Genomic DNA, 144,179 nt, shown 5'->3' with positions numbered 1-144,179 from the left:
GTCCAAGGTGTTGTGTGACCAGGAGCTCAACTTGAAACCAGAGCATTGGTATGCTACCCAGCTTGAAGGGATTATCTTCACTTCAGGAAGAGATGAGATGTGACCCCCCCACACACCTTTTGAGCCCCTAGAACCCTGCCTCAGACTCTTCTCCAGACACTGAGCCCATGGACCTCACAAAGCCCTTGGGGTAGGCCAGCTGCAAGTTAAAATCATCAGTGTGCCAGTGAGAGGTTGTACCATTGAGGACTAGTCTGGCCACCTTTGAGAAGAAACCCAAATCAACAGGGGCTTAAACACTCTAGATTTTGTTCTCTCACAAAAAAAGTAGGACTGATAGGGAAAGTCCAGGTCCTAGAGTCAAGGATATCTATGCAGCAGGAGTAAACATGAGGGTACTATGTCCTGGAAGAAGCAGGATAGAATCTGAGGGGAAAAAAGGTATCAGAAAGATGCAGGGCACAGCACCGATCCCTTGGCCTCCTTCACCATCTGCTCAAGAGTATTTCAGAATGTAGAGCGCTTCACACCCACGGGGCTGTGATAAAGCATAAGGGCATAGAGGAGCATCTCCTCCAGATTGATGCTAAGGGATGCAAAACTTAGGCCTCTTGCTGGGCCAGCTTAGCTCTAGTCCCTTCTAAGTGATGCTTGTTAATAAGCTGGCATTCATCTTACTCTTGTGAGTTTATTTTATCACAGAATCACTGAGGGGAAAAAAAAAAAACATCGCAACTTACCACAGTAAAGTAAATATCGCAAGATAAATGACAATGTTGGAATGGAAACCACTTAGGGCCTCAGAACGGTCAGTCGCAAACAGTTTCTAGACTATTAGCTGTGAAAGGTTATGCCTTATGTCACCCAAAAGGGTTTTCCCCTAGATTTATAGCATGGTCTCCAGGAAGATTTATTGCCGTCTTAATTTTTTCCCCTGTTTTAACTTTGTGAACCGTCAGCCTGGAATTCCTCCTAAGTTATTTAAGAATGAGTGGCTGGTTTTTAAGAAATGCTTGTGGTACATTTTCTGTGATCTTAGTATCCTTGTTATGGATCAGATCATAATGCACTTGAGTAGGGACCAAACCATCCTCCTTCTCACCCTCCAGTTTTACTCGATAACATTTTCCATCCTGCTCCCTGTCCCTGGAAATTGACCTGTAAAGATACAGAAGCAGCTCTCTTGCCTTTGGGCTTCTAGGTGGGTACAGACACTGGGAGAACTGGCCAGATGTTGGAGGCAGGGAGGACTTGGGCTTGAGGCACTTACTCCCCCAAATCCCTTCTCTGTGCTCCATGGCTGGCTGCACCCTGGATGCAAAGTGGCAGCTCCTGCCAGGTAGCCCTCACTTCACAGCTCTGTCTCCAGGCTCCAATAACCACTCCCTCCCTTTTGTGTCATTTGTTCACGGATTTCCATTTTCTCTCTCAAAGCAGATTATGACCTCTGACCCCACTGATTTTGGACTTGGCCGTTTGACTTGCTTTGGCCAATGGTATGACACTCTCTTCAGAGCAGAAGCATTTTGTGTGCTCTGGCACAGATGGCTCTGCCCTTCCTCTGCCCTCCGTCATGAGAACGGCGTGTCTTATGTCTCTTAGTAAGAGACTACGGTGGGCCTGGGTTTTCAGATGAGAAGGCAGGTGCAGCTGAGCCACGTCAGCTGAGCCCGAGCCCACTTGAGCCCAACTGAGCGAGGCTGAGCCCAGCAGAGTCAAGCAGAAACACTGCCAGCCTACAGTCCTCGGTAATAATAAGCACAGGAAATGCAAGTTTGTGTCATAAGCCTCCGAGATACTGCAGTTGTCCGTGATCACCACAAAAATCAGCTGATACGCTCTCATTGCCCTTTCAGATCTAGGGGTGCAACTGGCACCTGTTTCCTCTAGGTTCCTAAGCCTTTATAAATAGCTCCTTTAAAAAATAAAAAAAATAAAATAAATAAATAAATAGCTCCTTTATTAAAGACTTCTCGATTTACCTGGTATGATAAGGTCATCTGTTTCTTGCTGAGACCCTGACTGATAGACGTCCTGTTTAGAGCTGAGAGGAAACCACACAGAGGCTGGATACAGGGTAACGTCTACCCAACTCTATGAATAAATAACAGTGAGGAGAAAAAGAAGGGCAGGAGGGAAGAAGAAGAGAAAGGAGAGGAACACAAGGAGAAGGAGAAGAAAGAAATGGAGAAGGAGGAGGGAAAGGTGAAGAAGAGAAAGAGAAATAATGGAGAAGGGGGAGGCAAAGGAGGAGGAGGAGAGAGAGAAGCAGACCCTCCACTGAACAGGAGCCAGACCTGGGGCTCGATCCCAGGACCCCGAGACCATGACTCGAGCCAAAGGCAAACACCCAACCAACCTAGCCACCCAGGTGCCCCCCACCCTGGCTCCTTTTGATGCTCCTTTTGTAAAGAAGGAAGATAAAGGGAGGAAGCAGCTCCTTCCAGGTTACCCTCAGCGAAGTCCAGATAAATTGGTCCACAGCCCGGAGAGAGAAAACATCTGGTAAGGGGTGGTGGGAAGGCCTTGTGATGACAGGCCTGAGAGGCCCTTGAAGGACAGGGTGGGAGGCTGGCTATTCCCGGCCATTGGCCAGTGAGGCCCAAACGCGGGCCTAGCCTGGGGGGCACGTTGACAACCATGGTCTGCAAAGTACCAACAGAGAAGCAAGGTGAGCTCTTGCCTTTCACCAAGTTTGAGTCTCTGGGTAGATGCAGAGGTCACGGGTTCTAGGAGAAAGGCTCCATTGAGCTGCCCCATGGCGCACAGGAGGAGCTTCCCGGGCGCCAGGACTATGGACTGCAGGGCAAACTGCGGCCAATCCGGGGCTCCCCTCTGAGTCAGGAGCGTGCATACAAGTTCCCGCAGCCCCTGGAAGCTTTGTTTCTGCTTCAAGGTTGTCCTCACAAAAGGGACAGTTTGAAAGAAGCCCCCACCTTGAACCCCCAGTCACACGCCATCCGTGCACCAGGCTGGCATGGAAGTGTGTCTCCACCAGTGCAGGCAGGTGTGCCAATTCTAATGAAGCTTCTGGAAGAATCCATGCACCACCAGCTCCGCAGCATCACAAATGGCCACTTACAATGACCACCTCATTATCCCCAGGGCTGCGGACCCCACTGTTGGGTGACGTGAATCCTCCATCCCTTTCAGTTTCACATCCTTAACTATAAAAGCTTCCGGTCCCTAGTACATCTGCCACGCTCCTTCACCTCCCCTGAGAAGTCCTGACTGGGCTGCCCTGGATGGTGATTGAGCAGAAGCATTCATTCATTCATTCATTCATTCATTCATTCATTTATTTGTATATATATTTTTGTATATTTTTTATTGGAGTTCGATTTGCCAACATGTAGCATAACACCCAGTGCTCATCCTGTCAAGTGCCCCCTCAGTGCCTGTCACCCAGTCACCCCCAACCCCCGCCCACCTCCCCTTCCACCACCCCTTGTTGGTTTCCCAGAGTTAGAGGAGTCTCTCATGTTCGAGCAGAAACATTCTATTGCTCGAGCTCCCGGGTTGAACCCCAGCCCTGCGATGGACTGTGTGGCCCCATGGCTGTGTGGCCATGGGCAAGTCACTTCACTCCTCCTTGGCTGTTTCCTCAACTAATTCATTTTAAATATTGACGGCCAAGCCAAAGAGCAGTAAAGCCCTCTAGGCCTATAAAGCAGTAATGCCCCCCTCACAGGGTTGTTGTAAGAAATAAATGTCACCCTCTCTGGAGAGCTCAGAGTGGTGCCCGGTGTCTGGTGGGCACAGGGGACACGTGTGCATTATTTGCATCTGGCTTAGCTCCCGAGAACTGTGCTCACTTGGTCTATCTTTCCAGAGGGACTTGAACAAAGTCCTTCAGGGAGGGATTCTGTGTGTCTTACTCCACATCCCTAGCTCCTTGCCGGGTATGTAGTAGGTTTGGGGGAAATGTTTCATGTCGGCTGGTTATTTTGAGCCTTGCTCAGCTGCTCCCCTACCCCACTCTTGGGCTGGCTCCATCAGCACCCCCCCCCCCGCCCCAGGGACAGAACAGGTCAGGCCCCTTTGAGGCTGATCCAATGACAGCTAACCCACCCAAGTATGGTTTTCCTTTTTTGAGACCAATCATCCCCCTGCCCCTCTAGCTGCTCCTGGGTAGACCACATACACTGCGTCTCAAACTCAGAGGCCCACAGGGGCCGGGAAGGGAACACACCGGGGTGCACCAGGGCAGAAAAGAACAGCAGCAAGGGCCAAGGAGGTGCCTGCCTGGAGAAGGAGGCTCCCGCCCACCTCCGGCTCATCACGGCCATGGAGTCTCCCGGTCTGGTGGCACCATATCCCATATCCTCTGAGGTCTCCAGAGCAGCCAGATGTTTAAGGGCCCTTTCCCGATGCTTAAATGTTTGTGACGAGGTCAAAAAGCTTCAAAGTATTTTGGTGATCAAATAACACACATCTGGAAAAAACAATAATCCATGAGATGATAGACGGGTTAATCAGCTAGATTTTTTTTTTTTTTTTTACAATACGAATGTAGATTAAGTCACCACAATCTATATTTTAAATATAGACAATATTTTAAATTGACAACTTTGTCATTACACCTCAGTAAAGGGGGGGGGTGGGGTGGAGGCGGGGGGGGGGGGGGAATAATGCACATCTGTACTAGTTAGCAACTGGTGATTGAAGAGCAGTAGCTACCAATCAGCCCACGGACAGTCTGAGTACATAGCACTTAATGGTCCCAGCACGGGACCAGACTTCAGCTACAATGCTAACGGACTGACAAACTAGTTCTGAAGATGGCCTGGTTCTGCACTAAAGTCGCTTACTCTGTCCTGTGGCATGCAGTCCCTCTGATGATCTTACTTACTTTGGTTCAAAGCCCCATTTTTCTCTCACTCGTTATTTTGCTAAGTATTTACTGAGCAACTACTATGTGCTGGATTTTAAAACTAGGAATGTAGCAATGTACGTGATAGATGATCTCTACCCTCAGAGAGCTTGTAGTTTCAAGTATTAGGCTTTGGTGACTTCCTGATTTTTACATATTGATAATTATATAAAAAAGATTAAAAATTAGGGCAGCCCAGGTGGCTCAGCGGTTTAGCACCTGCCTTCAGCCCAGGGCCTGATCCTGGGGACCCGGGATCAAGTCCCACGTCGGGTTCCCTGCATGGAGCCTGCTTCTCCCTCTGCCTGTGTCTCTGCCTCTGTGTGTGTGTGTGTGTCTCTCATGAATAAATAAATAAAATCTTTATTTAAAAAAAAAAGGAAGATGGAGAGAATATTCAGCAGACTCTCTGCTGAGCACAGAGCTCGATGTGGGATAGATCCACGACCCTGAGATCATGGCCTCAGCCAAAGCCATGAGACAGACACTTAACCAACTAAGCCACCCAGGTGTCCCACCTTGTGATAATTTTTTTTAAAAAAATTTTAATGGAGCACAACTTGGGTTCATTACTAGATCATTTCTCTTTACAGTTTTATCCAAATTTAATATATGTCCTGAAAATTAAGAAAAGTAGAACTCTGATTCAGGAGGAGGGGAAGCAACATACCATTTATTGACTGCTGGGCGTGTATAGCCCTACGTCTACAATCTCCCGTGATCCTATTCCTTCCTAGAGGAAGCTATTATTGCCTTCATTTTACCAATGAGGAGGCAGGGTCATGGAGGTTAGGTAACCCCACAGGAACACAGCTCCTAGTGTTACTACTGCATGCTCTGCCCCAGTATAGACCACACAGCACCAGCCATGCACCTGCTATGTCCAAGGCCAGAATTGTCCTGAGAGTGGTAAAGCCTCATGGGTATCTGCTAGCTGCCTGTGGTCAACCATACTGATATTCAAAGCATCTAATGCCGTTCTTGGAGGGAGATTTATTTCCCTGCCCCACTGGCAGCAACCTTGGCTATGAGACTTGATTTTGCAAGAGGAACATGAGCAGAAGAGATGTGTGACATTTCTAAGAAAAAAAACCAGCTTAGAGCTCAATGCAAACAACACAACTTTCAAGGTCGAGGCTGTTCCATCCACCTGGGTCATGGAGTGATGCCGCCCACAATGAACATGAAGCATAACTGCAAGATAAGCCACTGGCTCACAGATCACTGAGATGGGGTGACTGGTCACTGCAGCATGACCTCGACTCTTCAGGGCTCGGAAACTTCCAACAGGGAGATCCACCCTCTGACGTTTGTCATCTTTTAAAATTTATGATAAATACTAGAGTGGGCCAAGAGTCTGCAGTCAGGTTGAGTTGGGCCCGAATCCTGACCTCGCCATCCTTGCCCTGCGCCGTGTTGTCAAGCCGTGCAGCCCTTCTTAGCCTTCTTTTCCTCGTGTATAAAGATGGGAGTAATGATGCTGACCACATACACATTTGAGGTAAAGCCTAAGTGAGATCACCAAGGGAGAGGCCCTCGCTCTGTCTCCGGTACTCCAGAAACATGCCCTCAACCTTTCTCCATCCCTAAGTGCCACCCCGACACACACACACACCTGTGCACACGCACCCACATGCACACCCTCTCCCGGTTCTCACAGCACGTCCCCATTCCCTGTGGGCCCTTTCTTCCCTGTCCTGTCCTGATGGCCAGGTGCTCAGGCCATGCCCATCCTCCTCTGCGCCTTTCCTAGCACTTAGCTGTCCCCTGCCCGCACACCCAGCCACTCATCTTCCTTCTGACGCCTTCCCTTCCTCCCTCCTCCGGCAATGACTGTCTTACTTAAGAGACTCGACCTCCTTCCCTGCATCTGTAATCATCAGTGAAATGCTGAGCACAGCTGGATTTTCAAAGCCAATGGTTAATTGCAGGGAGCCGAGGGTGACCCAGTGGCAGTTTCAAGTATTTGGAGTGTGAAATAATGACGACGCCGGCGAGCAGACAGCCTGAAAATCAGCGGATAGCCCCCCTGAACAGCTTCCAAGGGTTCTGATGAAAGCCGCCTCTCCCCAGCTGCTGAGGCTTGTGCTGGAGCTGGGAGGCGGACGAGAGCCAGAGACCACCCCAGGGAGCTGCGCGGCGGGAGAGCGCATCCTCAGACCTGCAGAAGGGGTCTGGTAACTTCCCAGTTACCATGGCAGCTGGGCTCCGAGAGGATCACACAGGAACTAAGCAGCAAAACCTTTAATGAGGTGCTGACCTTAAGGACCCAGGTCTCCCCTGGCCACAACCACGATTTCCTGATCCCCATCATGGTTAATGAGTGACCCTGGCTGAGGCCCTCCCCACAAAGAACAGGCCTCACCGCGTCATGGATGACCAGGGCACCTGATCAGATATGTCATTACCTCGGCTTAGTACTCTCAAAACCAGCAGGACAGTCAGTCTGTGCCTCCCGTCATATCTTTCTTTGCCCAGTCCACAATCCAGATTGATGGTAGGTGGACAAATACCCCAAAAGACCACTCTACAGGCCATCATGTGGTCCCATGGGATTATAAAATAGATGGAATTTCCTCAAGATTCTTCAACTTCTAAGACACAGCATTTTGTTAAGGACTCTGTGTGCCAGCACTGGGGACAAAGCAATGAAAAAAATCTAGGTCCCAGCTTTTAAGGGATTTATAGTCAAAGGGGAAGAAACACAAACCAATAAGCAATTTTAATAGTGAGGTAAGCCCTGGGTGGTGATAGTGGAGAGAGGCAAAAAGTGCTGACCACATGATAAGTGCTGGGCAAAAATGGAATCAACATATCAGGCACCTTCTACCATGGGACATTTGTACCTCCTATTCCTCTGTCTGGAACATTGTCCCCCATTACCATTGTACTGGGCTCCTATTTTTGCTTTACCAACTTCTAGAGATCACCTATATTGACTCCTGGCCCATCCTCACATCACTTCAACTTCTTAAATTGGTCATAATATCTCCTACCTCTGACTCTGACTCTTTTTGTCTTCCTCTTATAAGCACCCTTGTGATGACACTGGGTCCACCAAGAAAATCCAGAGTAATCTGTCCATCTCAAATCTTTAATTCAATCACATCCGCAAAGTCCCTTTACCATGTAAGCTAATAGTCATAGTTGTGGAGATTGGGATGGGGACATATGGGGGGGGGGCATTATTGGGTGTATAGCAACCCTCATGGCTCCTGTCCTTAAAATCTTGGTTTAGGGGCACCTGGGTGGCTCAGTGGTTGATTGCTGCCTTTGGCTCAGGTTGTGATCCCTGGGTCCTGAGAACGAGTACTTCCTGTCCTCCCCACCTTAGTTTATTTTCCCCCCACTTCTTATATCCCCATGTGCAGTACTATTATTTGCTCTTTTTTTTTTTTTTTGACCCCTATCCCCTCAATTAGAATGTAAGTTCCATGAAGGTAGGTACTTGGTTGGCTCTATGTCACCAGAGCCTAGAGCAGGGCCTGGCAGTTAAAATGAAAGAAACTAACCTACAGATATGACGGCGTTGATGAGGGGTAGGCCAGGCCAGGGGCAGTCAAGAGAAGAAAGGGGCAGGGAGGGCCATAGGCAAAGAGAAAACACGAACATTCAGGAAACACAGTTAGTTCCAGAGACAGAAAGAGGTTCAGCAGCTCTGAGGTGGACACTTTTGGTTGCCCAACCACCATCCATTTCCCTACTCCCCTTCTAGCAGAAGCCCAATTTTGAGCACATGAGCACCTTCCTGTACACACGCATTCAATGCAACTCAACCCAGTGCTGACCCCATGCTCTGTCTGTATCACCGAGACCCTGACCCCTGAAGGCTGCATTTCCCAGCTTCCCAAGTCAGCCACAGTTTGACCCATGGAATGTCCTGGTAGGAAACGGGCAGTGTTATGGACTGAAGTGTTTCCTCTTATCATTCAGATGTTGAAGCCCTAAGCCCCAGTGTGATTGCATCTGGAGATAGGGCCCTGAGAAAAGGGTGGGGTCTTAATCTGAAAGGACTGGGGTCCTCACAGGAGGAGGAGACACCAGAGCATTCATTCTCTCTCTCAGTGCACACACAGGGGAAAGGCCATGTGGTCTTGGACATACAGCCTCCAGGACTGTGAGAGAACAAATGTCTGTGGTGTGAGCCACCCTGTCTGTGGTGTCCTGCTATGGCAGCCTGAGCTGACCGAGATGGGAACGAAGGAGAAAGAAAAAGACCATTTCTCTCTCTCCTTCCCTGACTCAGGCACTCTAACTCATCAGGGACTTCTGCTAGACAGACCTACATGATCACGGCCTCTGTCAGTGACCCAGGCCCCATTTGTGGCCTTTGTCCCTACACCTATGCCTTTCTCTTTGCTAATCTCTTGACAGCCACATCACCACCCGTTGGCTTCTCAGCCCTCCTTTACCCGCCTAATCCCCTTCATTCAATTCCTTCTGTTGTAAGAACTCACAGAGTCCCTATTTCCCTGGTTAGACTCCGCTCGACACCTCATATGGCACAGAAGGGGTGTGCGAGGCAGGCAGCACCAGAGGATGGTGAAAGGCACTGCAGGGGCCAGTTCACCGAGTTCCTTGCCTCTCAAATTGCTGAGGGCGGCATCAGAAGCTCAAAGTGGGGCATATCCAGGTGGCAATGGGGAGTCAACACAGAACATCTTCGGCAGGGGGAGGGTCATTTTGAGGGCTCCATTTCAGCAAGATCATGTCATAAAAGGCATCTACCTCCACCACCTGGAGAATTTATTCTGTGGGGTTTACATTCTCCATTTGGTTTCTCTATTGCTGTGTAGACACTAAGACTTCTCTTCCAGAACAAATGGCAGTGGGAAGGGGAAAAGAGACAACAAAGTGAACAGAGGTGAGAGCTGGTCCTCCTACTCGCTCTGGATCTAGACTTTGTCCAAACCACCTCTCACATGGTGGGACGTGCCACAGGCACCACCGTGTCCCCACGCCTACCCTCCTTCTCCTTACAAGCCCCGTATTCTTGCGCTTCGAAACCAAGCAGGAGCTGAGAAAATGCAAGCCAGAAACACCCCAGTCAGCACTCTGAATACAGAATTTATCTGTTCCAAATAAGGGTGTCATATGGGTGATGCAGCGAGTGCCAGCTGGTAGCTGTAACTCAAAAGGCCAGCATCTTGGTCTGTACAATCAATCATACGCAGCAAGCAGAGGCCGATTTGTTCTTTGTCATCCTTCACCACAACTTCTCTCTCCCTCTCTCTTACTTGGTTTGCTTTCCTCCCTTCTTTCCTCTTCCCTTTCACTCTTTTTTTTCTTTTTAAAATATTCTTGGAAACACTTTTCTGCCAATCACTGTCAGCGGCTCCTCAGGCCTGGGTAAAGCAACAGCAGATGCACAGATTTGGAAACGAGCTACGGAGGGTGCGTGGGAGGGAGTATTCCTCTCTCGCAAGAAAGAGCAGATAAAAACATGAGACGCTAATACAGCCCAAGACAGATTCTCATCTAATAAGAACCATTCTTCAGGTGCACAGGCGGGCAGAAAACCGAAATGAGTGCTTCATCACACAGAGCTGATTTCTTTTAAGTAATATTAAAAATGTTATTCTCCGACAAGAGAAGGCTGCTGGGATTTATACATATTGCTAATATATTTAAGGCAGAAGAGGAAAAGACCACGGTCTCCAACAGGGCACAGAAACTAAATGGAAACAGTGTCAGAAGTCAAGGTAGGGCTTTCCATCCCAAAGGGCCGGGAATCGTCTGAGACGCTCTTATGACCAGTGCCCTTGACTATCAGAGGGTCTGGTTAGGGTGTTTCGGTGAAGGGAAAGGGGTTGTAGGGGCACTGGCCTCTTTTAGAAATCAACTAAGATTTCTAGTGTTTTAAGAAAAGCCATAAATTTCAGAAAAAGTCTCATAGGAAAGTCAGGAGATCTCTCTCTCTCTCTCTGTCTCCTGGCCCCTCTCCCACAACACCAACGTGCATGAATCAGGGCTGATGCACACGGACCATCCTCTGTCATCTCCATGACCTGCGCAGGGCCACCGACACCACCGAGGATCCAACAGAGCCTATGCCTGGGAGGCTGCGTGGGGTCGAGTGGACAGGACAACACCACCTCGTGCTTAGACTCTTGCTGTCCGTCGGCAAACATTAAAGTGACACACTGTGTCCTTGAGATACACTCATAGGACTAATTTTATAACCTGTTCCTGTACTTCATTTCTCAATACAGGGGAGATGACCAGGGCCTCTCCTCAACACTAGAGGTCCTTGGTAGCAATGGCCTGATAAACTCTTCATCAATAAGGCCAGGATGTCCCAATCCCCCAAGGAGCAGATAAATCCAGACTTTTTTGGATTTTTGATGTACGAAGTCTCAGCCGGGTCTCCTTAAGAATGAATGGTTGGTGGGGACGGGGTCAGTTCTTTTTCCCAGGGAAAAAAAATGCAACCACTGAATCCCAAAGAAAAGAATATTAGGAAAGAACAGAAATGATCCTTTTTTAAGCCCCCAGAATTTCTAGGACAGCTTGTCAGACATCAACTCTATTGTCCCTCCCTGGAAAGCCCCTGCCTCTCACTCTCTCTGGAAGAGGCTTCCAGACCCTCTTCACCTAGCCAACCTCTAGGTGTCTTTCTAACTCAGCCCCAGGAAATCCCTTCCTCCACGAAGTCTTCCCAACCTTTCGTAATACCAGGCTCTCTGTGATACCGTCTCCTGGTCTCCCGTGCTTCTCTTCCATGGCTCTAACTACAACTGCAAATCCGGCTTTGCTTCTGAGATTAATACCTGTGTCTCCCTCCAAACTAGAAATTCCATGAAGGCAGTGTGACAGCCCTAAAAATGGGCCACTGAGGCCTCCTGCTGTCCCGAGGCTAAGTGACAACTGGCCCCAGCTGCTGTGCTCCAAATCCACCAAAGTGTTGTGCCACGGCCTCATTCCCCGTAGGCTATGCCCAGCACTGAGTGGAGATCATTCCTGCCGGATGTGGGACTCCTCTGAGAGGGCCAAAGCTTTCTTAGAACTGAGCAGCAGTCTGAGATTCTCGCTACTCAAGTTCCTTCCTGTTCTCTCTCCTTCATGGGACTATCTGAAGGCTCTCTTCACCCCCCACCAGCTCCCTCCCCTTTTCCTTTCAAAAGGCTTCTGCTTCCTTGAGCACCCAGAGGACTCACACTTACACAGGCAGTAATTCTTACTTATTCTCCAGTTTTTCCTGGGCCTGTCACAAAGCCTGGTGTGTAAGAGGTCCCCAATTCATGTGCATAAAATGAATATATGCTTGCAGACATGGTGAAGCTTGGATGAGAGAATGTGGATGAATCAGAGCAAATCTAACTCATCCTCTGGGAAACTGAAGGAAAAAGCTGTTCTCGACATGGTAACATGGTATCCACACAGTATGGACATGGCTACCTTTAATTGAGCACCTTGTACAATGAAGGCATTGACTACACAACTTATACACGTTAATTTATTGTGTTCTTTACAAAAGCCATAAAAGGTTAATCTTACTCCTATTTTGCAGATGAAAAAATTGAGGCTAAGTCAGAACAGTTTTAAGTTTTGCTGTAGTGACAAAAACCCCCAAATCTTGGTGGCTTAAAACTATCGTATGTAAATCTGAGTTCTGTGCCTCCTGTTAACCTTCCAAGGAAGTCAAAAAAACTTCTGAACAGCGCCAGGCACCAAAGTGTGACCTTGACATCCTGAGTCGGTGAGACCTTGCTCAAATCACACGGGAACATCTATAACTTCTTTGCTTGAGTTAAGCTTCAGGGACCCGAGGTCAAAGCAGCTGATCCGTTCTGACACTCCCAGCTCTCACCAGGTCTGGCCAACCCAAATCAGGTGGCTTCCCAAACACAGTGCGGAGCCCCCTCACTAACCATTCTTGTCACCATGGAAAGCTGGGACAGCCCTTTCAAAGACATGGCATTTTATTAATTTTAGTCTTCACTGCTGTGACTGTGTCCATAACCCCCAGTTCTGGGCTTGTTGTTTCAGCCAGGCAACTAGAAAAGAGTTTATTTGTATTTCAGTCTTCTTCTTTATTTCCCTCACCTTAATAAACATTAAAATCTCCTAGTCTCCCAACAATTTTTAGTATGATTAGTTATCCCAAGTGGCCAAGAGCCAAACTTTTGGTAATTCACCGAGGCAAGTGCCAAGGTGGGCAAATCACATAACCAACTGATTCTCTTTTCACAATGTCCAAAGCGCAAAATTAAACTATACTATTAAATAAGCTTCTTCAAACTATACCATTCACTCCCAGCTCCCCCAACCCCCGGGGGCCACGTTGGGCCTCATCAAGCCCTCTGGGCTGCCGACCACCGCCATAGACTGGGGTGAAAGGGTAAGACACGTTGCTCCACCTCTGGATGTGCTTAGTGAAAAGGAAAGCGACAAATGATATCACAACCATCTAGACAGGAATCCACTTCGGTTTCAGGACGTGTCTCCACTGAGAGATCTCGGAAGGGGCCACTCCAGGGACATTAGAAACCAGCAAGCGAAAGGAAAAAGAGACCCAGTTTCCACATGTCCTGCTTGTCCCTGACAGGCTGCAGCCTAGGGCTCACAGCTCTGATGCTGCCGGAGCTCCTGCGCCCTGAAAGCAACATCTGGTTTCCTGATTCAAGCCTCTCTTTGTCAAAACAGGTTCTCTCCCGGCAGGGTCTTGAGTCCCTCTAATATTTCTTAAGCCTAATTGGAGACGGGGGTCTGAGAAGCCTCAGCCATTCCTGAGAGTCAGGGAGTCCCAGGGAGGGAGACCTTGGTCCCATTCCTAGGACCTGCCAGTTGTGTTGGCCAGAGTCCTACATCCAGCGAGTTGTGATCTGAGCCAATCCCATAACCAATTTCAGTACCTCAGTTTCCCTACCCATAAAACTTAGCTCTGGGACTTGGGAGCCTTAATGAGCATTGGCCTTTCCTGGATAAATTAACCAGGTGCCGGAAACATCTGTGGCTGGAGGCAGAGTCTGCTGTATAAACAGAATATTGTATTCTTATACACAAGACTGCAGCTAGGGCTCAAATACCAACTAAACCTGACTTCATCCTAAGTCCTATCCAGTAAGTATCTTGGGAAAAGTCAGTCCCTTCTCTAGACTAACGTTATATTTGAAGAACTCACCTTCTCATTTACCTTGCTCTATTCTTCTCACAGGACAAAGAGATGCCTGTAAAAAGTGAAGAGTCAATAATTTCTTAGAGCACTGCTTTCCATTTAAATCATAACAACACTCCGAAAATAGATACCCCAAGAGAACATATGCTCTGGATGGACAAGGGCAGTATCTTATTCACAAACATATCCACAAAGTACTGATCCATAGAGGATACGAAAAAAGAACTTGTTGAACAAGTGAACAGATACTAGCCCTAGAAAAATACTATTCTCTGTCTGCATAGGTTTTTTTTTTTAAGATTTTATTTATTTATTCATGAGAGACCCACAGAGAGGAAGAGACATAGGCAGAGGGAGCCCGATGTGGGATTCGATCCCAGACCCCAGGATCACGCCCTGAGCCAAAGGGAGAGACGCTCAACCACTGAGCCACCCAGGTGTCCCTGCATAGGTTTTAGACTGCCTTTCTGGCATGTCCTTCCATGCTGTTCTTAGTTTAAAGCTTTATTAGGGCAGAAAATACAGAGTCACGATAAAACTAGTAAGGCTCAAAGGCGTCAACTTGACAGGCCGTAGCAGATCTGGAAACAAAATCTAGGTCTCCTAACACCCGATTCAGTCTTCATATCTTTACAACTCACTGCTTTCCTTGGTCTGAAGTAGGGGTCCGGAAACTACATAGTCCCAGGGCCAAATACCGACCATCGCCTGAATTTTTATAAATAAAGTTTTACTGGAACACAGCCACGCCCATCTGCTTACTTATTCTCTGTGGCTGTTTTCCTGCTACAAGAGCAAAGCTGAGTAGTTGCCATAGAGACCTTCTGGCCCACAAAGCCTAAAATATTTACTGTGTGGCTCTTTATGGAAAGCACGCCGACCCCAGCTCTCTAGCAACCTTCCCTAGAATCCATAGCCGTCCTGGCGCTACTGCTAGAGACCAGGGCTCCTTGGTCACACTGTTTTGGTCACGTGGCCTACACAACACCAGTCCACCAACGCTTGCTACTGTGAGTGTCAAGAGCTCCACACCCATCACCTTATGTAATTCTCCCCACAAGCATAGGAGCTGGGCCTCACTATGCTCATACGTAGCGTGCAAACGGAACCGGGCTGAATCATGTGAAATTGTTGTTTTTTGGTCAGTCAAATCCTAGCAACTTCCACGTTGAAGATGTGCAAAGGGCAGCACAGTTAAGTGGAAGTACGCAGATGCTAACCAGCTCTGTGCCTTCGCCACTGGCTATACAGTTGCTTGTTAGAATTTGCGCTCAACTTTTTGTATTATTACAGGTTGTGCAAATCTTGAAGAACCCAACCGAATGCGGTTCAAGTAACCTTTTCCTAAGTTTATGTGGCTGGAGAAGTTCTCGGGATCTCCCCCCCCCCCACTCCCCACCACCTCCCGCCCAGCCCAGGTAGCACATATAAATATCCTGCAAAACTAGTCTTCCTTGGGACACCCTGTGGAGACACCTCCAGTCCCCCATCCCCATCTGAGAGGCTGCAGCATTTCATGTCCCCGTTCCCCTGACTGCCAGCTCCTGCCCCCTCAGAACACCCACACAACTGCTCTGGCGATGCCCAATTTGAGACACACTGTACCTCCCGCCACGGGCAAATGGAACTCCATTTTCACTAAAATAACCTGAATAGTCCATGCTGTTGCTGCAGGCTAATTCCATTTACAGGAATAATGAAACTCCATCCTTGGGTGGCGTTGGATGTTCATTTAATACACTTTAACCATCCCATACCTCCCATTTGTAATGCAAATAAACTGCATCTTCCATCAGAACCGCTCACTTTCCCAATAAGTCCAAGTTCTTAGGATTTATGTGCCGGATCAGTCGCAGGCTTTTTTCCAAAGGTAGTATCCAAAATCCAGTATCCAGAGGCTGCCTTTTAGTCCAGGTCAATTAAACAATGTACTTGGCTGTTTCCCCCCCTCACATACACCCCACTTTTTAAAAGAGAATGATTGCTAGTATATGTAAAGTTTGCAGTTGGGGCCTCATTTACTACAAATTTTCTCCAGGAATAATATTTAGGTCCATAACTTATCATAAGCGTCCTCTCCTACCCCCTCCTAAAATATTAACTTGGTAGGGAGGTTAGAAATCTATCATAACCAATGACAGACACCCATGCACAAAAATAGCAAGTCTCAAGTTTAATATTTTATTGCCATATTTTGAAACAACTGGTTACACAGCTGCTACTGTTATCTTCCAATTATTTCGCATTTTTCCAGAGTTTTAAATGCAAGCTGTAACAAATTAAATCTAAATTTCTATATGCTCCTTAAAAAAAAAAAAAAAGTCAGTTTCAGAGAACACTACCAAAAAAAGTTGAAGTAGAGAGGAAGAAAGGTTATCGACAGCAAGAAAGAGAACTCATTTTTAATGTCTACAATGACTTGTTCCGACTGCCTCCAGGTTTGTGGGTACGCCTTCCCCCAGGCGGTTCATGCAGCCTCCATTCCCAGCAGGCTCTTAGGTTGAGACTCTGCAGTTTGCTAAAAATGCACTTCTCCCTGCCAATTTTGTAAAGGTGCTCAAGAAATCCCTTCACTGAATGCTGAATGTTTTGCATGCTCTGGTGTAACACTACCAGTGGTGCTCAAATACCCAAGGAATTTCTCCCAGGATTGAATGGGTCATATTTCGGTGCTATCAGTTCAGAAAGAATTGCATGTGATTTTGATTGACTACAAAGGCAGAGAACAGTGTGATTATTTTTTTCCAACATCAACATGATTTTTACCATGAATTATGGGCCTTGGGGGTAATATATTTTTGCTTAAAAAAAAAATACTTAATTGAATCTTGTGTTCTTTTTTTCCTTTTGGAAAAATCTGGCTCCTTGACCCTAATTAGGGGAAGCTGAAGATGAACATAGAAGGCAGGCTATCACAGCGCTTCTCCCTCCCGCTGCTGAGATTCAACGTAGATTTCATGTCACCGCGGCTTTGTTTGGTGCAAGGCTGTGAAGTGGCACACACTTGCTGTCCTTTTTGCTGTAGCACGTTAGCAGGTGGCCGCTGCAATCACTGCCGGGTAAACAGAGCCCTGCTATTGTAGCAGATACCCTGTACCCCTGGTTTGAAACACTGGTGACTCAAGAGAGAAGGTCCCTCTCCGACTCCTTCCAGCCTTTGTCTCCTCTCCTTCAGGCCTGGGTTCTTTCTGCGATGCCTGGAATCCCCTTCCTTCTCAACGACCTGGCCTAACTATTACTCTTTAACTTCTAATAAAAGTGGCTACTCTTTACCTTATTGAAATGTCTTCCCCAAATTCTCTCTGGCAACTTAAAAAAAAAAAGATTCCCAGGCCTGATTTCGAGACCTTTTTAAAAAACCTCTCCAGAAAAAAACAAAACAAAACAAAACAAAACCTCTCCAGGCTTTAATGACACAGAGACACATTCAGGAACAAACTCCAGCAAGCACTGGGATCACCCACCCAGGATGGCCATCAAAGTGCAGGGTGCTTGGCTCTGATCAACACTTAGCTCCTAATTTGGTGTGTCAGGCTTGAGGCCCGGGAGTGTGCATTTCTGACAAGCTCTGGGTGATGCTCCTCCAGGGGCCACACTTAGAGAACCACTTGCCCTTGGGTAAGCCTCCTGAGGGTCAGGATATACTACCCCTTTGTTCCCAGTGTGAGTGGTATCTGGCACATTCATCTGAATGAACACCTGAAGCTGCCCTAATATTAACACCACACACAGGAAAACCCGTGATGATCAGCATCTTTAAAGTGTTAAGTCTAGGATTCTACTTTCATCCCACAGTGATGCTCCACTTGCAGAGATAAAACCCAGGTGCCAATTTAGACACAGAGACTCAAAAGTGCTAAACCTACAGGGTAAGGTTCTACACTTGATTCTCTTTAAGGAAAAATGCCACTCTTATTGGTTGGCTAGTAGGTTGGTTGACTTTTCTTCTGAGAGGTAATGAGAGGCAAGTGAGCACCTAGTATATGAAAGCATCAGGAGAAAATCATCATTTGTCCAAGTGTGCCTTAAACTGGGAGCAAAGATTTACTACTAACATTGAATTTATTCAGAATCCATGGAGGATTTGCATGGCTAGCCTCTAATCACTTTCAGCAGAGCACCCCACAACTGCCACAGTACGTTGAAACAAGATGAGAGATTGTCATCAGAGATTTGCCACATCAGGGCTTCATGAAAATACAAAATCAACACCTTCCCTTTCTCCCTCTTCTACCCCAGATGATTTCTGAATTTCTGTACATTTTTTATTTAACAGAAGCATGAACAGACGTGAACATCACAAATGCAAATGTCTTTGTTCCTAACAAATTGCTCTAGCTTCTCCCCTTCCCTAAGTTTGGGAGTGGGAGGGAATGGACTCCACACAGCATTTCATCTTAAGTACAGAAGGCAAAGGCGAGTTATATTTTTCCAAAATTTTCTGTTAGGAGTCTTCACACACACACACACCCTCAACTTTTTTTTTTTTTTTTTTTTGCAACGCTGCTCTGTACTTTAATAAAACTGACATCTGCATCTCTAAAGAAATACTTTACTGTCAAAAGCATCTAGCTTAGTCTCATTTGCTTGAAATGTTTTCATCTCAGACCAAATTTAGAATAACCCACCACCTGTTTACACCACCAATCTCCAGCAATGAAGCAAAAACTCACCTCTTCCATCCACTTCCCAGATGGAACAGTCAAGGTGACCCAGATATCCAAGAGATTTTTAATTAGTCCCTAACTCCTTCTTGAGAATGTCTACCTTCGTGCTTCAAATGTTGCAGAGTACACATGAACTTTGCAGTGCGTTGGAGAGCATTTCCCTCATGGAAAGATTCAGTGTATACTGGCAACACTTGAGCTCTTTACAAAATTCTGGTCGGGGGTATAGGGTGAGCAAAATGGGTGGAAGGGGTCAAAAGGTACAAACTTCTAGTCATAAAATAAGTCATGGGGACATCATGCACAGCATGGTGGCTATAGTTCATACTATAGCGCATATTGCAAAGATGCTAAGAGAGTAGATCTTAAAAATATTCACCACAAGAAAAAATTTTTGTTAAGTCCGTACAGTGACAAATGTTAACTAGACTTACTCATTTTGGTTATTTGGCAATACATACAAATATCAAATCAAGAAAAAGAAAAAATACTGAGGCACAGAAGAATACTGAAAGAAGAGTGAACAATTTAGGCTGTTTTGGAAAGAATATTTAAAGCTCTTGGAGCCTCTTTCCACATCTGTGAACGGGAGGTTTGTGGTGGCCTGATCTGTTGATCAGGCTAGGTTCCCTCCTACTCTAAAATCCTATTAAAATTTTTGCTAAGTAACCTTTATTCTATTACCTCTTAAGGTTGCGCCTTTTCAAATCTATTAGGCCTAACAGCAAATAAGCCTTGGCATATACATGGGTTGAGTTAGGTATTTTTGAGATTGAAAGCAACAAAAACCAACTCAAAGGTGCTGAAGAAAAAAAAAAAAAAAAAAGCAGTGTTACTAAGACTCAGCTATGCTTTTACGAGACCCAAGGGCAGGAAGACAAACAGGGACAGAGGGACTGGAAACAGAAAATCCAAGTGTTAAGAACCCGGAGGCATGCTTCCATTTTTGCACCTCTCTGCTTCTTCCCCTATACGCCGCTGTGCAACCCAGCCCTGTATCACAAATGGTTACAAGAGGTTAAATATTCTCTACTCAAGAAAGAGCCTGAATGGACACTAGAACCCCTGAATCTCATTTCTTGCACATCAACCAGAAAAGGGTCCAATTATAAACAAAGACATTGAGAGCTCACCACTGGGAGCTTATGAATTTGGGACTTGCAGTGAATCACTGTAATAACGAGGGTGACACAATTCTCTGAAATTGGTGAGTGAGGGGAGAGTGGTTCACCACAGAGAAGATACATCACAGATGGGAATCCATATTGAACTAAGAATTATTTTCCTCGAGCTGTGTCAAGAAGGGAAGTTGTCCCAAGTACTGGAAGAGGACCTAAGACCTGAGCTCCAGTCCTGGCCCTGCCACCTAGGAATATGTTTGCTTTAATCAATCATTCTTTTGAAGTCTGGTTTCATCATATTTGAGCAAGAATTATATGTTTCTCACTCCCTTAGTATTCTCAATACCAAGCACATTGGCTTCAGAATGCATTTGTCCTCCTTTCCCATTCTAAATGAGGAAATATATGGGAAAGTACTTTGTGGACTGTAAAGTAATATATTAATGTAGATCATTCTTCAAAGCTGATTCAAATGCAACGTAACTATTCACTTTCCTCAAGTATCTGGGTCTTTCGCCTCCATAATAAAGGTCCCCCTCAGCAGGTATGGACTATCAAAGACTATACGCCAAAACAATACCACCCGTCCATTAGGACCACACTAGATATTTTATGTAGGCAGCACATGCATTTTGTATTTCTTTGGCCCATTGCCTCATGAGAGTGCATTTCTGTTATAGTACAGTGGGCTAGGAGTGGAAATCATCAGCAGCAATTCCTCTCTGTATCTCATTAGAGGTCTAGTTTCCCCTTAATGCACATGAAGACCTTTCATTAGCAATAATGGGAGATGCACGCATCAAAGAGAAAAATAGACCCTCACCATTGTGATCTAGGAGATGAGGTTACTGGGACACTTGCCTGCCCGACTGGAGAATTATGACATTCAGAAATGCATGATCAGATTAAGGAAAAATTAAAATCTGTGTGACTATTTTAAAAAAATAAAATGCAGTTTAAAAACCTCAAGCCGGAGAAGGACAAGAATCAAAACACACACACACACACACACACACACACACACACACAACACAACACACAAGCAGATTGAATCTAGGAATGAGTTAAGCAAGTGAAAGCCAAATGACAAGATAAACAAAGGTGGGGAAAGATTACTCCGGGGATCTGACAAAATAAGAGCTGTTTCCAATACATACAAAGTAAAACATTGGCAAGAGAGACTATGGTCCAAGAAGAAAAGGCAAGGACCATTTACCGTCAGAAGCAGTAAACACTGCTGAAAAGTTAAACAAATCCTTTGCCTCCATGTCCACAAAGGAAGATGGAAGATGCCAGAAATGGCTGTGCCCTGGAGAAAGGTCAATGAAAAAAAATATTACTGAAGGAAATAGAAGTGACACCTGAGTTTATGTCTTGAGGTTGACACAAATGCCAGAAGCAATATTTTCTTGCTGCAATCAACTTAACTTATAAATAAGGAGACATGGGCCACCCTGTATTGTTAAGAGGTCTGTTAAAGTGGTAGAGTCTTTCACTTTTGCTCAAATGTAGAAACAGTAATTTAGGGATTAAAAGAAGAGAAAGTCATTTTTACCTTTCTTTGTAGTATAACGTCAATGGATTATGATTTTCTTAGTGTTTTCTCGAAAGGAAGATACACATAGAAGACTAAAGATGTACCTGCAACCTACTGAAAAGGGCTGCCAGCAAGTCCCACTACAAGCATAGATTTGGCATCCACTATCCCTTCAACTCACGAAGGTTCCAGGGAATACTTAAATTAGTAAGACTCTAAGGCTACTACATCCAATCTTTTCAAAGAACTGAAATGGGTTGTCTAACTCAGTCCTAAGAAAATGCAACTGATGTCAACATCAATTCCATGGAATCAAACAGTGCCTCTAACAAACAGATCATATGACAATTGATGTGAGGGCCTAACTCTGTCAAGAGTTCTGAGAACAGGAACACAGGGAATCAAAGAATTGTCTAGGATGAACCAAACCGCTATGGACTGGCCCAAACTCCCCAAGCTGGGGGTAGTAGCTCTTGGAAAGCATTTCTGCATCCATGGATTTTCTCTCTTAAATCACTATTGAGGCTTTGGTATAGCCATTATGGGTTCTACTATAGGGACAATCAGGCTTAAGGTACATATCACTCTTTTTTCTACATAAAAAGAAAAAGAAAAGCTCAAGGCAATGGGCATTAGGCCACAGCTGTTTGCTCCAGCAAATTAGAATTTCCCAGTAGTTCTGGCTCCCTAGCCCCTCCCTCCCAGTCTCAGGTAATTTGGAGTTAGATCAATCCTATTCCAATCCATGCAAAGAGGTTCACTCTAATTTGGAAGTCACCACACGGTAAGCCAGCTCCAACTCCTCCTTTTGCACAATCTTGACTATGGGATGCAGAAACCACCCACTGCTTTTTTTCCCCCTCATCTTTGTAAACATTTAAGGGACTCGGGATCCTCATTTCCCCCCTCATTATTTATCTACTAATTGCTGCCACAACAGAAGGAATCCTCTGTTGAGACAGACCAAAGCGCTGTCCAAGTGCACTGATGGCTTGATCAGGCTCTCTGCAGATGGGCACTTGAATCACTGCTAAAATAGGCCCTATAGGCATTTGGCTTGACCCCAGGTTAGTATTATCTATTTAAACATCCTTGTCCCATTTCTATAATAGGACTATCACAGAAGAAGATGCCAATGAGAAGATTAAGGGGGGAAAATGACTATCATAAACAAATAAATACATAAATCTTTAGGGGATCCCTGGGTGGCTCAGCAGTTTAGTGCCTGCCCTTGGCCCAGGGCGCGATCCTGGAGTCCCGGGATTAAGTACCGAGTCAGGCTCCCGGCATGGAGCCTGCTTCTCCCTCCTCCTGTGTCTCTACCTCTCTCTCTCTCTGTGTCTATCATAAACAAATAAAGGGGGAAATAATGGACAAATGGCATATATTTAATATGAACGAGAAATGTTTACCATAAAACTCAAATAATTCTTTCATAAGACTCTAATATCTACATCAGAGTTCAATGCCAGCATGGTTTGAAAGTGAAGGTTTCACTTAGATTTTCCAAAGACTGTTAATAAAAATAGTGTGAACAACGGAGCAACATTCTAAAAAACACTAAAATCTGAAAATCCAAAATGATTAAGGAAACATTAGATAACTACACCTCCATTTCCAGGCTTCCAAAAATGGAGAAAATAGTTTTTAGTTTACCTCAATATTTAAAAAATAAGGTTATCCGGGGCAGGCTAAAGATTTATTCTCTCAGGTAGTTCCAATTAAGAATAATGCTATGTCTTCTAGAACCTTAAAAAGGTGATCAATGATCATGGGATCAATTTCAAGTATGTTTTACTTTTCCGCTTTGTCACATTTAATTTTCCATTAAATTAACATGCTAGTTTTTTCTGTCTTTTTGTTCTTGGGTAAGTGAATGATTTATTAGACCTGATACTCAGTTTATGAGCTTTTCTCATTTTAACTTGAAGAAACTGCAAATATTTATAGAAGATGAACCATACGTATCTGTTCCTGAAAAATGTCAGAATATAGCACTCAAATCAAATGCCGAACAGAAGCTAGTCTCTAACACTACATACTGTGCAGATTTAATTTCCACTGACATGTTTCCCTAAACAGTTTTTCCCACTACAGTAATTCCTAACCCAAAACACCTAAAATATTCCATTAAGTGTGTACTCACATATTACTCTGAGTTGTGGGTATCTAAATAGTCATACAGAATTTAGGAAGTAACCACGTCTTTAAAAAATATAATTGAATCCTGTTAAATTAATCTTACACCATGAGGAAAACAGTAATTATGTTTGAGCTGATTTTCCTTCCTTCTATTTTGCTATTTGATACCTCAAGGGTGTTTTAACTCCCAATAGAATTCCAAATGTAGGCAATTAGAATGCAAGGAAATAAACCAAGAGTATATAATCCACAAGGATAGAGACTATGACCAGTTTTGCTTATCAATACATCTCATCTACGTAACACAGAGTCACACTCAAAATATGTGACTCATATAAGGAAGCACCATGGGTGGGAGAGCAAATCAGTATAACCTTTCTTGAAGGCAATTTGGCAATACGGGTAAAAAGCCTCAGAATTTTACAGACTCTCTGACCACTAAGTCCATTTCTAGAAATTTATCCTAGAAAAATTAATTTGTGTGAGCAAATATCTGAATTCCACAATGTTCTTTTTAAAATATTTTATTTTATTTATTCATGAGAGACACACAGAGAGAGGCAGAGGGAGAAGCAGGCTCCATGAAGGGAGCCCAATGTGGGAGTCGATCCTGGAGCTCCGGGATCACGCCCTGAGTCAAAGGCAGATGCCCAACCACTGAGCCACCCAGGCATCCCTGAATTCTACAATGTTCAAAGGCCATGACCTTTTAAAAGCAAAACCCTGCTAACAATCCAATGTCCCGAATAAGAATTTAAGAGCTTAACTCTCATCATAAACTCTATGGCACCTGCGACATAACAACCACTGTTATAGGTGCTTTACCCCAATCTTCAGTAAACTTTTTTTTTTAAAGATTTTATTTATGAGACGCAGAGAGAGAGAGGCAGAGACACAGGCAGAGGGAAAAGCAGGCTCCATGCAGAGAGCACGACGCAGGACTCGATCCCAGGTCTCCAGGATCATGACCTGGGCTGAAGGCAAGCGCTAAACCGCTGAGCCACTCAGGCTGCCCTTCAATGAACTTCTTTAACACTCACACCCACCCTATAGGGTAATACACTTGTCTCCTTTTCTCATCTAATTTGGATGAGGAAAATGAGGCACAGGGAGACTAAGCAACTAGTTTAAGGACACCTTAGAGGAAAAGAGTCAGGTTTCAATCCAACTGTTTGATCCTGGAGCCCCAGGGGTACCTCCAAAACAATATGGGGGGGGGGGGAGGGTTTCTCAACTCTTCTTATCCTTTACCCATTCTTTGTCTTCCTATGGGCCATGTCTTCAAGGTGAGAATCACTAAATAAGACCGTCACAGACACACTTCCACCAACTGTAGATCTCACTTACTTTGGTGTTACAAATAGCAGGATTTTTTATTTTTAACAAGATTTTATTTGAAAGTGAGAGAGTGAGAGAGCCAACGATAAAGAAAGAATACGAGCAGGGGAAGAGGCAGAGGGAGAAGGGGACTCCCCTGTGAGCAGGGAGCCCAATGCAGGGCTGGATCCCAGGACCCTAGGATCATGACCTGGGCCAAAGGCAGATGGTTAATCAACTGAGCCACTCAGGTGCCCCCTTGATTATCTCTCAAATATTAAATTAAAAGGTTCCCCCTCCCTCAAAGTAGTATTGTTTTTCCAATTCTTCTTTCCCCACTTAGAAAATATGCTGTCAGCATGTTTCATCGTATAGAAAAGATAAACAAGTTCTAAATAAAAAAATATATATATATACACAGAATGTATTTCATTTTCATACAAAATATGTTTTTTTTGGATGAAAGTTTTAAAAAAAAATTCTCGTGCCTGATTGATGACCTATGAACATGGGGACTGGTTGACCACTACCTATGGAAGTGAAAAAGTGGAGCAATGAGAAGCATGCCAAGCGATTCTAGGCCTGAGGATGAGGGCTGCCTGGGCAAGCTCACAAAGCCTGGACTTCTAGGGGCACTACTTCGGGAGCAATGAGGTAAAGAATTCACTGTAGGTGCCAGGGCCGCTGGGTCAGGAGTTAGGACAAGTAGCACTGGACTATATGTTGAAATGTGGCACCTCAGATGTAGCAGCAAAGGTGAGGGAGCCCCTAGGTCTGAGCTTGATGTAGCTTCTGGTCAAATCTGTTTTATCTTGTGGAGATAAATAGTATAAGAAAAACAAAAATAACAAGCTATATACACTATGTGTAAAATCAAATAAGCAAGCAGTCAAAGTTGTTTTATTTTTATTTTATTATTAGCTAGAAAGACTTTTCAATACACAAATGTATTTCTTCCAAGGATTGCCCCAATGTGATCTCAAGAGTCCATGTTAACTCCTTTTCTGGAAACTTCCTTTTCTCAGTTGTTGTATTCCTGAAGAGCCTGGGCCATGAAGAGTTTGCCCAAGTTTTGGGCAGTGAACTCCTTGATGTTCTGGCAGTAAGTGTTAATCTGGCCTGTGCATTGGGGAAAGTGAGAAAGAAAGTCATAATGTTCCACAAATTACAAAATAACTTAGAACACTAGGCAAGCAAGAAAATCAGAATACAGAATCATCAAAATTTTGTTTTGAATCAAGAGTTTATAGGAATCAATTCTGTTTGTCCCCACCTTTATAATAAAGAACATAAATTCTTCTGAAAAGAAGCTATCTTCCACTCTTGGTTACGTGGAGACTGAAGAAAAATTACAGTGGTTACATACACATTAGCTGTTCAGAAGGCAGTGACCATGGAGATCGGACACACGCTGTACTAAGACAAGTGGGAAAACAGCACGGACTTTCCTCAGCCAGGTACAAAGGAGATGCGAAATCACAGAACTACAAACGAAATGGCCCCACCTGACCCAGATGTGCACAAGTGCAGGAGTTGTCAGGCTGTTCTCTGAAAATATTAAGGTTTCCTTTTCTAATACAAGACAGAGCAGAAACAGAGTCCCCATGAAGAAAGGGCTCTGTCACTGCTCTTTAAGTCTTAAAACTCATTATCTAATCTGATACAACATTCATGCAAGGTGTTTTATACATATAATACAACTCCGCCTGAACTGGATGTTAAGTAAGGAATGTGCCTTGGTTTCCCAAATTTAATTTATATGTGTTCTAGAAAGTTTTAAAAAATCTGGAATCTGACCCCACCCCCCCCTACACACACTGAAAATGTATAAGCCGAACTGAGAAACTGGAATATCAGCTTTTCTTTAAGTAGGATTTTCACTCTAATAAATCTCTCACAGGCAACCGGCTGATTGAATCAAACAGTATTTAGCAACATTTATACAGAAATAAGGTTATTACAGATAAATAAGAGCAAAATCAAGTCCTGACATAGGACATAAGACTCCACCACTAAAAGGCAGTATTAAATGGTAGATACTCCCAAAGCACATCCAGAATTGCATTCCTGTTGCTACAATGTAAGGCAAAGTAAGGGAAATCCTTTTCCTGCAGTCAGAAAATCCAATTCAGCTCAAACACCCACATGCAGACGTGGGGCTGGGCTGGAACATGAAAAGCAAGCAGCTTGAGCTGAATGATCTTCTGCTTTGGAACGTAAACATTTTCCCCTGGTTTCTATGAAAGATGACTCAAATAAAATCTTTCCACTTTAGAAAGTTTATAATGCCATCTCAAAAATGTTTAGATAAACACAGAATGAAGAAGCACTGAAAGGACCTTAGAAATAACAAAGACTGACAAATTCTTAAATTTCAGAAATTATAGGTGCTAGATTCGAATTCATCATTCAACCATTTTAAATACACTAGCTTTTACGATGTATTTTTCAGTTTATAAATCTCTTCTTGTCTTCTGCTTCCTAAGGAAAAGAGAAAACTAGCCATGTTTGCACTGGCTAACAATACCTGCAATGAGTAGAGAATCCATCCTGGCAGGAGGCTGAGGTGGTTTGAAAAGTTTGGACAGATCCTCCTCAGGCAGTGGGGGTTCTCCCCGACTCTGGCGCTGCATATTCTCCTGCTGGCGACGCTGCTGATACTAAAATTCAGAGAAGAAATGATTTGGTTATTTTTCTCTACCCGAGGAGATAAAAAGCCTCCTCAGCTATGCAATCAGAAAAACCCCGTTGCCCTGAATTCCAAGCTCAGTTTTATAAATGGTAATCCATGGTAACTCCTCCTTCTTTTAAGAAGCTAATAAATATGACAACAAAGAAAGTTTCTTTATTGGAAACTCTTGTGTCACTCTGAGCTCTTAAGAGTCTATAACCAATGACATGCAGAAAGCAAACTGGTTATGTGGCAAAGGAGGGCTTAAAGGCAAAGAAGCTCATGATTAGTGAGTGAAGGGCAGTGTTTTTACCATTTAGGAAAATGGGGTAAATGACAGCATTGTAAGTATGACTCATCTTAACTGTAGTAACAAAGTAATCAATCACCACACTGGGGAACTTTTTCAACTTTATCCCTACTGACCAAAACAACAATAATGCCGATGATGCTGATACTGTTAACATCATCACTATTGTTATTATAGTAAATACTTCTACTAATCAGCTGTGCTTTTAGCTCTATAGCTAAGAATGAATATTAGCTTCGATTTTCAAAAACTGTCAAATAAGATTCCTAGAAATCTAAGAAGGTGGGGATACATCTAAAGGTATGTGCAAACTTACTGAGAAAATTATAATCAAGATAATTAATACTTATGGGTTGCTCACAATAGCAGAGAGAAAATATCCCACATGCAGCCTTAGAAGGTCAGGTAATGAGAAACCAAGGTGGTAAAAAATTTAAGAAGGAGAATACCCTCCTTTTTGCAAAGATTTCTATACTTATCACAGGGTTTGAGGGTAAAAGCCTGACAAATCTAAAAAGGGTACTGAATGGTGCTGGTACAAATGAACATCAAATGCAAAATTTTAAGACATGCTGGAAGTCTGGAAAACATCTATAAGATTGGTTCCAGAATCAAGTGTCTTGATACTCCAGGTTGCATCCTTTACCTATGGGAAGAATCAGCAGGAGAATGGAATTAAGCTAGGGCTTTTTTTTTTTTTTTGTCATCCCCTGATCCTTTATAAGTTTTTTTTGACCATTGCCATCTTTACCACTCATTTTCTTTTCAGTTAAAAAGTATATACTTTATAGATTCATATGTCTTTTAAATCCTCAGTACAGCAGAAACAAAGTATTTCCAATTTCACTATATATGAATATTGATATTAAAACAATTTTTAAAAATATAAAATTCTCAGAGACATTTAAGTTGTAGTTGTGTTGAAAACTATAGTTAATACCTAATTTAACATATATTTTAATGAACACACAGTAATCCTATACAAATGCTTTCACAGATGAACATTCTGGAATCAACTTATCTATGAATCAAATGCTATAAGAACACTGCAGAGCAATACAGTCTAAAAACAATATTCCAGGAACTGTGAAAATCATGTGGCCGTCAAGCAACACGAATAAAGAAAAGGTTAAATGGCCACAGCAGTATATATGTGGATATGAGAATATTCAGGTAATTCTGGGGTTTTTATCTGTATTATACTATCTATTTCACAGCAGTTGGTCTATTATTTCCTATCAAAATTGCTTGCTCTTAATCACAATTGCTCAGTTTTTCAAATGAACTGAAGATTGCTAACTATGCTGCAATGAGCCACTACCAAACCAATTATAGTTAGTAAAGAAATGAGCTGTGACACTCCAGAATCTCTTTTGCCTCTGATTTTCTCAATAAATGTATCTCTTATTTGCATAACACTGCCATCACAATCTGAGCTTAATACATCGGCTCTCTTTAAAACAGGTATTTTTAAGTAAAACTTAGAAATAATATATGATAATAAATTAAATATGATGTAGAGTTACTAGCTAACAGTCAATGCTTTATCAAATATGATTTTGATCGTTTTGAAGATAACTCTTGAAGCACCATACTTAGAAATGAATTGTGTTTGTCAAATTTTTCCATAACACCAACCTGATGTTTCTGCTGCTGTTGTTTACTCGTGTTCCTCATGTATGTGTTATATTTAACTATATCTTGGCTCATTTCATCCACTCTGTCCATCAGCAACTGTAGATTCTTCCCCAAATGATTGCTGAAAGGTAAATATACCGACATATCATACTTTAAAGCTATAGCTCTGCCACTGCTCTAAACACTCCTGAGATATTAAATTGATCTGTCATTTGCCAAATGAATGAGAGCACACATATGCATGAAAGCAGGGGGACAGGAAAGAATCTGAGTCAGCTTGTTATTAAACTTTCCATACTGAACCCACAACTGTAACCACCAGAATATCTGATATAGCTCAGTTTCTTATTGTCAGAGCATACATATATCAGGGTAGGGGCTGTTAAACCTATCTAGCAGGTTATAATGTGTATTTTCTGAACAACCATGTTTAACTTAAGCTCAGTACTCCTGCACCTTTTTCCTTAGCACAACCCTCTCCCCAACTGTGCTCCAGAGCATTTAAATGAGGAGCCATGGAAAGGAAGGACCATGCCAACACATTAAGACTTCTGGTACATGGTTTCTCTATCTAGCAGGTTCTAAAAGAACAACAATAGCATTTATTCTGCAAAGCCAAGTGAAGAAAGAGGGCTCCTTTCTTCTTGCCCTTCCTAGAATCTGTAGTACAGTCATTCACACTTCTTTTCCTCTTCAGAAATTCCTATTACAATTCATTTACCAAAATCACCTTAGAAAATGATGCTCCCGGTTAGTACTCTGACCACCATATTCATTGATTTCTGCTTGCAACTATCTCCTACCAGAGTAAAGCCTGCTACTACATATATGTATTCTTAAAATAACTAGTTAACAAATAGTATTTGCTCATTCATTTCAAACAAGGACAAAGTACCTATTATGATCTCACTTCAGTGTTAGCAAACAGAGAAACAATCATGAATGAGACATTCATGGTCTCTATCTTCACTGAGCTTACAAATGAGTGGGAGTGGGAAGGAGAAAAAAGACATACAGATAGTATGGTTGCCATATCTCTTTCCCTTCAGGGGGGAACAGGCTGAAAGCAAACGATCAGAAGGAATCAACCAAGCAACAAAGTATTTCAGGCAGAAGACAGCATCAGCGCCGAATGTCTGAGCAGGGCAAGAACTAGGCAGACAAAAGGAAGAGGTCTGGCATGTCTGGAGCACAGTGACAGGTTACAAAGGACAAGCACAGCTGGGAAGCCATTAGATGCACCACAAAATACACCAACCACAGTTAGTGTGAATGAGACTTCACAACTTCAACATAAATGGTGTCCTTGAGTTGTACATGGTTGCAATAGATTTTGCCATAAATTTTTAAATGACTGGGGCATCTGGGTGGCTCAGTGGTTGAGCATCTGCCTTTGGCTCAGGTCATGATCCTGGGGTCCTGGGACCGAGTCCCACATTGGGCTCCCTATAGGGAGCCTGCTTCTCCCTCTGCCTATGTCTCTGCCTCTCTCTGTGTGTCTCTCATTAATAAATAAATAATATCCTTAAAAATTTTTTTAAAACATTTTAATGACCACTCTGGCTACTATGCAGAGAACAGACTGGAGAGTAGAAACCAGGAGATTAGTTAAGAGTTGATTGTGGAGTACGGGCAAGGATATAGAGAACCCAGAACACCCATACACTCTGGTGGGAATGAATTTACAATGGTACAACTACTATATGAAAAATAGTTTGGTGGTTTCTCAAAAAGTTAGGTTATCATATGACACAGCAATTCCACTTCTAGGTAGATATACCCAAGAGAACTGAAAACATTTGCTCACAAGACACCAGACATGTATGTTAAAAATTGTATTATTCATAATAGTCAAAAAGTGGGAAAAAAACAAATGTCTATCAAAAGATGAATGGATAAATTGTGGTATGCCCATATGACAGAATACTATTACGTCATAAAAAGAATGAAGTCCTGATACATAAATAAAACTTAAAAACATTACACTAAGTAAAAGAAGCCAGATACAAAAGGCCTCTTGCTGTATGGTTCCATTTATATGAAATATTCAGAATAGGCAAATCCATAGAAACAGAAAGTAATGAGTGGCTGCCAGGTTGTGGAGGAAGGACAGGTAACACTGTAAATATATTAAAAATCACAGAATTATACTCTTTAAAATGGTTAAGATGGTAGATTTTACATTATATAAATTTTATCTCTATACTCATTTTCTTTCAAGATTTTATTTATTTATTCATGAGAGACACATGGGGGGGGGGGGGGGGGACACAGGCAGAGGGAGAAGCAGGCTCCATGCAGGGATGCAGGGAGCCCAACGTGGGACTGGGACTTGATCTCGGGTCTCCAAGATCACATCCTGGGTTGAAGGCGGCACTAAACCGCTGAGCCACCGCGGCTGCCCTTATCTCTACTTTAAACACTATACACACACACACTCATACATACACAGAACTATTGTGGTATTACAGAGCAAACAGTGATGGCTTAGATGAGGATGGTAGCAGTAAGCATGGGAAAAATGGGCAGAAGTGAGAGAAATTAAGAGCGACTCCCAGTTTCCTGGCTTGAGCAGCTGAATGGTTGGCTATGGCATTTCAGAGAAGGGGCAGGTTTATGAAGGAACAGACTGGGAATGTTAGGAATAAATGAAAGTAATCCAGTTACATTATGAATCCTAAACGGACTGTATCTGTAACCTGGAGAAAATTAGCAAGTTTTGGCTCCTTCTTAAATAGCAGCAAGAGCACAGAAAGGGGGGTTGGGGGGGGGGGCGCACCACACATGTGCACGTGTATGAATAAATGTAACCTCTAAGCCTAGGATTGGCTGTGTGTGTGTGTGTGTGTGTGTGTGTGAATAAATGTACCCTCTAATCCTAGGATTGGCAGCATCTACATAACCTTGGCCCAATGACTTGGCCTAATGACTTAATCTTTTTTCAAATGTTTCAGTTTTCTGAAAAAGTGCTTTTTTCAAGTTAAATTTTCATATTTTTCTTATTCCATTTAATTGCATTTTAATTTTGTGAATCATTTTTTTTTTTTACTTTAAAATATTTCTTTTTCTTTGGAAATGAGATTAAATATTTGTTTCTGTTTCCTTCTAATTTTTTAACAGCTTGATTTTAACTCACCTCTAATTAAGTGTCTGGGCCAATGTTGCAAGCTGAGCAATTAAAATGATTTTTTCTATCAAGCAGCTACTCAAATGTCCAGGTCCACTGAATGTATAGCCACACTGTGTTCCAAACTCCTTCAAGATTAAAATTTAACAATAATCTGTCAGCTAAATGTACTCTTCCAATAGATACTACTGAGTATATATGAACTTTGCCAGTCACTCTATCAGCTACTGAAGCTATGTAAGACATTGCTAAACTCCACCTATGCTAGTGAGAAAACGGGAATGCAAACAGATAAGGACAGCATAGTGGTGTCTTTGCTCTAACAGAATGGAAGCAGAAAAGATAGTTTGGTAGGATCAGATGAGACCTTCCAGATTATTTGACAGTTGAATTTTGAGTTTTTGAAGAGGATCTGGAGACATGGAAAACAGGAAGGACACTGCAGCTACTGGGTGAAGGCAGTGTGTTCGGACACTCTGGAATGAAAAACAGAATGCCTCTGAAGAAATGCCCAGAAGGGCGAGACTGGGAAGAAAGACAGCAGTGAAACTAAGAGGCAGACAACAGGCACAGCATAGTGATTTGGACGCCGGGACTAGAAGTTTGGATTCTATTCTAAGGCCAATGGGGAACCAGGCAAAAAGTTAAGCAAAGGAGTAATATAATCATACAATTTGCATTTAGCAAGATCACTACAATGAAAGAGGAAAAGGTTAAAAGCGGGAAGTTAGGAGACTGCGAAAGTAATCAGGACTAGAAATAATGAGGCCCTGGCCAAAGGTAGCAAAAGACACAGAAATAAGATGAAATCACCGCAGGAATGTACACATGGGAAGACAGACCCTGAGGTACAATGATATTTAGGGATGAGCAAAGAGGGCTCACTGCGGAGAAATGAGAAGGACCAGAGCTGTAGTTGCACAGACTCCAAAAAGAAAGGTTATTTCAGGAAGGAGTCATCAACACATTAAATGTTTGAGTGCCTACAACACCCAGTAACACAGTGATAAAGTCGCCCTTTGTGACTTTAGTGAGAGCTCTGACACTAAGAAGTTTGACTATAAAAACAGGTGAATACAGGACGCTTGAGTAGCTGCTCAGTCAGCCAACCAACTCTTGATTTCCACTCAGGTCATGACCTCAGGGTTGTGAGATGGAGCCTTACAGGGGGAGGAGTCTGCTTAAGACTTTCTCTCCTTCTCCCTCTGTTCCAACCCCCCACCCCATACTTGCTTGCGCTCTTTCCAATAAATAAATCGATCTTAAAAAACAAACAAACAGGTGACTATGAACCAAAAGATAAAAGGAAATGGATAATAACAGCATGAGATCAAAAAGTGCTCTTTTTGTAACTTTGTTTTTTAAGATGAAGGAGACTTAAGTTTAAACATTTTTATTTTTGGGAGATGTATGGTCAAATAGGGGTTAAAAGTTATGTCAGCAATTCACTGTCACATGGTTCAGAAAAAAAAGCATGTACTTATGCGTATGGACAAAGAGCAGGTACAAATATGGCAAGATGGATCAGTGGTGAATCTAGGAAATGGTTTATGTGTGTTCATTAGCTCATTCTCTTTCAGTTTTTCTAAGGAGCCGAATATTTTCAATTTTTTTTAATGGGAAAAACAAGTCAAGAAAGCTAACAGAAAAGCAGTACAGATAGCAACTGAAGATATGAGGAAAGAGTATAGAAGAATCAAGTTGGATCCCAAGAAGGCAGGATGGATGGGAATCGGACAGCCTTAAGGAAGAGGGAACCAACTCTCACTTCCCCAGTAGAAGATCTGAGGCTCAGAGAGCTGGCAAGAAATGCTGTCATTACACAATTAGTTAGGGTGGTGGGTCGGAGATGGTAGTGATGGTGGTAGTGACATTAGAGAAAACCATAAAGGACAGTTACTGCCATATACAGAGACAGAGCTATTATTTGTTCCCACACCTTAAATCCTAGAGACAGATTATACTGATTTTAGCAATGAGAAAGGTGCTACTAGAATAGACCTTCCCTCTCCACCAAAAAATGTCTTTGATATAAAGTAATATTATTATATATTGTTAGATATATCCAATTACTGAAAGAAGACAAGCACAGATATGTGGCCTTTAAGCATTTCCTAACATTTATATTACTACAATGTTTTTCAGAAATATATCCAATAAGAAACACTCAAAAATTTGCATGACAGATCTTGAAGGACAAAAATAATTAAAAATAATACTTATTTCACAGATAACATTCACAGGGAATCGGGTCCATTACCAAGAACAACTTTATGGGGATCTTTTTAGTACCAATTCAACTAGAATACTGAACTAGGGAATTATTGCTAGGAGTTTCAGTAATATACCCTTTTCTTTTATTGTCAAGGAAACAAAGAACTGAAAAACAGCTCACTTAAACAGATGTGAAACCAAGACATGCGGTGAGAAGTCTGCTCTGGTTGCAGGATCAATTTATCCTTATCCTTGAAGTATAATGCCCATCCTCAGTTTACTTGTTTAAAGGAGAAATAAAAACAGAATCGTTTCTTCATGTGTGAAAAGCTGAAGACTTGGGTAACAGATTTTTAAAATTTTTTAAAGGCTGTTATGAAAACAGCCATTGCTAGAACTTCCAACAAATACAATTAAAACTAAAAAAGAAAAAAAAATTAAATGAAAGAAAATGTAGTATGTTTCATTCACAGCCTAAAACAAATTTATCAAGTAAACCAAAAAAGTGGAATCCACATATGGGTTGTGAAAAGCAAGACCAAGCAAAATATTTGAGGAGCTGTTTGGACATGATTTCTGATATGGTTTCTCAGAAAAAATTTTATGGTGACTGGCCTGATTATCATCATGCTATTAATGTTGGAAATTAAAATTTGAAGGGTGCCTGGGTGGCTCAGTCAGTTAAGCATCCGATTCTTGATTTCGGCTGAGGTCATGATCTCAGGGTTGTGAGATCAAGCTCCATGTTAGGCTCTGCACTCAACAGGGAGTCTGCTTGAGATTCTCTCTCTCCCCCTCTCCCTCAAACCATCCCCCTGCTTGCATGCTCTCTCTCTAAAACAAATAAATCTTCAAAGAATTAAAATCGGAGATGTACAAAGGTTATATTTCATTCTTATAAAACAGTACTGTCAGTCTGGATGAATACAATAGCCCGTTAGTATAGGCACTGCTTCAGGGTTGCTTGCCTTATTTTTTTCCTTCCAACAAGAACACAAATTTACCTTTTAAATAATTTCACACGAAAAAGAAGGGGCCCCTCTTTCAATTTCACTTAAAATACAGAAGATAAAAACTATAATAAAACATTTTTCTAGACCTTAGTTGCTATGGCAAACTGGGAATGTTTTCCTGACTATTAAAAATGCTGTTTGGGGCCAACTGGGTGGCTTATAAGTGTCTGCCTTCGGCTCGGGTCATGGTCCCAAGGTCCTGGGATCAGGCCCTCCCAGGCCCCGGATAGACGGAAGTCTGTCCGCTCATGCTCTCTCTCAAATAAATAAATAAAATGTTTTAAATAAAGTTTTTGAAAAATGCTATTTTGGACAAACAGACATTATGGACCAGCTCATTGGTAATTTAAAGCACAAAGAGGCTATATTTGTTTTGTATGCTCAATAAACTTGGAAAAAGGTGAAGGCATAAATTATATAAGCAAACGCTTTCATGTAGTAAATTTAAAATTACTGTATAACTACATATACTTAATACATCAAATTGTAACCTTGCACACTAAAGAAATGTTCTTAGCGCAATGCTTTAAGTACAGGTGTGCTGAGTGTGTTTGCAAAAGCAATAAAGAAAAGTATGACCTTCTAAAAGAGACAAATTAAAGGACTATTATGAATATATGTTTGCAGTCAACAGTACACTCTTCAGTGCCAAATTAGCCTTGCAAGCTGGCTGCATTACTTAGCACTCCGTTCATGCAGTTTCCATCTCCTTCCTCTTACAGACTTTCTAGTGGCCCCTATGATGGATTCATGCAATAAAAAGTGGCACTTAAAGCACAGTCCTATCCACCCCAGAGCACAGAAAACAACACTGGGTTCTCTGGTCCTCCTGGGTTTACCCTAGTTGACTTATAACAAAGAAGTACAAAGTCTGTAGATTCTTTTGTACAAGTTTCTATCTGGGATAAGAGAAACCTGATAAACAACTATGCTTCTATTCCAAAGTGGTTGCTTAAGAAAACATACCTTGTTTCTTCCAGTCATTCAACAAATGCATACTGACTACCTACTACTCTATTTAACTTCATTCTACAGGTCTGCTGCTAGCATACTCCCACCACAAAACAATCACCAAGATCAAGCTTACAGGGGATTTCATAGGAGCTACCTATAGATGATTCTGCTTATATTTCTGTTAAGAGCAATAAATGATAGAAAAGAAACATTAATTCCATAAAGGAAATAATCTATTTGGAACATCAGTCAGCACTTTACCAATAAAATAAATAATATCTAGCAACTAGATAGCTAAACCAGTCACAATGGAGGAAGTTATGTCACCCCCATCTAAGATACCAAAAGCCAGGGTCAGATTCGGAAAATTCTAATTTTAGTTGAAAAGCCACTTTGGAAATTCACTAAGAGTCTGCATCTGAACAAGGGCAAGTGCTACTAGTAAAACAAAGAAGCATTTGCATTTTTCACGGTATTCCTCAGCATTATTGAACATCCAGACACAATACCATAATCCTCTAAGGACCGTGTACAATAAAGCTAGGCACCCCCTCCCCCAAAGAGCCCTCCCTCATGGGCATTTACCGTATCAAAGCAAAAATAATACAACAAAGGCATCAGAGGGTTCTTTTAACAGTATTATTAGTATTCGAACACTGTTTATCAGTTTGGCCTTTTTCCTGAATTCTTAGCAGGGCTGGACAAGTACTAACGTGTCGTAATACAAGTCCTAAGAACCTCAAAATGTACTTGGGTAATTTTTTTCTTGGTCCATGAGTTAAATTCTAACTGAAAGAATCTTTCACAGAAAGTGTTGTTGTTGTTGTTTTCTTAAAGGACTTTTCATTAGACAGGGCCACTTACCTGCTAGCAAGACTGAGCAATTCATGTTTATCTGCTACAGCTGACTTCTTCTCAAGCTCCCACATTAGGACGTTGATCAGATGTGAGTTTTTAATTACAATCGGCACTTCTTCAAACATGTGCTCAAAGGTGATATTTCCCTTTTTCAATCTGTGAAGCGTGTTAAAAATACTTTAGTCTGGTGGTCAGAAGTAAGTGTTAAATTGACTATTTCATACATCTTTCCCTAATTACAGGCCCTCTCCAGGATCTCTGTTTCATTAGCACTCTTTTAAAAAAAAAAGAGAGAAACTAGTTTTACAGAGTCAAGCTGAAGCTGAATGATATGAATAACATTGAAAACAATCCAAGTTTGAGCTATAAAGCCCCAAAAACAAGATTCTTGGCAGAAGAAACTAGTCTTTCTTTATAATCAGGTATCTTCAAAATTTCATTGATACTAAAATGTAAATATCATGGGAAATTATGTTATATAACTTCTATCTAAAACATTTAAATAAATAGCTGGAAAAGAGAAATACTGCAGTTCTTGGAAAGTTCCATTTTAAAAGTCTACCAAACTAAAGAAATTAACAACTAGCAGAACGCTCACAGTTATCTTATATACAATAGTTCAGAATACAGCAAGAAAACGGTTTCTCATAAGTTAGTTTTAACTACCAAACCCAGGAGTTGTTCATGAGTTAGCTTTTAAAATTTTTTGCAACCTAATTTCTTAAAAAGCTATTGGAAAACTAGCAAAAACCTGTCCCAAAGCTGCTAACTTTAATAAGAAACCAAAATGCCCTTAATTAACAGAAAATGAAAGAATTCTAATTTTCAAAAAATTTTAACATAAATATTCCAATGCTATTATGAAAAATCATAAAACAGCTTTACCAATTAATTCTGTGCATATTTATCACCCATAAAATTTCCAAAATGCCACATTCCTTACTGATACCTTAAAATATTTATGCCTTTCCCATCCCCACCTGCATGAAACAGGACTCAGAACATAAGACATATAGCTCACAATTATCCTGACACAGAGCTCAGTATGACAGCCACTGGTCACTCATCCCATTCTCTCTTTTCTTAATCATTTGTATCTTCAAATCCAGTAGCTATTTAATTCCCCCTCCAACCGAATTCATACACAGTGTGAACAACAGATGAGACATTCCATAAAGAACAGTTTAAACATGGAAAGGGAGAAATCAAGAGGCACTCGGCCATGCAAAACTCTTCTACAGTCCACATGGCAAAAGCATTACCACACCACCACCACCAAGGATTCAATAAATGTGGCAAACTACAATCTTAAGAGGAAAACAGCCAATGCTTTACCATACGCCTCACAGGCCCCCAAACACTTACGCTTCAGGAGAAAAATCCTTCTCTTTACAAACTTCCATCAGTTTAGGAGTCAGTCTGTATGCTTTCAGCGAGAGAGACCCTTGGGCAGTTTTTATGGGATCTCAAATAAGGAAAAGAGAAAGAAATTACTAACACTTTTGTTACTGCCAGTGCTTTGCTTGAATGACACTGGTTCGAGGCACACTATTACTAATCGTACAATCTTTGCAAAATGAAGATCAAAATAAATGATCAGAACTCAGTCTGAAGCAGATTCAAATCATATAGCAAATAGTTAAGTGAAAAAACATAGGAACCCTATCATCCTACTTGTAATAGGTAGAGTAACTTCCTCCCTAAGGTAAAAACAGAAGATTCAAAATGCAGTTATTTTTAAACCTATTCGTCTGCTTGATCCAGAAATCTTGATGAAAATTAAACATCTCCTATGTTCTGTCCAGCTTATATTCATCTTGTATAATTAGAAGAAAAATATTAATGAATATTAAATATGAAAATACACCATGTACTTGTGTAATTCAGTGGACTAATTTAAATGAATGGCCCTGTGAACAAAAGTTTATCCATCCTAGTAATCATTGTCCAATTTTTTTAGTTAAAAGAGATTCTAAAAATGACCAAAGAGTGCTATCACAAAAGTGTCTTTTTAGTTTCAGAGAAACTTATTTGGTCAAAACTAGCTGCTTACACACTCCATGAGTAAGGGAGCTTAGCACTTGCTGCATGATAACGGCTCCGGCATGCCAATATTCGCCTAAAACCTGTGTTAACATTCATGTTGTCTGAAACTTAACACAGTGAAACTTTTAGCAATAGGTGATAAAATGAAAACCAAAATAGATTGAAACAAGTGGAAAATTCATCAAGGTCTGATGATGCAATGTTTCCAGCCAATATAAGTACACTTTAACAACTTGTTCTTTACTGTAATCCAATTGTTAACATACTGAAACAATTTTGGGGCAGCTCATAAGATTGATCGTATTCATTAGTATTTTTTCTGACAGATACTCAGGACGTTACATTTACTTCTCAGCTGGAAACTATATGCAAGTCTGCCAGATATGGCAAACTGTGAGTGTTTGGGGAGGGGGAAGGCTATAAAGCTGTTAAATTGCCTACAGTTCTGATACAGCACAGAACATCTGGTCTGGAGAGCTTGAGGAAACACCATTAAATAGGCCGAAAAGAAAAAAATCTTTGTGCTAAGAAACAGTCCAGGTTTTGTACGCTGCTGTCAGAGGTATAAAAAAACTTGGCACACTGTGTTATGATTGGTCAGTCACGTACAGAGCCAGACACTCTAGCAATTGGGGTTTGTTAGACATCTGGTCTAGTTCCACCAGCCCCTTCAAATGAGGGAGGGGAGATGGAGGAATAAAAATGAAGCAGCTACTCCAGCATTCCAAAATGTACACATCAGGGCTCTGATAGCAAGAAAAATAAACAGAAAGAAGGAAACCCTGTCTAGACTTAGCTGCTGCTGAGGCTGCTGCAGAAACAGGGTTGGTATTTACTTGAGAAGGCCTGCCAGGCTGCTCTTAGAGGCAAAAAGACAGAAAGCAAAAATAGTACTAATAACATTAAGGGAAGAAAAGAATAATAAAGGAAACTCCTACTAACCGTAAATGAGAACGACAGATTCTTCAATGGCATGCTGGTAACTGAACTGAGAATCCAGGAGTGCTCGGGTGACGAACGAGCCATAGTACGTGGACTGGTACCAGCCCACATGGAGGTGATCAATGTTGACATGGCGAAGACTGCGCATCATTTCCATCTGATACTGGACTAGATGACAGGGACAGAGGGGTAAAAGAAAAACTAATGATGCTACAAATAGTAAAAACAAGATTTTTTGGAAATGAATTTTTACACAACCATTTATTAGCTAAAGGGCACAGGTTTCCAGGTTTAAAATTCAATCAGTTCACATATAACAAAAACGAACTTAAGCTTTCAAATCATTTCAAATCACTGAAGCTTTCCTTTTTTCAGTAATGAAACGACCTACTGTAGAAAACTTACTAAGAACACATTAATGCCTTATTCTAAACAAGAAATTATTTATTAAATGTAGTTTTCACTCATTTCTTAAAACTCTTAAAAAATAGTAAATCTTTAAGAAAAAAATTTGTGTATTTGCTAAACTGGTTGGTTTTAAGACATTCATTTGAATTAGTAAAGTGAGAATACTTATCAAAGTCTCTTTCAACTCAGCTTTTAGAACTGAGAGGTTAAAATCATCAAGAGAATGAATAGGGAAACAATTAACTACCATATTATTTAAATATGAACAGAATACAAGCTGTAGCTGATTTAAAAATATAAGAATTCATTTTTGCCTTCATCTGGTGCCCCCTGCTGCATATGCTAAATTTTAAAAATAATTTTTTATTTGTATGTTCTTCTGTGTTAAGTAACAGATATTAATTTTTCATTAGTTATATGTTAATCACCATGTATAGAATGAAAAGGCTGAAAGGCTATAATTTCATCAAATTAATGACTATAATGTATAATATTAACTTAAAGCAATATTTCTAGAATAGGTGCAAACTAAGACTATAACAAGTAAAAGATTTTAAGAAGCAATAAAGCCCAATAATGAGTAGCAAGTATGTAATACAGGAGAAAATTTTATAGTCAACATAATATCCAAGCTATTTCTAATATAATGAATGTACAGCTATGTGGAATAAATATATTTGCTTAACTTGGAATCTTACCATTTCATTTTTAAAACTCTCGATCAGGTTTTAGCAAAAGTAAAATGATATGCCTGTGAATTCCTTGGTTATAGCACTATGGTTTTATAAAACAAACAAGATTCAGGATCACGAAGTAAAAAAGAACCTCCCTCAGATGTCACAATCTTATTTTTCAACCTTTGTTTCCTAGGAAAAGAAATTATAAATCTGCTATTCCAAGGAAGGTTATAATTCTCATGATAAAATATGGCAGCCAACTTTTTAACTATTCAAGAATTGAGTTTTTTAGTTTTTCTTTTTATATACAATATGATGGCCTCAAGAAGAAGTGGTATAAAATTAATATGATAATCGTATATCAATCACCTTTTACTTAAATTTTTGTCTCTCCAGCACCTAACAGACTTCCTTCCCTTTAACAGATTCATACACACCAACCACAAAAATATGATATAGAACCATTGCTATGGTCTCTTTCTGCTTTAAAATTCCGTCTTTTAAAGTAAAATCACTCTTTTGTCTAATGGAATTTAAAATCAAATTTAATGCACACAAAGTTCCAGTATCACAACTACAACAGGAGTCAGACTAAATTTACTATTCATTTTAAAGGAGTAGGGAAGAGATGGGGAGAGATTGCCAAGCAACTGATAGTACAAACGTGGTTGTGTAGGATGATTTTTTAAAATCAGTATTTCCAAAATATCTGCCAATATACAATTTAGGTGTGATATAAGCAGAAGTTAGATTCAGTTTACAACAGTAGGAAAAAAACAGACTTGGAATCTTGGGATCTAGGTTCTCATACTAGATCTTAGATTCTTTTTCTATGGGGAATCTTGCTGTCCAGTTATTGCTCCTTATCCGATGTTCAACCTTCCCATCTCCAGAAAGATTTGAGAGCACATCATAGTCAAAATGTTTTGACTTCACAGTGTTCACTGAATATGCTAATTATAAGTAGTAATTTTACTACAAACTAAGCAGAGCCTCCAGCATGCATTGATACTTAAAAATGCATTCCTCTGAAAAAGAGTTGGTAATCTTACTAAGTCACTCCCCAAATAGCCTCAATACAAAATGTTTTATAATAGCATTTTCAGGATGCAGGAGGTAAAATAAACTTTATGATCAGTAGCAAACCTCCAAATTCCTTCTTCACTCAGAATCTTACCTACTTTACAGCCCCTTGGACAAGAATGAAAATAAAGTATTCCTCGCAGGTAGGAAGAGACTAAGGAATAGAAGGCTTGTCTATGGGAGATACCACTGCTCTAGTGTATTCACTTCTTGAGAATTTACAAATAGAGAGATGAGTTTGCAAGGCTCTAATAAAAACCTATTTTTAAGGTCACAAGAGTTTTCATATGACCTAAATATGGTAAATAAGTATTAAAATGTAAGGGGTAGGAACAAGACAAGTTGATAAATTGGTTCTAAAAATCTACAAGGCACTGGAATTTCATTATTGCACAAAAAATATATTCTGGACCTATTCTACATGAAACTCAACTTTAAAAAACACAAAGAATGTCGTCTTGGAGGCACAAAAAAGATAGGATCTTAAAGGACTGCAAGTGATGGGACACCTGGGTGGTAGAGTTAGTTGAACATCCAACTCTTTGGTTTCAGTTCAGGTCATGACCTCAGGGTCATGAGATTAAGCCCCAAGTCAGGTTCCATGTCGGACTTCACACTCAGCATGGGAGTATGCTTAAGATTCTCTCCCTCTCCCTCTGCCCCTCCTGCTCATGCTCCCTCTAAAGTCAATGAATAAATCTTTAAAAAATAAAAGGACTGCAGTGACCTGTGAAAAGATGAGCACTGGGGCTCATCTTTGAAGCTGCAGCTTCAAAGTAAAGTTGGGGTACACTGAGGCCCAGTCCTTACCAGGACTATTCATATGAGCCTCCAGTAAGTGCACAGTTCAAAGAGGTAAGTTTAATTCAATTAAAAAAAAAATATATATATATATATATATATGAAGATATGCTTTTCTACTATATACAAACTGAGGAACAAGAAAAACCTCACAGCCAGCCAAGCGAACTGCTTTCTCTGCAGACGTTTCAGTGTGTGTCCTCCCTTCTAATGATGACAAAGACAAGTCTTCTCTTCCTTCACTCACCTAGTGTTTCCTTTCTTTCTCCTCCAACCCAAATTTTCAAAAAGCACAAAACCAATCTTGCAAAAGAACCCTCATAAACCTAAGTAAGGATAAGAAATGCACAGCAGACTATCCCATGAAAATGGTCTCAAAACCATGCTCCAGGCAGCTTCCACCAAATGATCTGAGCTGCCACACGAGCTAACACCTATTTACGCCTCTGGCCTATGGAAGACACAAGGGAAAAATCGTGACATAGTGATGTGCCAGTAAATTTTATGCAGGAAAGTAAGGATGGATCATTGCAGACTCTAATCTCCCAGGTGAATGCCACTGCTTTTATGGCTATGTAGTTCCTCTCAGGAGTTACACTGGAGGTGGGTACTTAAGGCACACAAGAGACCCAATTCAGCTACAATACTAAGGTAACAGGAGAGAGGAGGAAGCTTTTGCTTTCTGGAAGTGGCTGTGAGAATGCCTTGTCCCAAGCCAGAGGCTCTGGGTGAGTGGGAGATAGAGCCATATTAACTTTCTCCTGCCCAGCTGGACTCGAGTTGTAAGAGGAAGACATAAAAGATTTGTCTAGGCAGAGATAAGGTTCACCCCTGTCTAGGAAGTGCCTCACACCTCAGAACTCGAGCGAATAACAGCAAAAAATAAAAAAAAATAAAAAAATAAAACGAGAAGAAAGGAAAAAATGAGGCTCCTTGAATACAAAGTACCACAACTCCCTATTGTTAATGCAGGTCAATGAAATAAGGAGCACTTCCTGGCATCTTTGAGGGTTGGTCTAGGACTAGGCACACTTTCACTTTCGTTCTAAAATTCTCATATTTAACAAAAAGAAGCCCAAGCAGCAATTTCAACCAATGATATTTGCTTCTGAATTAATAATATTCCTGGGGGAGTTCCCAAAGATGAAGAGCAAGAGGAAAATTGTTTTTGGAGGGGGACGATTTTTAAATCATGGTAATATCCAACAGAAGGGCTTAGATCAGAATTGTATAGTGAAAAGTTTAGGAAAGAAATTTTTAATTTTTAAGCATTCTTAGTCTAAAAAGCAAATATCCTACTGACCAAGGAGAAACAGTACACAGCAAATAAATTTCAAAAACGAATTGGTAGTTACTATTAAGCCAACTCAAATTACTAATACAAAAGCTATACTTATTAACATGCAACTGGGGTGGTATACAAAATTTGGAAGGATATTAAAAATGAGCTGAAGTTTTATAAATCTCTTCAACCTCTAGAATTGTCTTAATTGGTAAAGCCTCTCCCAAGCAAAGGGGAGCCTGGTTTACAACACTGAATAACTGTTAGAAGTTTGGCACTAGTATATTCACATTCACTTTTTCCAGATATCCTCTTTGCAAAACAGTCAATTTTAAATTGCCTTGAGCTAAAACTGTCTTAACTGAGGCAGGCTGCCCAATAACTATTCCTTTCAAAAATCTACCACATTTGTTAGGCTTTCTCATGTTTTTATCTCCAAATATGAAAACACTGAAAATAATATGTTGTTTTATATTTAAATGCTATATCTGGAGTTACACTGGCAAACAACAAAAACCCTTTAAGAGTTGAGTCCTGAATATCACTGAGAAGAACAAGGAATTAGAAGCTTCTTAGCTCAGAATAGTTAATCAATATTCTTCAATTCCTCACCCTCATCTTTAAAATCATCTTTTTTATTTTATTATTTTAAGTGAGCCTTACTGAAATATAATCTCTCAGTAAAAAAACAAATTGCCACAGTAGGCTAGGCTGTGATGAGCTGAAGGCAGAAAGTGAAAGCTATAACATAGTCCAAAACTCAAGATTAATGTATGTCAGACTAAGGGAGGAAAGAAAAGGGTTTTATAGATATCTTATTAGGGAACTTTTAAAAGATAATGTGACCTAATTTAAATTTTAGAAATTAAAGACAACTTAATAGATGTACTGTTTCATTTAATGACTGAACACTATTATTGAATAAATACAAATTATTTTAAAATAAAAATAAATGATAAAATTATATAAAAATACACACACACACACACACACACACAGCCTAGATGCAAAGGACAGAGCTAAACACCAGGAGAGAAACTTGCACTTATTGAGCACTTACTATGTCAGACTTCCTGCGAAGTGGTCTACATATGATATTTGACTTTATTCCTCACAATAACTCTAATGAGCTAATCATAATCACCATTACTGAAAACCTCTTAGAAAAACTGCTTACCACAGCTTGAAAAGTGGCAGGACTCAATCTGACTTCAGACTCTCTGACTCCAAAGCCCAGGCAACCACTGACAGAATTTCATCTCCTTTTACTGGTAAAGTGTAAATTATTTTTGAGCCAATAAAGCATAACACACTAACACAACAGAAATATACAATTTCTAGATTTTGAGAAAACACAGCTTGTGCATGTTTGACTACTAAATCAACAAATAATTTAGCAATACCAGCAAGATTTTAAGTTAAAAACTACCTAAAAAGATTTGTTAAATATGCAAGTCCATAGTTATCACAAATATGTAATCAAACTTCTCAACACTGCATTCTATGTTATTATTTGAAATTTACGGCAATACTACCTTGTAACTAAGAACTGGCTTAGATCAAAAATGGCTTGTACTAATACATCAAGTAAGGGAACAGCCACCAGAACTAGTATAAATGCTCTCTGCAAGCAAAGAAACCTACTAAGTTCAATCTAGAGATGCAAATGGCTTTAAAAGCAAACAAACAAAACCCCACAACCTGAAACAAATCAATGATTTCAACAAACATGACAGGGAAGTGGAATACATCAAAACTTCCTAGCTGTTTTAGCTCAAGGGCTAACCTAAGCAGGACTTTTAAAAAAATAATTACAAGCTTTTTTCCCAGCAGTAGCATGGGACACCAGTGAGCACTGATAGGCTATGAACTGTGAAGGCTTTGCCTCATTATTTAACAAGACAAACCATTCTGTGCATTCCTCTTCATATCAGACTTTCTGCCAAGCTGCACATACGTTTCAGGCAGTGTTCAAAGCTAGTAGCAGATGTAGATTTAAGCAAACAGAATGTGCATTTGAAAAAAAAAACTTAAATAAGAGTCTACTTTGAGTGAAGAGAATTATGGAATAACTTCATATTCTCTTCACCCAGTCTGAATCATATATTCATGCTTTTATTCAATTAATACATCTGTTATTAAGGCCACCCCTGTGAATGCTTAAGGATTCTGGTAACAGTTCATTTTTCACATTAAGTGCCTGATATATATTCTACTCTATCTAGAGTAGAATATGAAAAATACTACTTTTCTTAATAATCTTACAGAAATATTTTTCAATAGTTCATTTGTCCTGGGTGGTTTAATTTCTTCTTTAAAGTGTTTATGAATTCTGACCAATAATTTCTTCTAAATGCCAAGATGAAGATAAGGAAGGGGGTGGGGGGCTATCTTTTAAGACAAGTAAGAGCTTTGAAAACAGGAAATCAGGAGGTTTGTTTTTTTTTTTTGAGGTCTTTATGTGTCTCTAAAAAGTCTTTTATGAAATAAACTGGACTCTTTACAGAAAATAACGTGTACATCTTGTACAACCAAATCATGAAACACAACCAAGAGATCTTTATTTCTTTGAGGTCATGAAATTTAAAATGTATATACATTTATGCCCTTGGTCATGAAAACACATGCAGGTAACTGGATGACAGAGAGAGCAACTAAGAAGTTAACTATATGTCATCTGAGATCTGCTTATACAAAGTGAATTCACCTGAATGAGACAAAGGCTATAGATCTCCTTGCCCATAATCTTGAAGAATTCTATCTTGAAGAGCAGCCTGTTGACCACTGCTACCTCTTGATATAATTGTAAGGATGATATGTTAGAAGATCAAAGGAGAATCTCTGGATTCAGAAAAATACATGTTTCATACTAGGTTACAAGCTCTTTCATGAGGACAAGTAATACCTCTGTTATATTTACAGCTATATATCAGGTACTACATTAATTCTGGCCCAAAGTTAAGTAGTGAAAATATTCAGAAAAAAATAGAGTATTTCAAAAACATGATTGTTGTTAATGTACTAAAAAGGTCACAACTAATAATAAATTATATATATTATATATATATATACACACATATATAACATTTTATAAATACATAACCATGTTCACAAAGGACATGAATTAGCTTACTTTAAAACATCTAAAACCATCAGTAAATCAGGACTAGGCAAAGTATAAGTTAGAATACGTAAAGGAGAAATTGCAGGTGAGGCAGAGACCCGAACAAAATCAAGTAAACCATAGATATTTTCATTTGAATACACAAATTTGGCTCTGAGCAACCTGGCCATCAAAGCAGTAAGGGAAATATGGTCATTTATATTATCCAAAGGGAGAAAAACATCAGAGCTCAAAGTTGGTAAGACTTTTCCTAGTACTAGTTTCCCTAGTACTAGTACTAGGTTTCAAAGCAAAACTACTGTGCAATCTTTTGAGAAACAGAAGACATTTCTGTAATAGAATAATCACACTTGATTTACCTTTCCTATAAATCTGAGTTTTTAATGTAAAACAAGGAAAGAATGGCCTCATGAGTACTTGTTACATCAAATAAAACAGTCTATAGAAGAGGGAGAAGGAAGAGGGAGGAAGAAGAGGAAGAAGGAGGTGGGAAGGAGGAGGGGAAGAGAAGGAGGAGAAAAGAAAGGGCTGCCAAAATGAATTAATATTTTCATCCCCTGGGGCACATGGGTGGTACAGTCAGCTGCGTGTCTAACTCTGGGTTTCAGCTTAGGTTGTGATCTCAAGGTCATAGGATTGAGCCTCAAGTTGGGCTCAGTGGTCTGCTAAGAGCTTTCTCTCTCCCCTTCTCTCTCTCTCTCTGCCCCTCCCATGCACATATTCACTTCTTCCTCTAATAAATAAATAAATCTTAAAAGTTTCATCCCCTATCAATTCAAACTCCAGTTGTTCGAAAAATAGAATGAGATGTTTTAGCAGTGAGCAGTAATGTTTCATAATGGAGAACAAATGATCACTTCTGAGAGGTACTGTTTGGAATGTACAAGCAAAACTGTACTGAAACCATTTACTGAGCACCACCTGTGCTGGGAGCCTCATAAAGTTATAGTGACACCATTTTCTAAAAAGTGCCCTCTTCAATATGGCTGCCCAACAAGCTGGTGGTAGTTAATGCATTTATCTCTCTGAGCTTTAATTTCTCCAGCTGGAAAATGGTGATTTCCACTTCCAACCATATAATGATGGCAATTTAAAAAATTTACCTCCAGCCCACGTGGCTTTGTGCTTACTGAGCATTTTCAGGAGAAAGTCCCATAGATACTACACACTATAAACATATACACTGACTTTATCCATCCCACCCAAAAACCCTAATCTTGACCACATTGCTCATATTCAGCTTATATAGCTATCTACTGTCTGAACTGGTCTCACATTTATTTTCTCCAAGGCATTTAGAATGTTTCTTAAAGATTTAAAAATGACTTGGGAAAATGTTCATGAGATGCTACTAGGAAAAAAGGCAGAATATAAAACTATAAACCATATAAATGCCAATATGTGAACAAACTGGGTTCCTCCCTCCTTGTAGTAGGAAAGACTAGGAAGAAATATGCTAAAATGGTAATGGCAATAGTTCTCCAGGGAGTGACATCATACATGATTTTTGTTTTCTTACTTATTCTTGCCCTTATTTTCCATGTTTCCTGGCAAAAGAACTGTGCAATACATATGACATTAAAGGCATATATGCAGTATGTATCAAAAGAATTTTCTACTGCTGGCTAACTGGCCTATATTTACCATGCTTATCAAATAATCTGGGTACTAGCACTCCTAAATTATGGGAGCAGGGAACAGAACAAGGTTCCAGACTACTCAGAATCTAAAGTAGCCAACCTGGTCTAAATACCATCTGCTCTAGACTGAATTATGATCCACTCAAAATTCTTATTTAAAGCCCTAACCCTCCAAGGTGATGGTATTTAGAGATGGGGCCTTTAGAAAGTAATCAGGTTCAGTTGAGGCCATGAGGGTAGAGCCCTCACAATGGGATTAGTGCCCTGTAGATACAACAGGAGGAGACACCACAGAGTCGGCTTCCTCCCTTTCTCTCTCTCCCAACCACATCTCCAACCACAGGCAGTATGGACTACCTGTGCCATGTGAAGTCACAGTGAAACGTGCCAGCTCTGTAGCACCCTAATCTTGGACTTCTAGTCTCCAAAACTGAGAAATAAATTCCTATTGTTTAAACCACCAGTCTATTATATTTTGTTACAGCAGCTGGAGCCAAGACACCATCTTTAACACATATCAGTTGTATAACCTACACAAAATTATTTTGGCCTAGGTCTGCTCTGTTGTAAAATAAGAGGGAAAACAGTACCTACTTTAGAAAGTAGTTAACCTCAAGAAGAATTAAATAGGTCTTCACCATCATCTATTATTCAGAAATGCTACTTAGAATTGAGAAGTCATGGCACTTATCTAGAGTGAAGGAAAAGGTTTTGGAAAATTGGATTTGATTAACTTGGTCTCCAAGTGTCATATAAACTCTCTTTTGCCCATTTCCATATCAGGAGTAGGAGGGAATGAGGAAAACAGAGAAGGAGGTTAGAGGTTCTATGTGTGACTACAAAAAAAAAAAAAAAAGTCTATGAATCTGTAACATCCATTTCATGAAACTGAATTCATATGTACAAATATGAATATGATCAAAAAAACAATCTAGCATGAGAAAAGATTATTAAACCAAAAAAATTACTTCTTAGATACTAAAACTATAAGCTAATTATATTCTGCACAATAAAAAACAGATTCAATAAAGAAAGAGACAAGCTACAGAAATTAGATTTCAAGAAAAGGTAATCTTGGGTGTCCTATTATTACTGTGTATATAACAATATAATTGCATTGTACTATATAAGTTTCTATCTCCTGATTCCATTTGCAACTCTTCCAAAGAAAGAAAATAAGTCCCCTGCCCCCTCCCAACAGGTGACTTTAAAAACAACACAGAATGCAGGTGGGGATGGGAAGGAAGAATGAGCAGTAATGACAGCTTACATGGGAATTAGGTAAAGGCTACTGGAAATACTGCCACTCCAAGTAAAATAGTAAACTCAATCAGATATAGCAAACAGCTTTATAACATGCCCCTATTGCTTAGAGAGATGATCCACTCCGGCAGCCTCAACTTTCCAAAGATAGGTTCCTTTACCTTCAAACATCATGACAATTTGGACTAGAAAACCAGTACTAAAGATGCCATAAGAAGAAAGCCTAAGGGGCCTAGTCTTTGAAGAATATCCCTAACTACTAATTAAAGAAGAGAAAGCTGGCAAAAATGGCAAATGACCAGAGTTAAAGAAAAGGTTAGGAAGGGCAAACAATTTCCTATGGATTACTAAAATCCACTCTCCATTCACCTGTTTTTTTTTGTGTGTTGTGTGCCCCTCACCTCTTTCCCCACACGCTCTGCTTCGTCCAAACTTACTTTTATAGGAGAAGGAACATAAGAGTTCTATGCTGAGAAAATGATCAAGCAAAAATCCTTATGGCAGCCACAATAAATCTGAGGTTAGAAAACCCATGGCTTGTTTTTAATGAGGCCATGTTGCCTTTCCTGTTACAATCTCCTTTTCCCAAAACCATATGCACATGCACTCTTGTAGAGAGAAGATCGAAAGCTTTCACTAAATTTTCAAAGGGATTCAAGATCCAAAAGATGAGTAACCAGTACTGAGATGTCATGGAGGACAGGCCAAATGTGGTCCCACCTAGGGATTACCACTCCTCTCTATGTATGTGGGGAGAGGAGAAGGGGCTAGGTGTGAAGCAATAATCGGTTCACTTCAGGGGTAGCCAAATAGCAGCACAAACAGCAATGAGATCACTAAAGGTAACACTATCCAGAAGAGTAAGAATGGCAGGCCAAAGGACCAGAGAAAACACCAACTTTCAGCAAGATACTCAACAATGTCACTTTTACCCTTGTCCTACCAAGACCAGGAAGTCCATCATGGAGAAAGCTGGTTGGAGGCTTCACCTAAACTAATCTGTGACCAAGACTAGTAATTCCCAAAATGGCCAAGAGAAAACATGCGCTTACCCACACAGCGACAGTGCCTTACAAGCTAAAACTGTTCTAAAGGTAGGGAGGGAGTTGTGATCCTAAAAGAGAAATAACCCTTCTCTATTTGGGAAGAATACACATTTTGGGGGGAGAGGTTGGTCTCCACCAAAAATACTATATTCTAAAAACCAATCATATTCTGCTATGATACAAATGTACCTTGGCAATACAGCTCTACAGACACACACTAACACTAACACCATCCTCAGGCAATTCAGTAACCCTGTTATCTTTTAGAGTTTTTACAGAGATCTCTACATGCCATTACGGAGACATATCTAATCAGCTGTCCTATGTAATCTGAAGCTCCTAAAGATGTTTTTCTATGGAAGGCCTCTTGGATTAGTGAGGAAGATGAAATACAGTGTGTAGGAGGAAGCAAAAATCATTGAAAAGCAAGAAAATTACTACAGAAAGATGTTGGAAGGCTACAAAACAGACCAAATAATTCTCTTCCGCAATTGGCAGGCAAGATCCTGCCAGATGTTTGAAATAGAATTAACCTCTATGGGCTACACTGATAGAAATAAACTGCATAACTATAAATAAATAAATATCTAGGGAAGCATAAATAACTATCTAGGAAGGGCTATCTTTGTTTTAGTTTCTCTGAATTTGTTTCAGATTATTTCTCCCACCCCACAAAAAAAAAAAAAAAAAAAAGCTGTCCCTCACAGCAGTGTCCATAGATACTGAGAGCTCACAACTTATGCCAAGGCTTTTGAAATTATGCCAAAGGCAAACCAAACAGTATCTCCTTAAAAAGCTGAGTTTAATCAGAGTATTTGCAATGTTTCAAAGCATTTTCAAACTAGGTAATATTACCTTAAAACAACAAAAACTCTCTTTCATCTCCCAAGGGTGTGTGTATGTATGTGTGTCTGTGTGTTTGTGTGTGTATATATGTGTATGTATATGTATGTATGTGTTTGTACAAACACACATTTTTTCCCTTGCAGAAAAGATTACAATAGTCGGTTAGATAAAGGCATTATAAATGGCTTACAGATGTTTCCTCCTCATATTCTGGGGGAGAAAAATCTTTAACAGCAAATTCACACATTCACCTCTTCATATATTCATACAAGTATTTATTCTGCCAGACTTTTAGGTGCTGTCCAGCACTGGGCAATGAAGACAGAAAGGTTCCTGCAGCTGACATTCTAGTAGAGAAGAGCAGATATGACACACACAGTGATGGCCAGCATTCCTGGATCTACACAAATGCTTAAACGTTCCCTAAAGAAAATATCTGGGCAATCCTATATAGTTCTCTGCACATTTAAAATGAAGAAACTATCTCTGTTAATAACAACCAGGAAATCAAGTTTGGGAGTCAAAGACCTGGCTTCTTACTCTGCCAAATAATGCAGTGCAAAAGAATATTCGCAGGCTGAGAAAACAGGAGACCTGAATTCTATTTTGGCCTTGCCAGTAAATACAATAAAATAAAGCAGGGGAAAGCCTCCAAGTAACCAAACTGTCCTTAAAGATACAGTTTTAAAACCATCTAGACTTTATCTCAACTGGAAAAATGATTTGGTTTAATGCTTATCACATGATAATGATGACAAGTTTTAAAGCAAGGACCAGATAAAAATCCTCCAGAAATAAAATTTCATTGTGTTTCTTTGCTAAGCTTTGAAGTTGGAATCAATGATCTCTATAATGCTTTTAGATGCTAATATTCCACAGAGATAAATGAAAAAAAGTCAGTTTCACTAAAAAATATGGTCTAGAAACTCTAACGACAAGCGTAGGTCAGAAGAGCAGGGGCAGTAACAAGGATCCTAGCTTAAAAGGTGACAAGAGTTCTAGACTAACAAGTATATGTGGGCTCCCCACACAGAAAAAAAAGGCCTCAGGCTAACCCTAAAGAAGGAGGAGTTTTGAAAGAGGCATCAAATGTTCTTTCTAACACTTATTTCAGACAAATAAGCAGTGGAACAGTGTCTCTCAAACTTGTATCATCTGGTACATCATTTATTGGACATTTGGCACTCATGAAAACCACCAATTTCAAATTTTAAAAAATGTTGTTATCCTAATTTTAGTTATATAAATAAAAGTTTGATTAAAATTAAGAACAATAACAAAACTACTGTATATCTGTGACAGAGATGCTGTGCATGATGTCCAGGGTTTAACACACAACCTGGAGATGGATGATGTGGGTTATATGTGGTATATCTAAGAGACTTACAGGTTATCAGGAAATGCAACAAGTGTTTTGTTACTGTCAGATGACCCTACATATATATCTGTCCAAGGAACACATTAGGCCTAAAAACTACTATTTCAATTAGGGAAATTCTGGAAACTAGATTTTAACCCTTGATTTTATTAAGCTCTGGAGCTATTCATGTCCTACTGCCATATTTAGATGTAGTTTTTAAAATATACACAGCAATCTCATCAACTTCTTCCTCAAATAAATTAAAATTATCAAGACTTAGTAAAGTGGAAACAATCTACTTATCCCAGGATCACAATCTTAAAATTAAAAGTTGTGATTTTTTACTTAATTGTAATGCTAGTTAGGTTACTACATGTTTAGCTAAAATATGCCACCTTTAGCAAATTATTTGAAGAAATGGAAATAGCTTTTATCAGCACTGTCATAAAGAAAGCATAAAAATTTAATGTCAAAGATTCATGCAGACATCTTTCTCCTGCTAGGTAGTACTGGAAAAGCAGGGTCAGATTTTTCATTCAGCATATTCTAAAGAAAAACACACTCAGAGGTTGAAATTTTAATTTCATTACTTTCACTGTTTCCCTCCATACTAAACTAAGATTAGGAAACAACATTATTTTATGAAATCTAAAATTCCACTGAGTACAAAAAAAAGAAGGAAAGAGGGCTGGCAATTTTAATTCTTAGACATCACTGATTAAAAAAAAAATGCAACCCACTTTCATTGATGTTCAGGTACAAAAAAGGGAGGATATGGGAGGAAAATTCTAGAGTCAATGAAGCTGTTCCCTGTAAACAAAGTGGTGTGGGTGAGCACTGTGGTAACGCCCTTTTCTTGCTAAAAACAAAACTGTATTCACCAGTACTGATCCTAACATACTTTTTTCCAGACTGTATCACAGCTCACAAAATAATTGTTAAAGAAAACTCTCCCCTCTTCAATCATGGATCTTCCATGATGAGCAAGAAAATTACCTAGCACTTCTCTGTTATAGAAGAACAACATACATGTTAGGTTAGAAGAAATGCTTCTGTGCATATCAATTGTGAAGCTGAATGAGTATTTAGTAACATGAACATTTAAAACAGTGTTTTTACATACTGTATCACTTGTATTAAACAACAGTATTTAACAGTCATTTTGTTAAAGAAACAACATAGCTACTCTTTGTTCCCATAGTATTTGTCATTAACTCTGCAGCTGTTTTATAAGGTTCACTGCAACAGTGTGACTTCTGCTTGTTTGTGCTTTAAAAGAAAGTACTGCTATGAATGATGCTCTGGTAGTCGGGATTTGACCATTCTTAGCTACAAAATTCATTATTTTTGGAAATAATTCTTTGGAAAGTATTATTTTAGGTTTGTACTGGAAAAAACTTTATTGATTTAAAAAATATGTCACTGTAGTTTTTTTTAAACACACAAATGTTCTGATGGCATTATGCCACCACTTGAAAAAGTTTCATAAATGACTAAAAACTTTGGGGCAAGGGGGGAAATGATTCAAGAAGTCAATAAAACCTATTTTCAGGCAGCCACAGTAATAATAATTGTGTCACAGTAATTCCTAATTACTAAGCACCTATTATATTTCAATCAATAAATCAGACACTCCCCATATTTCATACTAAGATAGGTCTCAGTTTTTTCCATTTGTCACATGAGTAACTTGTTCATAAAAAAGGCAACCACCAGTACTCAAAACTAGCCTTTCCCAGCTACCAAATTCACCTTCTTTTCAATATGACATAAAAATGCTTATGTCCTATAACTGATTCCTCTACTAGAAATCAGCAATAAGATTATAATTCACATTTCGGGGGGAAAAAGTTGTTATTAAGAGGTCATAAAAATTTTTGAACTACCCAATATGTCTGGTGACAGGAACATTTAACTATGGTATGTTCATGCCTTCAAGTGTTTACAGTACAGCTTTAACAACGATGGTGAAGACCATTTAATAACACAATATGATCTATGATGTGAGACTGATACAAAAGGTAGAAACACTAAAATTATAATTTTTAGACATCTTAAATTTTAAAAAGCATTCTAAGTTGAAGGAAATATACCAAATTATTAACAACCACTGTTAAAGCTATAAGATGAGTATCTTTTCCTATTTTCCAAATTTTCTAAAATATTCTATTGCCTTTTTATAATTCAAAAAACAGATTTTAAAAAGGAAAACTTAGCAAGAACTAAAAGTTCAAACAGAGTACATTCTGTTCTTTAATTCGTAACAAAATTCACATGCTCACAAAAGTGATAGTTAAGTTTAAAGATACAGATAAGATAGGGAGAGAAAAAGCAAAAGAAAGATGCAAGAATTTGAGGAGTTCAGCAACAGAAGCATTTCAAGAGGTAAACCAGATGTTCCTATGGAATTGCAGCAGAGGGTCTAGGAGACAGAAATTCGAAATGTCAAAGGCTACATTCAGATCAAAGAGCATAAAGTAGGGTCCATTTACTACAGAATTGTCCATTACACTGAAGGGATCAAGCCACACTAAGCTCTCAGCAAAACGCAAAATTAAAATCAGTTGAAGGCTGTTGAGTAAGAAAGTACTGGAAAGATGAGAAGAGTGCTTCCTCAAGCATTTCATCGGGGAAAGGAAGTTTAGCAATCAGGTCGAAACACAGAGGTCAATAGCATAATTTAAGTGAACAGTGTCTCATCTGAAGCAGTAAAAAATTACTAACAATAATTAGCAAATATCCACTTTATTTGATTTCACTGCCACCATGTCTTTCTCTCCAAGCATCTCTCTCCTGTTTTACTTTTATATAGATTAGGCAATGTTACAGATACTTTTCTCTAAGGACTTCTCAAAACCAGATTAAAGATATTCTTTAAAAAGATATTCCTGCCTCCAGAGGCAGCACAGTTCAAATGCCCTCAAGAGACACTTCACAGGTCACACTTGAAGAGAACAGAAGGTGCATACTCTTGTTAAATTACTCATAATAGGTAAAAAGTAAAAATTATCCTGTTTGGTCTGTATCTAATAATTTTACCGTCCCTACAAAATTAAAATGGAATTTTCACTAAAGATATGCAAAGTGGTAGGAATCCACTTGAGCAGGAAACATTTCATGTCTTGGGAATGAAAGTCTTACCTTCCAATTGCCTGTTACTTCTATTCAACAACCTAATCAAAAGAATCTACAAAAAATAAAATATTGTGGAATATTGCCTGCTATAGTTGTGATGCATGAACTTTTCCAAAGAGACCTTTGCTTAGATGATAATCATCTGGTACTGAATTATGACTAGTACATTAAATGCCTGTTCAGAGAAATTAACTAAACTTGCATGAATATTTAAGGTCAAAACGTGTCACAGTTCCCACCATCTACTAAACAATAACATTTTACAGATGGCATCATAAAACAAAAGCTTCAATAGATACCTGCTCTCAGAAATAAAAGCAGATAGAGCCATACATCACACAGTAAACAGAATGGCTTTTCTTGTCTCAGTGCCTTGTATGTATCCTTAGTATGAGAGATTAATTTGCCTACTTTACACCTGACTGTTAACTTCATTTTTGAGCTTCACTTGTTTATATATAACTGTGCTTGGGCAGCCAAAACAAAATACCATATACTGGGTGGCTGAAACAATAGAAATTTATTTTCTCACAATTCTAGAGGCCGAGAAGTCCAAGATCAAAGTGCTGGCTCCTCAGGTTCCTGGTAAGAAAGAGCCTTCTTCCTGGCTTGCCCTACTTCTCCCTGTGTCTTCACATGTCAGAGAAATGAATGCACAAGTTCTCCAGTGTTTCTTCTTGTAAAGACCAAATTATATCAGACTATGGCCCGAGCCTCGGCATTACATCTAACTCTAGTTACCTCCCAATGGCCCTATCTCCAAGTATCATCACACTGGGAGTTAGGGCTTCAACCTATAAAATTTGGAAGACACAAATAACATATAAATTTTGTTAGTCCATAACAATTTCTATTTCACTTTCTCAATTTGGCTATGGTGTGTCTGCACAGGGATGGATGACATAAACTAAAAATGTTTAAATCATGAAGTTTTTAAATAAAAAAAACTGTTGATGTCAAAATATTCATAGAAAAGACTAAAAGGAAACAATAACAAAACTGAGCAAAAGCAAAAAACATAATCTCCAGCTATAATGAAGTTGCTGTTTTGTAAATGCTAAGGTTATAACTAGCACTGAGTGATTTATATAACCATGCAAGTTACATATGTTGAATTGTTTTTAATTATAGCTATCTTTATTTTTTTAAAGCCACAAGATGACTAAGAGCCTCCACTGATTGGTAGCCTACACACTTCTCATGTATTTGTGATAATCCTCCAAACAGTTCTATGATGTGGGTATTATTATTACTCCCATTTTACAGACAAGGAGTATAAGCATTGTCTACTACAGTAGTACAATTTTAAAATACAGAGTTCAAAGGAATAAAATATTATCTGTCTCTAATTAACTCCTTATCTGGAAAAGACTAATCACAAACCTGTAAACTTTCATTTGATTATTAATAAAAAGAACCTGTTTCTGTTCTGTTTTAATCTTAAAAAGAAGCTATTATGCTACAACCACTAGAGAGAGCCAAGATGAAACTGGGCGGACAGGATCAAGGTCTCACCAGATAGAAGTCTTATAGACACTAGAGCTTTTTCCAAAATATTTGATTCAAAATAGAAAGAACAGAGAGTGTATCTTCTGAAATAATACACCTACTTTAAAACTATTCTTGCTCAATCTCCCCTAAAGTGAAGATGTATAATGAACACAAAGTTTCCAAAAGAGAAGTCATGGTGACTTTTCCCTTTTCTCAATTAATACACCTTTTAAAATTACTTTGCCGCTATTCTGTTCCTACCATTCCAAAGAAACAAGATGATGCATTTTTCCTTAGATACTACTGCTACTTTTACAAAACAGCACTCCTTAATGTTACATAAAACTGCTAGGCCATTATTGATGGGAAGGAAAAACAAAGAAATTTGGAATATCATGAAATCTTTTCCAGACTCAAAATTATGACTAGTGCTAAAATTCAAAGACTGAAGGAAATAGATAAGAAAATAATTCTTTTGAACTGTAAGCATACACTACAGGAAGTATGCATAGCATGAAAACAACACGGCATTTTACAGTGTTTATAAATCAACATCCTGCAGATGTTATGATTAAGAATATTCACAATTTGTTCAATTATAAATTGTTTTAAATTGTCAAATTAACAAGAACTCATATCTGCTTCAAATGCTCTTTTGGAAGGAGTATGCAAATCATAAATATATGCAGCACAATCAACAAAGAGTACTACTTTACTACTTAGTTCCTAAGAAGTACTTCTTGAAATATATGTATTTCCCAAACTTTTTCATACAGAATACAATATTGACTAGGAAAATATTTATAAAGTGTAGTTGCAGAACAAGTTATTTGATATTATGCAAATCACCCAGTCTTTCAGGTTATAAAAGGCTGTGCCTTTTGTCTCTCTTACTTATAAACAACCATAGTATGTCTAAAATAAACTTAAAATTCTGACTTTTTACAGTGTTTGATACAAGAATCCAGAAGTTTGCCCTAAAGAGAAATGGAACATCTGGTGAAATGTGTAACGTGCCTCAGGATCACATCTGTTGCTAAGGTTAATATTCCAACGTGATAGCTGTAATCTCCATGCTAAGTGGTAAAGGCATAATGGAGAATAAAAAGGTACTAAAAGAAGTACCTTCTTCAGCCACAGAGTGCTTTCTTTTTCTCAAGCAAAATGCTAACAACTGGGCCTCACGGAGTACTCAGAGAAATATTTCTGTAATAAGTACACACTTCAGATCAAAACACATACCTATTCAATAGACTCCTTCTACCATGTGATTGCTGATTACATCCCTCCCCCAAGTACATTAACCAAAGCATTAATCAAGACAGGATGTATGCTATTTCTTGTCTGTGATTCATCAATCTATTCTGCTTTTATTTTCAATTCACCAATAAGAGAACCTGGGGTAGAAGAAACAGGCAAGGAAAACTAGCAAGTCCAGATAACCAGAGAGATGGTATTATTAACTCAAAAAAGGCTGCTTTCATAAGCACACCATGCTTAGCAGCCTTTCTCCTCCATTTACTTTTAACTTTCAATTTTCTGCCATAAACAGCAACAACAAAATTCTATGCTTTACTGCAGTATAAATTGCCTTACATTTGTGACACTTTTAAAAGCCCCTACTGTGCCATCAAAGGTTCCCAAACAAGGAAAGATCTGCACAGCAGGAGAGGAACCCACTTACATTTTCTAACAGCTGTGAAGGATCAGTCCCCTAGAGTAATAGAAATCAACTGCAAACTGAAAAGTGTTTAGAAATAAAATGTTTCCATCACCTCACACTATCAGCTACTTCCATTAGTACTCATGAAAGAGACACTGCATTTTACCCAACATTTTAATACAATAAACTTTACTGACAGAAGAAAAGAGAACACAATTACAGACTAATCCTACTATTAAACACAGGAAGTTATCAATGAAAAGAATGAATACTTAACTTCTCATTTCTGCTGCTTAACTACTGGACTAAAGAACTAATCACAAAAGCCTTAGGGGATAGTTTACAAATGTTATTTACGACATTTATTTTGGGTTCCATATTCTGGATTAAATAAAACCATATTACCTAAAATATAAAGCATTTAGCATGACATCAGGAATTGATTTTACACCAAGTTCAAAGTCAATGATAAGCTCTGTGGAAGTGAATTTTTTTTATGTGTGGTGGTTCTGTGCATATCTTGACTACCTACAAATCAGAAAGAATAATAGTCTACATATCCTCAAAAATAAAAGATGAGGGACTAAAAGGACTCAAATCACCCATTTTACATTAAAAACAGGAGGATGTGAAAAGATTACCAAAATCATTACAGAGTGAGTTGCCATCTATTTCTAGGTGTTCTGGTGAAAGCCGACAGCCAGCCTTGATTCAAGCCATAGGCCTGCCTTCAAGCAGTTCGCAGTAGGTAAGAAAGTCATATTAACAATACCCTCTGATAAATTCAATAGATATATAGGGTGCAGAATTAATGCACAAGGGACTATGGAACAGAGGCAACAGTAAAGACTTTACAGAGGTTCCAAACCTGTGCTAGTTTCTAAAGGATGGGCAAGAGCTTGCCAGGCAGAACAAGTGAGCAGTATTCGGGCCTGAGAAAACCACTATGCAAAGACACAGAGGTGTGAAAGACAGACATTTTTAGGGAACTCTATAAACAATCTCATACTGTATCACGGGCACAGGACAAAGAACAAAAGATGGGATGGAAACCAAATCTGAGGCCTGAGCCAAATCTGAAAGGGCCACAGGCCAGGGAGAATTGGTTTTCACTGTGCAGGCAGGAAGGTATCAGAGAAGGGTTTTAAGGGAGAGGAGCCAGGAGTGACACTGTCAGACTTCTGTTTTACGGCATCACTTTGGAGTGGAAGATGAACCCAAAAGAGAAAGATGATCTATTATGGGGCTACTGCAATAATTCAGGCCAGAGATGATAAGGAAGGCCTGAAGTTAGGTATGTGGACAGCCTGAGTAGTTAACGCGAGAAATGGAATACGCTCAACAACTTTACATGCTACCTTTAAAAGGGGTTCATGGAAAAGTAAATGTGCCACCGAGGCAGTATCAAAATTCCCAAAAGCGTTTTAGGTTGTATACCATATTAAAAAATTAATACAATTTTAATTTTAGAAATCACCTAAGTTTACATTGAAGAAGGGGACTAGAAATCCACGTTCTGCCTGCCCCACCCTTGGAGCCCTAGCAAGAGACATAAATCACAAACTGCTATCATAAAATCTACAAATCAACAGTGCAACCAGCAAGTTTTCAAATAAACAACTGCTACAATTTATAATTCCATTATTTTGTTACTATATCATCTAAAGACAAATAGATGTAGGAATTCAAGAAAAATTAATGCAGCCATTTGACAGGCTTATGAAGTGTTTTCTACTTGGCTCTGATTATTATTATTATTTTTTTTTAAGTAAGAAGGGCCAGGAGACATTTATTTAATCTGGAACATTTTTATAGGGTTTTAAAACTGCGCCGTTTCCAAACTGTTTTTCCCACGGTTGCTTTGATTTCTGAAATAATTTTCAAACCTATTGAAAACCACCTAAATTTTTAAAACCTCTAACAATGAGGGCTGCTAAATTATGTAAATTCTTCATAATTCCTTTTAAAGTTACTTGTAATAGAAACTTGGTCACAAAAACAATCATTCATTCAAATAAGAAACCTACAATGCCCAAGACAGCAATCTAGAACGAAGCAGGTCTTACTAATGCCCATATATACTTACAATACAAGTTAAGGATAGTTAAAAATAAAGTGCTTTGAAAGGTCAAGAGGCATATTCTGACCACAGCCTAAATGCAATACAACAAAATGTTACGGTCAGTCCAAAACAATAAAAAAATAAAGGTAAATATATATTTAGTCAGTCCGATTTAACTCCTTACTTCCCTCACTTTTATCTATGATATTATTATTGGGAAAAACTAAAGAAAAATTTGAGTAACAAGGAAAACTTTGTAACAACTACTGTCAAACTCACCATAAACATATTAGACAGTAGTGAAATGCCTTCTTCTGAATATGCTCCAAATACTAGCTCTAAACACAGAATGGTGTCTAACTCTCTCTGGTATTCATACTTTAAATAAAGGTTGTAAATGGCCAACTTTAGCATAGCATAAGATGTCTTGATATGTGCAGTGCTTTTAAAAATGTAGAAACTTTTTTAAAATGTAGAAATTTCACATAATAACTGGGAACAATACAAATACCCACTGAGGATAGAATGAATACATAAAATGTGATATATTTACACAATAGAATACAGTAGAAAATGAATAAACTGCAGAAGATGAACCTCACAATATAATGCTGAATAAAAGAAGACATAAAATACATACTGTTATTACATTAAGTTCAAAAATCAAACAAAACTGAATTCATAATAGATAACAGAGCTGGCAAAACTGTAAAAGACTAAGTCCAGAAATGTCAGAAAACTAGTTGCTTCTAGTAGGAAACACAAGGATGATCTGATCAGCACATTAAACTAAGGGAGATTCGGTGTGCAATCCATGTTCTGTTTCTTAACCAAAGTAGTCGTTATGTGGGTGATGGCTTTGTAATTATTCACCTAACCACATCTGCTTTATGAACTTCTCCTGTAAATTATGCAATAAACATGCTGTTAAATGGGATATGTTTTATTAAGTGATGCAAATGGCTCAAAATTAATGAGTATTCTGATTTTTTAAAAAAGAAAAAAAAAAACCCAAGTAAATGGTCTAGTCACTTTAGAGAATTCTGGTATTTCCTTAATTGATCAGACATAGTTATTATACAACCCAGCAATTCCCTCCTACGTATATGCTCAAGAGAAATTACAACCTAATGTCCACACAGAAGCCTGTATGCAAATGTTTACAGCAGTATTAGAGTCCAGTGTCCAACCACTAATAAACAAAATGTGGAATGCTGCTCAGCCATAACAAAGAAAGAGGTTCTGATCAATGCAACAATATGGATGAACATGAAAAATTTCTGAATAAGCCAATCACAAATGGAAAAATATATGATTCTACTACTAGGAGGTAGCTAGAAAAGTCAAATTCACACAGAAAGCAGATGAGGTTATTAGGGGCTGCAGGGAAAAGGAATGAGAAGGTATTGCTATCCCGGCATAGAGTTTCCATTTGGAATGATGGCAGAGTTTTGAAATAGTGCTGATGGTTGTACAACATAATGACTATAATTAATGCCACTTAATTGTATATCTAAAAATTGTTTAAGTGACAAGTTTTATTATATGTATATTTTACAATTTAAAAATATGTATATCAAAAAACATGAAGTACTGACATACGCTACAATAGAGATGAATCTTAAAAACATGCTAAGTGAAAGAAGTCAATCGCAAAGACCACACAATCTATGATTCCATTTATATGAAATGCACAAAACAGAAAATAGATTGGAAAGTAAATTAGTGGTTACTTAAGGCTAGAGGTGGAGGGTGGGGGGATAGGGAGATGACAGTTAATGATACAAGGTTTCTTTGGGAGGTAATGTTCTCTACAACTGACCACTGTGATGCTGTACTTATCTGTATATACATTTAAAAACAAGGAATTGTATAATTTATTTTTATTTATTTTAATTTTTTTTAATAAATTAATTTTTATTGGTGTTCAATTTACCAACATACAGAATAATACCCAGTGCTGGAATTGTATAATTTAAATGGGAGAATTGTATGGTACAGGAATCTTACCCCAAAAAAGTTGTTAAAGGGACCCATGGGTGGTTCAGTCAGTTAAGCGTCTGACTCTTGATTTCAGCTCAGGTCATGATCTCAGGATCATGGGATCTGGGCTGGGTGTGGAGCCTACTTAATACTTAAGATTCTCTCCCTCTCCCTATGCTTCTGCCCCTTCCTATCCTCACTCACTCTCTCTACCTCTCTTAAAAAAAAAAAAAAACAGTAAGGTATAAAATTCATTAATACAGATGAGAACAATTTTTCTAGCCTCATCTCTCTAGAAGTAATACTGTATGTAGATGGTGGAATAATCCATACTGGGGTACCTGGGTGGCTCAGTAGTTAAGCATCCACCTTTGGCTCAGGTCATGACTCTGGGGTCCTGGGATCAAGTCCCACATCAGGCTCCCCATGGAGAGCCTACCTCTCTTCCTATGTCTCTCATGAATAAATAAATAAAAATCCTAAAAAAAAAAAAAATCTCTATCCATGACAGAGAGAGAGAGAGAGAGAGAGAGAGAGAGAGAACGAAAGAACGAAAGAACAAAAGAAAGAAAGAATACATTTAATGAAATACTGCTAATATGGACTCTGGTTCAAGACCAAAATGCCATTTTTTAGTTCTGACTCACTTGTCATTCTTTACAAACCTGGCTTTCAGTAGAGGAAAGATGTACTTAAAAAGCCCTAAGGACACTCAAAAAATATGCTCTCACATGTACTTTTTTGATTGCTCAACATGTACTAAACCTGTGTTTCCTGCCTACCACATTACATTCTTCAACTGTTTAAATTCTGCCTCAAAACACCACTACCAGTAAGCTCCACCTACTAAAAACAAACTTTTAAAATGAATCCTATAAAAGAAATGCCCATCTATTTAAAACGGGGGGGGGGGGGGGAGGGGTATATAAAGTTCCTATTTCAAAGGTTTGATAGATTAGACACAATGATTTTATTTTTTATTTTAAATCCAATATAGTTAAAATACAGTGTTATATTAGTTTCAAGGGTACAATATGATTCAAAAGTTCAATATGATTCAAGTTACTCAGTGCTCATCAAGTCAATATACTCCTAAACCTCTTCACCTACTTTACCCATCCCCCCGCCCACCTTCCCTCTGGTAACCATCATCTTTTCTCTATAATTAAGAGTCTGTTTTTTGGTTTGTATCTTTTTTTTTTCATTTCTTTTACTTAAATTACACAAATCAAATCATATATTTGTCTTTCTCTGACTCCTTTATTTCATTTAGCTTCATACTTTATAGATCCATCCATGTTGCTGCAAATGCCAAGAGTTCATTCACTTAAATGAACTGAGTAATACTACATTGTATATATACTGAACTGAGTAATACTACATTGTGTATATATACTATCTCCTTTATCCATTCATCTATTGATGAGCACTTGAACTGCTTCCATAATTTGTCTAATGTAAAAAATACTGCCATTAACATAGGGGTGCATGTATCCCTTTGAATTAATTTATATATTTTGTGGGTAAATAATACCCAGTAGCACAATTAATGAATCATAACCCTTTTTAACTTTTTGAGGAACCCTCATACTATTTTCCACAGTGGCTGCACCAGTTTGCATTCTTACCAACAGTGCCAAGGGTTTTCTTCACATCTTCATCAATACTTATTTCTTGTGTGTTTAATTTTAGCCATTTTGACAGATATAAGGTAATATCTCATTGTAGTTTTGATGTGCCTTTCCCTGATGATCAGTGATGTTGAGCATCTTTTCATGTGTCTGTTGGCCATCTCTATGTGTTCTTTGGAGAAATGTGTTTATGTTCTGCCCATTTTTCAACTGGACTATTTGCTTTTTTGGATGTTGAGTTGTGTAAGTTCTTTATATATTTTGGATTAACACTTTAACAGATATGTCTTTTGTAAATATCTTCTCCCTATCTTCAGTAGGTTATCTTTTAGTTTTGTTGATTGTTTCCCTTCACTGTGCAAAAGCTAATTTTTATTTTGATGTCGTCCCAATAGTTTATTTTTGCTTTTGTTTCCCTTGTCTTAGGAGACATACCTTAAAAAAAAAAAATGCTGCTATGGTCAATGCAAGAGAAATTACTGCCTGCACTCTCTTCTAGGATTTTTATGGTTCCAGGTCTCCCATTTAGGTCCTTAGTTCATTTTGAGTTATTTTTGTATAAGGTGTTAACAAACTATTACAGTTTCATTCTTTTGCACCTAGCTACCAAATTTCCCAATACCATTTGTTTAAGAGATTGTCTTTTTCCCATAGTATATTCTTCTTTCCAGCTTTGTCAAAGATTAATTGACCATGTAATTGTGGGTTTATTTCTAGGATCTCAATTCTATTCCACTTATCTATTTATTTATGTGTCTATTTTTGTGCCAGTACCATACTGTTTTGATTACTACAGTTTTGTAGTATAACTTGAAGTCTGTGTTTATGATATATTTACAGTTTTGTTCTGCTTTTTCAAGATTGCTTTGGCTATTCAGGGTCTTTTGTGGGTCCATTATTTCAGGATTGTCTGTTCTAGTTCTGTGAAAAATGCTGTTGGTATTTTGACAGGGATTGAATTAAATCTGTAGATTGCTTTGGGTAGGGAGAGTATGGGCATTTTAATATTAATTCTTCCAACCCATGAGCACGGAATATCTTCCCACTTGTTTGTGTCATCTTCAACTTCTTTCATTAATGTTTCACAGTTTTCAGAGTACAGGTCTTTCACCTCCTTGGTGAAATTTATTCCTGCCTGTTTTCATTATTTTTGGTGTAATTATAAATGGGACTGTTTTCTTAATTACTCTTTCTGATGCTTCATTATTAGTATATAGAAATGCAATGGATTTCTGTGTATTGATTTTGTATCCAGTGACCTTACTGAATTCATTTATCAGTCCTACCAGCTTTTTGCTAGACTCTTCAGAGTTTTCCATATATAGTATCAATCAAACAGTAAAAGTTTTACTTCTTCCTTACCCAAATGCCTTTTATTCCTTTTTCTTGTCCAACTCCTATGGCTAAGAATTCTAGTACTATGTTGAGTAAAGCTGGTAAAAGTGGATAGCCTTGTCTTGTTCCTGACCTTAGGGGATAAGCTCTCAGTTTTTCCCCTTATCCCAATGAGTATGATTTCAGCTGTGGGTTTTTCATATGTTGGCCTTTATGCTGTTGAAGTATATTCCCTCTAAATCTAGTTTATTGAGGGTTTTTATCGTGAATGGATGTTGTACTTTGTCAAATGCTTTTTCTTTTGAAATGATCATATGGTTTTTATCCTTTCTCTTGCTGCTGTGATGTATAACACTGATTGGTGAATAATGAACCACTCTTGCATCTCAGGAATAAATCCCACTTGATTGTGGTGAATAGTTTTTCTATTGTATTGTTAGATTCTGCATCCTAATATTTTGTTAGGGATTTTTTGCATCTATATACATCAGAGATGTTGACCTATAGTTCTTTTTAATAGCGTCCTTATCTGATTTTGGTATCAGGGTAATACTGGCCTCATAGAATGAATTCGGAAGATTTCTTTCCTCTTCTGTTTTTTGGAATATCTTCATATCAGTAGGTGTTAACTCTTCTTGAATCTTCAGAAGAATTCACTTGTGGAGCTGTCTGGTCCTAAACTTCTACTTGGGAGTTTTTCTATTTACTGGTTTAATTTCATTGTTGATAATCAGTCTATCAAATCTTCTACTTCTTCCTGCTTTGGTTTTGGGAGGCTATTGGCTTTGAGGAATTTATCCATTTCTTCTAGGTTGTCCGATTTATTGGCATAAAATTTTTCATAACATTCTCTATAATCCTTTTCTATTTTTCTTTCATTTCTGATTTTGAGTCCTTTCTTTTCCTTGAGTCTGGCTAAAGGTTTATCAATTTTGTTGATCTTTTCAAGGAACCAGCTCCTGGTTTCAGGAACCATTTTTTTTTTAAGTTTGTATTTCATTTATTTCTACTCGCATCTTTATTATCTCTTTTCTTCTGCTGGTTTTGGGTTTGGGTTTTGTTTGTTCTTCTCGTTCTAGGTCCTTTAGGTGTAAGATCAGGTTGTTTGAGATTTTTCTTGCTTCTTTTTTTTTTTCTTTATTTATTTATGATAGTCACAGAGAGAGAGAGAGAGAGAGAGAGGCAGAGACACAGGCAGAGGGAGAAGCAGGCTCCTTGCACCAGGAGCCTGACGTGGGATTCGATCCCGGGTCTCCAGGATCACGCCCTGGGCCAAAGGCAGGCGCCAAACCACTGCGCCACCCAGGGATCCCTTTTCTTGCTTCTTGAAGTAGACCTGTATTGCTATACAATTCCCTCTTAAAACCACATTTGCTGCATTCCAAAGATTTGGGGCCATTGTTTTTTCATTTTCATTTGTCTCCATGTATTTTTTTATTTTTCTCCTTGATTTCTTGGTTGACTCATTCACTGTTTAGTAGCATGTTACTTAACCTCCATGTATGTGTGATCTTTCCAGAAATTTTCTTGTGGTTAATTTCTAGTTTCAATGCATTGCAGTAAGAAAATATGCATGGTATGATTTCAATCTTTCTGAATTTGTTGAGACTAATTTTGTGGCCTAATACATGGTCTATTCTGGAGAATGTTCCATGTCCACTTGAAGATATATTCTGCTGTTTTAGGATGGATTGTTCCATTAGATGCGTCTGCTCCAATACCTTATTAAAAGACACTGATTTTCTGGTTGGATGGTCTATCCACTGACATATGGGAGGTGTTAAAGTCCTCTACCATTATTATATTACTATCAATTACTTCCTTTATGTTTGTTATTAACTGCTTTATGTACCTGTTTGCTCCCATGTTGGGTGCAAAAATATTTATGTATAACTGTTATATCGTCTTGCTGGAATATTCCCTTTATTTAGTGTCCTTTGTCTCCTGTTACAGTCTTAAAGTCTATTTGTCCAATATAAATAGAGACACAATAATTTGTATATTATTCCACTTGGATGAGAGATATTCTCATAGCTAGTGAAATCACGAATATGAATTCCCTGTACCCAGTGCTCACTGTTTTACGCTGGTAGATAAGGTCTTGCTTTCTAGTAACAACCTCCTATAAATCCTCCCTTGGATCCCACTCTAGCACCATTTATTTCCACTACTGGACCAAGCTAAATGTAACAGACTACAAGGATAAATGTAGAAAAATATACGCATAATTTTGCAAGCACTCTGAAAGGCTTCCTAAATCTCATACAAGTTCAACATGATTTCAATAATATTACATAAACTAAGAGAAACTAAAGGAAACAGTCATCCACTTCATAAAGACTTAACAACCAAGATTTCTCTTAATGGTGAGTTCTCAGTACATTTTAAAAGACCGTGAGATTTACAAAAGTACAACTATGTATTTTTTTCAGGACCTTGATTTTAAATATATACATTTATGTATATATACAAAAATATAAAAATGCTATAATAGATGCCTTTATATATACAATATATGCTATAGATGCTTTTAAGATACTTATATATATAACACATATAAAAGTATATAACATATATATAAAAGTATCAATACACAAAGACCAATTAAGTCTGCTGATTCACAGAAAAGACCACCTAGCTTATTACCTTTGATTAAAAGTAAATATAGTTTTCAAATCTAACCTAACTGGAACTTAGGCAAAACATTTAGAGAATGTTTTGGTACAATAGTAAGAATTAAACTCAGGAAAAACGTATAATCTACCCTTCAAAAAAGGAATCCTTTTCCTGCCATTTTCATTTTATACTGTGGCAGACATTTATTTAGAAATACAGTACACAATATGTTTACTGAATTTATTCTCCAAAGTAAAGTATTAAAATAGTCAATATCAAATTTAAGAGAGTCTAAGAGAATAGCAAGCCTTCAATTTGGATTCTATAATCTGCTATGTCTTAATAAATACCAAGTTCTTCTATCTGGCATAAAGCTTAAATTAATTTTATCTCTCTAGGGACGCCTGGGTGGCTCAGCAGTTGAGTGTCTGCCTGTGGCTCAGGGTGTGATCCTGGAATCCTGGGATCAAGTCCCACATCAGGCTCCCTACATGGAGCCTGCTTCTCCCTCTGCCTGTGTCTCTGCCTCTCTCTCTCTCTCTCATGAATAAATAAATAAATAAAATCTTTTAAAATAATAATAATAATTTTATATCTCCATTCATTCATTCATTCATTCATTCATTCATTCATGAGAGACACATGAATGATGTGTCTGAACCCTGGGCTGAAGATGGCGCTAAACCGCTGAGCCACCCGGGCTGCCCAATTAATTTTATCTTTATGCCAATTCCTGCTTACCTCTTTCTACTTAGGAATAAAGTGAAATCAATTTTTTTTTGAAATCAATTTATATGCCAAAGTAACTAACTTTGAAAAAAGATTTCTTAAAGCCCAAAATCTTTTATATCCAAAGTCCATGTCCAGAAAAGCATGCAATTAAACAAAAATGTTATGCCTCCTAAAAACTAGGTAAGTTTTTGGCCTTCAGTAACATTGATGCAAGAATCTATTAGGAAGTCAAAAATAACAAATTTGGCTGTTAGATTACCAAATAGAGGTAAAGTATTCCCAAAAATACAGTGAATGTTCAATTTGCAGAAAACTATATTTTTTATCTTATAAGTACATTATTAGCATTATTTATAACAGCAAATTTTAGTAACTGTTCATAATTATAAATGACAGTTTAACAGAACAGCCTACCTAGGAGTAAGGGGTAGCTGTTTTCAGGGCCAATTTTTTAGAAATAAAGTTCTAATGCTTCCCAAATGACATCACTCACAACACGATAATGAACAGAATCACACTGCTGCACTGATAAGTGGATGCTGAATACTAAACTGGGCAGCCTGCTAGGCCAATTCACTAAACCACTTTGAACCCATGATGGAAATAAGAATTACAAATTTGTGAGGAAAAAAAAAAAAAACAAATTGGTGAGGAGTCCACTGTAGTGCAGTTAAAAATATTTTTAACATAAAATTTGTTTTATCTATTAAATCTCTCCTCCCAAAACACAGACTCAAAAAATAAAGAGTTTCAACCAACAAATGGAAAGTCATTTATGTTTAAGATAGAAGCAGTAACCAAGGAAACATCCTGCAAGCATCAACATCGGAGTAGGTCAACATAAAATTATTTGCTCACTTATATTAATTGAGTAAGTTTTCCCCAAATAACATATGCCTGTGTTTCAAAATTCAGTAGGTGCAAAATGAAAAGTGGATCCTCCTCACATTCCTAATGCTCCTCATTCAGACTTCACCCTCTTTCCAGTGTATTTGTCCTTAAAGATGCAGTTTATGTTTATACAAGCCATTACCAATAAGGATACATAAATTCATGTATTTTCAACACAAATGGTAGCATAGCAAAAAAAAACAAAAAGCCCCCCCCCCCCAAAATATTACCTTAAAAATATGTCTTAGAGACTTCCCACACCTGTTCATAAAGTTTTTCATATTTTTGTACAGATGTGTGGCATCTCACTGAATGGATATAAAATATTTTAATCATTCTACTGGTGGACATTAAAGTTTTTTCAATTGGGCAGCCCGGGTGGCTCAGGGGTTTAGCGCCGCCTTCAGCTCAGGGCCTGATCCTGGAGACCCGGGATCAAGTCCCACGTCGGGCTCCCTGCATGGAGCCTGCTTCTCCCTCTGCCTGTGTCTCTGCCTCTCTCTCTCTCTCTGTCTCTCATGAATAAATAAATAAAAATCTTTAAAAAAAAAAAAGTTTTTTCAATCTTCCAATACCACACATTTCTATAATCAATATTCTTGTATGTAGTTCACTTCACATATGTGTAAGATAATATGTACATTAAATTTCTTTAAGGGAAATTTTAAAGTAAAGAACTGTGACCAAGTATTTCCATTTTTGATACTGGTATCCCCCACTTTTTGAAAGTTCATGTTAATTACTTCACTTTTACAAAAAACCTACTAAAAGAAATTCAAAGAAGACTTTCATTTTTACAGAAAAAAAGCAAAGTTAAAATCACTCAGAATTTCTTTTCCAACAAGCACCCCAAGCAGTATGAGTGGCACCTCCAAGATCTTTCCCGAGGAACCTACCACTCAGCATCTCAGCATCTCAGCATTAAGCTACCAGAGCCCTCAAATGTGTCTATGAGCATCAGTCCTTTATCTTAATTTTGTACATCCATTAGCAATTTGTGTCCTAAAGTATCACAACAGCCTAAGAGATTATTTTTTGGGTGTGAGAACTCAGAAATTTTTCCATATAAATTAATGGTAATTACATTTTCACTTCATTCTCATTTTGGCTTAAAAAAGAAATGTTTTACTTTCATTGTTTTAAATGAAAACATGTTTTAAAACAGAAATGTTTTACTTTCATTCAGAGAACAGGAAAAACTTGTCTTGGGATGCCTGGGTGGCTCAGTGGTTGAGCATCTGCCTTCAGCCCCAGGGCATGATCCTGGAGTCCCGGGATCAAGTCCCACATGGGATTCCCAAATAGAGCCTGCTTCTCCCTCTGCCTATATCTCTGACTCTCTCTGTGTGTCTCTCATGAATAAATAAATAAAATCTTAAAAAAAAAAAAAAGGAAAAACTTGTTTTGCTAAATTTCTCTTCATATAGTTTGTACCAACTTCAAACTCCATCAGCAATATAAGAGGGTCCCTATTTTTTTACATAGTATTTGTCGAATTCAGCGTGCTACAAAACTTTCTAATCTTTGCAAATCTAAAGTGTGACAAATGGAATTTTGTTGTAATTTTAAACTCCATCTCTTACACATCATGAAGAAGGTTGAGTTATTTGCTATCTTTTCCTGTGAACTCTATGAACCATCTTTGGCCCACTGTTTCCAGTGGTCTACTTGTTTTCTTTTTCCCCCATCTGATTTATAAAAGTGATTTAAACATAATTCAGAAATTAGCTTTTTGTCAGTGCTGAACTATAAAGATTTTCTTTCATTTTGCCATATAGATGTTTTAATTTTTATTTTTTTGAATTATCAACCATGTATTTTATTTCTTCTGGGTTCTATGCCATACACAGAAAGATCCTAATCTCTAAGATTGAATATTATATAATTCACTCATGTTTTCTTTCGTTCTTCCATGATTTTATTTTTCGTTTTGTTTTTATTACACTGAAATCTTTGGTCTATATATAAATTATTCTTGAGAAGTAGTTCTGTTACCTCTCCCTAAAAATATTCCTAAAACTAAATTATGTTCAGATGAGATCGAGATACTATGTAATATATATAGCTTAATCATTCAAAGGAAGCAGGAACTAAAACTAACTCATGGAGGTATTATAACACAGTTAACAGGGACTAAGAAAATAAAAGTTTCTCTCCAGAATTCCTTTATTTATCCTATGATCCGCCCGCATCATCTTTAAACAACAATTAAGAAAATCCCATCTAATGCAAAGGCATTGAAAACTAGAATCAACCTCTTAAATTCTGTAAGTCCACACCCTGGGGAGCAGAGGGGTGTACAATGGCCCAAAGACTGAGCAGGTGAGGATGGTGTCCAAGCCTAAACAGGGTAAGAAAAGCAACCCCACAAGAGGATGGCTGGCATGGGGTGTCAAAGACTCAGGAAAGTGGGGAAGGTGGAAGTGATAGATGAAAAAGTCAACTGAAAAGTCAGCATCTGACCTCAGGGTTAAGGAAGGCAAGCCATAGATAGTGTAGAGGTCACTTCAAAGGCAATCAACTTGAGCAATGGAAACCCGAGTAAGGCAGAAGGGCCCACAGTGACCCCCTATCCCCTGGCTGAGTATAAACAGGCCCATAGGCAACCCACCTGAAAATATCCATAAGCCATAGCTAACCAATGGGTTACCTAACGCCTGGGTACATGTACCAAAAAAAGACAATTCCCAGTTCGCGTACACCTCCTCACCTTCCCCCTTTAACTGCAGCTCCCCCAAACCCCACCACCTTCCAGGAGACAGTTCTGCTTTGCTCTCCTACACACTCCTTCCTTGTGGTGTACTGAATAAACTATTTTGTTCTGCCTTGGATAAATTCTTTCACAGCCCGCACACCAGCTTCCACTGGATTGTTGTCCCACATTTGGGGGCCCCCATTCAATCAAGAAACACTTCATTTAGGCACCACCTTAAATATATACATTCCCTAATCCTGTCAGCATAAAAGGCCCAGAGGAAGTGATACTACAACAGCAATAAGCACACTCAGTGCCCAGTTCTCATCTTCTAAATACAATTCCTCTTGGGGAGAATAAGGGCTCCTTTGAGAAGTGACTGAATCCAGACCTGTGACAGGGAAATACAAAATCAATCTGGAATATCGTGTTATGCCACAGAGCAAGGAAATGATGCTCAAATAATTGATGAGGACATTGTAAAAGGCCACAGCTACCTGGAATGGGATCCTACTGATCAAATTTGGGATAAAATGAACATCAAAATAAATAATGACAGAAACATATAATAATAACAACCCATTGAATAAAAAAGGAAACTGTGAATATACACAGATACAAACAGATATATGATTAAATTGAAAAGTTTTTAAATAGGCTGCTTACAAAGTTCCCAAATACCCCCACCCCGGCCAAATACTCATAAATGGTTCTTGCCTGACACTATTCAAAGTTTTCTAGCTCTACTATAATTCATAGTTAGGAATAGTGATTAAGATTTGATAGAAGATAAAAGCAAATTTCATGACTACATCAAAGATTAGATTCCAAGGCACTACAGAAATTATTTCTGAAATAATATGTTACTACTATCTATAGGGTTCCATAACTAAGGCTTCAGAATATTTACAATTCAGTTTGGTGTTTGTAGGATATTGAATTTCTCTTATATACTCATACATTTAATCCTTGTATCATGCTTAGTCCTCTTGAGAAACAAAAACCAAAGTAATTTGTGAGAGTAAAATTGATGTGTAAATTTGACTACAAAACATAGGAAGAAGAGCCTACCTCTAAAAACAGAATGCAAAGCAGAGACCAGAAACTTTTTAAAAAGAAAAGAAAGCAAAATAGAAACAGTTAAGGCAGTACATGCAGTCAAACAAAAAAGGCTAGGACACCAAACCTCCCCATATTATAACACATATAAGGGCACACAAGTGGCAGTCTCACTCACTGTGGCTTTCCTAACAGGTTACAAATCCCCCCCAGGGGAAATAATGGGCCTGCATTAAACTCTTTAAAAAGAAAGGACAGATTTTAAGGTTTTTAGAAAAGTTTAATTTTTAAAAATGCATGCCTCTTTGCAAAAAAAGACCTATTGTTTGTTGCCTTTACCAACCTTTACCAATGCTGACAGATCTGCTCCCTTTATACTTCTGTTCTACTACCAGTAAATAACCTTCCTACACACTGGGAACAAACTGGAGTTCATTCCATCGATGAACTTGTGAATTAAACTGACATTATAAGGATGACCACTCTACCAGGGAGCTTGTGAATGACACTGGAATTATAAGAAGGTTCCCACTGCATTATATTACAAACTTACATTTTTTTACCCCCTTTACCAGAAACCTCTAGCTAAACCTGTCCTCCTCATACTGAATTAGTAATGGTTTACGTTTCTTCCCTCAGGGCCCAAACCTTTATTTGTTCCTATTAAATATCATACTATTTAAAAATCTAAATTTCAACTTGCCCTGATTACTTGGTATTATACAATGCAAATTAGTCTACTCAATAAGGCTTGATGTTGAAATTTGATAAGCATAATCTCACCTGATTAAATTATGCTATGGTGGAAGACAGATCCCATGTATTTCATATGGCTCCAGGCATACAATGAACCCAAAATCATACCCCAAATGTACCCAAAATTGTGAAAAATAACAATATCTACTGTTCACTGAGTGTTTACCATGAGTCAGGCATTGCACCTTACTGTTATACATGCATTCTTACCTAATCCCCAGAACAATTCTGAATGGTAGATGCTGTTATCACACTCACAATCAGATCAGATTCAAATGCAGCCAAGTCTGTTTAACATCAGAGCCTATGCTTTGACTATTACACCAGAGGGGCCATAATCATGGTTACTGGGTAGCTCTGATTTCACACACCAAATAATCATAATAGCAGCTATTTTTTACCACAGCTTTATTCATTCATTCATTCATTCATTCATTCATTCATTTTTGAGAGACAGTGTGAGAAAGGAGAGCAGGGGATGGAGCAGAGAGAGAGAGAGAGAGAGAGAGAGAGAGAATCTCAAGCAGGCTCCAAGCTCAGTGTAGAGCCCAACATGGGGCTCAACCTCAGGACCCTGAGATCATGACCTGAGCCAAAATCAAGGGTCGGACACTTAACCGACTGAGCCACCCAGGCAAACCTATTTTCACCATAGCTTTACTTAACTGATTATTCTGACACAAAAATGTGGCAAGGCTGATTATTTAAAGAAATACACCGTATACATTTCATTCAAAATGAGTTTAAGCCACAATTTTCTACATTCTCATAAGCCTAGCCTACAAGTTAGCTATCACTCACTAATACAAACTACCCCCTTACTCAGAAGACATAAAATTTCTCATATCTACCCCTTCTCTTCATTCTTACTACCAATACTCTGGTCTTCCTCTAATTTCATATTTTTCCTTAAAACAGATATGAACATTATCACAATATTCATAAAGAGCCTTCAGAGTTGCTTACTGTCAATGGCATAAAGGCCAACCTGTTTAACAAAATGGTCACAACAGACACTATGTTGTAAGTTACCAATTGTCTTCATTTTACAAATGAGGAAATCAAAACTAAAAGATATTAGCACACCTTGCATATATAGCTACCTTTGGTCATGCAACAGCCTCTAAATGGCTAACCACACCAACTTCTCCCTACCCCCATTTTGAGAAATCCTAACCTCATGTTACTTCCTACCTCTTTAATGCTGCCTATTCCTAAATATCACTGTTCAATACCTTTTTCCACTAAGAGATGCAAGACATTTAAGAGAGGTGTGGCTGTTAAGAATTTACATGTAAGTTTGACATACACACACATTCATGCTATAGAAATGAGTTACATGTTATATATATAAATGAGGTATAGCTCCACCATCTTAAGTCATGCAATTGTATCATTTTGTGAATTACAATAAATAAATACCAATTTGATGACATTTATTTACATCTCCACTCATTTCACAGTTCTATTTCCCAATAATTTTTGTCATCAGTAACATTGGACATTTGATGCCTCTAAATTCTACAGTTTTTCCTTAAATTTCACCAAAACTGCTAATTTAAATGAACACAGAGGTGCTCTGATTAATCTCTTTTAAAGATCTATTTTTTTAAAAGATTTTAATTTATTTTTTTTTTGAGGTTGATACTGATTTTTTTTTTATTTATTTATGATAGTCACAGAGAGAGAGAGAGAGAGAGAGAGAGAGAGGGGCAGAGACACAGGCGGAGGAAGAAGCAGGCTCCATGCACCGGGAGCCCGATGTGGGATTCGATCCCGGGTCTCCAGGATCGCGCCCTGGGCCAAAGGCAGGCGCCAAACCGCTGCGCCACCCAGGGATCCCAATTTATTTATTTTTATGGGGGAGGCGCAGAGAGGCAGAAAGTCTCAAGCAGACTCCCCACAACATGGGGCTCTATCTCACAACTCTGAGATTAGGACTCAAGCTGAAACCAAGAGCTGGACACTTAACCTGCACCACCCAAGCACCCCTCTGATTCTTCTCCTTTAACGGTAAGGACCCTGAAAATCAACCACAATGACAATGTAGATTTTTTGTTTTTAATGGAAATAATGAAGAAGACAAAGTATTTTAACAATCTTTAAAAACTACTGATAATCTGGCCCTGGAGCAAGAATGCTGGGTGGTGGTGGCCATAGCAGTTGAAACAAAAGATTAGAGCCAATTGTCAATCTCCTAAACTCTTCAAGTGCTTCTTTAAGAAGAAACCTCTTCACTTCTTAGCTACTGTTTAGCAAAAACACCAATGGTCAAATAGCTTACTCTTCCTCTTTCTAGTGGATCAAACAACATTCTTTATAAAAATGGAAAAAATCAGAAAGATTTAGACAGCTTGAAAGAAACCCAGAAAGGCATCCATAAGTAAAACTGCCATTCAATATGGAAGTTAAGTTTAGCATGCTTAGGGTTCAGAGTCCATTTTTAATGCAAAAGCTAATTTAAACATAACACTGGTACTTTTAAACACCTTTTTTGAGAAATGGGAAGGGATTTTTCTATCACTGCTAATTTACTTAGAAATTATATGCTTTCTCAAGTTAAATCCACCCTTCTAAACATAGCGTATGCTCAAAACATTCTAAAGGTACTAAACTAGTACCTTTAATCATAAAATAGGACTTCTGGTCTAAATTTATTTTGTTAAATTGCTTTACTCTAATCAGTATTTCTTCAAAGCTATGAAAAAAAAACTTTTTTTCTAAATATGCTAAAATTAGGGAAGAATACATTCCCTAATCACAAATAAAATTAAAACAAAGGAAACTAAAACAAATTTTTCATATGATTCAAGCACTATTAAACTGTTCCACTCACTACTATAGCATCAAGCTTAACTTCAGCTTTGTAAACAATTCACAAACTCCCTGTTTCAGTTCTAGCCATTCAATAAATATTTTACTATTTACCACATGCCACTGTTCTACATTCAATAGAAAAAATAAGCTGACGAGCATCCAGAAAAGTAAATGATAATAAATGAAAAAGATAATTAAGATATAGCCTAATAGTCCTTATTGTATTTATTAACTATGAGGGTGTTTTTCATATACTTCAGAAATTCTTTGATATACCTTCCACCAGAAGATGAATTTAGCTTCCCTCTTCGAGTATGGGCTGGACTTAGGACTCACTTCTAGGGAAAACAGTCACTATTCAGGGGAGAAACCTGGCACTCGCCATCCAAACCAAGTAACCAAGATTAATATCACTATGTTGAGTTAACAACACAGCACCTGATATAATGTGATGAGAAAGGCACTTGCTTGTATTCTTCCACAAAATCTATAACATTAATCTGATCCTGAGAAAATGTCAAAACTCAAAATGACAGACAACAGACCTAATGGCTAACACTGCTCTTCAAAGATGTCAAGGTCAGGAAAAACAAGGAAAAGATACAGATTGGAGGAGACTAAAGAGACATGACAGCTAAAGGCATATGGTATCTTGGGTTGAATCCTGGAACAGAAAACACGAGTAGGAACGTTGGAAAAATCTAAATAAAATCTGCAACTTAGTCAATTGTATTATGCCAATTTTGAGTTTTGACAAATGCACCATGGTTTAGTTACATAAGATGTTAATATTAAGGGAAGCTGGATGAGGGTTCCTTTGTATAAAAGGCATTGTGTCATGGAAACAAACTGCCAATAACACCGTGTAACATCACACATGGGTAATGTTAATTGCTGTTATCAAATATTCCTGATATTGAAGTGCTAATAAGCTACAAAGGATGTTCTCCAAAATCTAATTCAGATTCAGTCAGAAATGGATCCTACATCACCTATATGAAGTTAGATACCCAAAAGTCTATCTAAGATGGTAAACAGTACATAAGCAAAATAAAAGTGTTATCTAATCTGTGAAAAGCTACACAGTAAGGCACATAATATATAATATTTACCCATGTTATTTAAATATTAAACTATTAGAAACATAGTATAAGGAGGAAAATTATTCAAGCTGTTTCTTCCAAGAAAGATTTTTTTCAACCACAACATTTGTATCACAATGGTTCCTCAAGTTACAAAATTCCAAGATAGTATGATAATTCAAAAAGGATGTCCACTACCACTATACCAAGAGACCAAAGTTAGCATCACTAGTGGTTTCATGTGGCTATCATTCTACCCTCTAATAGAATGTAATGAGAAGGGCACTTCATCGCGGTGGGGTTTTCCCTCAAAACCTGTAACTCTCATCTAACAATGAAAAAATATCAAACTCAAACTGAGGAACATCCTACAGAACACTTACCTAATACTCCCCAAAGCTACCCAGATCATGAAAAACAAGGGAAGACTGAGAAATAATCATAGACCAGAGGGTACTAATGGGACATGACTAAATGCAGTGTGAAATTATGAACTGGATCCCAGAAAAATAAAGGACATTAATGGAAAAAACTGGTGCAATCTGGATAAAGTCTGGAGTTTAACAGTAATGTAAGATAATAATATTAGAGGAAGTCTGGTTGAGGACCACAAGGGGGAACTCTCTGTACTATCTTTGTAAGTTTTTAGTATACCTAAAATGATTCCAAAATGAAAAATTTAATAAAAAATAAAGACTGCAGACAAACTTTATGTTTTTATGAAGATTATCTAGTAGCCATGGGTAAACTCTCTTACAGTAAACACTATCACCAATGAATCCAATCACCAAACTGAGTTTCTATAAACATTTCAATGCAACACCAAAAGTCCTAATTAGGTCACAAAACTATAAAGAACACAATAATCATCAGTTCAATTATATTACTACATATTCTTAAAAATCTTCAATTCAATAGCCTCTTGCTGCTTAATTAATAATATCCAAACTCCTGCAAGGCTCTCAATGGCATAGCTCCTTGTTTCTCATTCAGCAGGATTTATTCGGACACACACTAGTCTTCTAAGAGTTGCTAAACAACGCTAAGCACATTCTCACCTCAGGGGTGGCTTTTGCACTTGGTTTTCTTCCACTCCAGGCTCTTCACTCAGCTTATCCTCACCATTCTTATCCTTCAAGTCAACTGAATATACTTTATCCTTCAGCCAAATATACCTCCATATCAGACTCCCTGAAGGGATCTGCTTAAGTGGGACACCACCCATTAAAGCATCTGCTTATTTCTTCCACAGTACTTAGCACAACTTATTTGGTTAACTGTCTAATGTCTTCCTACTCCAGTTGTTCATTTTGCTATCCCTCAACATCTGGTAAAGTTCCTGAGATACATGCACAAGGTAAACATCTGGATGTGGTTTTTTAAAGAATTTATTTATTTATTTATTTATTTATTTATTTATTTATTTATTTATTTGAGAGAGAATGCACATACAAGCATGTGGGGGGAGGCACAGAGGCAGAGAAGAAAATCTCAAGCAGATTCCACGCTGAGCATGGAGCCCTACATGGAGCTCAATCTTACAACCCTGAGATCCTGACTTGAGCCAAAACCAAGAGTTAGACACTGAATGGACTGAACCACCCTGGCATCCCAATGTCTGTTAAATGAATGAATCCAACAAGTTGCAAAAGCTATCATTAAGACAGGGCATTAACTGTGTAAGGATCCCATCCCATGAAAGAATTATTCTGTTCAAAGGGTGAAGCAAGTTTCCTTTTATTTCTGTATCTTAGGATCTTTTTTTAAATTAAAGATTTATTTATTTATTCAGAGAGAGAGAGAGAGAGAGAGGCAGAAACACAGGCAGAGGGAGAAACAGGCTCCATGCAGGAAGCCTGATGTGGGACTCGATCCCGGGTCCCCAGGATCACTCCCCGGGCTGCAGGCGGCGCTAAACCGCTGCACCACCGGGGCTGCCCTATATCTTAGGATCTTTATAGTAAAGATTAATGCTCGCAGTGTCACCAGCTAGACCCCAAGACCTGACCTTTACTGCCCACCTGCTTTACCACACTAACCTCTGCCCCACATTTTTGCTTAAGTTCTTCCTTCCGGCTCATCTCTTAACACAGGCAAATGGAAACTGAAACCACCCTTCAAGTGATAGAAACTGCCCTAACAAGACCCTCCACTGGCCCAGACCACCCAGACCACTTTGAGGATACCCCTAACTCATGCCTGCGCACAGGAACCATGAAGTGACCTCTAGAATGACCGACAACTCCCTTTATCTTATCATAATACTAAAATTTCTGTCCAAGGAGGCACACAAGCCTCATCTACATAACATGCAATGTATGAATAGGCATGTTTTCTTAAGGTGTATGCCCAGCCTTATACCCGCCTTACATACAATGACAAGGCTTCCCTATTTATTTATTTATTTTTATTTTTTTTTTTTTTTAAAGGCTTCCCTATTTAAATATTCATCCTAATCCTTAAAAAAGGAACCCATTTACCCTTGCTCAGGGAGTCATGGCTTTGGAACTTATTCCCAGTGATCTCCTTATTTGCTACAAATAGTTTCCTTTGTGTGACAACTCACCTGGTATAGATTCTTAATCTGTGACTCACCAAAGAGCAAACTCAAGTTGGTTTGATTACATTAGGACAAAAATAAATATATCATGTCACATCTATTTCATATCAACTATTCCAAACAATATATGTACTTTCAAAATGGACCAAACAACTCCCTGAGTTGAAAAATCTTAAATATTTAATATTTAAGCAATGCTAGTATTGTAAGTACAGGAATCCCCCTGCTGGTTATCAACAGCTTACATTTACTATACCCATCTGCTCTATCATACACACCATTATCACACAACAGGTATTTTTTACAAACTATTCAAGAGGGAAAGAGATAACAAGCGGAAATTTAATTCTTCTAGAATATGTCAGATATTAAAGTCTGATATCTGAAGTCAACCCCTCAAAATGTGTGTATACTACCTTGATCTCAATCATTTGCCATTTCTTCCATCTTTCTAGAACTCACCTTTTCATTCTTATTGCTACTGCCCATACTTCATTCAAACCCCCATTATCCACCGGTTTGTCCTGCCTCTGGCCAAAAAATATTGATTTTATACTATCATACTTCTTCTGGGGAACCTAGAATGATTCACAGCTGCTTCGTGTCTATGCTGCTTTTTCAAGCGTTCAAAGTCTTCCATGATCTGACCCTATTATTTCAGACCATTCCCCCTGTACTAAGTGCTTGCTCTAATTAGCAGATTCTTCTCATTTTTCTATGCCTATATCACACGCTTATTCCTGAATCCATGCTTCTCTGCCTTTTGTCAGAATTCATCTTTCTTTCCTCAATCTATGAGTCACATATCCCTAAAACTTAGAAGTACTTCCCTATTTTCCAAAAATCAGAATGTTACAAACACCTGGTAAACAACTCTATCCATGTTCACATCATTTTCTATTTTTAATACTTTTCTCCTTTGTCTTAACAGAGAAGAGAAAAGCGCTGTTGACTGCCACTTCCGTATAATCCTTTCAGTGCCAAGGGCAAAGAAGATACACTAAAAGAACATTACATCCTTAAGTGCCCAAAAGCAGGCTTAAAGTTACACTGGGACATGGAAACTTCAAGCCAAATTATAACAGTTATAAGAATACTCAAAAATCAGGGATGCCTGTGTGGCTCAGCCGGCTATGCATCTGCCTTTGACTGAGGTCATGATCCCAGAGTGCCGGGATTGAATCTCGAGTGGGGCCCCCCACTCAATGCGGAGTCTGCTTCTCCCCCCTCCCTGTGCAACTCCCCCTGTTTGTGCACGCTCGCTCTCTCTCTCTCTCTGACAAATGAATAAAATCTTTTAAAAAATTTTTAAGAGTACTCAAAAATCAAAACGGTAAAAAAAAGCACGTGAATGCATCTACAAAGCATTTATATGTAAATTTTCAAGATGGTACTTAATGATTATACATTATGCTAATGATAACATCCTAAATTTCAAAATCATCCCTGTTCTCCCCCTTTACTAATCAAAATGAAGATATATTTTCCCAAACCAAAATAATTACTTAAATACATAACAAACATGTATTAAATATCTGTGAAAGAGTATATAGTAAAGAAAATTACTGGATAGAGTCTGTTGATTTTGATCACTAAAAATTTCATTCATCTGTACCAGACATAAGTTTAAAATTTCAAGTTCAAAGACAAACCAAGATAATTTCTCAAACAAATTAAATAAATTCTATGATTAGTATATAATTCATTCATTATGGGTGAAATAGTTCAAATCTTTCCATAAATCCTCAAAGATGTCCATCACCACTTAATACCAGTTTAAGTTAAACCAGTAGCAGTACTATATTCTCATAGCACGAAACCTGTATTTTAAAAGCACATATTTCTTTTTTTTTTTTTTTAAGATTTTATGTATTTATTTATTCATGAGAGACACACATGGAGAGAGAGGCAGAGACACAGGCAGAGGGAGAAAGAAGCAAGCTCCACGCAGGAAGCCCGACGTGGGACTCGATCCCAGGTCTCTAGGATCACACCCTGGGCTGAAGGTGGCACTAAACCACTGAGCCACCAGAGCTGCCCAAAAGCACATGTTTCTATCAAATAATAACTAATTCAATTACGCCAAACGTCCTGATAGTACTCCACTATCATATGATAAACAAAAGCATAATTATGATCCAAGCAAAAAACTAAAGAGAAGCAAGGTCAGATGAACTTGATATTCAACTACTATACTTTCAAGCTTTTAATTTTATGTTTACAGGTTTTCTCATTCTATGGCTCACTTAGCTATTGAACTTGCACCTCCCTAGAATTCTGGCTTGAGCAGAGTCTTTCTTTAAAAAAAAAAAAAAATCTCTTCACAGTGAAAAAAATTATGGTCTAAATCACAAAGATGACGAGAAACCTTAGCAATTTAAACAGACAAGCCTTGAAATAATATTGTGATCAAAGTATCAAGCAGCTTAATAAAACCCAGGTGGCTCAGGCTTATCATATATGGTACTCATTACCACAATTGCACTATTTAATCTACTTCCTGGTGTCAACAAAAACTTTCTGTTATTAATTCCCCCCAGTTATGGATCTGCTTAAGTTTACTGCAGTTTTCTGATAAGCTAACTCTTCGTCCAAAAAAATTTAAAAAGAGAGAGCGGGTCTCCTTTTAAATGTTTTAGAACTGGAGCCATGGCGGCTAAAACCACAGAAACCACGGTGGCTTTGTATTATTAGTCATCTATATAAGTATGTTAATTCCTAAGAAGGTACCAGATGACTCATGGTTAACACAGTTTTATAAGGGCTCATATGTTTACATCAAAAAGGTAACCATATGCACATAAAAAGAAGTGTTTACAAGTTATAAACCTCAGATTCAAATAAGAGATTTATCCACTGACAAAGGTACACAGATTAGATTGTACCAGTCAGTTCCTCTCACCCATACAAAACTTTTCCATCATCCATATGATTCTCTGGTTACAACTTTAAGATTTTGAAGCAATTTTCCTATCTATAGGTCTTACTGACGTTTTTCAAAGGTACTTAACTGTTTCTCAGGAAACTTGTTTTAGAGCATAATTTGTTTCCAAAAAGATTCCATTTGGCACAGTAAATATGTGCATATTACATCTACCTCCATATTGGTGCCAAACACCGAAGCAGCAAAAAGATTATAACCAAAGATAGAGAAGAGTAAGAAAAGGGTAGCATGATCATAGTTAAAATCCCTGGACTTCCTACTTGGTCTCAACCACAGATACACACTGTGACATCCAAAAAGGTCAACTGTGAGAGGTGTACATGTTGCACACCTCCAGTTTACAGACAGTTAGTTGTACTGGTTACAAAGGAAAACCACTAAGTAACTGCTCAGTGTTTCACGAGTGGCACCCAGCGTTCAAATAGATTCCTTACAACTAACTAATCCATCTCCTTTCCATGCTCTCTTCTCTTTCATTCTGCTTGCAGATGGCAGTCACAGCAGATTGGAAACAGTGCACAACATACCACTTAACAATGCACGTACTCAGTCTCTATCACTACTGCCTGTTTAAGTCATCTGCAAAGCAATGTATTCTAGAAAGTTTTCCTGTGTCAGTCAACAATGATTTCCTAAATTAATTAAACCATCTATTCAACCTATTGTTTGGAACTGCATTCAGTAGAACTTAATAAGAACTATTTTCCTCCCTTAATCTACCCAGATTAACCTATAATTACTTTCTTCATTCCATGTAGCAAAATATCAGAACACATGCTTTCAGTATTTAAATGGGTTTCAAGAGTCTGAGCCGAATGTACATATTCAACTAGTATTAATTTTCAGTTGACCTAAAGGTTAGAATTGTCCTTTTTTTTTTTTTTTACTACCTAGTGTATATACACAAACTTAGGAAACTTTCTGAAGTTTATTTAACATTAAAGTCAACTATGATTCCAGTAGTGCTGACAGTAACTGGTAACACTAAGAAGTAAACTTCTAAGTAAATATATCATCCTGCCAGTTACAACTGCAGGCATCTATATCACTCACAGTGATTTTGACAAAATACTAGGATTATTGACAACCCTCCTAAATTGTTGTGGATTACACATTTCATGTTGGGGTTTCTTTTTTATTTTTTTAAGATTTTATTTATTTATTCATGAGAGACACAGAGAGAGAAAGGCAGAGACACAGACAGAGGAAGAAGCAGGCTCCACACAGGAAGCCCGATGTGGGACTTGATCCCCAGACCCAGGATCACCCTGAGCCAAAGGCAGAGGCTTAACCGCTGAGCCACCCAGCCGTCCTTCAAAAGTTTCTGTTGTGATCTACTCTGCAAATGTGAAAACTGAGGCTGGAGAGACCCCTGATTTCAATTAGTAGTAAGCCAGAACCTTACCAGAACTCTGGCTAGAACTCACTCTAAACATCCTTTTTTTTATGCCTTTCAGAAAAGTTTGCAAGATCTGTCTATGAATGATTTTGGGAATTCTCTCAACTAAGATTATAATGGGGGGGGGGGGGGCGGGTAGGGAGGACAGGTACCTGGGTGGCTCAGTCGGTAGAGTGTCTGCCTTGAGCTCAGGTCATGATCCCAGGGCCCTAGGATCAAGACCCATACCATGCTCCCTGCTCAGCAGGGAGCACTATATCATATCACTATAATGATATTTATGCATACACACATCATTTCCATAAATGTGAAACTGGCTATCTTCTATCAGGGTGCTCACAGAATAGAGACAATTCTAAAGAAATTCAAGCCTGGATTCTGATAAAACATCACAGTCTTATTATTAGCTAAAGGAGCAAGGAAATAACTCAGATATGGCTTACAATGATCTTAATATTTCATATTATATCCATACCATCCCATTCCTCAAGCGATCACCAGAGAAAATGGCTAATACCCATCCAAGTTTTATGTCACCACTCTTCATAAAACCTTTCATTCCACTCTCCCCTAGTACTAAATCTTTTTGTATTAACTACATTTTCAGGGCAGGAGTGGTGATAGGAGTAATAGGAGAAGAAATTTTAAATCTAAGGAGAAGTAATTCACGTTACCAAAAGAGTCTTGGTGATAGACTTTTTAAATGAAGTATATTTATTTACAGATTAAATTATTGTCAGAAAAATGTTCATCTAAAATTCTAGGAGTCACTACTAAATGAGATCAAAAATAAAAACAAAGTATTTCCACTATGAAAGTGAAAAACAGATGATTTACAGTTTTTCAGGAACAAAATTATTTTAACAAAACAACAGAAACACTCTGAATTGCAAACTCGGAGACACAGATTTGCCAATATATACTTGTAAACGTGAGTCATTCCCCAACTACATAAAAATATTTTCTGGACACTTTCACCTAAATAACATTACAATCTTTACTTTATACTAATAATCTAACTTACTAAAATAGGGATGCCTGGGTGGCTCAGCAGTTGATCGTCTGCCTTCAGCTCAGGGTGTGATCCCGGAGCCCCAGGATAAGGTCCCACATTGGGCTCCCTGCATGAAGCCTGCTTCTCCCTCTGCCCATGTCTCTACCTCTCTGTGTGTGTGTCTCTCATGAATAGATAAAATATTTTAAAGTAATAATAATAATTCACTAAAATTATGTGCTAACAAACCTTCAAGTCAAATATATCGCTTAGAATAGCTACGTAAGTTCTTTACATAATGAAGACTTCAGAAAACATTCTTAGTAGAAACATAGGTACATAACAGCCAGTAGAAATGCCTGGCACCTGGTTCCCACTTAAATATTGATTTGATGAAATGAAAAACAAAGGAATAAAGAAAAAAAGGGGGAAGGTAAAGTGAAAGGAGATGAGCTAGATAGATAGTGGTTTGAGGACAACTGGTATTTGTAGAGCAACTGCTGCTACTGCCCTGCTGCCTGCTGGGGTTATTAAAGGCATGCTCCAAGTCCAAAGAGCCCCACCTAGGACTCTGCTGTTGGACTCTTACAGCCACAGTTGCAAGTTGCGGGGTTAGTAACCTGCCATCAAAAACTCCCTCTGAGGTGAGCACTATTCAATTCTACAAAACGGTCATTATGTAATATTTCTACAAAGACCACTAGGATAACCTTGTGATCTTCTCACCAATCAAGCAGGGAAGAAAGGTCGCTGTATATTAAAATGTCTGTAGGTTCAGTGTTAGAGAAAACAAAATGAATGTATATGAGGATAAGGGTAGTGAGGAGATGTAGGGTTGCATGATAATGCATTAAGTAATCAATTATACTGTTACTTAAGCCAAAATAAAAATTGCCTTTGTTCTCAAATAAATTAGAAAGTGTCTAAAATGCACTGGGTAAAAATTACTACTAAAAAGTAAAGCAGCTGATAGCCCTCAAGGTGGAAAAAAATAAAGGTATGAAAACAGCACTCTCAAAGTGGTGTAAAAGGTAAGCCACAAAAGTAATCACAAATGGATAAAAGTTTCAAGATCTATGAAAATTTCACCTAGTGAGATAAGGTGGTTTGCATTTCTGGGCAAGATAGGAAGCAAGTTTAAACTGTGTTGCTTAGGACAATTTTTGGAAAAGCAGAAACAGCAAGGATCTTTGGTTACACACTGTAACTGTGGCTTTCTGACATTTAATTAGTGCCAAAACAGTTCATTTTTAATGGTTATTACCTTAAAGTTCAGTAATAAATTCAAATATCTATACCTAAAGTTGTTGTGGTTCAAAAGTTAAGACAATTTTTATTTAATTAAAATGTAAACCACTGGGAATAGTAATTTAAGGATTACACTTTTAGACTTGGGAAACTTAGGAATTTTAAATACTATTTAAGTACTGTATCCACCTGTAATTTTCAAATCTTAAAGTATTACTTTAAGTCTGCACAAAATTTGAACACGTTTTACTTGGCTTCTTTCCAAACCATAGCACTTACACTTTAGGGACCAAGGGAGGGTATAGTGTAAAGCGCTTTAATTTCTTTAAGCAGAAAAATCTTTTACCTTGACCACATTTTCAATAGAATATATCCTTCCATGCACAGGAATTCCTCAACTCATTTAAAATGGGGGGAATAAACCTAACTTTTAAAACATTAAACGCAAAAAATTTCTTCAAACTTTTAAAAAGCTAGACTTTATTCCTACTCTTGTATTTACTATCTTGAGACATCCAAAGTAAAAGAACAAAAAAGGCATAAAAACACTGGGATTGATGCTTCACATTTGAATTGTATGTCTCATATTCGAATCACTTTAATAAACCAAAGACTAAACATATAAAGTAAAATTCTCAAGTTACTTCCAAATCACAAACCAGACTTTCTGAGCAATCAAAATAATTTAAGTAAGCAATAATAATCTAAAGTTCATTGCCCTGAATATTCAGTGATAAGCCATTAAATGCAAATGGTTTAACATTTTCAAAATACTACCATGAATATCAACAAAGAGATCAGTACCCAGGAGAATTATATCATAATTCAGTGTACAGATTCTCTCTAGTTACCTACCTATACACTGTTTCATTTAAAATTAAATATATATTAAATGTTTTATTAAATATTTACAATTTATTAGATATCACATTGAAATATTTATTAAATATTTTACATAGAGCTAAGTGCAGCATGAGTCCTAGATTTCTATAAACATGGCCCTAAATTATTGTCAGGAGTCCTTTATGTATCCAAAAAAAAAAAAAAACCCTAGATGTCAAAAACAGCTTCCCCACCTGGATACAAAATCAGCAAAAAATTTGAAAAATATTGTCAAGGAATATAATTACCACTGAACAATAAAGATAAAGATGCCAAGTTGAATATATAGTCAATAATTTGCTTTGTTTCTAGAAATGCTTGTATTATTTATGCAGGCCCAGAAATGTGAATAATTGCAACAAATTCACAAGATATAACTTCCTTAAAAATTACTTAAAATACAAACAACATCCACCTACAAAATCAAACTTCTTCTCTCCTGTGGAGTCATTTCCCTGGAGGAATTATTAGCTCATACCTGAGTGTTCGCATCACTTTTTGTCCTTCCCCACTCTAGACTTTTCTCAATTCTGTTTCATAATTCTCCCACTTAGTATCTTTCCAAAGCAGTAACCAGGGTTCCCTTTCTTTGGATCTTTTCCACCACCCATTCCATGTAATTTGCTGAATAAATGCTGAAATGAATTACTAAGAACTAGTTTTGTTTTCTGAGATATTTGAAACATTTTATCATACCTCTTAAGGATCTGAGGTCACAAATTAAACATCCTCCGACTTCTCCAATAAGTTTCAAAACACACTCCAAAACGATCTATATGTATTTCCAATATTTGCGCCAAGAAAAAAAAGCTATTTGGAAAAGAAAATGCAGAAAAAACAAGATTTTTTTTCAAAACTGAATCTGCAAACAGATCACAATGATCACTGATTATTCACACAGACAGAAGATAATACAAAATAAGCATCATGTCTTGTCACAAAATGTCCCCATCCGTATTTAAAAAAAAAAAAGAAGAAGAAGAAAGAAAGAAAGAAAGCTTTCTCTATCCTGACTCAACTCTTCCCTGAACTGAAAGCAATACAAAGCCAAAACAGTAATTATCGGGGAGGTTTCAAGCAGTGTTGCCCTGGGTGTGGGCTGCAGGCAAACTAAGAAGACAGAGAAGGAAGGTGAGAGTTCAGGAAGCAAGCGATTAAGCAGAGATTTTCCCCAATGCAAACTATGGCTTGCTTAAGTGGACAGTGTTACAAATAAGGTAGCTACATAAAACCTACTCTCTCTGAACTCCCAGTATATTTTATTGTAATTCCATTTTTGCCAATTCATATTTTGGCTTTGAAAAGTCTGTTGAATAGTCTACATAACTGCTTTTCTTTTGGAAGTTTAATCATAACAAAATAATTGTGTCCAACAGTCTAAGGTAGTATTTCTTGCTCTAACACCAAACTTGAGTAAAAAAATAATTTTTGAGTATGTGGAAATGAACAAAAAAGCCAAAAGCTATCTCTGTGTACATATCACGTCTGTGTGTGGAATCACTTCACAAATTCTACATGCTGCACACGTTCGTACTGTCTGAGTAAGTTAGGCATCATTTCATTCCCCTAACTGCATTTTAGTAGTACAATATAGTCTTCATGCTTCGTTTTTGAAGGAAACTTATTTGAAGTCTAAGCATCATCCTTTGGACTGACTTAAAGAGAGCAAAATAAGAAATCTGTCCATTCCAAATATGAAAATTATGGATTTGGCTCTGATGCAGAATAAAGTAAGCTTCTTATATCACCTGCAATATTAAATTGATTTAGTCTGCTGAAAAACAAGACAGTGAGTTATTAGATCTGTGTTTAATTCAGTGCACTTTATAACATATTTAAGGAATCCAGTTGTATAAAACAGTATCTGAATCTTATCAGATGAAAATATTTTTCCCTTTTAGCAAGCCTCGGGTAGCATGTCTGAGAAAACAAATTAGTCTCCAGTTCTCCTAAGCTTGATAATAGTGCCCCCTAATGGGAATTTTAATATGAGTCTTTCTACTCAATTTTTAAAAAGCATATATTCTCTAATAGGAGCAAGTTATCTCACTTTTAACCACAAAGTAAATCCAGTAATATAAAAGAGTATCAAGATTGAAGCCACTTAAGGGAGAATTATCACATGTGGAAAAGCAGAAAGTGAATTCATGGAGAGAAAGAAAAAAGAAAGACTTCATGCCACAAGTTTTCCTGGTTTTGAATCACCCTCTGGTAACATAATCCAAAGTGGCACTAATCTCATAAAGAAATTATCCTTCAGCTACGTTTCTAGTACTCAGTAAGTAAGCAATTAACATTTGTTAAATGAAAGATAGTACAGACTCAGGAAAAAACTAGCTCAGAACTGAAGTCATTCAGTGTCACATTGATCTAAGTATAGAGCCGAGATTCCCACCCAAGTTTTTTGGCCTCCTACCATTCATTACCTTTCCATAATACAGGCATACTCTGCTTTTGGAAGTTTGTGGTATACCACTTCACTTTTCCAAAAGTCCTACTGAAAGAAATCCAAAGAGAATTTTCACTCTTACCAAAAGAGGCAAAAAGCGAAAATAACATTCAGCATTTGTTTTGCAGTGAACTGTCAAAGGCAGCATAGATGCCAAGCAGCAAGAGTGGCCCTAACAAACATCCCCAGTATCAAACTGCCATAGCTTTGAACTGTGCCTGTAAGCATCTGTGCTTTATCTTGATTTATTTTGTGCATCCATTAGCAAGATGTGTATGAAGGTATCAGAAAAGCCTAACAGAAATTATTTCTTGGGTCTGGGAACACTCAAAATTTTTTCCATATAAATTAATGGTAATTGCCTCTTCACTTTGCGACAAAGGTTTCATAGAAACACTCTACTTTCACGGAAACCTGTACCTGGCTCACAAGTCTGCAACCGTGAATTAAATATTTTTCTTCCCTAATATCTATAGACAGTTCCCCTAAACATCAAAACTCAATTGGGGGCGGGGGGGATCAAAAGAAAAAAATGCATTAAAATAAAGGAAAAACTACATCCTCTGATACTTTCCAGATGCATGTGAAACAAATACCCAATGATATCAGTGTTTTTCTTACAGTGCCCACAATACATTCTGGACTCAGAGTCAATGTTAAGACAACATCTAGATGGAATAACCAACAAAGAAAAAGTCATCTATTCATGACACAATGAGAGAACTATTACCTTATTCTTTAATCTTATGAGAGACGGAAAATAACAAGAAGAAAAATATGTGTACGTGTGTGTGTGCACATACACTAAAGAAAAGTGGTCAAACTTTAAAGGGCTGGAGAGTTAAAAAAAAAAAATTCAGGTTTGGTGCCCATATGGTCTCTGTCACAACTAGCCAACTATGCCACTGTAGCAGGAACACAAGACACAGAAAATATATAAATGAATGGCCATGGCAGTGTTCCAATAAAACTTTACATGCAAAAGCAGGCCCAGATTGTAGCCTGTCAGCCCCCTAATTTAAAACATTTCACTTTGAGATCTGAGATTAAAAATCTCCACTTTACATGAGGCACCAAAACAAAAACACAGAAACAAACAAACACCTAAGCAACTCAAAATATTTAATCATTAAAACTATTAAATAGTTTGTGAGATCTTTACTTCCATAAAGTGAAGGGTAGAAAAAAAGGATATTCTCTAAATAAATATTGGTTTTAGTAGGCATAAAGTAACAGAAAAGCAGCACGTAAACCAATGGATGTTTAATGATTTAATATAATCAACATGAAGGGCTCTTCTAGTCCAAGTAATATCCATATAATGAGAAAATTTAGCTTTTGCCTAGGTTTGATAAAAATCAAATGGTGACTACATACTAAAGCCTATTCAAATTCATTTATTTCATGAATTATGTTAGAGAACCTAAAATTCAAGACTGACTGACTCTTAGGGTAGGAAGAAATACAGAGTATGATCTTAGATTTTTCACATGCAAGAAAAATGGCAAATCCTACTAGCTTCTAAAGATAAATTAAAAACATGGCTGTTTTACCAAAAAACAGATTTCAGTTACAAAATAATGATGCCTCCTCATTCTATATCCTTTAATCACTGACTTCCAGTTCACTAAATGTCCAAAAGCAACAATATATAGAAGAAAAATCATGAGACTTGGAACCAGGCAGCCAAGATTTCAATCCCTATTCTATAAATTCCCAGTTAAATTATTTTTGACAAGTTATTTGTCTTACTGAGCATCAGTTTCCTAATTTGGAAAATGGGACTGATAAAACGTTCAAATGTGCAGATTAATTACAGACTATGTACATATAATACACAGCACACAGTACTCAGGAAGTTTTTTTTATTATTTAACACTAAACTGAAAATTCTTATTATGTCTATGTTGTTAAAACACCTTTTTAATGAGCTTCTTAAAGTACCTGTTAATAAAATAGCATGTTGGTCAATCACCTGAAAGCCCATTTAAAAAGTCAGCATCCAGGGATCAAGATAAAAAATTAATAATACATTTTGCTTTGCTCATCTACCCAAACTGCACTGACCATTATTTCTTACACGTATTCTAAATTGAGAATTTTACAAGGCAAAATTAATTACCTGAAAAACTATGTGACAATATAAACCATTCTGGAAACAATTCTACTCCCAACTACGCCACTAACAAAGTAACTGAGTCACTACAAGTGAACCTCTCAGACTCCTCACCTGCAAACCAAAAAAACTACGTTAACAATCCCTTGTCATCTCTAGTCTTCCAGCTCTAATAGAGTTATTACTGAGATAGAATTAAGCATCTCCAGATAGAGTGGTAAAGAGAGGAACTGAGATATCCTAACACTGCCAGAATAGAGTGCAGAGAAATCCCAACCATAATCTGAGAGTATTACAGTACTTCAGATAAAATATTACAGTTCAAGGATGCCGGGGTGGCTCAGCAGTTGAGCATCTGCCTTTGGCTCAGGGTGTGATCCTGGGATCCAGGATCGAGTCCTGCATTGGGCTCCCTACATGGAGCCTGCTTCTCCCTCTCCCTGTGTCTCTGTGTGTATGTATGTGTGTCTCTCTCTCTCTGTTCTCTCATGGATAAATAAATCTTTAAAAAAAATATATTACAGTTCATATAAAACAAGAAGAGCTTGTGCAGTAAAGTTTTTAAAAATGTAAATACACAAGTGCCTAGAATAAAGCAGCCTTGCGGTTAGTTTCTAAAGGTATTACTTTAATGAAAAAATGATTTTTGTAGACAAACTGCAATATCAAGGTACTAAGCAAGAATACGTTTGGTGTCTAGCATATCTTCAAGGTAGTGTGAGTATGTGAAATCAAATAATATAAGTAACATTTTATCCATGTGAAAAGTCATCAGTTAAAAGTTACACAGGAAACAAATAAAAAGGAAAAATTTTTAAAGTCTCATTTATAAAAGCATCAAAATGAATAAAACACCTGGCAATAACTTGTACACTGAAAACTACAAAATAGCTGGAAGAAAATAAAGACAACACAAATAAATAGAGAGACATACTGTGTTCACAGACTGAAGATTTAATATTGTTAAAATGCCCATGCTACCCAAAGTGATCTACAGATTTTATGTAATCCCTATCAAAATCACAATGTATTTTCATGGAAATAGGGGGGAAAAATCCTAAAATTCATATGGAATTTCAAAGAACCCTAAACAGCCAAAATCTTGAGAAAGCAAAACAAAGCTGGATCACATTTCCTGATTTCAAAACATATTACAAAGCAACAGTAACCAAAGCAGAATGGTACCAGCATAGCATTCCTAGAGGAAAATATAAAAAAGAAACTTCCTAACATTGATCTTGGCAATAATTTCTTACATGTTACACCAAAAGCACTAGCAACAAAAACAGAAACAGACAATATGGATTACATCAAACTAAAAAACTTCTGCAAAGGAAACAACCAACAGAGCAAAAAAGTAACTTACACAATGGGAGAAAATATCTGCAAACCATACATATGATAAACTGTTAATATCTAGAATACACTGAGAACTTCTTCAATTCAACAACAATCCTATAAAATGGGCAAAGGGCCTTAACAGACCTTTCTTCAAAGCATACATACAGACAACAAGCACATGAAAAGATGCTCAACATCATTATCCCTCAGGGAAATAGAAATCATAACCACACTGAGATATCACCTAATACCTATTAGAAGGATCGCTATCAAAAAAAATAAGTAACCAGAAAATAACAAATTTTGGTGAGGATGTGAAGAAATCAGAACTCTTGCCCAGTACTGGTGGGTAATATAAACTAGTGTAACCACTATGAAAAACAGTACTGAAGTTCTTCAAAAAAAAATTAAATACAGAATTGCTATATGATCTTGCAAATCCCATTTCTGGGTATACATTTAAGAGAACTGAAAACAGAACCTTGAAGACATATCTGCAACATGATCCAAAAGACCCAAAAGACGGAAACAATCTAAATATTTATCAACAGATAAATGGATAAAGTAGTATATACATATCACAGAATATTATTCAGCCTTAAAAAAGCATATCTTGTCATATGCTATAACATGGATGAACCTTGAGAACATTAAGCTAAGTCAAGTAATCCAGTCTCTAGAAAGACAAACACTGCATGATTTCACTTTTATGAAATATTTAAAGGAGTCAAACTATTAGAAACAGAAAGCAGATGGCACACCTGGCTGGCTCTTGATCTCAGGGTCATGGGTTTGAGCCCAACTTTGGAAATAGAAATTAGTTAAAAATAAAATCTAAAGAAAAGAAAGAAAAGAAAAGAAAAGAAAAGAAAAGAAAAGGAAAGAAAAAAGAAAAGAAAAAAGAAAAGAAAGAAAAGAAAAGAAAAGAAAAGAAAAGAAAAGAAAAGAAAAGAAAAAAAGAAAAGAAAAGAAAAGAAAAAAGAAAGAAAAGAAAAGCAAGTCAGCAAGCAAGCAGGCAAGCAGAATAGTGGTTGCCAGAGGCTGGCAAGGAGGAAAAGAACTGGGGTTGGTCAAAGGATACAATTTCAGGTTTCTGCCAGATGAAAAAATCCCAAAGCTTTGTTGAAGAACCTACATATAGTTAACACTCTATATTACACACCCAAAAACACTTTAAGATGGTAAATTAAGCTATTCATTCTTATCATTATAAAAAAAAAAGTTATATAGAAAACGATCCCTGAGGGTTCAAACAAATGGGAAATTATTGACCTTAGCCTTTGGTGTGAGCTGTAACTACTAATGGCCTTTGCTAACAAAGCAATTATATCTGTAGCACATACATACATACATACATACATACATACATAAATAAATAAATAAACAAACCAAAAAAAACCACAACTCCTGAAATCTTTCGTGTCTTCTTTTTGAAATAGATGGCTATGTTGATCCTCTTAAACATTAATTCAAAATACTATAGAAGAAAATGGATGATGGACACATAATGATAATCTCTACCCTTCACCATGTCAGTCATTTGCAAGTGATTTCATGATGGGAAACTTAACAGCACAGCTCCTATCCAAATTACAAAATCAGAATCTCAAATTCCAAATAAGGCCAATTCCTGAAGTTTTTAATATAAATCCTCATTTCAAATAATTTGCATAATTTTTTCAAGAAACCCAGTAATCAAATGTACTAGGCTGGCCTGATAGGCTCCCAATAAGAGATAATCAAAGATTATGGTAAGATCTGTATTAAAAACAATTTCTGGAGCTCCTGGGTAGCTCAGTCAGTTAAGCATCCAACTGTTAAATTTCAGCTCAGGTCCTGATCTCAGGGTAGTAAGACCAAACCTCGCATCCGGCTCCAAGTTTGACACAGAATCTGCCTAAGAGTCTGTTTCTCTCTCCTTCTGCCCCTCCCTCAACTCACAAGTCAACATTTGTGTGTACTGTAGACACGTGAAATAAGTACCCTTACCTTCGTCAAAATCAGCATCATCTTCTGTGTGCTGGGGGAAAGGAAAGCAGTTGGTAATTTCAAGTCGATCTTCTACAACCAAGCCCAAAAGCACTCCTTGAACCACTTCAGTTCCTTGTCCCTCTTCCTGATAATGTTTGATTATTTTTAATACCACCTAAAAGAAATACAAAAGTAAGTTTAAAACAATCCTAACAATTTACATCTCCTTATTTCAAAGGAAAAAAATGAACCAAAATAGTGGGTTTGCAAAAATCACAAAATTATGTGACAGAACTAACCAAGTTTCTTACAAATCAATTCCTTTACTCTGATACAAGTAATAAAACTGATATAATCTAAATGTACATCTGTTAACTCCTAGAGTTTGAAGATATGTCAAAAACGTCCAAGTACATGGGGATCCCTGGGTGGCTCAGCGGTTTAGCGCCTGCCTTCGGCCCAGGGTGTGATCCCGGAGTCCCGGGATCAAGTCCCACATCAGGCTCCCTGCATAGAGCCTGCTTCTTTCTCCACCTATGTCTCTGCCTCTCTCTTATGAATGAATAAATTTTTTAAAATGTTTTTAAATGTCCACGTACAGCACTTTTGACCTTCAGGTCAAGGCTTCCAAAAGATCTGGCATCCAGGAACTCCTTCAAAAAGTATCACCTCAATCCAAAGTTAATGTCTGTTAATAGGATGATAATTTCATGACAGAGATGATAAAACCATCAATAAGACACAGAGATAAGGGCGGCTCCGGTGGCGCAGCCGTTTGGCGCCGCCTGCAGCCTGGTGTGTGATCCTGGAGACCTGGGATCAAGTCCCACATCACGCTCCCTGCATGGAGCCTGCTTCTCCCTCTGCCTGTGTCTCTGCCTCTCTCTCTGCGTCTATAAATAAATAAATAAAATCTTTAAAAAAAAAAAAAAGACACAAAGAACTCAATTACCTCAATTTTTTTTCACTGTATCTTGATTTTATTTAGCAACATTAAGCAAGTTTTAACTCAGATGAGTATGAAACTTGACAAATTATGTGTAATGTCTAAACTGCACCAAAATTAAAACATTTAAAGACAACTATCTGAATGTTAAGTTCTCCCTCCAATAAAGGGTTTACCACCTCGAGTATCCTCATCTTGCCTGAAACACACACCCTTTGTGCCGCACACCCTTGCTGAGGGCCCCACGCTAGTTCTTCTGGGGGGAGGAGGCAGGTTCTTAGAGTCACGCACACGTGTTCGAATGAGCAGGACAATAGTCCATCTTAGGAATCCTCATCCTGGGATGGTTCCACAATCCGTAAACAACAGTCTGCAAACTCCACAAACAAGGGCTCCTGCATGCAGGCTCGCATGAGGTTCGCCTTGTTGTCGCCCTGATCGAGGCTGACCATCATCAGCTGTCTAAGGTGTGGGTTGAGCAGCAGGCTTCTTAATGCTGCAGACTCCCCTAAATTCTTGAAATTCTGTAAAGAAACTCTGTCCTCCTCTGAAACAAACTATTCCCCTGACAATTTCAACATCTCAAGATGGTTCCTGAACAGAACATCTCATTAAGCCAAAGAAAGCAACAATGAAAACCTGTATCCAAGAAGGATGTTTGGTAACACAAAAAACAAAGAACAAAGTCTCCAGCACTAGATAATTTTCCTCAACCAGAAAGATACACCAAATAACCTTTAATGGAAAAACTGGCTCTTATATTACTCCCTCCTATAACATTTCCACAAAGATAAAGAAGTAACACTGTAAGGCTGGACATGCAATTAATTTAAAAGTTCACAGTAACAGTACTCATTAATTATAATTCCTAGGAAATAAGGTTTTTATTTTTTTTTAAGGTTTTATTTATTTATTCATGAGAGACACACAGCGAGAGAGGCAGAGACACAGGCAGAGGGAGAAGCAGGCTCCATGCAGGGAGCCTGACGTGGGACTCGATCCCGGGAATCCAGGATCCCGCCCCAGGCCGAAGGCGCTAAACCACTGGACCACCGGGGCTGCCCGGAAATAAGGTTTTTAATGTATGTGAAGTGCTCTGAATGGCAATTGGCACATAGTATTTATTAACAGTAGTAACAACATTTAGTATAAGCACATGAGCTGAAGACTAAAGGGCAACACAATCTAAAATGTAGCAAGTTCCCAGAGGGCAAAATAAGTCTTACAACAAAATGCTAACTAGTATTTTATTGATTTGTGTTTCACTTAAAACAAATACATTATGACATAAATTGATCATAGATAACCAGTTAATAACAGGTTATAATTAGTGAATATTATATGCCAGGCAATATTCTATTCTAATTATTTCATGTGTATTATCAAATCATGTAATTCCTATAACTATTTTAAGAGAAAGGAATATAATCTTTCAACAAACAAGAGAACAAAAGCAGTGGGGCGCCTGGGTGGTGCAGTCAGTTGGGCATCCAACTCTTAGTACTGACTCAGGTTGTGATCTCAACATCATGGGATTGAGCCCTGTATATGGCTCTGCATTCAGCACAGAATCGGCATAAGACTCTTTCTCCCCCTCCCTCGACCCCTCTCCTCTCTCTTCTCTAAGATAAATCTTTCAAAACAAAACAAAACAAAAGCAGAGAGAAAAAATAAATGGCTAAAGGTCACACATCCAAGAAGTGGAAAAACCAAGTTTTAAACCAAGCCGAACTCCAAAGCTTTGTGAGTATTTTAACTTTAATAACGAGAAAACTGACTTTAAAATCAATAATTCAATAACTAAAACAGTGGATTACTCACAGATTAACTGACCCCAAAAAGATTTTACACCAATGAGACCCAGCCCTTTTAAGGATACCAAGCAATTAGCAGGGAAAAGAACTTAACGTGGAAAGAACAAAAACTGATTAAGACCATCAATACTGTGAAATGAAGAAAGTGCACCATCTTACACATTTGTACATAAAAGACCTCTTCCCCTTCTTGAAAAAGCACAAAATGAGCTTTAAGAGTCATGCAGGTATGGGTAGGAGTTCCAGTTCCAACATTTACTAGCTGTGACCCTGGGAAAGCTATTTGATCTTTCTAAATCTTTGGCTTCTTTTTTTTTTTAATATTTTATTTATTTATTCATGAGAGACACAGAGAGAGGCAGAGACACAGGCAGAGGGAGAAGCAGGCTCCACGCAGGGAGCCCGACACGGGACTCGATCCCCGAACTCCAGGATCATGCCCTGGGTCAAAGGCAGGCGCTAAACTGCTGAGCCACCCAGGTGTCCCCTCAATCTCTGACTTCTAATTTGCAACATGGACACTATTAAAAATGAGATAATGTATTATAAATACTTCACACAGGGTCTGACATGTAATTAATAAATAAGTGATCAAAATTATTGATTTTTGTCAATAAAAAGCACTAACTAATAAAAATCACTAACTCCTATTCAATTTACTTCTCTGCTAAGGGCAATTGTTGTCACACTTAAAAAAGAAACATGGATGACTAAGAAAGGATAAACAGAAAAAAAAGTTTTATTTTAATAAAAGTTATTAAAAACACACCTACCAGCTTGTCTAGGTTGCCTAGGTTCCTAGACACTTAACCCTATCAATGAGATCACTGAACCACTGTTGAAATCAAAGTAAATGAGAGATGAGAGATGCCACAAGACAGAGGAGCTTAATGAAGATCTTTAGACAAACTCTAGAGTTGATTCAACAGCTGGCACTCACATGTGCAAAAAGGAGTGTGATGACAAGGACCCAGCAGTTTCAAAAAGAAGCCAGTCCAAAACAACCCCATTTCCTCTTACAAAGAAAATTAAGAAAAATTATTATTATACTTGAAAATTAGTTACCACAATACAAAAATAACTTATACGGAAGCACTGTCTTAACTGTAACAAAAATGAACTGTAGATCAATGGAGGGGGAGGGATAGGAGAGAATATAACCAAACAGCACCGCAGCTTGATATGCCTAAAGAATCATTGCAACTTCATATAGCATCAACAGTACTTCAAGTAAGAGAAATTATCACCTGTCATATTCAGTTCTCTATGATGACCAGAGAACATTTACAGGAACAGTACCCAACCAGAGATGGGAGAAGCAGGTGGTTTAACTATCTGCTATAAACAACGTAAATAAGTATACACAGAAAGGGATAATTATAAGTAAGAAAGCTTAAAACCCTGTGATGAGAACTAGTTCAATGAATTCCAATCTCTCTCCAGAGTAGAGCCCATCACAAACAGCACTCTAGTGAGGCACAAGAGGATGTGTCTTCTTTTGAAAGACATACTAGACCACAGGTGACAGTATCAGGAAAGAAGGCTTAAATTTTAAGGATGAATTCTCTCTAGCATTTAATGCTGTTCAAAATAAAAAGACTTTAGTGATATGATCTTGCACTGTAATGTAATCTGATAAAACATCCAAAAAAATTTTTTTTAATTTTTCTATCAAAATTAAACTAACTCATTGTTCAGTCTGACATCTTATACCCTTATTTCCTACATACAGGCTAAAATCTCTATTCTTTAGTTCAAAAAATCATGTAATGGACTTGCAATTCAAACTTGAGAGATGTCAAAAGGAAACTCCTGATCAGAAGGAACAAATTCACATGCAAGTTTTTGATATTCTATAGAAATATCCAGTAATTTACTGTATAAATAAAAATGTTCGACAGATGTTTCATATTTCTAAGACAAAAATTCATGTTCTGCTTTCCTCTTAAAAATTCTCATAGAAACGAAGAGATGTTTTTATTCACTACATCTTCAACACCCAACACAGGTACTGGCACTTAAAAGATACTCAGAATATATTTGCTGAAGGAATGAAAGTTAAACATTTATCAATAACTTACATCAAGCACTCCACAGTGTCTTACACACAATGACTCAATCCCATAACTATTGTATGAAGTGAGAAATATTATTTCCTCATTTACTTGACAGATAAGGAAACAGAGACAACCTGACACAGACTTATTAAATCAGGGAGGTGAGATATGACTTTCGACTTCAAGGTACTTATAATTATTTGACAATAACTGAGTAACTTTGTTTGTAATTACAAGGTTAAAACAAGAATGCAGGGGCAACAGCTCTGAAGAAGCCCCTGTAACTAGACTGCAGAAGCAAGGTTTTGTCATGAAGCAGAAAAAGTTCAGTGTAAGGTTATAGGGTCAGGCAGCAAAAGACAGTAAGGGAATGGTCCTAGAGGTGAAATTTTTTGGCCCTGACCACTAGGTATCAAGTAGCATCAACAGGAAACTGCCATTAGTTGCCAGAATGCAATACAGCTTCCAATATTGAGCAGCACTATTCTCACAAGCCACAAGATGGGAATGTTCCACCACAGAAGTCCTGTTTCAGTCAAGCTCATCCCCTTTTATTTCCCTCCCTCAACCAACCATATGCCTCTGTCCCTAGAACAGTGCTGATATATTTTTAATTAATAGTTTATGTCATGCTTCCTCTTTTAAAAATAGATACATGAAAGCTTAATCTCCAAAACAAAAACATACTCCTATATTTTATTTGTAAGTGTCACAAATGATCCCACATACTCAAGAGATCTATATCCCTTGTTCTCAGCTCATCAAAATGGCCTGCGGAATATTTTTAAATAAATGAAGAGTGGTCTTCACCTCGGCTATATATTAAAGCCATCAGTATTAAAGAACAAAAATAAAAGCAAAAAACAAAAAAGAAAATAAAAAGCTGACGGCCTAGGGGTACTTGGGTGGCTCAGTGGTTGAGTATCTGCCTTCAGCTCAGGGCGTGATTCCAGGGTCCTGGGATTGAGTCCCTCATTGGGCTCCCAGAGGGAACCTGCTTCTCCCTCTGCCTATGTCTCTGCCCCTCTCTCTGTGTCTCTCATGAATGAATTAAAATTAAGAAAGAAAAGAAGAAAAGAAAAGAAGAAAAGAAAAGAAAAGAAAAGAAAAGAAAAGAAAAGAGAAAAGAAAAGAAAAGAAAAGAAAAGAAAAGAAAAGAAAAGAAAAGAGAAGAAAAAAGAAAGGAAGAAACCTCTATTTAACCCTCATAAATGAAAGTAAAAATGACAAGTAACGTTTAAATATTATTATGAAAATAGTTTAGACCTCAGAGACCATCTATAAAAGTATTGGGAATTCTCCCACTTTAAGAACCACTATTCCTGGGACACCTGGGTGGCTCAGGGGTTGAGCGTCTGCCTTCAGGGTGTGATCCCGGAGTCCCAGGATCAAGTCCCTGCATGGAGCCTGCTTCTCCCTCTGCCTATGTCCCTGTCTCTCTGTGTGTCTCTCATGAATAAAATAAAATCTTAAAAAAAAAAAAAAAAAAAAGACCACTATTCCAGAATGACAATTAAGAAAATGAATGAAAATTATAGTGAAGTGCACTCTGAAGAAAATAGAGAGAGGAGTGAAAAGGAGGTAACCTCCACTGGAATGACCCTGGAAAGACCCCTGATGACACCTGAACAGAGAAGTGAAAATCAATCAGTCAGCTTGGGTGAAGAGAATACTTGCCAACTCTGGATTTCAAATTAAAATGCTAATATTTACTTTTTATGAAGTACACAAGTCAAACTTCAGGAGAACAAAAAAGCCTAAAGATGGATGAACACTAGGATGGGAGCAGAAGACTTTCAGGCTTTTACCAAAAGCACTGGTATATAAATAATAAACTCAATCTCCTCACAGGAAGTTATGTCTCAAGAAACCATCATATTAATTTAAGATGAGAAATTTCATATAATTTTTGTAGATTAGCAAAATCCTTTCAGGAAATATTGCAATGACTTTTGATCAACAATATTTCCAATACCAGTGTCAGAGTCCATCTTTAACCCAGTAAAATTAGGTCTATGAATCTACCACACAAAATTCCCCTTTTAAAGCAACTTTACTAAAGTTCAGGATTAAAACAAACTATTTAGGAAATATACCTGGAATTTTTAGTCTTTGCAATATGCCAATTTGCAGTACCAGAATCCCCTCTACTCCTGTAGACATACAGAAATGTTGAATATACTGAATTTCTATAAAGTTTAAAATAGATCAATCAAGTGAAGACAAGGAAACCAACAACCAGAACATTAACCGTGTGAATTAACACACCGTAGTATCCAAAGGTACATCAGACCTAGATATAATATCCAAGAGCTAGGAGTTGGATTACAATCCATTTTCTGTCCTAGATCAAAAGATGGTGTCCTAGACTTCTGAGTTAATAAAGTAGAAACTGAGACCCTTCCAAAAAGTTAGAATTCCATGAAAAGTGTTGTGGAAAGGTAGAACACAGTAACTGCAGCATCTTCTAGTTAAATATAAAGTTACTACATGACCAAATTCCTATTGCTAGGAATTCACCAGGAGAAACGAAAACATACACACATAAAGATACGTCCACAACTGTTCATAACAGCATTATTCATAATAGCTAAAAACTAAAAGCAACCCAAAGGCCACTAGGTTAAACCTACATAAACAAATTGTACTATATCCATTGTATGTACTACTACTCAGCCCAATAAAAAGGAACAAAATACCAGTACAACAGAAGAATCTGAAAAACACTATACTAACTGAAAGAAGCCAAACAAAATGCTATGTACTATATGATTTCATTTATTTGAAATTCTAGAAAAGGGAAAACAAAACCTAACCTAAGTAGTTGCCTCGGGCCAAGGTGAGAGCTGATACTGACTGCAAATGGACGCACTCTTTAGGGCAAAGCAACTATTTTTACACCTTGATGATGTGGCAACTGTACAGTTATTTATAACTACAAAAGTTCATATTACATATTTAAAGTAGGTGGATTTTATTCTGTATAAATAGCACCTTAACTTTAAAAACCTATACACATTTTTAGAAATCTGATGAAGGGGCAGCCCTGGTGGCTCAGCGGTTTAGCGCCGCCTTCTGCCCAGGGTGTCATCCTGGAAACCCGGGATGGAGTCCCACGTCAGGCTCCCTGCATGGAGCCTGCTTCTCCCTCTACCTGTGTCTCTGCCTCTCTCCTTTCTCTCTCTGTCTCTCATGAATAAGTAAATAAAATATTAAAAAAAAAAAAAAGAAATCTGATGAACAACTCAGATATGTAGGCACTACCAATTTTTCTCAATTCAGAGTTCAAAGATCCTCTGAAATGCTTACAAGAAACTAGGTAAAAAAGCACTGCTATATCCCTGCATTATGTATAATATGTTTTATATAAATATATATAAACACAAGTTTATAATAACTCACGTTTATAATAAGCCCAGGCAATCAAGAATAAACTGTACTGTTTTAGAAGCCAAAAAAGTAAAACATTCACAATTTTGCCATTTTTTGAAGTATTTTGGAATTTAATGGGATTAATTAGGTATTTTACTGATAATTTCTATATACTTAAAGGCATTTTTCTGAAAGAAAGGTCTGGGGCATTCCTCAGATTCCCCAAGAGGCCACAACGCACAAAACGTTAGTTTTAAAAATTAATAGTAATAAAAATGTATTATATACATGCAGATATGCTTTTACGTCTGCATGAACAAGAATGGTGAAGGACATATCTTTTATGAATCTGTTATTATTTAGTTATAATAGGCATGTATTTGTTTTCAATTCAAAAAACATCAAATGTTAAGAAAAAGTTAAAAGATGGGCAGCCCCGGTGGCGCAGTGGTTTAGCGCCGCCTGCAGCCCAGGGTGTGATCCTGAAGACCCGGGATCGAGTCCTGCATCGGGCTCCCTGCATGGAGCCTGCTTCTCTCTCTGCCTGTGTCTCTGCCTCTCTTTCACTCTCTCTGAATAAATAAATAAATAAATCTTAAAAAAAAAGAAAAAGAAAGAAAAAGTTAAAAGATTTTAAAATCCAGCGACTACAGCAATTTACTGCATGAAGTTTCAACCAAAAAAAAAAAAAAAACCCAAAATTTCTTTCTGACAATGCTCCTGAGTTTACAGAATGTGGACTTATCTTGATTTTAGCATGTTTCTGGGGGTATGTAAAAAAGGAGTGGGTGAATAAGTGGCTTTGAAAGAGAAGAAAACGAAAAAATACAACTATAAGCCTGAACATCTACTGACTTTAAATTCTAATCTCCTGCTGATATGGTTACTCTTCACCTCTATTCACAGATCTCACTGCACTCACATATACAAAGGACTACACAATATGTGTATGTACATACCACCAAGGTCAAAGAGGTCACTTCTGGATATACAGTCTGGTTTTCAACAAGCAGAGAGGTCTGTTTAAGAGAAGCCTAACATAAGCCAATTTAAATCAGCAAAAATATCAATTCAAATTTTGAGCAAACTAACAGCAGTAAGTCTTCACCAAGAAAAGCTGGTTTCCCACTGTCCCTATAGTAGACAGAAAAAGGATCTGCTAAAAGCCCAATTAAAATTAAAGACATAAGGGGATCCCTGGGTGGCCCAGCAGTTTAGCGCTTGCCTTCTGCCCAGGGCATAATCCTGGAGTCCGGGGATCAGGTCCCACATCGGGCTCCCTGAATGGACCCTGCTTCTCCCTCTGCCTATGTCTCTGCCTCTCTCTCTGTGAGTCTCTCATAAATAAATAAATAAAATCTTTAAAAAATAATAAAAATAAAATAAAATAAAATTAGACATAAGTAGCTTTTAAATTGTAGAACTATACCTTCTATCATTTTAAACCTTCTTGTATAAAGCTGAGTTCACAGGGAATGTTCAGACGTTGCAACTTGTATTGTGCACCTAGAATAAGAAAACACTAAATCCATTTGTTCTTCTTTTTTTTTTTTTCATTTGTTCTTCTTTTTAAACAGCTCACAGATAAAAGAAATGCTGAAAGCATTTAAATGTTTTATCACTAAAGCCAATACAAAAAAAGCCAATCTAGTGATATTTAATAATCACAATAGTATTTTATACAAGGTTCTATATAAGATTATTAGACTCTGGTTATTTGAAGATGCTATTAGCTAAATAAAATAGGTATGCAAATAGTTTATAACAGGGCTTCTCAAAGTATCCATAATGAAGAACTTATTTTCCTCTGGGCCCTCACAGACCAATACCATAGTAAAAAAAAATAAAACTTACAAGAAAAGTGACATTTTTTCAAAAGAGAAAATACAAGCCCAGGGATCACACTCTTGGCTATCACAGCAATATTATACTGCTATAGAGGTTTTTAAACACTTAATCTCAATCCTGTGTTTATTTCATATAGACAGTAAACAGTTCACAAACCATACCCATATTTTAGGTGGCACTGGTTTATGGAAGCTGTAACATTAAGCAGGTAGACCATTCTCTCCTAGAAGATGAACATTTAGACATTATAATCAAACAAATCTTAATTTATGTTACCGATACGAAGTCTTTCAAAATATGACAATATTTCAATAGAGATATACTCCAAACTATGGGGCTATCGAGCCCAATAGTTCCTCTACCACCCCATGCTGCTTCTGTAGGAGAGGACAAGCATAGTCCTTAGATGGGGTCAAACCACTATTCTCTTAGCTCTAATTCCATTCTGAACACTGCATTTTCAACAGGGGTAAAAACAAACTTATGTCAGCGGCCCACTTTAAATTATAAGCTCTACAGGACAGAGGTAAGAAAGTGGATTATTTATCCAGTGAGTAAGCCTAGCTGAAGACCCAACATTCAAATGTCAATTTGCTGTCTTCCAATTGTTGTACATAGTAACTCTAGAAGTAATCTTAATTTATTAACCTTAATTTACTAATTTAATCTAGATTACTCTAAAAGTAATCTTAAATTTCTGTGTGAAAAAAAATAATGTTCAAGTGAGAAAGAAAATTTTAGTAAAAGCTTAAAAATTATTTCTTATGATTGTATACACAAATGTGAACCTCTGGTTTGTACAAAGAAAAACTATATAGCACAGTTGAAAGGCTGGAGTACTAGAATTCAAAATAAAGTTTGGCAGCCCTCATCTACCTCCTGTGGAGATAAATCAGTCAGTGCCTATCTCACAGCACTGTTGCAAAGATCAAAAAATAATCTGCCCAAAGTACCTAGAGCACACAGTGCCTAGTAAATTCTCAGAAACACAATAGCTACTAGAAAAAACATTTCACCTAATCCATTCACTCATCTGTCCACCTATCCAACAAATATTTAGTGACTGACTAGAATATGCCAGGTCATGTCACTGACCCTTGCCTCCCCAGAATGTTCAGTTTATTCCTCAGAGATTTTTTTCAGTCTAGTAAGATGTAAATATAATTTATTAAAAATCAACCACCTGGGCAGCCCAGGTGGCTCAGTGGTTTAGCGTGGCCTTCAGCCCAGGGCTGGATCCTGGAGACCCGGGATCGAGTCCTGCTCGGGCTCCCTGCATGGAGCCTGCTTCTCTCCCTCTGCCTCTCTCTCTCTCTCTCTCTGTGTCGTGAATGAATGAATGAAATCTTAAAAAAGAAAAAAAAAAACTTAATCTAATAAAGGAGATTTATTTAAAAAAAAAATCAACCACCTGACACCAAACTTCTAGTTTTGTTAAGACGTATCAATCATGTTGATCTAGAGCTCTTATAACAACCAATACCACAGGGTTTTTTTTTTTTTTTAAGATTTATTTATTTATTTATGAGAGAGAGAGAGAGAGAGAGAGAGAGGCAGAGACACAGGCAGAGGGAGAAGCAGGCTCCATGCAGGGAGCCCGACGTGGACTCGATCCTGGGACTCCAGGATCGCGCCCTGGGCCAAAGGCAGGCGCCAAACCGCTGAGCCACCCAGGGATACCCTACCACAGGGTTTTAAAACAAGACTTTTACATCTGTATTAAATTGTCAAAGTTAACAGTAAATGGACTTATTCAAAACAGCAGTGCATACGGTGTATACATGTGTTTACATATGCACGCAAGTTCCCTTAAAAATATCATCATCCTTGCTAAAGGTAAAGACTAGATCCACTCCAAGAGTTTCTTAAAACTGAAATAAAAAGGCAAAATACCCAACTGCACCAGTTGCTGGTCATTTGGAGAAGAGGTCAGGCAGGATGCATGATTCCTACACTGGCTTTATTCCAGTTTTATAGATTCTGGGAGGTAAGGTCCACAGCCTGAATTTCTCACATCAATCACTGTCAAAGAACAGCTATTACCATAGAAGAATTTTAGTCTCAAAGAAACTGTAATGCCACAGAATCTCCCCTTAGCATATTCTGTAAAGTCAATAACTAGACTTTCATTTAATTCTGGCTTCTTTCACTGACTGATCTGTGAACTTGGCAGTTTTCTTATTTGGTTAAGCCTAGATCATTTTTTTCTAACACTGAACAAAGAAGGTAGTTACTGCCAAAATGTAAATTCAAAAAGCAGAAAGCAGCATTAGTCTTAAATTTAACACATTTTATGGCTCAAGTGGGATAGGGGCTCCATTTCATAACTGGCTGAGTCAAATAATAAATAGGATTTAAATCACTGCTGTTCAGTTTTGATGTGAAAGAAATTTAAGTAACTTCAATAGCGAAAAAAAAAAAGACATTTTGCTCCTGACACATACAGGATTAGTTGCAATGCTCCAAAACACTTAATCAATATCACTTCTAGAATATTTCAGTTGAAAGAGCATACTTCATCATTATTCTCTTGGATCTAATGTTCATCAATGGTCCACAATTTTAAAGTTAAATCAACTAATAATTGTTGCAGAAAGGGGGAGAAAGGTAAAGTAGTCTCCAGAAATTCAACAGAATAGCACTGCTCTCCTCATAAAAATTGGTCATGAGAAAGTTCAATAATGTAATCAAACATACAAATGTATAATCACAATTAAATGTTAAGTGATGAGGATGTTTTATTTTTAACGTTAAGTTTTTACCAACTCAATGTACATAACCGATCTGCAAATTTTCCCAAAAACTAAAAAATTAATTTTTCCAAAGTAAAATGAGTGATAAAAAAAGCTTTCCTGGGCGTCGGGCTCCCGGCATGAAGCCTGCTTCTCCCTCTGCCTGTGTCTCTGCCTCTCTCTCTCTCTCTCTCTGTGTCTATCATGAATAAATAAATAAAATCTTAAAAAAAAAAAAAAAAGCTTTGCTGGAACAAAATTCATTTCCTCTCTCATACAAAACAAACCGAAAAATTACAAAACTGCTATGAGCGATCCACTCCTAACATGTTTTAAGTTTGTTATATTGAGGAGAATGGATCACTGCTTAGTTAGAAGGCCTTTAGGTGATCTGGGGGCACTTCAATTATAGTTTGTTTCTGTTCTTAACAGGAGGCAGTGCTTACTAAAATAAGTCCAGAAGGACACATTAAAAAGAGTAATTGTGACTGCCTCTGAGAAGATGGTGGTTGAAGATGGATGAAAGTGAGAGCTTCTTTGCAATACATACTCTTTTTTGCTTTTTGATTTATGTACCATAGGTTCAAGGGAAAATACTTTGGTTTTAATTGTTTTAAAGGCTATCCTTAAACCAAACTTGAAAATTTATCTACAGTTATCTACAAGTCCTCATTTGGAGGTAAAAACAGAAGATAAAGATCTTAATAGTCAGGGTATCAGGTTGGATTTTATTTTGTGTAATGGGGATTTTCCAAAAGGTTTTTGCATTCTAGGACTATAGCTGCCCTTTAAGATAATTATTTATGGGATGCCTGGGTGGCTCGGTGGTTGAGTGTCTGCCTTCGGCTCAGGTCATGATCCCAGGGTACTGGGATCAAGTCCCACAACAGGCTCCCTGCAGAGAGCCTGCTTCTCCCTCTGCCTGAGTCTCTGCCTCTAGGTTTCTCTCATGAATAAATATATCTTTTTTTAAAAAAGGTAATTATTTACTCAGCAGCATTGTGTGTAGTAGTAGCCAAGTATAAAATAGAATCTGTAAGACCAGTCACATGAGGCTTTTGCAATAATTCAGAGAGTAAGAAATGAATACTGTAGATAACACAGTTATAGACTCACAAACTAAGTGATCCTAAAAAAAACAATCCAAGGGAAACCCTATAGAGCAATCAAAGATGATATCAGAAGCCCTAGTGACTTGGGCAGATGGTGGTAACACTAACAGACAACAAAAAGCATCTCACTGGAATCACTGTAACAAGTATATTAGCATACTAATAGGCACATGTAATTTTAAAAATATAGAATAAGATTTTGGGCAGCCCAGGTGGCTCAGCGGTTTAAGCGCCGCCTTCAGCCCAGGGTGTGATCCTGGAGACCCAGGATCGAGTCCCATGTCCAACTCCCTGCATGGAGCCTGCTTCTCCCTCTGCCTGTGTCTCTGCCTCTCTCTCTCTCCGTGTCTCTCATGAATAAATAAATAAAATCTTAAAAAAAAAAGAGTAAGATTTTTAAAAATCCTAACTCCTTTGGCAATGATGCCAAGAAGCAGCACTTCAATCCTCTATACATGGGAAAATAAACTATATTATACAACTATTCTGGAGAGCAATTTGGCAACATGCTTAAAATCATGCATAATCTTCAAGCCATTAACCTCAATGTAGGTATTTATTAAAGCATAGGGAAAACATTAGAAAAGTAAACCTCAAAATCTTAATGGTGCTACCCACCCTCATGTTATGAGCTTATAAACTGAGAAATTTTCTTTCTGGTTTGTGTGTGTAGGCGTGTGCATGTGCATGTATCTAAGATTGATTTCTCCAAACTTTCCATTCAATGAATACATATTAATTTTTGTTTAAAAAATCGAATTTTAGCACATTACTACTGTCCCACAGATAAACTTTTGCTACTTACGTCAGATTAAACTAGCTTGGGACAAGGATAGAAGTAGAAGAGGTACTGAGGAAAAAAATTCATATTAATCATCAGGATGTGAGGAGTATCTGTGGTATTTAGGTACTATTTGGAGTAAAACTAAAACTCTAAAATGTTATGCCAAAATACAGCTGCTATCCAGACTCAAACAGTAAAAAAGTTTTATATTTTGATTAAGTTAATACTAAGTTATCACTATTTTGCTGAAATCAGTTTTCTCTCCTGTATTTTTGGGCTTGGTGCCAACATTAACAAAAATACAGGGTACTACTCTGGCATACACCAGTGTCTGTTTCAGCTTTTTCGGTTTTAATGAAATAAGTACAGTTTGTCACCATATAGATGGAGATGTATATTGCACTGTAATTTCTGCTATTAAATCTTATCTTGGGGATCCCTGGGTGGCGCAGCGGTTTGGCGCCTGCCTTTGGCTCAGGGCGCGATCCTGGAGACCCGGGATCGAATCCCACGTCGGGCTCCCGGTGCATGGAGCCTGCTTCTCCCTCTGCCTGTGTCTCTGCCCCTCTCTCTATCTCTCTGTGACTATCATAAATAAATAAAAATTTAAAAAAATTTTAAATCTTATCTTTAACAAGATATAACCATTTTATAGAATGATCTAAAAAAATAAAAATTAAATTAAATTAAAGAATGATCTACAGTTTATGGGGAAAAAAATCTATTTTCTCTTTAAGTATATTTTCTCATACATTGCTGAAGGAAATCATGTCCAAGTACCATAATTTAAATGATATTTTACAAAAGAAAAATTATGAACTAATCTCCAAGAAAAAGGAAATGCAACCAAGTTTCCGTGTCAGTGCTGAAATCGTAAGTTTTCACCCAAGAAATTAAGGAAGACCTGGTAAAGTACAAGTGAGGATATTTGACCAGAGGACCCTAGCTAAAGCCTAATGCTTTGTAGAGGCTTGTCTCCCCAGTATTAAAGGCTGGACTAAGCTGAACATCCAGAAAAACGCTAGGAAGACTTAAAATACCTAGTGCTGCTCAGCAAAGCTCTTGAAATCTCAGATTTTAAGCTGAAGATCAGAATTTATAATTATATAAGAGCTAGCTAGAGCCAAAGATGACAAGAAAACAAAAGAAACCTAAATATTGTGCACCTACACCTTTTAATGTCAAAAAAAACATTTGAAGAGTACATATGCCATTTCATCTGGGTCAGATATGCTACAACTAAAGTTAAAATTTTTCATTATCTCCCATTTACTCTGTAAAACATCGAGTTTGGAATCCCACTGTAATGAATACCAACTATTAAAATCAATACCAACTACTGAATCTGTTACTAGCAATAATTAAACATCAATAAAAATAATATATATTAAGCTTCTATTTATTACAATAGGAAGGCCACACGTTATCCTCATATTAAAGAAGAAACTAAGACCCAGAGATGCAACTGATTTTTTAAATCATTTCCCCCATGAGAAATACCGTGTATGCTATGCCCCTTAAGTTATTCCAAGACAGCTACAAGAAACACTGATATATATGCCATAAACACAAGATGCACGATCAGAAAGCAGTCTCAAAAAGGCAATGGATTTCAATAAGCCCTCTGACCTTAAAGGAAAGGAACAAAGTCCAGAATGTCTGCACGATTATACAAATCTTAAAAGCATCCTAAGAAGTCAGACAGACTTAGATTTGCCTATCCTAAGGCAAGTAAACAACCTTACTGAGGAATACCTACCAGCACTCCTCTCAATTGTCTTTGGTATGCCTCCTATTTTCTTCAATGTTGATTCCCCAATATCTTACAGTGTGACCCACCAGCTAAAGTTGCCTTTTCCTAAATAAGAATGTTTACTAAATTGACTTCTTTTAGCTACAAATCTTCCCCTTGAATATGACAGATTATTAAATATACAGATTCTGATATATTAGGTTTCTTGTACATTTTAAAGTTCTAAGTCTGTAAGAGACTTAAGTTTTGGAAAATGCACTTCCTGATGCTCGAGCAAGAAACACTGGATTAATTCTTTTGTGAACACTACTTCTATTTCCCCTTATCCTGAGATTCATCAAGTCACATAACCTATATATATATACACATATATATATATATGAGCTTCCTCATTTGTAAAATGGGGGTAATAATGGTTCCCAAATCAGAGCTATACAGTTTCAATGCTATAATAAATATAAAGTACTCTGAATAGTACCTAGCACATTAATAACAGCTAACAGCTACTGAGTACTTACAATATATGAAGCAGTTGAATGGAAAACAAAATGAAAAAAGGTGGCAATTTGTGATTTGAGTCCAAGCTCCAAGTTAAAATCACTTTATGCCCTTGAAAAGCCACTCAGTTTCCATGAGTGACTGAATAGACATCTAATCCAGCTAATATTAGTTCTATCAGCTCCTGAAGTTCCAGGGATATAATATTGTATGTCCTGTCAAACGTTTTAATCTACTATAAAACACTATTACTTAAAATTAGTGATACCTTACTTGCCAAAGCAAAAATATAAGTAGTCAAATTGTCAGACCGCATACTTAATTCAATCCTCACTCAGAGTCTGTTTAGTCTCATATTAAAAATAATCCTAACAAGACTGCTTATCTGGTTTACTATCCACAGCAAATGACAAGTTGGAAATAAATGGGGTAAAAGACATGTAAATTTACCAACAAAACAGTAAGAAGAAAGGTAGCCAACTAGAAAGACAAATTACTCAAGACACCTCAAAGACACAGGACAATATAGAAATAAACAGATGTAAATACCCAAAGGGATTCAAGAGGACTGTCTAGTATGGGGCAATAAATTTTGTTCTTAATGATAATACTAAGTCATCAAAACTTGGCTATGTCCAATATTCTCTGACTAAAGAGGCAGAAATTTATGTAATACACTTCAGAATGACTTATAATTAAAATGGCTAAAATGTAAAATTTTGGTGCTTGAAAGAATTTCAAGTTATTTGACTAAAATACCCAAGTATGTGAAGCAACTTATTCTTTCCTGAAGACAATCTGGAACACCTGGGTGGCTCAGTGGTTGAGCATCTTGCCTTTGGCTCAGGTTGTGATCCTGGGGTCCTAGGATCCGAGTCCTGAATCGGGCTCCCTGCAAGGAGCCTGCTTCTCCCTCTGCCTATGTCTCTGCCTCTCTCTCTGTCTCTCTCATGAATAAATAATAAAAACCTAAAAGAAAAGAAGGAGCCAAGAGCCACACAATTTTTTGTTGTTGAAACATTAAAAGGCCAAACTGTATTCTACTTGAGACATGGATTTTAGACTAGGGCTTCCATTTCATAGTTTAATGCGCTGCAATCTAGTCTCTGTAACTTCATGTAGTGTCTCACACACACACACACATACACACAAAATATACAGTCATATGTGTCATAGCCTCGTATAATCTCCTTACAAATTGGAATTACTCATTTCAGTTCACAAAGCACTTCTACCACCATTTTCTCATCAGATCTGAATAACCACCAGTTAAGTAAGACAGGTAACATCTACCCTTAAAACTGTTGTGAGAATCAGACATAATCTAACTGAACTTTCCTTCACAGGGTCTTATAAATAGCAGGTGCTCAATTAACACTAGTGATTTTTCTTATAGATAAGACACCGATGCTTAAAAAAAGGAAGAAATATGAGTGAGTTTATAAAGCTCAGTCTCCCAGACTCACTGTGTTCCTCACCAACACATTGCTACAAAGCATTTACTGCCCCAGTTTCCTCACGATTCATTTTCAAGAAAATTTCTTGTACCACAGAACTGTATTAATTCATTTATAGTATCTTAGTGCTTTCTTTGTGTCAGTCACTATTAACATTGCAGTGAACAAACCTGACACTGGCCCTGCTCTCAGGAAGTTGGTATTTTAGTTTGAGAAAACAAGCAACAGGGCAGCCCGGGTGGCTCAGCGGTTTAGTGCTGCCTTCAGCCCAGGACCTGATCCTGGAGACCCAGGGTTGAGTCCCGCATCAGGCTCCCTGCGTGGAGCCTGCTTCTCCCTCTGCCTGTGTCTCTACCTCTCTCTCTCTGTGTGTCTCTCATGAATAAATAAATAAATAAAATCTTTTAAAAAAAGAGAGACAGAGAGAGAGAAGACAAGCAACAAATCAGAGAATTTCAACAGTAACAAAGGGCCCAACAGAGTGAATATAAAGGTCAATGAACTGATGGGGTCACTGTAGAGCAGTTGGGAAGTACCTGTGAGGTAACATCTGAGCTGACACCCAGATGACAAAGTATATGGAACTCTGACTTTTTCATTTATTAGTAACATATTCTACCTTACTTCCAATAAAGGATGGATGAGGTAGCTAACAATTTTAAACAGTAAGATAGTTTTACATAAAGAGAAAAACAAAATTTAAAAGGAAATAAATTTCTATGGTAATTAGTTTTAAGCACTGGAACTATGAAAGATACAAATATTTTACAATTTGGTACCTTGGGGGCATAGTCAGTTAAGCAATGGTCTGACTCTTGGTTTTGGCTCAGGTAGTGATCTCAAGGTCAAGACCAAGCCCTGCTTCTGGAGTTTGGCTCCAGACTCAAGAATTCAGCACAGTGTCTTCTTGTCCCTCTCCATCCCCCACTAACAATCACTCTCTCTGTAAAATAAATAAATAAAATCCTAAAATTTTTTTTACAATTTTGCCTTCAAATTGTCATCTCAGTGAGAAAAGAAAAATAAACAGGAAACCAGTAATGAACAGTCTAGGACCATGTGTCAAGATGAGCAATATAAGCAGTCATCATAAAAAGTTCAGATAAAGGAAGAAATCAATGTGGACCAGAACAATACTTCTCAAACATTAATATGCCATAAATCACCTGATGCAGTAAATCAAGATGGGGGCCTGAGATTCTGATATACTGTATTTCTGCATTTTTAACAAGGTACCAGGTGAGAGCAACTCAGCTTGTCTCTCTAATCCATGGAAACTGGTTTGGGGGAATGACATGGGTTTTACATGAAAAGTTCAACAGGAAGGATAAGTTTGATCTTTTCTAGGAACAATGAGATCATTTGACTACAACAAAGATCCACAGATCCACTCCTCCATTCCAAGAGGATACATGAGCACTGACTCTGCAGGGTACAGTACAAGTCACATTGACAAGTCTAATGGAATGGACAACGAAAAGATTCCTGTGAGATACCGTTTCACACAAGGAAAACAAGCCATCTAATTGTCCATTAATGGTCAGATGAGGACAATTATGTCATATTTATACAATGAGATGCTCTACCGTAATGAAAATGAATGAATTATAGCCACTTAGTCTAGAATGGGCTAATCTCAAAAACAATGTGAGATATGCATATATGACTCAAGACATTAGAGAACAAGTACTATGATTTAATTCACATTTCATTCATATTATCAATATAAAGAGGCAAAAGTAAACAAATTGTTTAGAAATACATTATGGTGAAGCTATAAAGAAAACCCAATCCTTGAAACAAAACTCACAATAGTGATTACATAGTCGGGATTAGGGATGGGAGAAAAGAACGAAATAGGGGAAGAGGTTTCAAAGACATTCATAATGTTCTATTTCTCAGGTTGAATGGCAGATAACTGGATGTTAATTTTGTGATTATTTAAATTATGTATCATAGATATAATTGCATGTGTGATATTTTGCATGTGTGAGAATATTTTGGCATTTTTTATACTTCTTTGCAAATGCTATCAATGATTTTTCTAAATACTAAATCAGGGGGACACCTGAGTGGCTCAGCAGTTGAGCGTCCACCTTTGATTCAGGACGTGATCCCAGGGTCTGGGGATCGAGTCCCACATCAGGCTTCCTGCATGGAGCCTGCTTCTCCCTCTACCTGTGTCTCTGTCTCTGTGTCACTCATGAATAAATAAATAAAATCTTTAAATAAATAAATACTAAATCAGGGATGGAGATTCTAACAGTGAGTTGAAGAAAGAATGAAAAACTACAAATCTATGTAATTAACCATTGACTTCAAGAGGAAAAAAGTGGCAACTAAGAATGGAACACAGTGTTACGTGAAAAAGAGAACTGAACATTTTAACATGGGAAAAGTCCTGACAATGTTCGTAAGAGGAAGGTAATATTAAAGATATAGAAGATTTTATGAAATAGACCAAAGGTAGGAAAGGAAAGGGTCAATACAAGAAGAAAAACAGGTCTTGACCTCTAACAAGATGGCAGGAACAAATGTAATTAAACACCAAGCTAACAAATTGTCCTATGTGGCTGGAACATACACTTTCTACAAGTCTTGGAAACAGTAGGAAATTAATCTGAACACAAAACCAAGGACATCTTAGAAGGCCTTGAATTCAATACAATATCACTGTAAACATTTCAGGAAGGAAGTTAACAAGATCTTAACTTTCACATTAAGTGAAGGTTTTAATGAAAATATGAAGGAAGGGGGCACCTGGGTGGCTTAGCTGGTTAAGCATCTGCCTTTGGCTCAGGTCATGATCCCAGGACTCTGGGTGCCTTGTGTCCAGCTCCTTGCACAGAGAGGAGACTGCTTCTCCCTCCCTGCTCTGCTTGTGTGTTCTCTTTCTCTTGCTATCTCTCAAATAAACTAAATCTTAAAAATGAAAATTACAAAAAAATGTATGAAGGATTGACTGAAGAGGGCTAAGAGAAGAATTCAAGATATCTTTAAAATAATCTATAAGATATCAGGACATGAACTAGGACCAGTACAAAAATGAGGGACACCTGGGTGGCTCAGTCATTAGGTGTCCAACTCTTGATTTTGGTTCAGGTCATAATCTCAGGGTCATAGGATGTAGCCTCACAGCCAGCTAGCACTTGGTGGGTGGGAAGTCTGCTTCTCTCCTTCCTCTGACCCACACCCTTACCCTGCCCACTCCCTCTCTTAAAATAAAGAAATCTTAAAAAAAAAAAAATGAAATATTTTATTCATTCATTTAAATTCTATCCATATCAGCTAAAAGGTTCTATCGGAAACATAACTCATGAAAGAGCATAGTCCCTTGCCTGCCCTCAGGAGCTTACATTCTGGTGGGGGAGACAAGAAAACAAAGACAGTTACAGGCAGTGGAAAATGCTATGAAACAGAGTGGTGTGATGGAGGATGATGGAGACAGAGATACATTTCGACAGGTTTGGTAGGCAAAGCCGTTCTTAAAATGCGGCATTAAAGTCAAGGACCAGGGCAGCCTGGGTGGCTCAGTGGTTTAGCGCTGCCTTCAGCCCAGGGCGTGATCCTGGAGACCTGGGATCAAATCCCACATCGGGCTCCCTGCATGGAGCCTGCTTCTCCCTCTGCCTGTGTCTCTGCCTCTCTCTCTCTCTCATGAATAAATAAATAAAATCTTAAAAAAATAAAAATTAAAAATAAAGCCAGGGACCTCGGGGATCATAAGAAGCCACCAAGTAGTAAGAAATACTTGAGTATTTCAGGAGGAAACAAAGAACTAAAATGTCACTAGGAATGTAGTCTACAAGTAGGAGGTGAGTTTGGAGAAGAGACTAGAATAGCAGGACCTTGAAGAATGGGGTAAGAAGTCTGTATTTTATTCAAGTGGACATGGTTGATGGCATATAGATGAGAAGCAGAGAAATTTGATATAGGGACGCCTGGGTGGCTCAGCAGTTGAACGTCTGCCTCTGGCTCACGCTGTGATCCTGGGTCCTGGGATCAAGTCCCGCATCGGGCTCCCTGCATGGAGCCTGCTTCTCCCTCTGCCTGTGTCTCTGCCTCTCTCTCTCTCTCTCTCTCTCTCTCTCTCTCTCTCTCTCTGTCTCTCATGAATAAATAAATAAAATCTTAAAAAAAAAAAAAACAATGGAATTTGATACATTTTGGAGGTGGAACTAACAGGATTTGCTGACGGAGGAAAAAAAAAAAGTAGGTTAATGCCTAGGTTTTCTGACTTGTTCAAATGCATAGATGATAGATCCATTTCCTAACACAGGAGACCAAGGAAAGACCAAAGAGGAGAAAGGAAGGAAAGGGAGATGGCCATACTTTTATTTTGGACAAGTAAAATTTGAGATGCCTCTAAGATATCCAAATAGGGATGTCAGGCAAGGAGTGGGGTGTTCAAGAGTGGCACTCAAAAACCAAGTCTGGCAAGAAATATAAATCTAAAGGTTATCAGAATATAAATTATATTTAAAGCCACAAGAAAGGAATTTAAGGAGTATCTGCTGTTGTGACTTTTTGGAACACAAACAATAACACTTGAGCAACTAGGGATTAAATGGTCATTAACTATGTCCCAGAACACTGTTCTAGTTATTGACACATATTAAGCCAATTTTAATCCTCAAAACAACCGAAATGAGGAACATAAATGTAAAGATTAACTTAACCAATACCATTCAGCTAATTTTAAATTTTTTTTTTTTTAATGATTTTACTTACTTATTCATGAGAGACACACAGAGCGAGAGGCAGACACAGGCAGAGGGAGAAGCGGGCTCCATGGGGGGAGGCTGATGCGGGACTCGATCCCAGGACCTGAGCCACCAGATGTCTCTTAATCAGGTGGGACTCAAACCCACGCCGTCTGGCTCCAGGAGTGTGCTTTTACCTCCTCTGGTTACACCAGTCAAACAGAGACCGGATAGAAAGATACCTAAACCCCAATCCCGAGGCACTCCAACAGGCACAGACGGGGAAAGGGGAAGCCAACATAAGAAGTGTTTATCCCCACTCCACGGCTTCACCGGCTCACAAGTGGCTATAAAGTCAATCTCCACTTGGGAAGTTACGGATGTCAGACCCCCAGCAGAGAAGCAATGAAGTTTACCTCACCTTCCAAAAGCCGTAGATTCCTAGATCCTTCTTGACACCTCCCTTCCCCTGTGTGTCTTCCAGACGACTCTTTCTCCAAATCTAAGCGTCTCATGACAAGACCCCAACAATCTGTCATACACACACCCCTAGCCCCTGTTCCCTAAGTCCTCAACCCCCACGATGGGTGGCAGAGAAAGTTGTCGCGCCTCCCCACAAACAGTGAAGATGAAAGAGAAAGGTTTTCGGGGAAAACTTTGTCCCAGTCTCACCAGGCCCCAGGCAGAGGCTGCCAAGCAGCGCGTCTGGCGGGACAGGACGAAGAACTGAGGTCCCCACGTGGACCCGGCGAAACGGAAGCCCACTCACCAAGCCATCTATCTGCACTTGCTTCACGGCCGAATCTCCGGACCCGCCTTTGCCTTTGCCTTTCCCCGCCGGGCCGGTGGTGGAGCTGGAAGAAGTGGCCGCGGAGCCGGCGCCTTCCTTGCGGGACGCCATCTTTTCAGCCGGACAGGAAAAAAGAGAAACGTGAGTGGCCGGAAGCGGAAGTACGCACTTCACGTGACGTCACGCACAGCCCGGCGCCGAGGGGCGGAGCGGGGAGGAAAGGCTGGCGCGGGGCCCCGCCTCCCTCCGCCCGTCCCGCTTCCACGCTCCCGCCAGGGTGCGCCTTTGCGCATGTGCGAAGTGCGTTTGCGGCTTCTTTCTCCTCAAAAGCTTTCTAAGACGCAGGTAGACTTTTAAAGGTGTTTCCCACCTCACGTTTAGTCGGTCTCCATGAGTCAGTTGGCCGTAACAGCGTTATAGCTCTCATGCATGTAGCGTCCCGCCTGAAAACGATTTCACTTTTAATTTTTTTGTTTTAAATAAAAATTTTGTGAAATTTTGTAAACTATGAAGAGCTCTGCTAACTCCGATCACACATACTGGGAAACTGAGGCGCAGTTTGTCCAAGGTCATTCTGTTGATCGGTACGAGCTGGTATTGCAATTTGCTTTATTTAGGTAATTTTACATAGCGGTCTCTAACCACTTAGAAATTAATTAAAATATGGCAGCTTTGATCAGAATACAAAGAATGAATAGCCCTTTGCTGATACTAGTTTCCTGCAGGATTTACCCGAGTACCAAAGAAGCTATTTTACGTAGTGTTCAGGGTTGATGCAGAACATACTCCCTAAAAATCATGCTGACTTCTAACAGTTCTCTGAAATACAAAACCCAAGTCTTTGAAAGAATACTAAAAAAATAAATAAAAATTTTTAAAAAAGAAAGAATACTTGACAGCTTTAGCAAATCATTTTAGATAAGGGATTTAAGACATTCTTTCCGTCTTTCCAAATTTTGCCTGTTGCTTATTTTTGAAATGTTTACTCCTTCAAGAGATGTCTGTGCAGAACTGATCATTCCCAAATTGATTTTCCCTAGACGCCTCCACTGAAATCCACACCGTCATGTCCATCTGCCTATGCAACTTCTCTACTTAAACGTTCAACATGCTCTTCCAACCCAGACTTTCCAAAACTGAACTCCAAATACCACCTCCCTCCATAGTCTTCCTCATCTCATTGTATGACAGCTCAATTCTTCCAGTTTTTAGACCAAAAACCCTAGAGTCATCTTTGACTTCTCTGTTTCCCTCACACCCCTGCAGCCAACCCTAGCTCAGACTCTACAAGAAAGGGAATTCTAGGAAGTATGATTCCAGCTTAGCAAAGTTGACATAGTACAAATCCACCCAATTATAGGCTGTCGAAAAGAAACTCATTTCAAATATAGTAATATAGGCACACTGAAAGTGAAATGATGGAAAATATATCATGCAAACATTACGCCAAAGAATGCAGGAGTGTCTATATTATTAATACCAGATAAAGGAGAATTTGGAGCAAAGAAAACCACCAGAGACAGAGAGAGACATTATATAATGATAAATTGGCCAATCACCAAAAACACATAGTAATTCTAAATGTGTATTCCCTAGCAACAAAGCTGAGCTTCTGTAAAGAAAAAACTCCTGGAACTCAAAGACAAATAGACATATACACAGCCATAGTTTAAGACATCAACTCCCCTCTCTCAACAATTAACAGAACAACTAGAGAGAAAATCATCAAAAATATAAAAGAACTCAGCAATACCATCAACAGGATCTAATCAACATTTATAAAACATTCCACCGAACAACAGAATACACATTTGTTTCGTTATTTTCAAATGCCCATGGAAGGTATGAACCGTATCCTGAGCCATGAACAAACCTCAACAAGTTTAAAAGAACTAAAATCACAGAATATGTTCTCCAACCACAACAGATTCAAACTAGAAGTCAAAACAAAAAGGTAACAGAAAATTTTCCAAATACTTGGAAGCTAAACAACATGCTTCTAATAACCCATGGATCAAAGAGGAAGTCTTCAGGGAACTTTAAAAACACAAACACATTGAACTGAATGAATGTGAAAACATAAAATGTCAAAATTTGTGAGACACAGCTACATCAGTGCTAAGAGAAAAGTTTATAGCTAAATGTATACATTATGGAAGAGGAAATATCTCAAATCAATAACCAAAGCTCCCTTCTCAAAATCTTAGAAAAATAAGAGCAAAATAAACCTAAAGTCCTGGGTGGCTCAATTAAGCATCTGCATTTGGTTCAGGTCATGATCCCAGGGTCCTGGGATTGTGTAGGGCTCCCCATTCACTGGGGAGTCTGCTTCTCCCTCACCCTTCCCCCTGCTTGTGCACTCTCTCTCTCTCTTTCCCTCTCAAATAAATAAATAAATTAATAAATAAATAAATAAATAAATAAATAAAATCTTTAAAATAAACATTAAAAAGGGCAGCCCAGTGGTTTAGCGGTTTAGCGCCACCTTCAGCCCAGGGCATAATCCTGGGTTCTTGGGATTGAGTCCCATGTTGGGCTCCCTGCAGGGAGCCTGCTTCTCCCTCTGCCTGTGTCTCTGCCTCTTTCTCTCTCTCTGTCTCTCTCTCTCTCTGTGTCTCTAATAAATAAATAAAATATTTTTTAAAAAATAAAAATAAAAAATAAAATAAAATAAACATAAAAAATAAAACCAAAGCGTGCAGAAAAATTTAAATAACAGATTATTGCAGAATGCTGATTATTCTCTACTGATCACCCAAAGAAGTTTGGTCAGAGTCATTACATTGTACTTCTGCCCCCCGCCCCAGCCAAAAGCAGTTTGATATCATGGATATTAATGTTATTGTGGCTATTCATTTACTGAACAAAATATATTTACCCTGTATTTGTAATAATACATTCTTCATTATTTCTGTCACAGGAACTAAAGTTTTTAGCAAACTTCTACATATCCCGAAAATATTACAAATTTAGTCAGAAGCAAAAAGAGAGAGGATGGGAAGGACCTTCCAAAGCAAGCTGTGGGCTGTGCCGGGGGGTGACTACTGCCTAGAGTCAGGAAGCAAAGAATAGCCTGTCATACCTGAATGAAAAAGTGAAAAAATAAACAGTCTGACTAGTTCTGCTTTGTGGCATAGTAACTCTACCCACTAGGAAAACACAGCCCATTGAATGTCAGACTGTCACCAGTCCAGCCAGCCATATACTCTAGAAACCAGCCAGTGTTGGAGCTGCTTTTTCTGACTTGGCTAAGGCCTACTTAAATCTTTCAATGTAGTAAAATGAGAGTCAAGACACCCAAGATGAGCCATAGGATTTTTTTTAAATGCCACTTTATTCCTATTTAGTACACAGATGAGCAGAAGAATTTTTTTTTTTTTAATATCAGCTTATTCCTATTCAGTTGTTCCCTGCTTCCAGACCTCTGTGGAAGGCAAAGTTCCTTTGAACATCTGATAAGTCTCGAGGCCTGAGCTGAGCAGCTCTCTAGGTCATGGAGTAGATAGACATAGATTGGGCTCTGTGTCTGTGCCTGCCCAGGGCTCATAGCTAACCTCTATAGGACCAACTTAACATCTGTTCTAGCTTTCGTGGGAAGGAAGAGGGTAGGAAATAATCTGATCTTTCTATTTACTGTTCCTTTTGGGAAATAACTGTATATCCATGACAACAGCTAAGAGGTTGTCCTCTACTATCCATTAGAAACAAACAAAGCTAGGAAACTTTCAAAGCTTCCAGCAAGAGATTCTGTAAGAGATGTATGTTCTTAACTCTTCTATATAGATTATTTTCTAGGAAAGAAGTACAAAGATCTTTTTTACCCTTGGGAAGGAGATGTGGTTATGTAATGGTTATGAGATCTCCAAAAATATCAGATTAGCTCTTCCTTCTTTCAGGCGTCACAAGTAACAGGGAATGGAGAGAAACAGGAAGGCTACCCTCCAATGATACTCACTCGTCAGGAGGGGATCAGAAACTCCCCCTTCTATGGAAATGAGAGGAAAGGGCAATTTCTCCTCCTCCCTATGAGACTATATGGTGTCATCATAAATAACAGGCCAAGTCTACGACACAAAAATTAGATGTAAGCAAAGCCAGAAGAAACAACATATAAATAAGGAAAAACTACAAATATTTAGAAGTCTACAAATATTCACTTGGCCAAAGAAAATCATCAGGCTGAAACACTAACATTTTGCTTAATATTTATTTTTTTATTTTTATTTTTTTAAAGATTTTATTTATTCATTCATGATAGACAGAGAGAGAGAGAGAGAGAGAGAGAGAGAGAGGCAGAGACACAGGCAGAGGGAGAAGTAGGCTCCATGCAGGGAGTCCAACGTGGGACTCGATCCCGGGACTCCAGGATCACGCCCTGGGCCAAAGGCAGGTGCCAAACCGCTGAGCCACCCAGGGATCCCCTTTGCTTAATATTTAACTAGAGTGGAAAAGATGCCTTTGGGAGATGCTGAAAGCAGATAATAGCAACAGGTTTCTGCATCCAAGCCTCTTCCTAATGTTGACAAGAACATATGCAGAACATCTTAAATTTCTTTAAAGTAAGGTATTATAGAGGTAATACCATCATTTTTCCTTTTACTTATTTATTTTTTTAAGTGAGCTCTATGCCCAAAATGGGGCTTAAATTCACAACTCTGAGACCAAGAGTTGCACGTTCCACCAACTGAGTCAGCCAGGCACCTGCATCATTTTTCCTTTTAAAATACACTTTTTGGGGGGCTGGATTTAGCAAATATTCCATCAGTTAGGTCATTTTGGGCTATAAGTAACAAAAAAAACAAATACACACACACAAACAATTTTAATTATTTTAAACAAGAAGGATATATATTCAATCACATAATAAAATTTCTAGTACGAGCATATTCCGAATAAAGTAGCATAAAATCTCAGTTCCATATCATTATGATTCTCTTGACTCTGGCTTCTGACATGTTTTGGTTCTGTCCACAGACTGGCTACCCCTATAATTTCAAAACAGCTGCCAGTAGCAATGGACACAATGCACTTATTTTCTTACATTTATTGCGAGAAAAAGAAAACCTCTCCCCCACGCATGGGGAAAAAGGATCTTTCTCTTTAGTCTGATTGGGATCAATTTAAGTCCTAAGCTTCCCTCTATGTACATGTGGAATGAGACTGTGTGAGGCCATTGTTTAAAGAGCTAAGTGATTTGCTCAGTATCACGAAAGGAACAATAGAGAGATCGAGCCAATAAAAAGAAAATAATATTCATTTATACATATGACCCAGCATGTAGGCATTTTCTATGTGTTTGCTAAAATAATAATAATTTAAAGAACAACATTTGGCCTTTTCATCCCAGTATTTTGATTTATGAATTACCAACTAGTATTAAAACAAGTGATCTAGCACTGAAAACATTAGCACAGGTTCTAAGAGTGACTTTTCTTTTGTATAATATCATGTAATTAATACCTTGTATTGGTGCAATTTAATTATAAATATGAGACTTTGAAATAATATTCTACTGGATTATTGAAAGTCTGTTTAATTTCTTGCCACCAGGAGTTCGGTTTCTGCCCTAAAGTCCTCCTGCTGCTTAAAAATATATACGAAAGCATGAGTGAAATGGTTGTCTTCAACATTTTGTTCAATATAAATAAATAGTGTTTGTAGAAAATCCTTTTGATGCCATAATCTGACATAATTTTCAATCTTCGAACTCCTTTAAGTAACAGCAATAATATTTGCTTACCTAGAGTAATTTTACAAGGATTCATTAATCTTCTAAAATGCTTTGATAAGTTAAAATGAAAGACCCCATACGGTACAAACTTCTCTACTAGTTTCAGTTATGATTTAATTAAATTTCAAAGGGCAGTTTGTTATGCATCAAAGTAAAATAGTTTGCACATTGCTGCCACTTTTGAACTTTTCCTCTTCTCTACCAGTTTTCGATTTTACCTTAATTAATACCATTAAACATTTTGTTAGTAACCTCCCGATGTAGAACACTATTCAGATCTGTTATAATGAAATACTGAATCCCTTTAGACTTAATTCCCGTGGCAGTATTTGTTCTCTGTATGATTTCATTCAGATAGACTATTACAGCAAGCAAATTTGCTAGCCTAATTTTACAGCCATCTGATAACCAATGGTGGATACTTCCTGTTTACTGCCTGGTTTGAAAATATCGTTGACAAACCGAAATCCCTTGAAATTTTTTTCTAAGAGACATTTTCTTTATTCTCATATACCCTGGAGGAAGTGCTCACTGGTACTAGTTGGGCCAACAGACAAAAATCCTAATTGCTTTCTTTAATTGACAACTGGGTTGCACTAACATTTCCTTGATGTTTATTGCCCAAGCAGCTGGAGGTGGTGGGGGTGGGGGGTCTTCGTATTTAAATAACTTTACTCAACAGAAGATTCATCCCATTGACATATCCAGTTCAAATCAAATTGTTTAAACTTTCAAAAGAAAAAAAAATGTTAAGATAGCTTTTATTGTATGTAAAAAGGTTTAACTTAATTTGCCTTGAAAAAATATTCTACCTTTTACAGAAAATATATAAACTAGAATTTTTAGTCTGTTCAAAGAAAGGGCAATTATATTGGCAAGCACAAACCAACATCAAAGTTTCATCGAAAACATCTGACAATTTAAAATTCTGGCAAGTAGTTTTAACTTTATCAGTTAGGAGTGGGTTTGGCTGCATATAAAAGAAACTGAATGTGCCATTCTAGATTTATCCTCGGATGAAAAAAAAAAAGTACCATTCTGGTGAGTGATGTCGATAATGAGGGAAGCTGCATATGTCTTGAGGCTGGGGATATATAGGGAATCCCTGCATCTTCCTTTTAATTTTGTTGTAAACCTTAAGTTGCTCCAAAATAAATAAAGTCTCGGGAAGTGGAAAAAAAAAAAACTTAAAATAATATTTTTTAAACCAAGGTAAAAGTTTATTTTTCTTCTCATGTAAAACAAGTCCAGACATAGAAAGCCTAGATTTGGAAAGATGGTCTCACAAATAACACAGACTCCTTCCTTTATCTGCTTTGCCAGGTTAGCATGATCTCCATGCCCAAGTTTACCTCATGGACTAAAATAGGCTTCTAGTATTCCATTCATCACAACCCAATTCCAGTAGGAAGGAAGAAAGTGGAAAAAAACCAAAGTGCCAATCGCTGAGCTAAGTTGGCATCTTTTAAGCAGCCTTCCCAGAAGTCCCTTGTAACATTTATACTTATGTATCCTTGGCTAGAACTTAACCATATGATGATACTTACCTTCACAGAAGTCTGGAAAATGGATTCTTTTCTTTGAGCACGTATTAATGTCCTGAATAAAATCAAAATTCTATTACTAAAAAAAAAGAGAGTTTGGGTGACAATTCACAGTCTGTCACATCCACTATGTTATATGTGATGGTTTTGTGGGGAATGTCATGCAGCCATTAAAAATAATGAATGAGATCTATGCCAACTGACTTGGGGTATGTGGCGGGGGAGGATTTCCACAAGGATTGCTGGGTGAGAAAAGCAAAATGTATAAAAGTGATAAAATATTATTTCATTTTTAATAACATAAAGTGGCAAAACTCTACATGTGTGTCTGCAAATGATGTGTAAGTATATGAGTATGAGAAATTGAAGGATACACAGTAGGTTGTTCATGTCTTTTCTGGGCAAGGGAAGAAGGGATGAATATCTTTGTGTTGTTCCATTGTTCCACTTGTTGTGATAGCCATTTTTGCAATTTGAAAAACATAAAAATGTTTTAAAACATTGAGGAGGGATCCCTGGGTGGCGCAGCGGTTTGGCGCCTGCCTTTGGCCCAGGGCGCGATCCTGGAGACCCGGGATCGAATCCCACATCAGGCTCCCGGTGCATGGAGCCTGCTTCTTCCTCCACCTGTGTCTCTGCCTCTCTCTCTCTCTCTGTGACTATCATAAATTTAAAAAACAAAACAAACAAAAAAAAACATTGAGGAGCCTCCAGATCCAACCTTCAAAACACTGTCTGCCACATATGAAAATTCACGGTAAGCAAGTCCAGGATGGAGTTTATCACAGGGGATCCTAGTGAAGAACTTAGTAGGCCCTCAATGCAGTTTACCTAAGTTGTTTTAAATGACTTATTTAGGGAAATTATTTGCTTAGGACATGTGTTAGCTACACAATATTAGAAAGAACATTGTATTCTTTTTGAACTAATGGATGTTAACCAATGTTTTAAAATATTTAAATATGAATGTAAAGCAGAATAATGTCACAAGAGATCTTTGTGAATTATCTGGAATACTAACATTTATGAAATTAAACAAAATAACCTTTATGAGTTGTATTTAATGTTTACCTATTTAATTCCATTTCGGCCATGAATCTTTCATGAAGAAGTCTTGTTTGGGAATTAGCCACACCTTGCAAGAATAAATCATTCTGTCAACTTGGCTTCATCAAAATTTCATGAAGAAAAAAACTTCAAAATCATGTACAACAAATCATATTATAAATTATATTTGATCCAGACATAATAAAGAATATGAAGGGCATGAAAAAATAAAGAAAAAAAAATTAATTCCCTACCTACCTGAGTTGAATGTCTATTTGGCATGGAAAATGTCCAGGGTAGTGACCTAAGAAAAAAGCTAGCAGATTATTGTTCCAGCAATAGAAGGCCAAAATTATTTTCAATGACTATTAAAACTCTTAACAATGATATCATAATAATTTTTAAAGATAATTTCAGATTTTAATTTATATCTAAATAGTTCAACCATTAATGGCAATATTTGTCTTCTGCCTTGGTTGTGGCCACTTATTGGCTTTCTAATACTAGGTCATTGACCATCAGACCAAAAAGTATTCATTGGACTACCTACTGAAAATGTCCTATTGGATAAACAGTGATGCTTTACTGCAAACCTCAGGAACATTAATATGCATAATAATGATTTGGGAAATTGTAATAAACATCACTTCCTTTCTGAATAGTATCCCTATCCCTCAATACATGTTCCAAGCCAGAAATGGTCATTTTAAACAAGCACAGCAGAAAAGGCTCAGAAAAAGAGCCTTTTTCTGTATGTCCCAGGATCATGTTTTGAGAAATACTGCTATAACAGAAAACTGTTTTAAACTTGGTAATCACCATTATTGACTGTCTTCATGTTTGTGAAATAAGGATCTGATATGCAAGCTGCACTGTCCTATATAGAAAATTTGAAGAGTAATTATGCTGTCATTTAGTAAATTAAAAAAAAAAAAAACTAGAATAAGACTCCCTAGTCCTGCACCACATTTTTCTCACTAGTAAACCTTAAAAATCAAACCAGTTATTTTAACCCAGTTATTTTACCAAGGAAAAAAGATGGCTTCATTCAGGAATAGCAGACAATTGCGATACCAGACACGCGAGCTACAGCAAAACCACAGGCAAATCTGGGAAACAAAGAGGAGGTACTGGTCTTTTTATAGAGGTAATCAGAGGGTTAGAAAGACCGAGATAAACAAAAAGCCCATTGGTGTAAACTGAGAACTTTGTAGTGGCTTCTCCAGGGCTAAGTTGTGACTGTCTATCATTGGCTGGGCTGTTGGTGGGGCATTGGATAACGAAAGCCTTTTATCCCCCTGCTGGGGTAGTAAAGTAGTATCCACCTACAAGGTCTGTCGCTTCCCATTGGGTCTGTTATTGAGTGAGAGTAGTGGGGTGTGAGAGCTCTCTCTGCCTAATTTTCCAACTCCATTACAGTGAGGTTTCCGTTTATTAATGATCACAAATAAAATACGACCAATGGGATGAAGTTGGTAGATAAATCTGTGAATCTTATGTTTTTTTTTTTAATGTTTTAACTGTTGCCCATTCTCTGTTCTTTTTTTTTTTAAAGATGTTATTTATTTATTCATGAGAGACACCCAAAGACATAGGCAGAGGGAGAAGCAGGCTCTATGCAGGGAGCCCAAAATGGGACTCGATCCCCGGACTCCAGGGTCATGCCCTGGGCTAAAGGCAGGCGCTCAACCACTGAGCCACCCAGGCGTCCCTCTCTGTTCCTTCTTATCTTAGGAATTAAATAAGGTAGAAAATCGAGATGACTGAATAGAAACCAAATGGTAGTGTACTAGTAAGTTTAAGGGAAGAATGATATGCATGTATTAAAAAAATCATGCAAATTAGCAATACACTCAGGGTCAACTAAATTTATGTTGTTGAATTTACTTTGTTCTTTTTTTTTACTTTCTTCTTGACTACAAAAAATTGTAAAAAGTTATTTGTGTTCTCTGAAGCCAAATAGATGGTATTTTGTGATCCAAAAGATGTTGGGTTATGCATACATTATTAAGAAGCTTGCATTTTTACTTCCGGAATATGATATTCATTCTTGAGATATTATGTAGGATGGTGTATTGGATAAAAACAATTTTGTAAGTACATAAACATGTGATAGTAAATAATACCTCAATTATTATTTTTTTTTAATTTTTATTTATTTATGATAGTCACAGAGAGATAGAGAGAGAGGCAGAGACACAGGCAGAGGGAGAAGCAGGCTCCATGCACCGGGAGCCCGACGTGGGATTCGATCCCCGGTCTCCAGGATCACGCCCTGGGCCAAAGGCAGGTGCCAAACCGCTGCGCCACCCAGGGATCCCAATAATACCTCAATTAAAAAAACAAATGTTTTAACTGTTTTGCAAGGCTCGGATGGTATAATTTCTCTGTGGTGGGAGTATAGCTGGGGTGGGGAGTTGGCATGAAGGAATAAAAGAGTAACACTGGAAAGCAGTGAGCAATTCTACTCAAGAATCATGAATCCAATCCCATAACAACACGTTATAGCTTCAGTTCCTACATTTATTTTCAGTCAGATAAAAGTGCCCATCTAAGTGTTGGTGTTGGGAATTAGAACACGGCAAACATTATAGAAGGTCTTAGTTCCAATTTCATAAACCTGGATCTTCAAAGACAACCCCAAATGCAAATAATACATCTCAATCACTTTGTAAATCACTGTTCTGTGTCGGTCCTTTCTTTCGAGCGTTAGCCAAAACTAGATCTGGGACAGATTCCAGGCCAGGGCAAATATGCAAAATTCTATTCTCCCCATTCTTTGATTATCATGCTGTGAATTGAGGCGGATGCTTGGCAGTTACTTGCTGGAGAACAACGTTTTCTAAAGAACTCTTCATTAGTTGAGTTGACCACCTAATTTGCAAACTTTTGGCCATCTTTTCCCCTTCCTATTATTACTGCAGTATGTGATCTTCACACCTCAGAGAGTGGAGACACATAAAGTGTTCTTAGGGGATCCCTGGGTGGCGCAGCGGTTTGGCGCCTGCCTTTGCCCCAGGGCGCTTTGCCCCAGGGCGCGATCCTGGAGACCCGGGATCGAATCCCACGTCGGGCTCCCGGTGCATGGAGCCTGCTTCTTCTCCCTCTGCATGTGTCTCTGCCTCTCTCTCTCTCTCTCTGTGTGACTATCATAAATTAAAAAAAATAAGTAAAATAAAATAATTATTTTGTCTCACCCAGGGGCAGCCTGGATGGCTCAGCGGCTTAGTGCTACCTTCAGCCCAGGCCCTGATCCTGGAGACCTGGGATCGAGTCCCACGTCGGGCTCCCTGCATGGAGCCTGCTTCTTCTCCCTCTGCATGTGTCTCTCATGAACAAATAAATAATATATATATTTATATTTTAAATAGTCTAGTCCCACCAACCAGTTGGGAGACTGAAGAACTGGACCCAGCTCTTGTGAGTTGTTGCTCAAGGTGGAACAGCCTGGGTTAGTGGCAGAAATAGGACTCAAGTTTAGCGATTCTGACCCTCAGAAAAAGCAGCTCTTGACAGTGTTTTGGAAAACACCTTGGGGAAACCATTTAGAACGGTCCTAAGGGGCGGGGGAAATGGAAAATGATGTGATCTTCCGCCCAAACTTCGGCTCTCGGCCACAGTAGCTCCTCCGGGGGGTGGGTAGCAAGAACACCGGACTACGGGGACCCTAACCCCAGCGGCGGTTTCCAGGTTCCGTCCTAACACTGCAGACCACGTGCCCTTAGCAAACTGCCTTAACTTTAGGGGAAGGCAGTCGGACAAACCTGCCCGGCGTCGTCCAGCTTTCCCCACTTGGGAATTACACGCATTAAAGGGAATGACAGATGGTAAATTACTTAGAACGATGGCGGCAGCATATCAGGGTTCCGAGATCTCTCGCTGATTATCGTTTACCGCCAACCTTTGAGAGGCTGCGCCTGACGGCAGGCCCAGGGTCGCGCCGGGCGCAAGCACGGCTCCGAGGGCGCGCGCCGTAAAGCGCGGGCGCTGTGAATGAAGCGCGCGCTCGTCTGGCCGTGACGTAAGCAGGGGCGGGGCAGGCCCGGGAGATGGGGGCGTTTGCTTCCGGGGGCAAAGGCGCTTTACTTCCGGGAGGGGCGGCCGGTGCTGTAGGCGTCTCTTACTTAGAGCCGTAGGTCTCGGTCCTCGACAACCGGACATGAAGATCACGAGGCAGAAACACGCCAAGAAGCATCTCAGCTTCTTCCGCAATAATTTCGGAGTTCGCGAGCCGTACCAGATCCTGCTGGACGGTACCTTCTGTCAGGCGGCGCTGCGCGGCCGTATCCAGCTGCGGGAGCAGCTGCCCCGCTACCTCATGGGGGAGACGCAGCTGTGCACCACCAGGTGGGCCCGGCGGGTCCGGGGAGGAGGCCCGGGCGGGCGGGGGTCGTGCGGGTGTGGTGGGGGCGGAGGCGCGCCGCGCCAAACGCCCCACCCACGAGGAGGTGACCGCGCAGGCGCTGAGGAGGCCAGGCGAGTGTCTGCAATGTCGGTAGAAAGTGCAGCGCCACACGTAGGACCCGTGCCCCGCGGTGCGACCTGGCCTCGAGTCTAGGCCCCAGCCCCACCAGCGGTGTGTTTCCGGCGAGTTCATCTCTGGGCCTTGGAGTTCTCGTCTGTGCGGAGGAGACCGTGACTGAGGAGGTTGCTGTGAGGATCAAACGAGGTCGAGTGTGTGTAGAGCGCTTGCGGGCGCCCAGAACCTGCCCCTGTCAGTGGTTGCTGTCATTTGGGCACCTTTTCCTGGCGTAAATGAAAAAAAAAAAATTTCAAGCCTGCCAACTGCTCTGTGAGGTGACATCTTCGATCGCTAGGCAGAGAATCCAGAACTCGAGGTTAAAACCTTTGCCCATGGTCATTTGTTTATTCAGCCGCCTTAATAGGTACCAGCCGCAGGCCGGGCACTGCTCCGGTCACGGAGGGTTACTCCAACAGGACACACGGCCCCCCCTCATGGCCAGCGAAGTGCCTAAGTCCGCCCCCGTGGGTGTGATTTGACCCCAACCTGTCGTGACTTCCTCAGTGTGGGGACACTTTTAAAATGGAACTTCTTGGGGATGGGAGTGAGGATGGACTCACCGAGGGTTTCGTAGAAGACATCACTTTCGAGCCCAGTCTCCTTTCGGTTCTGAGGCGAAGGACTATTTTTTTTTTTTTAAGATCTTTATTTATCCATGAGAGACACACACACAGAGACAGAGAGACAGAGACACAGCGGAGGGAGTAGCAGGCTCCACGCAGGGAGCCCGATGCGGGACCCGATCCCAGGACTCCGGGATCACTCCCCAGGCTGAAGGCAGGCGCTAAACCGCTGAGCCACCCGGACTTCCCCCGAAGGACTATTTGAGTGACAGAAAAGAGATAAGTGACTTGTGGAGACCTCTTGAGTGAAGAAATGGACTCCTGGATGCCTGGGTGGCTCAGCGGTTTAGCACCGCCTTCGGCCCGGGGCGTGATCATCGTGGAGACCCGGGATCCAATCCCGCGTCGGGCTCCCTGCATGGGGCCTGCTTCTCCCTCTGCCTGTGTCTCGGTCTCTCTCTCTCTCTCTCTCTCTGTGTGTCTCTCATGAATAAATGAATAAATCTTTTTTATTTAAAAAGGAAAGAAATGGAGTCGTGAAATGCCTGGAAAAGAGGTTAGAGCACAGGATGTAATTGGAAACGAAGCTGGGAAGAAGGTAAATCGAATATACAATATGAACTGATAAGAAACTTAGGGGGTTCTCCCCCATTGGAGAGTATTTACTCAAAAAAAGTAAAAAAAGGAAATTAAAATGTCCCCAGTGAATTACTACCACTGTTAACATGCTGCAGCATCCATCCCGTTCTTTATGTATGCACATGCACACACACAGAGGAACGGACTCTTCCTGGGCATACAACATTATTGGCCTGCTTTTCTCGCATAATACTGAACAGCTTTCCATATTCTAGTAGAGCCTCAGATTGGTTATAGATACCCCACAATTTTTTTATCCCCTTAGCCCTCAGGGCTGCCAGACAGCTCCTTAGTTGGCCTGTGCGCTGAGTCCCTCGCTTCTGGCTACACAAAACCTGTCTGTTTACTCCTGTGTGCCTAGAAATATTAATGTTTTTAATGTAGTACTATAATAAAAAAAAAGTTTGGGAAGTATGGCATGAAACAATATTCTATAGCATTTTTTTCCTTAAAAGATTCATTTTAACTTCAAGAATATTTTATATATACACAAAAGTAGAGTAGTCCAATGAAATGTCTATCATCCAGCTTTTCGAATTATCGGCACAGCCAATCTTGTTTCATTTATCCATCCTCCCACCTTACTAATAGTTCATTTTAAAGCATATTATTCTGTCAATTCTTGGTGTGCATTATGAAGAGATAATTGCTGTCAGACCTGATAGCTGTCTTTTAGAAAAGCTAATTGCGGTGGTGCAGCAGCTAAGTTGGAGAAGCAAAAGCATGAAGACAGGCAAACTCCTTTTATGGTTGTCCTATCAAGATACAATGGGAGCCTGGACTTTAGAGAGGAAAGGCAGGAATGTCGGAGTTCTACAAAGAGACATAAGATAGATACCAACAGCCGAAATAGGACTAACAGGTGGTGGGGTAGAGGTAGGGATGAGGAAGAAAAGGTCAATTAGGATTTCTGACTTACACCCAGGGTCTGAGAAGTTAACAAATTCAAAGAGCTAGGGCAGCCCGGGTGGCTCAGCGGTTTAGCACCGCCTGCAGCCCAGGGCGCAATCCTGGAGACCCAGGATCAAGTCCGCATCTGGCTCCCTGCATGGAGCCTGCTTCTCTGCCTGTGTCTCTGCCTCTCTCTATCTCTGTCTCTCTTGAATAAATAAGTAAATTTTTTTTAATATGAAGATTTTTATCTATTAAAAATAAATAAAATAAATTCAAAGAGATAGCTTGCCCTGGAGAAGTTTGGAGGCAGGGAAGTACTTTAATTATAAACATGAATTTGAAGAGCTGATGTACATCCATAGGAAACATTCAATAAATACTTGGCGGTTTGGGCCTGAAACTCCAAAAAAGGGTTCAAAACTGACGACTAGAAAGGAGTCTCTTCTTAAAAACTAAAGACATGCTAAAGTGAGTAGAGTCTGGCAAGAGCTGGCTAGAGATTAATTTTTAACTAGGTAGTTCTCATAATTTTTTCTCCCTTCCTTCCACCAACTCACCCTCCCAGTTTCTTTCCTTCCTTTCTTTTTCTTTCTTTCTTTGATGGAAGACGTGCCTAGGGAGCTTATTAAAATGCTAATACTTGGCTCCACGAGAGGTGCAGATTTGGGGATGAGAAAGGAGTATAAATTAATGCAATTATCACTTTCATTTTGATATGGTTAGTTTTTAGCTGACACTTTGAAAAACATTGGCTTATATTAATACAGAAATGCAGACTGAAAAAGCAAGTTGTGAACTATTATTCCTTCTACTTAATGTTTGTGTTTTCCAGGTTTTTAAAAGAGTAAAATGGCTACCATATGATTGGGGCCAACACATGACAAATTGATTGTAATGATATAGTTTTAATTTCATAAAATTGAGTATTTTTTATACTTAGTTTATGTGAACAATCGATATATGTCTATAATATAATTGTGAGCTGCTAATAACTTTTTTTTTCCCCAGATGTGTGTTAAAAGAGTTAGAAACGTTGGGAAAGGACTTATATGGGGCAAAACTGATTGCACAAAAATGCCAAGTCCGAAATTGTCCCCATTTCAAGAATGCAGTGAGTGGATCAGAATGTCTGCTCTCCATGATTGAAGAGGGAAATCCTCATCATTATTTTGTGGCAACACAGGTGATAATGCTTTTGAAACCAGATTCCATTTTAATCATTTGTATTTATATTTCATGTGGAGCTACTTATAATCAGAAAAAATTAGGTGGAAGTGCTTGGTTAAAATGTTTCAACTTTTTAAAATGAAGCCTTTTAAGTTAATTTACAGTCAATAAAAGCAGTTGTCAGTGCACCTGGGTAGCTCAGTTAGTTAAGCATCTGCCTTCGGCTTTAGTCATGATCCCAGGGTCCTGGGGTTGACTCCACGTTGGGCTTCCTGCTCTGCAGAGACCCTGCTTCTCCCTCTCCCTGCCACTCCCTCTGCTTGTGTGCTCTCTCTCTGTCAAATAAATAAAATCTTAGAGAAAAAAAAAGCAGTTATCATTGGAGAATTTGAGAAGAGAACCTTAAGCATAATTGATTTTTCTTCTTTCTGAGGTTTTTTTTTAAATACATTTATTGGGCAGCCCGGGTGGCTCAGCAGCTTAGCGCTGCCTTCAGCCCAGAGCGTGATTCTGGAGACCTGGGATCGAGTCCCACGTCAGGCTCCTGCATGGAGCCTGCTTCTCCCTCTGCCTGTGTCTCTGCCTCTCTCTCTCTCGCTTTCTCTCTCTCTCATTAATAAATAAATAAATAAATAAATAAATAAATAAAATAGTAAAATAAAATAAATACAGTTATTGACAAAGATGTGATTGTATGTTTCAGGGTTCTTGAAGGGAAAATGTGTAGAGCAAAGATTTTACATTCTGTGTTCATCAGTGTTTTTTCGTGTTCTTATAGTTCATATTTTTTCTCAAAAAGTCATGGGATCCCTGGGTGGTGCAGCGGTTTAGCGCCTGCATTTTGCCCAGGGCGCGATCCTGGAGACCCGGGATCCAATCCCACGTCGGGCTCCTGGTGCATGGAGCCTGCTTCTCCCTCTGCCTATGCCTCTGCCTCTCTCTCTCTCTCTCTCTCTCTCTCTCTCTCTCTCTCTCTGTGACTATCATAAAAAAAAAATAAATTTAAAAAAGTCATGTTTCATATTACTTGAAATTGTGCTACCAATATAGAACTCTTTCTGACTTTTAAAGACTAGGAAGGGGAAAGAGAGACTCTCAGGATTGATGTTAACAAAGAAGTTCACATACATACAAATTTGTTTAAATATGCTTAGAATTATAAAATCATACAATTAGATGCAGAGCTGAATCTAGAATCTGAGTCAGCTAATTCTTTATTGCTATTCCTTCATCCTCTGTTAACATTCTTACCCCTTTTTGAAGCATGTCTTAGAGTAGAAACATGGGGCATTGCCTAATACATTTACCTTTGGGTTAGTTTGTAATTTGTGGTGCTATATAATGATGTCTGGTTCACATTGTTGCCTCTTAACTGTGTTCAGATTTCATGGTTGTCTTCCTTTTTTTTAAATCATAATGTATACTCCCATTAGTGATACGGACATACTGATTTGAAAAGTAAAACTTGTGGGCAGCCCTGGTGGCTTAGCAGTTTAGCACTGCCTTCAGCCTGGGGTGTGATCCTGGAGACCAAGGATCGAGTCCCACATCAGGCTCCCTGCATGGAGCCTGCTTCTCCTTCTGCCTGTGTCTCTGCCTCTCCTCTCTCTCTCTCTCTGTCTCTCTCTCTCTTTCTCTCTCTCTCTCTCTCTCTCTCTCTCATGAATAAATAAATAAAATCTTTAAAAAAAAGGTAAAGTAAAACTTGTGATCTCTTTTATTTTTACTATTTAAGGCATCTTATTTAATTGGCTTAATATCTGAACTAAACCATTCTTTTTCCTTTTAATAGGATCAGAATTTGTCTATGAAAGTAAAGAAAAAGCCTGGAGTTCCTCTCATGTTTATTATTCAGAACACTATAGTCTTGGACAAACCTTCTCCCAAAACAGTTGCTTTTGTTAAAGCAGTAGAGTCAGGTCAGCTTGTCTCTGTGCATGAGAAACAAAGTATCAAGCAACTCAAAGAAGAACAGGGTTTAGTGAAAAACCCTGAACAGAGAAGAAGAAAGAAACACAAGAAAATAAGTGGCCCCAATCCTCTTAGCTGTTTGAAGAAAAAGAAGAAAGCACAGGATACAAAATCGTCTGCCTCTGAAAAGAAAAGAAAAAGAAAAAGAATTCGGAACAGATCTATCTCAAAAGTACTTTCTGAAAAGCAGAATGCAGAATGATAATTCTTTGAATACTTTTAAAGACGCTCAAATGTGAAAAACAAATTTCTTTTTAAAACTGTGGAAGTATTTACAATAAAAGACTATTATTTTTATAAATAGATATTGACCCATAAGCCTTTGAGTAAGATTATTTGTATTAAAAAACAAAACAAAACACTTTTTCAGTATAAAACTGTTGTCTCTCTGTCTCACCATATCCCTCTACACCCTAACATTATATGCAAATAGTGTAAAAAAATACAAAAGATTTGTAACAAGAGGTTGTCCCCTTTCACATTCACAGAAAGTCTTCATTCAATTCACACAGTGGTTGTAAAATTTATACTTCCAAATAATAAGAATATGCTGCTACCTTTTCGTCCATCTGTTATTTGACTTTCTACTATAAAGTGGAAATTTTGCTTTTATTACTCCTCCACATTTCTAATATATTAATACTTTAGCCTTTATAAATAAAGCATTTTCATTATTATGACTATAAACTTTTCCATGCTATGATTGAATTTATTTCCTGTAATACTTTGTTATTCTGAAAGTTAATAATGTCCTCATTTTCTTTAAGTCTCTGACTAGGTTTTGCCTCATTTTCCAATAACTCTGTAAAGGAACTTAGAATTTTCTATATGATAATGTGAGAGAATTCCTCACTCCAGGAGATACTTCTAGAGTCCTCTGTCCTCCAATGTAGGAAGGTTTTCTGCCAGCTATGTTGCTCAGCTGTCATCCAAGCACTTCTTGACCTTATCCAGAAACTTACAGGTTTTTGTACTCTTTCTTGGTTTTCCCTTTTGCTGTAGTGAAGCATGGAGCGTGTAGGTAGTACATTTTTTGAGACTCAACCAGTGTTTATCCTCATTTGTTGCACTAATAATCTAGCAAGATAATTATTTTTTAAATTTATTTTATTTTTAAAGTTTTTTTTTTTAAGATTTTATTTATTCATGAGAGACACAGAGAAAGAGAGGCAGAGACACAGGCAGAGGGAGAAGCAGGCTCCCTATGGGGACCCCAATGTGGGATAAGCTCCCAGGACCCTGGGACCATGACCTGAGCCAAAGGCAGATGCTCAACCACTGAGCCACCCAGGTGCCCCAAGATAATTACTTTAAAAAAATTTAAAGTAATATCTGCACCCAACATGATACTTGAACTCACAACCCTGAGATCAAGTGTTGCAAGCTCTACTCTACATCAGGCAGCCCTAACAAAATAGTTCTTTTTTCAAAAAAAAAAAAAATTATTTTTTTGACAGAGCACAAGCAGGCGGAGCAGCAGAGGAAGAAGCAGACTCCCCACTTAGCAGGGAGCCAGATGGACATGAGGCTTGATCTCGACCCTGAGATCATGACCTGAGCCAAAAGCAGATGCTTACCACCTGAGCCATCCACGTGCCCCCCTTTTTAAAAAAATATTTATTTTTTTGACACACAGCACAAGAGGGGGAGCAGGAGAGGGAGAGGAAGACTCCCTGCTGAGCAGGGAGCCTGAAGATAATTCTTTTTTTTTTTTTTAAGATTTTATTTATTTATTCATGATAGTCACAGAGAGAGAGAGAGAGAGAGTCAGACACAGGCAGAGGGAGAAGCAGGCTCCATGCAGGGAGCCCGACGTGGGATTCGATCCCGGGTCTCCAGGATTGTGCCCTGGGCCAAAGGCAGGCGCCAAACCACTGCGCCACTCAGGGATCCCACTGAAGATAATTCTTGATTGAGAATCATTTCACTGAGTTCCCCTAGAGAGTCTCCTAATTGTTTACAGGGTCCAAGGGGGAAAAAAGAATTTTTTAAAAAATTTTTTACTTCCATTTGTCCACTAAGAAAGTAAATGTTAAATTCAATAGCAAAATTCCAAAATAATACTCTAAGATTGGTTATGAATGTAAATTAAAGGGTGTCTAAGGGGTCACCAGAATTTAATAGATTTTGGGACACCTAGGTGGCTCAGTGATTGAGCATCTACCTTTGGCTCAGATCATGATCCCGGGGTCCTGGGATTTAGTTCTGCATCAGTCTCCCTGCAGGGAGCCTGCTTCTCCCTCTGCCTATGTCTCTGCCTCTCTGCGTCTCATGAATAAATAAAGTCTTAAAAAAATAGAACTTAACAGGTTATGTAGTAAATACATTTGAATTTTTTTTAATTTTTATTTTATTTATTTATGATAGGCACACAGTGAGAGAGAGAGAGAGAGAGAGAGGCAGAGACACAGGCGGAGGGAGAAGCAGGCTCCATGCACCGGGAGCCCGATGTGGGATTCGATCCCCGGTCTCCAGGATCGCGCCCTGGGCCAAAGGCAGGCGCTAAACCACTGCACTACCCAGGGATCCCCTGAATTTTTTAATAAAATGTCTGAATGGCTGATTCTATTAGGAATCTATTAGGAATAAAGTTGTCTTTTTCAGCCCTCTCCCCAATTGTTTTAATTATCCACCAAACCAAAATTACAATGTTTCTGTGCTGTACTATTGAAATATAAAGTTGGAAAAGTGGAATCTGATCTTTAACGCCTGACTTTGTACTGCCTATGACACCTTTGAATGGTGGTTCTGAATCAGTATCCCTAGGGTTTCATGATCAGGTATGAAGTACATCATGAATAAATTCTTTTTTTTTCCATGAATAAATTCTTAATGACTAAAATTATGTTTCTTAAATTTGAGACCAATTACATTTTTCTACAGAAATATTCACAGTGGAATTCAGAGATGCTTTTTTGGGGTAGAAAGTGAAGTTTCAGCCTTAAATACACCAGGAATAACATTCAGGTTGTATTACCTAGCAAGCTAGGTTAGTGCTTGATTGTCATTGCATAATTCTGTTTTAAACTCTTGTGAACATTTTTTAAAAAGAAGGAAAAGATACTGGGAAAAAATGAATATAGCTCTATAGTTTCTGTGAGGAGAAAAAACTGTCAAGAGTGATGAGAGGATTACCAAATCAAATGTAGACAAAGTGATAAAATGGATCAAATGTACACTGATGATATTTTCAATATACTAAAAGGCATGTTTTGGGTATTTCTCTTTTTAACAAATTTTATTGTGATTTATAATAAGTACATATATATTTGGTTTTTGGCTCACAGCTCCCCAAACCGAGAATTTCCTAAGTGATGAGAACTTAAAGGTGTCTCATGTTGAAATGGTTTTGAGAGATATCTAAGGATAGCAGCTGGTTACCTTTGGAGCCAATCATGTGATTAGAGGGTTGGAATTTCTAGTCCCACCCCACCCCTAACCTGTGGGGAGAGGTAACAGGCAGAATGGTCACTGATTTAATCAATCATGGTTATGTAATGAAGCCTCTATAAAAACCCACTGGGACTGGGTTTGGAGAGCTTCCAGGTTAATAAACAAGCGGAGATTGGGGACGGTGACCCACTGGGAGAGGGCTTGGAAGCTCCTACCCTTTCCCCGAATCTTGCCCTATGCGTCTCTTCCATCTGGCTGTTCTTGAGTTATATCCTTTTATAATGAACTTGTAATGTAATAAGTAAAATGTTTCTCTTGAGTTCTGTAAGCCACTCTAGCAAATTAATTTAATGGAGAAGAGTGTTGTGGGAACTCCTGCTTTATAGCCAGAAGTCAGAAGCACAGGCATAGGTCTGAAGTGTGTGTGGGGTGGGGTGGGAAGGTGGCAGTCTTAAAAGACTGAACCCTTAAGTTGTCAGATCTAATACCATCTCTGGGTACATAATGTCAGAATTGAGTTGAATTGTAAGACACACTGTCTCTTGTATGTGTAAGGGCTAAACCCCCAATATAAATTGAAAATGGGTCTAGGGAACCAAAATATATATTTATTCAGTGCTATCTGGTCACCTATTAATAGCATCTGAACTGGAGAGCTAGAAAAGTCCATTTATTTTTATAAAATAGTAATTTTTAAGTTAAAACATTAATACATTGTATTATATTTAATATTTTAAAACAGTAGTTATATATAGAAATATTACATATTTATAAATTACTTTAAAAATATTTTGACTAAAGGATCTCGTATCTGTACAATTCTTTTGTGAATAGTACCCTCATAACACCACCCCAGAAATCCTTAGTGCTACTTGCTTTATTTTTCTCCATACACCTTAAGGAAGGGGGCGT

The 144,179-nt window shown here is 38.4% G+C and overlaps 2 protein-coding genes and 1 long non-coding RNA gene across 3 annotated transcripts; 1 reads left to right on the top strand and 2 right to left on the bottom strand.

Annotated features, from left to right (window-relative positions):
- Positions 1-25,670: 25,670 nt before the first annotated feature.
- On the bottom strand, positions 25,671-121,966 carry EIF3H (eukaryotic translation initiation factor 3 subunit H). Its single transcript, XM_025993367.2, has 8 exons — positions 121,776-121,966; positions 97,949-98,105; positions 40,549-40,716; positions 38,926-39,025; positions 37,567-37,716; positions 29,395-29,515; positions 27,303-27,435; positions 25,671-25,894 (listed from the first exon to the last, which is right to left on the bottom strand). The coding sequence occupies exons 1-8, from the start codon at positions 121,905-121,907 to the stop codon at positions 25,797-25,799; spliced, it is 1,059 nt and encodes a 352-aa protein (XP_025849152.2). The 5' UTR covers positions 121,908-121,966; the 3' UTR covers positions 25,671-25,796.
- A 196-nt stretch (positions 121,967-122,162) lies between these two features.
- Positions 122,163-130,208, bottom strand: LOC140595144 (uncharacterized). The gene is made up of 3 exons (XR_011996539.1): positions 130,143-130,208; positions 129,075-129,126; positions 122,163-122,239 (listed from the first exon to the last, which is right to left on the bottom strand). It is a non-coding gene; the product is annotated as an uncharacterized lncRNA (long non-coding RNA).
- Positions 130,209-134,203: 3,995 nt separating this feature from the next.
- On the top strand, positions 134,204-140,561 carry UTP23 (UTP23 small subunit processome component). Its single transcript, XM_025993368.2, has 3 exons — positions 134,204-134,465; positions 137,745-137,919; positions 139,696-140,561. The coding sequence occupies exons 1-3, from the start codon at positions 134,278-134,280 to the stop codon at positions 140,074-140,076; spliced, it is 744 nt and encodes a 247-aa protein (XP_025849153.1). The 5' UTR covers positions 134,204-134,277; the 3' UTR covers positions 140,077-140,561.
- Positions 140,562-144,179: the final 3,618 nt, after the last annotated feature.

This window comes from Vulpes vulpes, chromosome 13 (genome assembly GCF_048418805.1).
Source record: "Vulpes vulpes isolate BD-2025 chromosome 13, VulVul3, whole genome shotgun sequence".
NCBI classification, from domain to species: Eukaryota; Metazoa; Chordata; class Mammalia; order Carnivora; family Canidae; genus Vulpes; species Vulpes vulpes.
Note: the sequence above shows the minus strand (reverse complement) of the source record. Positions and strands in the feature narration are given on the sequence as shown.

Excerpts from the sequence above, each read along its gene's own strand:
- UTP23 (XM_025993368.2), top strand. The coding sequence starts at position 134,278 with ATGAAGATCACGAGGCAGAAACACGCCAAGAAGCATCTCAGCTTCTTC. Across the intron at positions 134,466-137,744 it reads ACGCAGCTGTGCACCACCAG|ATGTGTGTTAAAAGAGTTAG; the intron begins GTGGGCCCGGCG and ends TTTTTTCCCCAG. Across the intron at positions 137,920-139,695 it reads ATTATTTTGTGGCAACACAG|GATCAGAATTTGTCTATGAA; the intron begins GTGATAATGCTT and ends TCCTTTTAATAG.
- EIF3H (XM_025993367.2), bottom strand. The coding sequence starts at position 121,907 with ATGGCGTCCCGCAAGGAAGGCGCCGGCTCCGCGGCCACTTCTTCCAGC. Across the intron at positions 98,106-121,775 it reads AAGTGCAGATAGATGGCTTG|GTGGTATTAAAAATAATCAA; the intron begins GTGAGTGGGCTT and ends TATTTCTTTTAG. Across the intron at positions 27,436-29,394 it reads AACAGCAGCAGAAACATCAG|TATCAGCAGCGTCGCCAGCA; the intron begins GTTGGTGTTATG and ends TCTGAATTTTAG.